Source organism: Trachypithecus francoisi, unplaced genomic scaffold (genome assembly GCF_009764315.1).
Source record: "Trachypithecus francoisi isolate TF-2019V2 unplaced genomic scaffold, Tfra_2.0 Lachesis_group5, whole genome shotgun sequence".
Taxonomy (NCBI): Eukaryota; Metazoa; Chordata; class Mammalia; order Primates; family Cercopithecidae; genus Trachypithecus; species Trachypithecus francoisi.
This window is the reverse complement of record NW_022681470.1, coordinates 124,690,197-124,834,375: the sequence shown is the minus strand read 5'-3', so window position 1 is coordinate 124,834,375 and position 144,179 is coordinate 124,690,197. Positions and strand designations below refer to the sequence as shown.

At 36.5% G+C, this 144,179-nt stretch overlaps 1 protein-coding gene across 5 annotated transcripts; it reads left to right on the top strand.

The window, feature by feature from the left end:
• Positions 1–35,401: 35,401 nt before the first annotated feature.
• On the top strand, positions 35,402–129,136 carry PTBP2 (polypyrimidine tract binding protein 2). Of its 5 annotated transcripts, none has more exons than XM_033195310.1 (14): positions 35,402–35,924; positions 37,615–37,645; positions 65,844–65,919; positions 83,060–83,232; positions 84,073–84,216; positions 90,916–91,080; positions 91,167–91,277; positions 98,335–98,530; positions 117,715–117,854; positions 119,345–119,378; positions 119,796–119,888; positions 126,792–127,008; positions 127,112–127,189; positions 127,363–128,880. In XM_033195310.1, the coding sequence occupies exons 1-14, from the start codon at positions 35,917–35,919 to the stop codon at positions 127,490–127,492; spliced, it is 1,596 nt and encodes a 531-aa protein (XP_033051201.1). In that variant the 5' UTR covers positions 35,402–35,916; the 3' UTR covers positions 127,493–128,880. The 5 variants fall into 5 exon arrangements, with proteins under 5 accessions (XP_033051201.1, XP_033051197.1, XP_033051200.1 ...); XM_033195306.1 differs by having other exon boundaries at positions 117,700–117,854; positions 127,360–128,880; XM_033195309.1 differs by having other exon boundaries at positions 127,360–128,878.
• Positions 129,137–144,179: the final 15,043 nt, after the last annotated feature.

Here is a 144,179-nt window from a genome sequence, read left to right as displayed (position 1 = left end):
ATATAAGTGGAATCATAGAATATTTGTTCTGTTATGTCTGAATTATTTCATTTGGCACAATGTTTTACCATTCATCCATGCTTTATCATATATCTGAATTTTACTCCTGTTTAAGGCTGAATATATGTGTTTTTGTTAGAGCATCTTAGTAGAATGTGAATATAAAGACGCCTCATAATCCTCACTTAGTCTTTCAAGCTTTACCGCAATTCCAGCCCTTAGGAGGTCGGAGTTTTGATCCTTATTATTGCCCATTTATAGGCCAACAGCTTTCCATCCCCCTATAAGGAGTATATAGGAGTCGGAGGGCAGCACCACCTGCAACAGAATCATTGAACAAACACATCCTCTTGTTCTGTCCCTATGTGATGCTGCCTCCAGCTGTCACAGCTTCCTCATTTCCTAAACACAGGAGCTTATCAGCCCTGTCCTTGCAGAGCCAGCCACCAGAGTCTTCTGGCTTTGCCAGATTTCCTGAACTTCTAACACATTGTCTCAACATAGATCCTCTAAAGCTTTCTTCGCAACTGCTGCCATGTACTGGGGTGACAGCCCTTTACAATATATTCAGTAAACAATTGCAGTAAATATTTGGTAAGACCAATTGAATTATTTTGTATTATTTTGAAAAATGTATAGTCATTGACACATCACTGGCCATTTTGAAATCATGTTGGGTAACTACATTTAATTTCATGATAAGACTTTTAAAAATCTTTTGAAATATGTTTATATAATAATATTTTCATATATTTGAGATTTGTTTGATTTTCAACTCTTAAAGCAATTTTATGCCATTCTCCATATATATGAGATGGTTGCTAGGGAACTATTCAAGGTAAATATCAAGTAATTTGAGTTTGGGCTTCAAAGGGCAAAGATCTAAATTTGAGAGATCAGAGAAAGATAATAGCAGTTTGTTTCTTTTTTTTTTTTCTTTTTCTTCCCCACTTGCAAATCCAGAGACATATACTAAAGTCTCCTTTGTTCCTGTGCAAAATAAGTCAATTATGGCACCCGGTACCTTGCCTGTGATGACACTCATCACATCTTTTTTTTTTTTTTTTTTATTATACTTTAAGTTCTAGGGTACATGTGCATAACGTGCAGGTTTGTTACATATGTATACTTGTGCCATGTTGGTGTGCTGCGCCCATCAACTCGTCCGCACCCATCAATTCGTCATTTATATCAGATATAACTCCCCAATGCAATCCCTCCCCACTCCCCCCTCCCCATGATAGGTCCCAATGTGTGATGTTCCCCTTCCCGAGTCCAAGCGATGTCATTGTTCAGTTCCCACCTATGAGTGAGAACATGCGGTGTTTGGTTTTCTGTTCTTGTGATAGTTTGCTAAGAATGAGACACTCATCACATCTTATGGCACTTGTTTAACTGTTTACTCCTCTGTGCTATGCTACATACTGCATGAGGATTGTCTTGTGTTCCCTCTGGTTCCTTCCTCAATTCCATGACACAAATCTAGGCCTATAGTAGGTTCTCAATAAATATTTGCTGTTTAAGTGAATAAACTGGCTAGACTAATGTAATAGTTTATTTGATTTTTCCCAATTTTGCTTCTATTTCTCTTTCTTCTAGAAGTGGCAGCTAGGTACCCAGGTGGTCTAATAATGGTGGTCATTTTGTGTAATTCATCCTGACCTCACCCCAGCAGTGATTAGTACAAGAGTGAAAATACAGTCCAAACTTGGGGAAATCAAAAGGAATTTTGGAGTTTTTGCTGGAGCTTGTGGAAAAGGGGAAACTTTCTTTGTCTGGGGTTGCTAAACTAAGGAATTGTAAACCCAGAGCTTAGAGGGGCCACTCTGTGAATAAGGCCAACAGAAGAGAACAGAATTGACAGACTGAGGCCTCCTGACAAATTCTGTATTTCTGAATTCAATTCTGCCTGACCTTTTCTATCTTTGCACATTTCAGTTTCATGAGTCATTGTATTCCTTCTTACTGTTTAAAAGAGTCTGAATTTTCTGTTACTTGCGAATAAGAGTCTTGTCTGAAGTAGCAAGTTTTAAAGTAGATGGCTGATATGGAAAAATCCTAGTAATTATGAGCAAAATTCCTCATTTTCAAAGTAATTTTAACTAACCCTCAAATTTTCCTCTGTGTGTGTGTGTGTGTGTGTGTGTGTGTGTGAACTGTACAGCAAACATTGTTGGTCTTCTCTCCAGAAAATATTGCATGGCTTTACACTGTGAATTAGCCATGCATTTTTAGTAGTAGTAACCTTTTCATCTATTTCTGTTCAGGTAAGCACATGGAATCCTTTGGCTACAGTGACTACTTTGAGGATAGGCACATGACCTTACTTGGTCCAATCAGAGCAAAAATCAGAATTTTATTTTAATGGTTGTGGTAAGAAAAACTCTTTCTCTCCTGAATGATGTGGTATGCAGATGTATGGACTGGAATTGCTGCAGCCATTTTGCTACTGAGAGGTGAAGCCGGCTGGACCTCATGGGTTGAGTGGGGACTTGGAGAACTTTTCTGTCTAGCTGAAGGATTATAAACACACCAATCAGCACTCTGTGTCTAGCTAAAGGATTGCAAATGCACCAATCAGCACTCTGTAAAAACACACCAATCAGTGCTCTGTGTTTAGCTAAAGGATTGTAAATGCACCAATCAGCACTCTGTGAAAATGCACCAATCAGCCCTCTGTGTCTAGCTAAAGGATTGTAAATGCACCAATCAGCACTCTGTACAAATGCACCAATCAGTGCTCTGTGTCTAGCTAAAGGATTGTAAATGCACCAATAAGCACTCTGTAAAAATGGACCAATCGGCACTCTGTAAAATGGACCAATCATCGCTCTGCAAAATGGACCAATCAGCAGGACATGGGCAGAGACAAGGGTATAAAAGCTGGCCACCCCAGCCAGCAGCGGCAACCCGCTTGGGTCCCCTTCCATGCTACGGAAGCTTTGTTCTTTCTCTCTTCACAATAAATCTTGCTGCCGCTCGCTTTTTGGGTCTGCACTACCTTTATGAGCCTAACACTCACTGTGAAGGTCTGCAGCTTCACTCCTGAAGTCAGCGAGACCACGAACCTACCAGAAAGAAGAAACTCTGGACACATCTGAACATCTGAAGGAACAAACTCTGGACACACCATCTTTAAGAGCTGTAACACCCAACAGGAAGGTCTGCAGCTTCATTATTGAAGTCAGCGAGACCAATAACCCACCAGAAGAAACCAATTCCAGGCACAATACCAGGGGGAAAATCAGTCTGAGGATAGTCAACACACACAGGAAGATGAAGCTGTGAAACTCAGAAGCAGAGTCTAATTCCTAATCAATTCTACTCTACTTTCATGCACCTGTATGTTGTTCTCTTTATTGTTGAAGCCAATTGAATTTAGTTTTCTGCTACTTGGGTTTGAAAGTGTTCTATTACAATGTCTTAATTAAATCCCCAGTCAACTAATAAGACAAGATAAATTCACTGCAAAGTGCCTTATTTTGCTAAAATATCTCTTTTCCAAAACCAAAGAGGCTAGCACAAGGTATGGCACATAGTAGGAGTCCAATAAATGTTGACTGAATTGGAACTAAGTATTATTTTAAATAATAGCTATTATTTTAACAAGTTATGCCAGGCTATGCTAAGGACATATGCATTCCTCATTAAATCTTCAAAGTTGTAGTTTATTATTAATCTTCATTTTATAGAGAAGCCTAAGGATTCAATAAATAATTAGTCAAAGATGTTCTGATTTAAGAGCACTTACACTTAATTTTTAAACTATTACATGCCATTTATAAAAGGGTTTAATGTTCTGAAGCTTGGCTAAGTAATAACTAACTCACATTTGAACTATGAGAGCTTCAAAAGCCAAAAAGGGCATATAAATTGACCGAGGTTATGCATCATGTTTGACAAAGTGTCCAGATAATTTTACCAAGTAGGAGCTACTTTCATTTTTCCAAAGTCTTGAGATCACTGAGGAGAAAGAAGTAAAGGGAAGGGATTTACTGTCAAGGAAGTCCCTTAATAAGGTAGTCAGTAAATTTTACTAATTAAGTCCCTGTTGCTTTCTTCTTGCTCCTCCCCTCTGAAGATCCTGGAAAGTCATAGAGAAGTAATTGTGGGGTGATTGGGTGAAAGGAAAAGAGAGCTGGAATGGAAAATGGAATGGGAGGTGTATGAGCCGATGTTAATAAAACAATAAATAATTAAGAGGACTTGATCTAACATGCAAGTTGAGAACCCTTTCAGGAGGCTCTTGCCATTATGGTGTGTTTTCTGCCAACTTGAACATGATGGATATAGGTTTTTGCTTTTGTTCTAATTATATCTAACATTAGTTACTGACTTTCTTTTATAGTTTTACCCACTCTCCTGACACTCATCCCATTGGTTAGGAAAGTAATAGTCAAAGCACTAAACATCACTAGAGTACGGAAATAGATGTACTAACTGTGATAGACAGAACAACAATACCCGCTGCCCACCCAAAGATGTCCATGTTCTAATCTCTAGAAATTGTGAATATGTCACCTTACATAGCAAAAGGGACTTTGCACATTTTATTATGTTAAGGATCTTGAGATGAGAAGATTATCCCAGATCATGAAGATGAGCCTAATGTAATCACAAGAGTCTGTATAAGAGGAAGGCAGGGGTGTCAGCAAGATAAAGCAGGTGTGGAAGAAAGCAGAACTTGGAGTGAGGTGCTTAAAGATGTTGGAAGAAGTCACAAGCCAAAGAATGCAGGTAGAAATGCATTTCTAGCCTTTAGTAGCTAGAAGAAGTAAGGAAATGGATTCTCCCCTGAAGGCTGCAGAGGAAACACAGCCCTTCCAACAGCTTGATTTTAGCCCTTCAAGACTAATTTTGGCCTTCTGACTTCCAGAACTATAAGATAATAAATTTAGGTTTTTTGTTTTTGTTTTTGTTTTTTTGAGACGGAATCTCGCGCTGTGTCACCCAGGCTGGAGTGCAGTGGCCGGATCTCAGCTCACTGCAAGCTCCGCCTCCCGGGTTCCCGCCATTCTCCTGCCTCAGCCTCCCGAGTAGCTGGGACTACAGGCGCCCGCCACCGCGCCCGGCTATTTTTTTGTATTTTTAGTAGAGACGGCGTTTCACCGTGTTAGCCAGGAGGGTCTGGATCTCCTGACCTCGTGATCCACCCGCCTCAGCCTCCCAAAGTGCTGGGATTACAGGCTTGAGCCACCGCACCGGCCTAGGTTGTTTTTAAGCTACTAAATTTGTAATAAGCCCTTCAGTTTGTGGTAATTTGTTACAGTAGCAATAGAAAACTAATACACCAACTAATTCTAATGGATGCTGATCATAAACACTGGCACAGCAGTAATGGTATATACTGGCTGAATAAAGTACTGTCTGCAGGAAAACCGGTCCCTATTCCAGGGATGGGATTCATGCCTGAGTCAATGAATACAATAAATTCCAATAGCTACAATGATTGGTTCAAGGATGGTTACATGAGCCAAGCCACACAATCAGAGTCCATCTCAAAACTTTTATAGAAGTTTCTGAAAAAGAGACTACTTTTTTGCCATTGGATGTGAAGTTGGAAGAATATAGGCCAGAATAATCTTCACACACTTAATGAAGGTCCTGTCTGAGAGTAAGACTAGCAGAAGAATCGGAACTAAGAGTTAAAGAAGGAAAAGCAGATCTTAATGTAACCGTTTCAAGTTGCTTTGCTCAAAATTTTCAATTGTGTTATATCAGTTATCTGTTGCTGTGTAAAAATAATGTCAAAACTCAGTGACTTAAACAATTAGCATTTATTCTTGCTTGTGAGTCTATGGGTCATCTGGGTAGTTCTGCTGATCTGGTCAGGCTGGCTCCTTTTGACTAGGCTTTCTTCGATGTATGTGGTCATCTGGGGACTGACTGGTCTAGGATGACTTCAGTTACATACCTGGTGGTTAGTTGCCTGTAGGGTGGAGCAAAGAGGACTACAACTGGTCTTTTGTCATCTAGCAGACCAGTGTATGTTTATTCACATGACAATTACAGTATGTATTGGATAGCAGAAACATACAAAGACTCTTTAGTCTTATACAAGGAATGTTACTTCTGCCAAATTCTATTGGTCAAAGTAGTCACAAGGAAAGCCCAGATTCAAATGCTGCTGAAATAAACTGTCTTGATTGAAGGAGCTGCCAAGTCACCTTGGAAAGCAGGTGAATACAGGGAGGGATGAAGAATTGGGGATAGTTTTAAAATCAATCTATCACATGAGCCTAAAGTGAATTCTACTCTTAGATGTCTCAAGTATAAGAACCAATACAGTCACTTCTTAATTGAGCTTAGTTTCTTATCTCTCATGTCTACCAGAATTCTAACTAATGCAATGATTGTTTGACCTATGCAGCCAGATTTTGGGCTACTAAAGGATGAGTTTCATATGCACATATATGTCCCTCAAAGTTACTCTTGGTTGGTGCCTGGAAATTTTACTGTTTTAAACTACCGTAATTGAGGAAATATTGTATCAGGACTGCCCAATAGTAGCAACTAGCCACATGTGACTATTGAATACTGAAATGTGGCTAATTTGTACAATAAATTGACTGGTAATCATATTTAATTAATTCAAATTTAGGTAGTCATATGTAGTATGTGAGCATGCTATAGGTTGGATATTTCTGTCATCCACAAAATTCACCTGTTAAGTGCTAACTCCCAACATGATAGTATTTGGAGGTCAGGCCTTTGAAGGTAGTGAGGTTATGAGCTCCTTCACCCCTTCTGAAACGTAAGGACACAATGAGAAGACAGCCATCTATGAATCAGCAAACAGGTCCTCCAGACACTAAATCTGTTGGCACCTTGATTTTGAATTTCTCAGCCTCTAGAACTGTGAGAAACACATTTCTTTTATTTATAAGCCACCTAGTCTATGGTACTTTGTTATAGAAGCCCAAACAGAATAAGACAGAGCACTAGAGAAAACTGACAATATCGGAAAGAAGAAAATAAAACTCACCTATAACTAGGATGACTATATTATTGTCCAAACTGACATACTTTTAAGAGGGAAAAGGGCACTTTACTTTTGAGAGTGAAAAGGGCACTAATGACAATTACAATGGGACAATAGGTGGAAACCAAAACTGATCCAAACAAATCAGGGCATATGGTCACTCTGCATAATACACAACATAATGTGGTCTGGGTACATATGCTCTCTGATGTCTGCCATACTATAGGGATAGATTTTGGAGTATATAAAGAAACAGATGGATGGTGTTGCTTTCAGTCAATTCTTCAAAAATAACTTTTCTCTGGCCAGAACTTTGAAAGTCGTTGAGTAACAAATTGAAGATTGGCACATCAGGATGTATCTCTATTGAATATTGCAGATTTAAAACAGGCCCATGTGTTTTAACAGTCAAAGAAAGGGTTGAATTTGCATCTTTGAAAGCTTACTTGGAAATTCTAGCAGGGGAACATAGCTGCTGGTATACCCTTGACCAAAGAATGGTCCCCTTTATGAGGGAAGGTCATCCTCTTCAACTGAGCACAGGAAGGATGCACATGAAGGGGATACCCACCTAGCCAGCCAGATCAGCCCAACCAACCCAGGTAATCAATGGGGTAACAGATGTCACAGCCAGAGTGCCATTACATTCTGCATCTTTTATTAATAGAATTAGCAATGTCTTGCGAAAATATTTACTATCACTTTAATTCTAGGAAAATAGGAACAAGTAATCTTTCATTTCTATGAATGGCAATTTGCTTACAAAATGAGAAGGTAATTTAACTGTGACTTAATAATCATGGTGTTTTATATTATTTCATTAAAACACTATAAAAACAATTTTATGGCCGGGCACGGTGGCTCAAGCCTGTAATCCCAGAACTTTGGGAGCCAAGACGGGCAGATCACGAGGTCAGGAGATCGAGACCATCCTGGCTAACATGGTGAAACCCCATCTCTACTAAAACTACAAAAAATTAGCCGGTTGTGGTGGCGGGCACCTGTAGTCCCAGCTACTCAGGAGGCTGAGGCAGGAGAATGGCGTAAACCCGGAAGGCAGAGCTTGCAGTGAGCTGAGATCCGGCCACTGTACTCCAGCCTGGGTGACAGAGCGAGACTCAGTCTCAAAAATAAATAAATAAATAATAAATAATAAAAACAACTTTATTTGGAAAATAAAATAGATTTTAAAAGATTAAATGTAATCATTTTAATGTAACATTTCAACCAATATTAACCACTTCCTTTTCTTTCCCTTCTGAACCTGGGTCTTTATATTTAAGTAAATATATTTATATTTTAAAGTTAAATATAAACTATTTATATACTGGTGGACATTATATAGTTGATTCCACTTTTTATCCAAACTGATAATATCTGCCTTTTATTTGGACTGTTCACACTATTTATATATAATGTAAGTATTAATGTAATTGCATTTAAATCCCTCACCTTAGTGTTTTGTTTGTTTTTTTCCCTATTTATCTTATCTGCTTCTTCACCATTTTTTTTTCCCGTAAATGTTCTTGCCTTCTGTTGGAAGGAATACTTTCCTGATAATATTGTAACTTCTCCTTTGGCTTCTGGCTATAATTCTTTATAGGTTTTTCAATATGCACCTTTGACTGATCATAATCTCCCTGTAAATAATATTGCACCTCTTCATATATAATTTAAGAATCTTAGGCTGGGGGCAGTGGCTCACTCCTGTAATCCCAGCACTCTGAGAGGCCAAGGTGGGCAGATCACCTGAGGTCAGCAGTTCGAGACCAGCCTGGCCAATAAGGTGAAACCTCCATCTCTACTAAAAATACAAAAATTAGCTGGGTGTGGTGGTGTGTGCCTGTAATCTCTGCTACTCGGGAGGCTAAGGCAGGAGAATCCCTTGAACCTGGGAGGTGGAGATTGTGCCACTGCACTCCAGCCTGGGTGACAGAGACTCCACCTCAAAAAAAAAAAAAAAGGAACCTTACAACATTATCTTTTAATGGTCCCCTTCCACTCCATGTATTGCTGTCATACATTTACTTTAACACTGACTAAATTTTTTCACTACAACATTGTAAAAAAATTTTACTTTGAAAATAAAAGAGATGAAAATATTATATATCATTTATATATAGTATTTTAACAAATGCTAGCTAGTTTCTTCTGTTTCAACTCATAATAAAGAGTTGTTTATTTTTGCTTTAAACTATCAATTATCTTTTGAAGAAATTTAAAAGTGAAAAAGATGTTTTTAAATATACCTTCAGGGCCAGGTGTAGTGGCTCGCACCTGTAATCCCAGCAAGTTGGGAGGACAAGGTGGGAGAATTGCTTGATGCCAGGAATTCGAGACCAGCCTGGGCAACAGAGCAAGATCCCATCTCTCCAAAAAAGGAAGAAAGAAAAAAAGAAAATAAAAAAGCTAGCTGAATACAATGGCATATGCCTGTAGTCCTAGCTACTCAATGGGCTGAGATGGAGGTTATTCCTTGAACCCAAGAATTTGAGGCTGCAGTGAGAGATGGCTGCATCACTGCACTCCAGCCTGGGTGACAGAACAAGACCCAATCTCTAAAAGATAAAAATGAAAATGAAAGGCCAGGTTGGTGGCTCACACCTGTAATCCCAGCACTTTGGGAGGCGAGTTTGGCAGATCACAAGGTCAGGAGATTGAGACCATCCTGGCTAACACAGTGAAATCCCGTCTCTACTAAGAATACAAAAAAATTAGCCAGGCATGGTGGCGGGTACCTGTAGTCCCAGCTACTCGGGAGGCTGAGGCAGGAGAATGGCATAAACCCAGGAGGCAGAGCTTGCAGTGAGCCGAGATCACACCACTGCACTCCAGCCTGGGCAACAGAGCAAAACTCCGTCTCAAAAAAAAAGAAAGAAAATGAAAATGAAAAAATATATGTATACCACTGTATTTACTTTTTCCAGCACTCTTCGTTCTTTTATGAAGATTCAGTTTCTCATCTAGTATAATTTTTCTTTTACCTGAAGAACATTTTTATTACAGTGCATATCTGCTGATAAATTTTCTCAGCTTTTATCTGGAAAAAAATACTTTTTTTTTCTTAATTTTGGAGATATTTTCCCTGAATGCAGAATTCTCATTTGACAGAATTTTATTTTATTTTATTAATTTTTCTGGAGACAAGATATCTCTCTTGGTCACTCAGGTTGGAGTACCGTGGCACGATCTCACTCACTGCAACCTCTGCTTCCCTGGCTCAAGTGATCCTCCCACTTTTTGTAGAGGTGGGGTTTGGCCATGTTGCTGAGGCTGGTCTGGAACTCCTGGGCTCAAGTGATCCGCCCATCTCAGCCTCCCAAAGTGCTGGGTTTACAGGCGTGAGCCACCGCCCCTGGCCTGACAGAATCTTTTTTCAACATTTTAAAGATGTCATTGCATGTCTTCTGGATTATTTTTTCTTTTTTCTCCTGGTGAGAAGCGTGCGATCATTCTCATCTTTATTTCCTTTGGCTGCTTTTAAGATTTTCTCTTTATCACTGGTTTTCAACAATTTGATTATAATGTGGCTTCATATGGTTTTTTTTGTGTTTATCGTGCTTAATGTTATTTGAGTTCTGGGATCTGTGGGTGCACTGTTTTCATCAAATTTGGAAAACTTACAGTCATTATTTTTAAAAATATGATTAGCCCTTTCTCCCAATGCCAGTATTTTAATTATGTTGTTTAAACTGTTTAATATTATCCCATGGGTCATTGAGTCTCTGTTCATTATTTTCAACTCTTTTTTCTCATGTCAGTTTGCCTAGTTTTACTGATTGCTCTCCGTAAGTTCACCAATCTTTACTTTTGCAGTTTCTAAACTCCACTAGGCTCATCCCAGCAAAATTTTCATATCAGATATTATCTTTCTCAGCTCTAGAAGCTTCATGTTATTTCTTTTAAAATCTTAGTCATGTATTATGTAATGATGTTATATACAGTAATCTTTTTATATCTTTTATGTCTGTCCTACTTACGTTTATATTTTTATTTAAATCTTTGAGCATATTTATAATATCTATTTTATTTATTTTTATTTTTATTTATTTTTTTTGAGACAGAGTCTTGCTTTGCTGCCCAGGCTGGAGTGCAGTGGCATGATCTCTACTCACTGCAACCTCTACCTCCTGGGTTCAAGAGATTCTCCTGCCTCAGACTCCTAAGTAGTTGGACTACAGGTGTGCACCACCACTTCTAGTTAATTTTTGTATTTTTAGTGGAGACAGGGTTTTACCATGTTGGTCAGGCTGATCTTGAACTCCTGACCTCGAGTGATCCACCCACCTTGGCCTTACAAAGTGCTGGGATTACAGGTGTGAGCCACCATGTTTGGCATTATAATATGTGCTTTAAAGTATCTGCTAAAACCCATCATCTGTATAATTTCTGGACATATTCCTACTGATTGATATATCTCTTACACATGAGTCTCATTTTCTGCTTATTTGCATGTCTTGTAATTTTGGGTTAAGTTCTGGACATTGCAAATGTTGTGTGTGTGCTTTTTTGTTTTTTAGAGTATTGAATTTTGTTTTGTAGACATCTAAGTTACTTTTGGATCAGTTTGATTCTTTCAAGATTTGTTTTGTAGCCTGGTCAGGATGGTAAGATTAGTCCTACCATGAAGGTATGACCTTTCTGGAGTCCCTACTGAATTTCTAGGGAGTTCAACAAGGTCTTTCTACTATGGCTTGCTGGAATTCAAATACCTCCCAACCCTGTGCGAGCAATGGGATTTTCTCAGTTTACAGTTCCTCAATCATTCTTTATCAGCCTTGTAGAGTTTCACCCTATGCATATGCAGCTCATTATTCACCATCAGACTTAAAGGTAACCCTTTTAGCAGATTTCTGGAGCTCTTTCTGTGCTCTCTTTCCCTTTTAATTTTCAGTACTTCAAATTTCACATGACTTAGCCTCCCCTAAATTTGATATTTGATATCAAATCTGCTTTTCTTAACTGTCTCCTCGCCTCACCAGAAAATGCCTTCAAGGCACAAAATTAAAGAGAACATGGAGATCATCTCATTTTTTTCCCCTTCTCTTAGTCCTGCACTGCTTGTTGCCCAATGTATGAAAACAGTTTGATATGGTTTGGCTCTGTCTCTTCACCCAAATCTCATCTTGAATTGTAATCCCCATAATCCCCACATGTCAAGGGAGGGACCCGGTGGGAGGTGATTTAATCATGGGGGCGGTTTCCCCCATGATGTTCTCATGGTAGGGAGTAAGTTCTCATGAGATCTGATGGTTTTATAAAGGGTTCTTTCCCCTTTGCTCTCTCTCCTGCCACCATGTGAAGAATGTCCTTTCTTCCCCTTTGCCTTACACCGTGATTGTAAGTTTCCTGAGGCTTCCCAAGCCATGTAGAACTGTACTTCAATTAAATCTCTTCTTTTTTTTTTTTTTTTTTTTTGAGACAGAGTTTCCCTTTTGCTGCCCAGGCTGGAGTGCAATGGAGCGATCTCGGCTCACTGCAACCTCCACCTCCCGGAATTCAGGCAATTCTCCTGCCTCAGCCTTCCCGAGTAGCTGGGATTATAGGCATGCACCACCACGCCCGACTAGTTTTGTATTTTTAGTAGAGACAGGGTTTCTCCATCTTGGTCAGGCTGGTCTCGAACTCCTGACCTCGGGTGATCCACCCGCCTCGGCCTCCCAAAGTGCTGGGATTACAGGCGTGAGCCACTGTGCCCGGCAAACCTCTTTCTTTTATAAATTACCCTGTCTCGGGTATTTCTTTATAGCAGTGTGAAAACAGAATAATACACAATTTTTTAAAAATATTTTCTCAAGTTTTCTGGGTTTTTTTATTTTAATGTTTGGAGGAGGATCCAATTGCAGTTACTTTCTAATAACTAAGGACAGATCAATTGCACGTTAGAGCAACCATGTTGTTCATTAGAGTGTGGCCTAGATTCTTGTCTGGGGTCAACTTGTCTATTTACTAGTAAAGTTTCTGTTTTCCCCTGCATGCACTGCTGCTGTGTTAGCTAGGAACCCAGATTCTACCACATGGAAGTGGGTTCAGTTTGATCTACTCCTGAGAGTTGGAGATAGAACATAGTGATTTTTGAAGAAAAAATATAGAGCAAACTACTACCTGTGGGCCTTATGTTTTCTGTAGCTAAAGGGCCTTGTCCCCAGATGCCCAGACTGTGGTGACCCTCATACCACTAGAGACTCACTCAAGATTTTGGTCATTATTTCCTAACCCAGGTGGTATCAATTTAATATTCTTTAAAGTATTTGTGAACATTTATGTATGGTATGCATGAAATATTTCACAATGCAAATTAAGAGTTTTGGGCCGGGCGCGGTGGCTCAAGCCTGTAATGCCAGCACTTTGGGAGGCCGAGACGGGCGGATCACGAGGTCAGGAGATCGAGACCATCCTGGCTAACACGGTGGAACCCCGTCTCTACTAAAAATACAAAAACTAGCCGAGCGAGGTGGCAGGCGCCTGTAGTCCCAGCTACTCGGGAGGCTGAGGCAGGAGAATGGCGTAAACCCGGGAGGCGGAGCTTGCAGTGAGCTGAGATCCGGCCACTGCGCTCCAGCCTGGGCGACAGAGCGAGACTCCGTCTCAAAAAAAAAAAAAGAGTTTTGCTGCCGGGCGTGGTGGCTCATGCCTGTCATCCCAGCACTTTGGGAGGCTGAGGAGGGCGGATCACGAGGTCAGGAGTTCAAGACCAGCCTGACCAACATGGTGAAACCCCCTCTCTACTAAAAATACAAAAATTAGCCAGGTATGGTGGTGCATGCCTGTAATCCCAACTACTCGGGAGGCTGAGGCAGGATAATCACTTGAACCCAGGAGGTGGAGGTTGCAGTGAGCCAAGATCAAGCCACTGCACTCCAGCCTGGGTGACAGAGCGAGATTCCATCTCAAAAAAAAATACAGTAAAGTTGAAACTTTAGAATTATGAAGTTCATATTTTGTGTTTTAGCCTTTGTGAGGTGAACATATTCCTGTGGACATATTGTGATCAGAAAACAGCAAACAACCAAGTAAACAAACCAAGAAATAAAAACCTACTTGGCAATGTTCTATCAATTCTAAAAACAAGATGTCCAGGAAAAAGGATTAATAGTTATGAGGAACCCGATTAACTATATTTCAGTATTGTAGTACTATTAAAAAGTTGGTCAATCCAGGTGAATAAAATGTAGTTTCTACCCTCAAGGACCTACAAGGTGTATATGGTAGAAGAGTCAGGGCAATGCGGACAGATCATAGGCTTAAGGAGATAATTAAGAAATAACAAGAATGGGTGATGGAGAGTCACAGGATATTATTACAGCACAAAGGGGAAGATGTTTAGTTAGAAATGGCTCGTTAACTGACTCTAATAAAGTAAACAAATTATTTAGGCAAAGGGCATGGGTGATGTGATGTGATGTAATGCAGTGTGGGAAAGTTGGCAAGGTCATAAACAGACATAAACAAGGGCACTAAGACAAGAAATGGCATGATGGGTGCAGAAACTATTGATGTTTTGTTTGTCTGAGGTGTAAAGTAAGAGACTGGGATTGCCTAGAAATGAGGCTCAACACTATAAAGAGTTTGCATACCATGTTAACAAGCTTGAACTTTACCTACAGTGAAGGGGAATCATTAAAGGACTTTAAGAAAATTGGTCCCATAAACACATCTGTGTTTCACATACGGTGGAGTGTGGAGTTAATATGGACAAGAACAGAGGTTAGGAACAGAGGTTAGAAGAGTCAAGATTATTATAGTAATTGAGTTCAGAGATGATGCCTGCCCCTAAACAAAGGTTAGCGACAGAAGAGAGGGAGTAATTGACGAATCAATGACACTGATGATATACCATCAAGGAACTAGAAGGAAAGGAGTGTGAATGGTTTATGTATATTATTTCATAGGAAAAGATCTGCAGGTTAAGAGAGATTATGCTTTATGGCTCTGGTTTCCTCAATGAAAGTAGTCTGAAAGTAAGTGGAGTATTTCATAAGATGTGTGCAGACTTAGAGTACTAGTTGAGGGAGAGGAGGCTGAGTAAAAATAAAAGAATTGATGGGTGCTGAGCATACAGCTGAGGTTTGAAAATATGACCTTATTGTGGCAGCATCTAAAAGACTAGGGGATTTCTCACTAGCAGTACTCAACTGTTAGGGTGTAGGAAAGAGGAGATTAAAGCCCTGATTGGGGTTTTCTTTGGGCTAAGTTAAGAGGATAAAGTTTCAGGGTTTCTCTGAGTAGTAGTCAAAAGCTTCTCTAGGTGAGCAAAACCTGTTTCTTATGACGTCTGTCCAGTACTCCTATGATAAGGAGGAAAATTGCATTTATTGGAGTTTCTCTTGGGAAGAACGACGTACACTATTATTTGAAAGAACTATTTCTGGAATAGTTCCCCAAAGGTATGTTGAAGCAATAATTAATACGAAATGATATGCATGGGGGGTGATTTTGTTTTGATCAACAGAGAGAGGAGATAGTACAAAAACAAGAAAAATGGAAGAAAGAGAAAAAGGTTGCAGAAGTCTGACTCCTGCACAATATAACTCCTCACCATCACCCCTAAGTATTTGGGGACATACTTATAAATACCTAATGGAAACTCATTTATCATGTAAACTAGACAAGAAACTGAATTTCAGTGCAAGGGATACAGATGCAAAATACAGATACAGGAACTGGAGGCACAACGGATCATGAGAATGTAACCTCTCAGAAGTGAACATTGATGATTCACATTGTTTACCTTCATTGGCAGGAAGGCCCCCACTACAGTGTCTCAAGAACAAGATTCAAACTCTTTTCTCTCCATGTCTCTGATTGTCTTTATACATATGAAGTCTTCAATTGATAAACTGTATTCTGAGGCATCCCCTCAAGGATGTATAAGAGGAAATGAAGAAAAAAGTGACTGGATTTCCGACCTTTCACTGCCTCTGAATAAACAACTCAAAGCACAGCTCAGTACTGTCATTTTCATATAACAAGGGCATGACATTTTCAAACATCAAAGTACTGTGATAGCACATGAAAATTTTCTGAGCAAGACTGGGTAACCAAAAACATGTGCATTCAGTACTTATTGTACCCTCCTGTGGCTGGGCTAAAAAGTAAAACCACTCTAAAAGCAACCATATACCAAAAGCCATAGGCATCTGTTCCTCAAGGTAAATGCTGGCTCTCAGGTCTCTTCTGGATGGTCCAAAAAAGACATTGTCTGGAAACAGCTTGTCAAATTGGTCACTATAATGGCTAATGCTGGATTAATCAATAATCAGGCTAAATTTGTGCTTAGTATGTCAGGAAAGCAGGGCTGCCACAGTTTTTTTTTCTCCAATGAAATGCTTCCAAGTAATCACTATAGGAAAATGTATTGGGCAAGAGTTGGAATTCTTTCGATTTGGGATTATATTGAGAGCTGGAGAGATAGAAACCACACTTTTATCAGTAATTATGTCTTCAAAAATTCTTCTGTGGCTTCTGTAGATGGATATTATTGGCAGACATATTGGTGTTGGTTCTTAAACAAAGAGATACCAAACAAGTTGAGACAGTCACTGAGGAGGAAAAAGGAAAACGTCGAAGTTCATTTGATGAAGATGAAGGACAGAAAATATTTTACAATATTGTCTTACACATTCAGCTATCGAGTCTTAAATAACTCAACGTCTTTAAGCTAACAATAGGTTGACTAATAGAAGTCCTTAGGGAATCGATTTAATTAATAGATAATAAATATTCATAAAATAATCATAATTAGCATATCAACTGTATGTAAATCCACTACTTCTGAAGTATTATACTTGAGGGTGTTGAAGGTGCTTAGAAACCCTTTATAGTTTACATTGTTTTAAACCTTATGCTTATAATTAAATTATACTCTCTGTAAGCAAAGAATTATTTTTGGCAAAGAAAACTTTAAGTCCATTTCAACCTCAGATATCCTAAACAATCATGAAATCTGAATATTGCAGTTTTAAAAAAGATTGTATTGTAGCTTTTATATTTTCCTCCTCCTCCTCCTTTTCCTCCTCTTTCTTCTTCTTTTGGTAATATAGGGAGGGAAATCCAGAAGATGTGCCTATATTTGACATGAGTAAAAAAAAAGTCCAAAGATAATTTACAAAATTATAAATTATTAACAGTTTATCTTAAAATATATCATAATTGCTCATTTTGCATTCCAAAGCATATGTAACATCAGAGTGGTCAGGTTGGTATCTTCTATTTTGCTATAGCCACGTGACCAATGGGATAATGTATTGCTTATTACTGCCAGAACCCAACAAAACTTTTCTATTTTTATGGAAGATATGAGAAAAGGATAGCTTTTGATGAGATGTAAATAAGCTGTGTCTCTGTTTACTATCAAAAAGTATTAATCCATTATATTAACCAAGGTAAAATTATTATAATAGTATTAACATTAATATCCTATTGGAAATAGAATATTATATTATAGTGGGGAAATATCCTATTGGCCTACTATAGAAGCTTCGAATCAAAGATAGTTTCCAGGCCGGGCACGGTGGCTCAAGTCTGTAATCCTAGAACTTTGGGAGGCCGAGACAGGCGGATCAGGAGGTCAGGAGATCGAGACCATCCTGGCTAACAGGGTGAAACCCTGTCTCTACTAAAAAATACAAAAAACTAGCTGGGCAAGGTGGCGGGCGCCTGTAGTCCCAGCTACTCGGGAGGCTGAGGCAGGAGAATGGCGTAAACCCGGGAGGCGGAGCTTGCAGTGAGCTGAGATCTGGCCACTGCACTCCAGCCCGGGCGACAGAGCGAGACTCTGTCTCAGAAAAAAAAAAAAAAGATAGTTTCCAGGCCATACTAAGGATCCTTAAAAGGTAACTAACAAATATAACAAAATATCTTGGAACTTAAATATCCTCTATCCTCTCAATATTAAAGAGAAACTATAAAATATTATACTGGTTTTTCCCTCCTCTTCCGAGATATCAAGAACTTCAAGTGGCCAATTTTTTTAATGAAATAATCCTATAACTTAAAAAAAGTTAAGATCTCATGTGCCCATTTTCAATCTCTACCTAAATATCTCATATACTGATATATGTATACACGATTGTCCTGCTGCTGCTTAAAATCTTCCAGCACCTATCGACTACATTGCCCTTAGGATGCAATTTACATTTATTAGCATGGCATATACAGACATTTCATGGACAGATTTCCTATTCATTGTCCACTTCTTACCAAAAATCTTAGTGCCATTTTTATCTCTCTATCTACAGGTTCCAAGTATTGCATCCACTCTCATGACTCCCTGTCTTTGCACATGCTGCTTTGTCTGTTGGTAATGCCCTTCCCTGCTGTACCTACTGGCAACCTGACACATGAATCCACAGTCACTGATAAAAGCTGATCATGTGTTCCCAACATTTTCCAACTCACATTCTGAAAAAATTGCATAAGAGTTCTCTCCTTTGTGCTTCTCCTGGTTATACTGGTGCTATGCTGAATTATAATCATTGACTTTCTTTTCTCTTCGCCAGCAGTTGCTTCACTTGAGGTTGAAGACTGTTGTTGTTGTTTCATGTCTATGACTCTAGGATATCACACAGAGATTGAGACATGGTGGAATTTTTTTTTTTTTTTTTTTTTTTTGAGACTGATTTTCGCTCTTGTTGCCCAGGCGGGAGTACAATGGCAGGATCTCGGCTCACCGCAACTTCCGCCTCCCAGGTTCAAGCGACTCTCCTGCCTCAGCCTCCCGAGTAGCTGGGATTACAGGCATGTGCCACCATGCCCTGCTAATTTTGTATTTTTAGTAGAAATGGAGTTTCTCCATATTCATTACGACGGTCTTGAAATCCTGACCTCAGGTGTTCCACCTGCCTCAGCCTCCCAAAGTGCTGGGATTACAGGAGTGAGCCACCGCGCCTGGCCCAGACATAGTAGATTTTTAATAAGTATATGTTAAATAATTTTGAAAAATTTTGAAGAACCACAATTCCGTATCTTTACCAGCCTGGATTATTATACCTGTAATCTCGTACTTTTTTTTCTTTTTTTTTTTTTTTAAATCTTCCTTAAGTCTCTGCTTAAATGCCACCTTATCAGAATGGGCTTCTCTAATCTCCCCATTAAAAAAAAATCACGGCCGGGCGCGATGGCTCAACCCTGTAATCCCAGCACTTTGGGAGGCCGAGGCGGGCAGGTCAGGAGATCGAGACCATCCTGGCTAACACGGTGAAACCCCGTCTCTACTAAAAATGCAAAAAAATTAGCCGGGCGTGGTGGCAGGCACTTGTAGTCCCAGCTACTCAGGAGGCTGAGGTAGGAGAATGGCGTGAACCTGGGAGGCGGAGCTTGCAGTGAGCCGAGATTTTGCACTGTACTCTAACCTGGACGACACGGAGAGACTCTATCTCAAAAAAAAAAAAAAATCACTCGATTCTCACTCTATTACCCTCTTTCTACCCAGCCTTGCTATCTTTCTATCTTTCTATACAACAGTTAGCATATCCTGATATATATATATATTTTATATATATATATATATATATGAATATGTCTCCTATTCTATTTGGCCAGCTATATATATATATATTTTTTTTTTCTCCCTGTTTTTTTCTCTGGAAAGTAAGTTCCTTCAGAGCAGTCAGAGTATTTGGTTTCTTATCTATTGTATCCCTAGTTCCTAAAATAGTGTTTGAAACAGAAAGTATAAAATTCATTCATTTAATAAATATTTATTGAGAGTCCAGTATTGTTCTAAGTGCTTCGGATACATTGGTGAACAAAGCACTTTGCCTATGCAGTTTACATTGAGTTTCTGGGGTGGACGAGTGAGGAGGGTGAAAGAAATATAAAAATATATATATATTAAATAAGGTAATTATGTACTATATTGGAAGACATATGGAAAAAATAAAGTGCAATGAAGAGGGTCAGGTGTACTAAGGGGTCAGATTACACTGTTAAATAGGGTGAAATAAATATTTAGGAATAAATAATATTTATTGAATAAATAAATATGTATTATATGAATGAATAAATATTTGTTTAATGAATGAATATGTCTCCTATTCTATTTGGCTAGCTATTACACACACACACACACACACACACACACACACACATATATATATATATATTCCCTTATCTAGAACAGTGCCTGGCACAAAATAAATAACAAATAAATAATTATGCAATGAATGAATTAATAGACTTTGTTAAATTTTCGGTAGTAATCATCTCTGTATCCTCTTTGCAGAAGTTGAAATAAGTAATTAGATATTACAATAAGTAATTTCACATACAACATTTATATGTATGTAAAATAGCTGACCAAATAGAATATATATGCATACATATATACATAAATTTGACTTAGTTGAATAACTTTGGCTCACTAACAACAACGACATGAATGAAAATTTCGTGAATAGAAACTTTCTTTTGTTTGAACTAGATACTTCAGCTAATGTAAAAATAATTTGGAAATCTATATTCTTAAATAAGGTAACCTGATCATAGGACATCTGAGTTGGAAATAAATTTGTACAATTTCTAGTGATGTAATTCCTTTCAGTGAAAAAAAAAGCTGTGCTATGTTTCACTCAGATAGGGCTTTAGAGGAAGAGCCAAATCTCCTAAACTACCAATCTAGTGTTCTTTCCATTGTATCAGACCAATTCAAATCAAAATTTTATTTCTGAGTTGACCTACTAGCCTCGTATAAATGCAACATATGTTATGTCTCTAGGTAAAGTCAACTTGTTTTCTGTATTTCAGTCTCCTAAGCTATAAAAAAGGATAAGGAAGAAAAAATTTGCCATGTGCTTTGTAATCATATCACTAGAAATAATTATGTTCCTATGTGAAGTTCTAACTCCCAACTTTAGCTCATTTGACTGTCTAATTACTTATTTCAGATATTTAAGGATTTTTATTGGGCTGGTTCAGGCACTGTGCTAAGCACTGAGGATACAGAGATGATTACCACTGGATAATTTTTTTTTTTTTCCCGAGATGGAGTCTTGCTCTGTCACCCAGGATGGAGTGCAGTGGCACAATCTTGGCTCACTGTAAACTCTGCCTCCCAAATTCAAGCAATTCTCCTGCCTCAGCATCCTGAATAGCTGGGATTACAGGCACATGCCACCACGCCCAGCTAATTTTTGTATTTTTAGTGGAGATGGGTTTTCACCACGCTGGTCAGACTGGTCTTGAACTCCTGACCTCGTGATCCACCCACCTTGGCCTCCCAAAGTGCTGAGATTACAGGTGTGAGCCACAGCACCTGGCCACCACTGGATAATTTAACAAAGCCCATTTATTAATTCACTCCATGATTATTTATTGGCTATTTACTTTGTGCCAGAAATTGTTCTAGATATGGGAAGAGCAGCAAAAAACAGAATATGCAGTCACTGCTGTTATGTAGTATGTGTTTTAGGAGATGGGAGGTGAGACAAATAATAATCAACTAAACACAGATAGACAATGTAATGTTAGGCTGATTATCCCTAAGAAGAAAAGTAAAATAAAGAAGGAGACAGAGAGTGATGGGATAGTTATGATTTTAAATATAACCATCAGGAAAGGCCTCTCTGAGGGGGTCACTACTGAGCAATACCTAAAAGAAATAAGAGAGAAAACTGCAAAGATGTGGGAGATGGGGATTCAAGGCAAAAAGTAGAGCTGGAGACTGATCTGCTTGACATCATGTTCTAGATATAACAAGGTGGCCTGTATGAGCAGTGTGCTGAAGCCAGCTAGTACTGGCCCATGAAGACTAATTATGTGCATCTCTTCCCAACTCTATGTTTATCATATTTGTAGCTTGAAATTGGCCATAGCGGGAGTACTTACATTAAGCAAATCAGCAGACACAACGAAGCAGTGCTTCTCTGCCAAAGAGCCATTTCTTAAACTTTTACTGGCACAATACTGCTTCTGTTCCAGTGCACTGAAGTAGGGGAGATTAGTAAAGGCAAAATCATCTCGTTAGGATTTAGATCTGACTTCTATGAGTCCAGTTCACATGGTGGAGTCCTGGTCAAATGATTGTGCTTGTTTCCTTATAAATCCTTATAAACTCCCATACCCCAAAACTTGAAGTAAGCTTGATAGTTACTGCTTTTCTTATTGCAAATAGTGTAAAAGAAAAAAGCCTTTTTTCCCCATCCTTGAACTTATGTGCCATTCCTACTTTTCAAAAATGTTTAGTCTCCCCCTTTGATCTGTAACATTGGTTTTATAGTATTCACAATACCACCGTCTAAACCTGAAAGAACAAGAAACAGCCTAGAGAAAGGCCAGGAATCAAAAATACTAATACCTCCCAAAGTGAGTAGGACATAATAATGGTTTCATAATACCCAAATAGGAAGACACAGTACTTTCGTGTGGCCCTAAAATACTCAGCATCGTAGAACTGCTATCGTAATTTTTTTAGAACTTTTTGTCAGCTGTGAGTGTGATGGTAGTGATGGTAAAGCAAGTAATGCATTGCAAGAAATGTCATATGACATTGTTTTCTTTTTTTTTTTAATTTTGGAGACAGAATTTCACTCTTTTTGCCCAGGCTGGAGTGCAATGGTGCCATCTTAGCTCACCGCAGCCTCCATCTCCAGGGTTCAAGCAATTCTCCTGCTTCAACCTCCTGAGTAACTGGGATTACAGACACACACCACCATGCCCAGCTAATTTTGTATTTTTAGTAGATGGGGTTTCTCCATGTTGGTCAGTCTGGTCTCAAACTCCCGACCTTAGGTGATCTGCCCACCTCGGCCTCCCAAAGCGCTAGGATTACAGGCGTGAGCCACTGCACCTGGCCTCATTGTTTTCAGTTAATTCACAGTGTATGCAATTATAATTAATGTACACAGAGAATCTTATTTTTACTATTTTTTATATGTGATAGAAGATTTCATTTATTAACTCAGATACTTAACTACAGATAAAAAGAGGTTAAATCCTGGGCGCGGTGACTCATTCCTGTAATCCCAGCACTTTGGGAGGCAGAGGCAGGTGGATCACCTGAACAGGAGTTCGAGACCAGCCTGGCCAACATGGTGGAACCCTTTCTCTACTAAAAATACAAAAAGTTAGCCTGGCATGGTCGTGGGTGCCTGTAAACCCAAACACTCGGGAGGCTGAGCCCGGAGAATTGCTTGAACCTGGGAGGCAGAGGTTGCGGTGAGCCGAGGTGGTGCCACTGCACTCCAGCCTGGGCAACAGAGTGAGACTCCATCTCAAAAAATATAAATAAATAAAATAAAAAATAAAAGAGGTTAAAAGCAAAATAAGAGTTTTATTAGTTGTGAATCTGGTTTCAAGTCATAGAAATAACTTGACTGGCTTAAAGAAAAGAGAGAGAGACACAGACAGAGACCGAAGCAAAGAGAGACAGAAACTCAAGCGTAAGAGTAGCTTTGGATCTTAGGAAATACTAGAACTAGGACCTGAAAAACCATTGTAGATATAGTCTCTGTCACTTATTTTGTTCTCTCTACATCAGCTTCATTCTTTTATTCCTTCTTTAGATCAGTTACTCTCCTCTTAGCCCACATTGTAGAAACTGACTATCCATTATTTCTGAGTTGACATGTTACCTTTCTAATCACAAAAGAAGGCCAACTGAGTCTTTTCTCCTATTTCTAAACTTTCGGGTGGAAGAATCTGACTGGCACACTTCGATAAGCAGCCCATTCCTGATCTAATCAGCTATGGCCTAAAGGACTAGGCTCACACAGAATGAATATGGCTGCTGAAAGCCCATCTGTTTGAAGAGGATCAAGGAATTAGGAAAGAGATAATTCATACAGAACAAGGATTTTTTTATGGGCTAAGCAGATATCCCGTAAGTGGCCACATCAAAATCTTTTTTGTTGTTTTTTTTGTGTGTGTTTTTGAGATGGAGTCTCACTCTGTTGCCCAGGCTGGAGTGCAGTGGCACTATCTTGGCTCACTGCAACCTCCACCTCCCAGGTTCAGGTGATTCTCCTTCCTCAGCCTCTGGAGTAGCTAGGACAACAGGCGCCCGCCACCAGGCCCGGCTAATTTTTGTATTTTTTGGTAGAGATGGGGTTTTGCCATGTTGGCCAGGGTGGTTCTCTAACTCGTGAGTTTATAATCCGCCCACCTCAGCCTCCCAAAGTGCTGGGATTACTAGGCGTGAACCACCGTGCCTGGCTCAAAATCTTTCATAGTAAATTCTAGAGTAGAAAGGGACTTAAAAAAATCACCAAATCCAATCCATTGCCCAGTCCAGTGATCTCTTCTGTCATCTCTCTAACAGATGCATTAAGCCTCTGCTGGTAGAGAGCTGACTAAAGCATGAGGCAGCTCATTCCAGTATGAAGCAATTTTATTGTTAGAAGGTTCATTCTTAAGCTGAGCTGAAATTTGCCTCTCTATAGCTTTAATCCATTCTGCTTTGTAGAACAATAAAAACAGGCCTAGTTTCTCTTTTTTTGTATGACAGCCCTTTATTTATTACAAGATAACATGTTCTTCACTAGTCTTCCCCATGGTAAACATCTCCAACTCCTTCAAACATTCTTTCTTGGACATGGATCCCCTATCCTTCACTATTTTAGTAGTCAGTTGGTTTTCATTGTCTAAAAAAAAATGTGTACTCTAAATGTATAAAGCAGTAAAGGAATACCTTGGCTCATATTAGAGTCAGTCTTCAGAAAGTGGATGATTCAGCAGCTTAATTACTCATTCATCCTTCAACAAATATTTAGAGAGTGTCTACTATGTGCCAGGCATTTGTACTAGGCACTTGAAAGACATCAGGGACAAAACAAACTGTCGTTCTAGAACTTGTATTCCAGAGGAGAGACAAAGATAGTAAACAATAAATGTAAAACTAAATAAATTATATCGCATATTACCATATAATATATGCTTTGAAAAAAGAATAGAGCAAGAAAAGGGGGTTTGAGACTGTCAGAGAGGAATAGCAAGTGGCTGTATTAAATAGCGTGACCAGGGTATTTCTCATTGAGAAGGGAGGACTTGAATAAAGACCTATAAATGAGGGAGTTATCTAGGCCAAGAGCGGAGCAGGGAAGTTTGAGGGAAGAGCAGAGAAAGAGCTTAAACAAAGGCTGTAAGGCAAGACAGTGTCAGGCATGCTTTAGGAAGAGCAAAATAGGCCAGTGTATTGGTGAGCAATGAGTGAAGAGGAAAGACGTTAGAGATGAGGTCAGAGAGATGACGGGATTTAAAAACCTTTGTAAGGACCTTGGCTTTTACTTAGAATGCAAGCAGTTTCCATATCTAGATTCTCAGCAGAGGAGCAACATGATTTTATAATTTTAAATGATCTCCTTGGTTTCCTCCTGTTAAGAATAGATTGTTGGGGCCAGGTGTGGTAGCTCACACCTGTAATCCCAGCACTTTGGGAGGTCAAGGCAGGCAGATCACCTGAGGTCAGGAGTTTGAGACCAGCCTGACCAATATGGTGAAACCCTGTCTCTACTAAAAATGCAAAAATTAGCCAGGCGTGGTGGTATGTGCCTGTAGTCCCAGCTACTCAGGAGGCGGAGACAGGAGAATTGCTTGAACCTGGGCGGCGGAGGTTGCAGTGAGCTGAGATGGAGCCATTGTACTCCAGCTTGGGCAACAGAGTGAGACTCCATCTCAGGAAAAAAAAAAAAAAAAAAAGAATAGATCATTGGGACACAAGAGCTTCTTTCCCCTTTCTATAGGCTTTATGTTTAGGTAAGTACCTTTTGCGTTTTAGTGTGGCTGCCAACATTGATCAGAGCTATATGCTTCCATTGAATACATTTGTGTCTATCATCACACATCAATTTCATGCTTATTAACTCACCTTTGAACCAACTCCTGGATTCAAGGAAATGCTATGCTTTGATTGATTTTAGGTCTGAATTACCTGAAACTATCGCCATGAAAGGAGAATGATCACTTTGATTGGTTTACCTCTGGAGCTGGGAAAGAGGGTCAAACCTACCCAACTTGCATGGCTACTCCACATCAAGAGCACAGAATGAACACTAAGCTACTAGTCAGAACGCCCGCCCTAATCATCCTAGTATAAGGAGAATTGTTTTTTTCATATTCATTCTAACTCAACATAATATGTGCGCAAAATTGAGTAGAACATGATGAAACTATGACAACCTTAACTGAATACTTCATTAACAAAACCTAAGATTGTAATTACTTTGGGTCAATGCCTCATGATTTCTTTACAGGGACTGTTATCAAGCTACACATCTCCTTATATGGAAAGTATTTATGCAGCTTGCTTTTTTCTTTTAATACTGTAAATACATAAAATTTTTATTTGTCAATTAGAAATGAAAATAAAAAACTAAAGCAATAGGGCCACTGTGTACATCAATGGATTTCTAGTTGGCAAGTTCCCATTTAGGTTAAGTGAACAGGAGAATTCCTAAACGCCAGAATTAGGAATGGGTGTATATATCCACAGTAGTATACTGTCTGTCTCTACAAGTTCATTCAATTTTTTTTAAAAAAATTAATCCTTTTTGTTGTTCAGAGCTGTAACATCCTTCTCTAACCACCTTTATAAAACAGTACTCTCACTCAGCGACTCTATTTTTTTAATCTGTTATATTTCCTTCAAAACTCGTACCATCCTCAAAACCATTTAATTTGTCTACTTGCTCATAGTTTATTTCTTCCACTACCATGTAAGGTTCATGAGAGAAGGACTTTTTTACATCTGGTTTACTGTTGTATCCTTAGTGCCTGGAACAGTATCTGACATACAGTAAGTGCTCAGTAAGTACTGACTGAATTAATGAATTAATTATATAATGGATAAATGAATAGAAATGCTACGACTGGACCACTACAATCTCAAGAAATAATTCATATACATTATAAAAATAGGAAATAATAAAAGTTGTTTGATGTTATAGAAAAGTGAGCATACTTACTGGTTTGTGATTTTTTGTGCGTGTTGTTTTTGTTCTGTTTTTAACTTTTATTTTAAGTTCAGGAGTACAAGTGCAGGTTTGTTACATAGGTAAACTTGTGTCATGGGGGTTTGTTGTACAGATTATGTCATTACCCAGGTACTAAGCCTGGTACCCATTAGTTATTTTTCCTGACCCTCTCCCTCCTTCCACTCTCCACTCTCCTAAAGGCCGTAGTGTGTGTTGTTCCTCTCTATGTATTCATATTTTCATTATTTAGCTCCCACTTGTAAGTGAAAACATGCATTATTTGGTTTTCTGTCCCTATGTTAATATACTAAGGATAATTTCCTCCAGCTGTCCCCGCAAAAGACATGATCTCATTCTTTCTTATGGCTGCATAATGTTCTATAGTGTATATGTACCACATTGTCTTTATCCATTTAGGTTGACTCTATGTCTTTGCTTTTGTGAACAGTGTAGCTTGATTTTTTTAACCTATGAGAGACTTTCCATTTATATTCATTTTATACTCCTTTCAACATCATTTGGAATGCTGATTCTGTCTTCCCAATATATTTGTCATTTGCAAATTTGGTAAACATACTTCACTGTAAATACTAAGTAATAACAAAATCATATTCCCTTCCCCTTCCTTAAAAGGATACTTTATTTTTGTCAGGCCTCTGAGCCCAAGCTAAGCCATCATATCCCCTGTGACCTGCACGTATACATCCAGATGGCCTGAAGCAACTGAAGATCCACAAAAGAGTGAAAATAGCCTTAACTGATGACATTCCACCATTGTGATTTGTTTCTGCCCCAACCTAACTGATCAATGTACTTTGTAATCTCCCCCACCCTTAAGAAGGTTCTTTATAATCTCTCCCACCCTTAAGAAGGTTCTTTGTAATTCTCCCCACCCTTGAGAATGTACTTTGTGAGACCCACCCCCTGCCCCCAAAACATTGCTGTTAACTCCACCGCCTATCCCAAAACCTATGAGAACTAATGATAATTCACCACACTTTGCTGACTCTCTTTTCAGACTCAGCTCGCTTGCACCCAGGTGAAATAAACAGCCATGTTGCAGCCATGTTGCTCACACAAAGCCTGTTTGGTGGTCTCTTCACACGGACACGTGAGACAATTTCTATAATTGAAAATGATCATGGGGGTGAGGGGATCATAGTCTGAAGTGACAATCCTTCAACAGAGACATCTATTGCAAAACAATTAAGAGACAACAAAACTGGAACTATTTTCAGCTTCATTTCTTAGTTCTTCATTGCTACTGTCAAGAATTAAAACTACTTTGAAAACTTTAGAAATATTAAAAGATTTTGAAAAGGCTGATGACTTTTCATTTGTTGTTTCATTTGTTTCATTGTTTCAAAGTTCCATTCTTTGTGACATTTTCAAAGAGTTTAGTTTTGAAGTGTTTTTCATTCCAGGTATGAGCTTAAAACCTGTATGTTGACTTAAATTACAGTATTTTTTTCTTTTTTTTGAGACCGAGTTTCACTCTTGTTGCCCAGGCAGCTGGACTGCAATGGTGTGATCTCGGCTCACTGCAACCTCCACCTCCTGGGTTCAAGTGATTCTCCTGCCTCAGCTTCCCTAGTAGCTGGGATTACAGGCACCCACCACCAAACCCAGCTAATTTTTTATATTTTTAGTAGAGACACGTTTCACTATGTTGGTCAGGCTGGTCTAGAACTCCTGACCTCAGGTGATCCACTGCCTCAGCCTCCCAAAGTGCTGGGATCACAGGCCTGAGCCACCGTGCCCCAGCTCAACTACAGTGTTTTTATTTGCAAATCACTTTCTTTGTTTTCACCTATGTGGCTGTTTGCATAAGGCCACATACATTATGACGTGGATTTTATAAGATTTTTGTATTTCATAGTTGGTAATATTACAAGCAAAATGATGTTGTTTCCTTTGTATTTAGCAATTTTTCCTATCTTTAACTTTTCTGTGTATTTTTCTTTACTTTTCTCATTTTCTCCCCTAGTTTAGGTCTTTATGTATGATCATTCTAAAAACTGCTGATCCACTCAAACTATTGTGTTCTCTTCCAAGAATAATCTTTATTATGTGCGCAATATAGGGAGGACAGCCAGCTTTGCTGAGCTTTTTTCAGTAAACATGGAGATAAGCAGTCACTATTGCTGAATACAAAAGAGGCAATGTTTGTGCTAAAACAGTCCTTTTCTCACTGCCATCTAATTCCTTCTCTTTTTTAATGTAAAATTTATTTTTATCAAAGTAACACATGCACATAGCTTAAAAAGTAAATAGTTCTGGAAGATTTACTGTGACATTTTTAAACCAAAAGTATCTGAGACAGGTTTCAATCAATGTAGAAGTTTATTTTGCCAAGGTTAAGGACACATCTATGACAGCCTCAGGAGGTTCTGAGAACATGTGCCCAACGTGGTCAGGCTACAGCTTGGTTTTATGTTTCAGGGAGACCATTTGTACATGTTCTAACTGAAAAGGTAGGACAACCCAAAGCAGGGGCTTCCAGGTCATAGGTGGATTCAAAGATTTGACGTTTGGCAATTAGTTGAAAGAGTTTATCTATAGACCTGGAATCAATAGAAGGGAGTGTCTGGTTTAAGATAAGGGCTTGTGGAAACCAAAGTTTTTATTATGCAGATGAAGCTTCCAGGTAGCAGGTTTCAGAGAGAGTAGATTGTGTTAAGATCTCTGGTTTTTTTTTTTTTTTTTTTTTTTTTTGAGACGGAGTCTTGCTCTGTCGCCCAGGCTAGAGCTCACTGCAAGCTCCGCCTCCCGGGTTCACGCCATTCTCTGGCCTTAGCCTCCCGCTGTAGCTGGGAATACAGGCGCCCGCCACCTCGGCCGGCTAGTTTTTTGTATTTTTTAGTAGAGACGGGGTTTCACCGTGTTAGCCAGGATGGTCTCGATCTCCTGACCTCGTGATCCGCCCGTCTCGGCCTCCCAAAGTGCTGGGATTACAGGCTTGAGCCACCGCGCCCGGCTAGATCTCTGTTTTAATGTTAATGCTGGTCAGTTCCTTGATTCTGAAGACTAGAGGATACAGTGAGGCCACCCATTCCCATCAGGGCCTGAACTCATGTTTTGCGTTAACTCTGGATTGGCCAAGAGGAGGAGTCCATTCAGTTGGAGGGGAGGGGCTTCAAATTTTATTTCTGGCCTACAACAAAAACAACAGTCAAAAGTATACTTTTCTATCTCCTTATTTCTCATCCTGTGGTGCCATGCCCCAGAAGCAGCTACTTTCAATTCTCCCTAATCATCATGATATTTACCTCCATACATCTGAAAAATATGCTCATGTGCCATTTTCTCACCTATTAATTCTAGACATATTCTATTGACTTCCAACTTTTGAAGATGAGAGCTTATAACCCTACCACATACACATATGTGCACATCCATATTTCTTTTCCTTCTCTGACAAAATTGTTTCACAATCTTAATTTTATTAGTATTCAGTGTTTATATTATTATGAAGATGGAATTACTTTTACAAACCGAGCCACAGAGTGTGCTATAATTATATTTCTTTACAACTTTTCCTTATTCTGTAGTTAATTTAAAACATATTTCATGTGTTTTTGATTAATGCTTTCCCTAAGCTTGCCAATAGTGCCACAAACCTCTGCTAAACATATACAGACATACTATATTTTATCTATAAAAGTTATATGTTTTTCTTGGAGACGTCTTTCCTTGAGCCTTCTGGTCTCATATTCCATTGTAATCATATGACTAATGCACAGCTATTGGAGCTTCTTTCACCAACATACAATTTTCTTCTCTTCTATAGTGGATCTCTGGTGTCCTGGGTTCAATATCTTCTTTCCTGATACATTACCCTCATTGGGAAATACATCTTCCAGAATATTCCAAATAAAAAAAAACCATAGAAAACAAATTTTTTACATTTCGTGTATCTAGAGTTATGTTTATTCTATTTTCATATGTTACTGATAGTTTGGAAAGGAATACTTTTTCCCAGTACTGCACTCAGAAGCTTTGTGCTAGTCTGCCTAGAAGGGGTGTTGACAAGTGAAAAAAGTATCTTAGTACAGTTTCACCTTGAATTCCTTTAAAATGAGGCTGACCATATTTGTTTTTACTTTTCTGTAATATGTCATAATCTATTCGTATGCTTTATCTATTTTTCTATTTGATTGTTGGCTTTTGATTTTGTATTTGTAGGAACTCCTTATATATTAAAGAAATTAGTACACTTCCCTTTTTAAATGGTAGGAATTGCTAATATTTTACACCCATTTAGGCAACTTGGCAGCCTCTTTTAAAACTAAAAAAAAAAAACCCTATCTAGTAATTTTTATTTATAGTATTTATCTAGAAGACATATTCACACATGCAGGGAACATCTTAGAGACAAGGATATTCATTGCAGAATTGTGTGTAAATAGCAAGATTGGAGGCAACCTAAATGTTCATCAATATGATCAAGATAAATAAATCATGATTTACTTATTCAGTGGAGTATTATGCAGGTGTGTATAAACAATGAGACAGCTCTAAACGTACTGATAAGGAAAGACCTCTAAGACGTAAATTTTTAAAGTTGAAAATATGTTACAGAATAGTGTGCATAAGTTACCAATTTTGAATCAAAAGAAAAACTATATATGTAATCAATATATGTCTTTGAACATCTCTGAAAAAGTATGTAATTAACTGGTAAGATGGTTTGCCTCTGGAACATGGAACTCAGTAGCTGGAGAGCAGGATTGAAAAGTATATGCTTTTTATTTTTTTGACACCCCCTCCAAGCAGATATAGCACAAAGTTTACAGGCACAGTACTGAGAAAAAAGCATTCCTTTTCAAACTATCAATAACATGTGAAAGTAGAATAAAATATATCTCTAAATATGCAAAATATTAAAAGAATTTTCCTATGGAATTTTTTCTGGAACCTTCTGGAAGACTCCAGAAGAGAATTGGATATATTCCCAATGAGGGAATATATCAGGAAAGAAGATATGGGATCCAAGAAACCAGAGATCAAATATAGAAGAGAAACATATATTGGTGAAAGAAGCCTCAGGCCAGTAGCTATACAGCAGCTTTATTGATATATAATTTACATCCTCTGAAATTTATCAGTATTAAGTGTTTAATTCAATGAATTTTAATATATTTACAGAGTTGTACCATCATCTCCACAATCTGATTTTCAAACATTTCCATCATCCTGAAGAGAAATTTGTGCCCATTTACAGTTATTCCCCATTCCTACTGCCAGCTCTAGGCGACCACTTCTTTACTTTCTATCTCTACATATTTGTCTTTTCTGGAAATGCTGTATATGATTTCACATCTTTTGAGTGTGTTCTCCTCTATTTTGTATTTTGATCACCTATTCAAAAGTAAAATATTATCTAATTGATCCTATTATTATTCCTTCTTCTCAAATGAAGAAACTACAGGATGAAAAATTTAAATGATGTCTTTGGTAGTATAAGCAGTCAAGAGGTGGGGCTAAGAATAAAATCAGAACATTACGAACCAGATCCTACTTCCTATTTTTATTGAATAAATATTAGTCCTCATTTTGGCCTAGCATACGCTGAAATTTAATCATCGTTCACATAAGTGTAAATCTCTGTAAAAGGTCAAAACATTTACCATTCAGGTGGGAAAGAACAAATCATTATACTGCAAAAAGATAGGGGTATGAAAATAATACTGTACAGGCACTTCACTTTTTATTGCCTTATTTTGTTAGGAATCCATAAACACTAATAGAATCTTGTCATACATTACAAAGGCTGGCCATCTGCTAATGTTGAGATTAATAATCTACCCCATGGTTAACTCATAAAATCATACAGATTTAGATTTGGATAGGGCTTTAGAAATTTATCTATGACATTTTCCCAGATTTATTCCTGTAGATACCAGCCAATCTTATTACTTTAGTGACATGTTTAACAACCTTTGTGAAAATCTCTATATAGATTTTTTTTTTATGAATATTGTTGGCTGTTACAATCTAAGCTACAAATTTGTGGTCTGTTCCTTCTCAAATGAATAATAGTAATAACGAAAATAACAAGCATGATGATAACCCTCTTTGCTAAGTATTTACTGTAAGTAAGTTGTTACTGAGCTAGGGAGGTGCCTTACATACCTTAAGGTATTTACTTCACAGTCTTCTAGGATGAAGGCCCTATTTCCTTTTTTTTTTCTTTTGAGATGGAGCCTCACTCTGTCACCAGGCTGGAGTGCAGTGGCGCAATCTTGGCTCACTGCAACCTCCGACTCCCTGGTTAAAGCGATTCTCCTGCCTCAGCCTCCTGAGTAGCTGGGATTACAGGCATGTTTCACCACGCCCGGCTAATTTTTGTATATTTAGCGGAGACAGGGTTTCACCGTGTTGGCCAGGATGGTCTCAATCTCCTGACCTCGTGATCTGCCTGCGTTGGTCTCCCAAAGTGCTGTGATTACATACCTAAGTCACTGCGCCTGGCCCAAAGGCCCTATTTTTAATCCTATATTCAGCAAAGGAAAGTTTCCTGGAGAGGTTAATGAACGTGCCTAATATCACACAGGTATTAAATGAAAGAGCTCAAATCTGAACCGAGGCTTTCATCAGTATGCTTTTGCATACACTGTTGCATTAGCCTCATTCCTGACTCATGCTATGCTTTGTCCTCTTGTTTTATTCTTACTTCACTTCATGTCTTAATCTAGTACTTTACCTGCGTTGACTTGTAAATTACCTTGCATTTTTTCAGGAAAGTGTTAGCTTAAATAAGCAGGCAGATTAACTATTGTATGTTTGTGGTTTTGTACTCTATTAGGAAAAAAAAAAAGAAAAATGTGTTTTTGTGAACACTGTAATTTCTTCTGCTGCCTAAGGACAAGCTTCCCTCCTCATAGAATGGTTTGTCTTTGCTAAGATAAAGTGAGAACCAATCAATCAATATTGATCAAGCAAATGTGGGGAATACCGAGAATTAATACCATAGTTCCTGCCCTTTGGAAGCTTGCATATTTAAGTGTTGAGTGAAAACACATGTACGAAACCACAAATATGTGAAAAGTGATTAATAATGGCACTAATAATAGATCCTTTATTTTAAGGTTTAAGGTGAAGGGGGTTATTGTAGGATATTTGGTGTGTGTGTGTGTGTGTGTGTGCGCGTGTGTGTGCGTGTGTGTGTGTGTGTTTTCTTTCTTGAGGCAGAGTTTCGCTCTTGTTGCCCAGGCTGGAGTGCAATGGCACCATCTCGGCTCACCGCAACCTCCGCCTCCTGGGTTCAAGCGATTCTCCTGCCTTAGCCTCCCGAGTAGCTGGGATTACAGGCATGCACCACCACCCTGGCTAATTTTGTATTTTTAGTAGAAACGTGGTTTCTTCATGTTTTTCAGGCTGGTCTTGAACTCCCAACCTCAGGTGATCCACTTGCCTCAGCCTCCGAAAGTGCTAGCATTACAGGAGTGAGCCACTGCTCCTGGTCTTTTTTTTTTTTTTTTTTTGACAATCCCATAGGCAAATCAATAATTTGTAAAAATGTGGGTGCTTTGAAGAGTTCTATAGCAAAGTGTTTGGACAAATGCTCTTCAAAGGTCTATCCAACTTAAAAGTAATATTATTTACGGCCGGGTGCGGTGGCTCACACCTGTAATCCCAGCACTTTGGGAGGCCGAGGAGGGCGGATCACCTGAGGTCCGGAGTGCGAGACCCGCCTCAGGAGGCGGAAGTTGCGGTTAGCCGAGATCGCGACATTGTATTCCAGCCCGGGCAACAAGAGCGAAACTCAAAAAAATATATATTTTTTAAGAATTATATAGAATATCATTTAGTATACTGAAATTCCAATTAGTAAAGGATAAGCGCTTTGCCTGAAGAAGATATGGAAAAACCCAGAGTATCGAGAGTAACTGGAGGGACACAGGGAGTATGTCATTTTTCAGAATTAGAAGTGCATTTGTGCTTGCGTGTGTTGGGGGTGGAGGTGAAGGGTGCAGGAGAAGGATGGGTACTGGCAAAGTCGTTACTCACTGAGCAGATTTTCAAGAAGTCGGTGCCTCTCCCAATTTTGTTGAGCCTCTGGTAAAAACACGTTAAAGTAAAATGTCCACTATAGTATCAAGTAAAAATTGAGACCATAAGATATAGCAAAGGGAGTCAATTTGCATAGCTCATTTTACTTCTACCTTCTCTAAACAATGTGAAGACTCAGTTGCTCCCACTCCCATCTCCACTTTCCCTTTCATGCCTCCAAATGTTAAACTCCAACTATTGTAGCATTTTAACACATCGCTCCATTTGCGTCTATTTCCACCTAGGGTATAGTGAATATTTTCTACAGGTGCACACTAATCACCAACTGAAGTGAGGATCACATTTTCCTCCACGTGGCTTGGTACTACAGGTCTTGAAGCAAAAGCCTTATATTTCAGTCTGAGGAGTTCTACTTGCTTGAGAAAGTGCTGTTGTTATCAAGTGGTCTTGCTCAGTGGGGTAAAGATTTTTGTTTTAGAGGCTGGAGCCAGTCTGCAAATAAAAGATGGCTTAGGAGAAAAGCTATCCAATGTTTTTTCCTTGGCCCGCATAGGTTGACGGTAGCCAAGCTGGCACTTGGCGTGGAGTGAAAAGTGGAGGCTGCTTGGGGGCCGTCCTGCAGTTAGGGAAGAGACAGTGTGGAGGGCTGTTGGGAGGTGTCCCACCCACGCCCCCCGAGAAGTGGAAACCAGGACGCCGCGGTCTGCAGCAGCAGGCCAGGTTCCAGAGGGCGGCAGGCGGAGGGCGGAGAGAAAAAGGCGCGCGGAGGCGCGGAGGAGGCGTCGGCGGCGGCGCCCACTCCCCCTAGTCCCGCGCCCCGCCGCTCGCCTCCCGCTGCCGGGCGCCGGCGCGCTCGGCTCTTTCCGCCGCCGCCGCTGCCGCGCGCTGCCCCGTGCGCCTCGGCACCTTCGGCAATTTCCGTCGGGCCCCAGCCGCCATTTTCTCGCCGCTTGTGTGGCTCGCTGGCTGCGTGGCTCGGTTCTTGTGAGCGAAGCTTTGTCCGGTTCGGCAATGGACGGGTATGTAATCGGGCCGGCGAGAAGGTGTGTGTGACAGAGGAGTTGGACCGTCCTTCGGCCCTGTCCCGGGCCGGGGAGAAACCCTCCCGCGGCCCCTCCCAGGGCTGGGCTGCCGTTACCCAACCCCCGCCCCATCGCACACACCCCTCCCTTTGCTTCCCCCGGCGGGCTTTGGTCGAGAAAATGAGAAGAAAGCGGGCTAGGAGGCTGGGGAGGCACTGGGGTGATGGCAGGGGTGAGGATCCCGGAGTGGGAGCGGGTACCGGCTTGGCGGCGGGGGATGGGGTGGGAACCCCATAATGTCTCGCCAGTCCGTCCCTGCCCCCTCTAGGAGCCATTTCGATCCGTACCCTGGGACCCGACCCTTGGGTTAGCGGTGCCTGTAAGAGCGAGTGGGATGGGCAAAGACAGGCCTTTGGAGTCGGGGAGCCTCTAGGGGAAGAGGAGAGAGCCACTCCTTGTGGACCCCAGCCATCCGCAACCTCTCCGGCCTCACCCGGCCGGCGGAGAGATGCCGGTGGCGGGAGCTCCGGGGAAAGCCTAGTGGGAGCCGCTGGGGAAGGGGGGAGGGCGTGCGGCGGCGGGAGGAAGGGGGAGGGCAGATGTCATACTCCTTTGTTTTCATTTGAGTCTGGTAGTGGGGGCGGGAGGGAGGAAAAATGCCTTTTTGTGGGGACTGAAGACATTCAAGGCTTGGCAAAAGGGCCCAGAAATTAAATCATCTAAAAAGCGAAGTGTTTGAGGCCGACATCAGTCACATGGGCAAAGGCCAACAGCAATGGCAGAAACAAGAGCAGATAGTCAACGCAGGGCTATCTCTTTAGCTACTTTGGTCAGTTTCTGGAAAAATGACTACAAAAACCCAGAACTATGCTGCATCTTTGCGAACCTGAGTGAAAACAGAATGCTGAGTGAGGTGAGAGGCAAGACTGTGAAATGGTAGGGACCAATGTCTCTCTGACACGCTTCACACCTGAAAAGACTCAGTATTTTAAGTCGTCTTTAGAAAGGGGGCACGCTTAAGGTCGAAAATATAGCAGTATGCAGCTCTTTTGGGAGTGTAAACATAATATCATTTAGCAAATACATTTATTAAAATCAGTGAGTATTTGAAGTATCAAAAATTTGGTTAAGCGCCTAGAGTTTGGTGTTTTTTAAAAGATATTAAAAAGAAGATTTTATAAAAGTTAACACAGTCCTACAGAATTCAAATCGTCCTAGATGTTACTTTAAGATTATTTTCCAGATGAAACAGATCCAGAGAATTTCGGTTTTCCCCTCAGATCAACAGGGAAATTGATGTCAAAACTTGCACTAGAATTCTTGTTTCCTGATTCCTGGTTCCTATGGAGACTGCTAAAGAGTTTAAGCGTTAAATTATTAATCTCAGTATACTGGCATTGTGGAAATGGCATAGTGTTTTGGGTTTTGTTCTTTTTGGCTATTGAATGTGTTGTCAAAAAATACCACAAGTTTACTGAATTTTGCCTCACGTTTGAAAGTTACTTTTAGAAAACCAGGTTGATAACAGTACAGGTAAGTCACTGACCATCTGTGGTATTTTTTTGTACCCATCTGTATGTGAGTGGCTGGAAGAGTTTTGAATGATGAACTATCCTAAAAAGTTTTAGAGCCAAAGAGTGATTAGAAGAATAATAAGAAGTTGAAACTATTTATTTTTTCTTTGCAGAATCGTCACTGAGGTTGCAGTTGGTGTGAAGGTAGGAAAAGATTATGTTTGAAACTGGGATCGTTGGATCTACTGTTATCATAATTACTGGAAAATTTTAGCTTTTGCTTTTGAAAACTATACTGTAGCTAACAAAACCCAAGTGTAAAATGTTTCCTTTCATTTCTAAAGTTGGACCACATTAACAGTTTGTAATCACCATAAGCTTTTCTAGAACTGGCCATCTAAGTATGAATGATCAGGAAATTAAAAATGCTTTCACACATGGCTTCTTGTAATATAAAATGATACCCCAATTTTCTGAGGGGAAATAATGATTTTAAATGGACGGTAAGTGGTTTGACCTATATCTTGTAATTTTGTTAATCTAAGTTTTTGGTTGTTTTTTTTTTTTACTTTGTCATGAAAATGAATATATTTTGGTCAATAAGAAGGCACATTAGAAATGAATTATCCTGATCCTTAAAAAGAAAGTTGTTGAGGCAATTAGCTTCAAATTTGAATCAGAAGTTAAGAGCTGGTTTGTCTATTAAAGAAAGGCTTTATGGTCGAGATCCTTTGGAATCCTTCCTTTTGGCTAAGAAAACTACTCATCGTTTAAACTTTAGTTCTAATGCTTAACATTTTCTTGAGTACTTACAACTTTTAATGTCACGATGTATTGTAATTTTTTTTTTTTTTTGAGGTGGAGCTTCACTCTGTTGCCCAGGCTAGATGCAGTGGTGCGATCTTGGCCCACTGCAACCTCTGCCTCCTGGGTTCAAGCAATTCTCTCCTGCCTCAGCCTACTGAGTAGCTGGGATTACAGGTGCTCACCACCACGCCCAACTAATTTGTATTTTTAGTAGAGATTGAGTTCACCCTGTTGGTCAGGCTGGTCTCGAACTCCTTACCTCGTGATCTGCCTGCGTCGACCTCCCAAAGTTCTGGGATTGCAGGCGTGAACCACCGTGCCCAGCCTGTATTGTCATTTTAAATTTGCAAACCTGTCTGTCCTGAGAGGCTATCTGCTTAGTCCATTGATGCTGACTGTTCAAACATTTTTTGGAATTCTTAAAATTGTATCAGTAATGATGTTATGTTCTTTCAAATACTTTTGGGAATGTTACTGTGTTTTCTTGCTTATTTTCTCTCGTCTTACCTATAGTGAACTAGATATTTGTCCATTCTTTAGGCTTGTTTCTTTAGTTCATTTTGTACAGACTGAAGGAGAAATAATAAGCTCTTTTTGGTGATAGTATTTTCCAAGTTGAGTTAGTCATGGGATTTAAAATCAGGAATAGCTAAAGAGTGCAAAATGGTAGATATTGTAGTTTCCATCCAAACAAATTTCTTCTGTGAATTCTAGAAAATAATAAATGATACAAGTGTGAGTGTCCACTGTTAGTAGAAAAGGAGAGTAGTTTGTAGACAAGGCTCAGAATGAGTAGACAGAAAAAAACTGAGGAGACTAGGAGTAGGATGTCCAGATGTAATGTATTGGTTACACCAGTTTTTTATGTTAGTTGTTTGAGGAGAACACTTTAGAAGATGATAAAAAAAAGTTGCAAACCATTTTTAAAAATCCATTGTTTAATATAAAAGTCTGAATAATTAAAGTTAATTTAATTTTCTGGAATAATGGTTAAGAATTTTTGCTTTGCTGTCAGGCCTGTGTACAAGTAGTTAAGTGTTCTTTAAAAACATTTGTAAATTTGCTTTAAAGACACTGATGTATGTTTAAAAAAATTCAAACTGATTCACAGTTTTTTTTTTTTTATTTCTTAGGTGTAGGTAATTGTGTTAAAATTTTGTGCCTTTTTACTTGAAATTATTGGTATGTTACCACACATACAAACATCTTTATTTACATAATTGATTGGATTCAAACTATTGTTCTGGCCCACATCTTGCCTTTTTTTTTTTTTTTTTGAATGAGAGTCCCCTCTGTCACCAGGCTGGAGAGCAGTTGCATGATCTCCGCTCACTGCAACCTCCGCCTCCCGGGGTTCAAGTGATTCTCCTGCCTCAGCCTCCCGATTAACTGGGACTACAGGCGCATGCCACCACACCAGACTAACTTTTGTATTTTTAGTAGAGACAGGGTTTCACCATGTTGGCCAGGATGGTCTTGATCTTTTGACTCCATGATTTGCCTGCCTTGACCTCCCAGAGTGCTGGGATTACAGGCGTGAGCCGCTGCACCCGGTCCATATCTTGAGATATAATTTGACATAAAATAAACTACCCATATTAAATATACAATGTTTTGTCTCATACATACTCTTGTGAAACTATCACCACAATCAAGATAATGAACATCAATCACTCCCCACAATATCATCTTGCACCTTTGTACTCCCTCCCTCCTGCTTTTCTTTCCCCAAGCAACCGCTGAAATGCTTTCTGTCACTGTACATTAGTTCACACTTTTTAGAATTTTAGGTAAATGTAATCATATGGTATGTACATTTTTGGCCTGGGTTAGTCCACTCAGAATAATTATTTTGAGATTCACCCATGTTGTGTTTCAGTAGTCCATTCTCTTTTATTGCTTAGCAATATTACACTTTATGGCTATACAGCAATTTGTTAATCCATTCAAGTCTTGAGGGACGTTTGTATTGTTTTCTGTTTTGAGCTAATAAAAATATAGTTGTGAACATACCTGTACAAGTCTTTGTATGGACATAGGCTTTCATTTATCTTGGTCGGGAGGGCTATGATTGGAAAGTCTGGATCATGTGGTAGGCATATGTCTAACTTTTTAAGGAACTGCAAACTTTTTAAAAGTAGTTCTACCATCTTGCATTGCCATCTGCAGGGTATGAAATTTCCCGTCCCTCCACATCCTTTCTAATGCCTGTTATCTTGTCTTTTTGATTGTAGACATTCTAGTGTATATGAAGTGATATTTCATTGTGGTTTTAATTTGCATTCCTCTAATATCTATGATGTTGAACATCTTTTCATGTGTTTTTTGTCAGCTTTTACCTTTGGTGAACTGTGTGTTTATATCTTTTGCCCAATTTTTTGTTTGGTTGTTTATTTTTAATTGAGTTTTGAGAGGTCTTCATTGTGGTTATAAGTCCTTTATCAGATACATGGCCTGCAAATCTTTTCTGCCACTTGTCTTCTCGTTCTCAGCATTGTCTTTTGAAGAGCAACTGTTATTAATTCTTATGGACTCCAGTTTACCAAGTTTTTCTTTTATGTATTGTGGTTTTGGGGTCTTGCCTGAGCCATTTTTGCCTAACTGTAAGCCATGAAGATTTTTTCCTTTTGTTTGTTAATAATAATAATTATTTTTAGAGACAGGGCCTGACTCTGTCACCCAGGCTGAAGTGCAGTGGTGCAATCATAGCTCAGGATAATCTTGAACTCCTGGACACAAGGGCTCCTGCTTCAGCCTCCCAAGTAGCTAGGACTACAGGCACACAGCACCATGCCCAGCTAATTTTTAAATTTTTTATAGACCTGATGTCTATTTTGCCCAGGCTGGTCTTGAATTCCTGGCCTCAAGCAGTCTTTCTGCCTCAGCCTTCCAAAGTGTTGGAATTAAAGGCATGAGCCACTGCTGTTGGCCACCTTTTTTTCTAATAGAAGTTTTATACTTTGGTTTAACATTTAGGTCTCTTTCATTTTGACTTAATATTTTGAATATGGTACAAAGTGTGGGTCAGAAGTATTTGGTTTTGCATGGGGACATCCAGTGTTTACAGCATTATTTGTTGAAAAGACTGTCCTTTCTTCATTCACTTGGCTTTGCAGCTTCATGAAAAATCAGTTATCTCTGTATGTATGATTATATGTCTGTACTCTATTCTTTTGTATTGACCCATTTTCCTTTAGATGCTAGAAACATACTGTCTTAATCATTATAGCTTTATATCGAGTCTTGAAACCACTTACTTAGTCTTGGCCCTCCAACTCTGTTCTTTTTCAAAGTTGTTTTTAACTCTTCTGAGTCCTTTTGTGTTTTCATATGAGTCAGTTTTTACAAAAACTGCTTGGATTTTACCGGATTTGACTTGAATCTGTAGAGCAATTTGGGGAAAATTGTCATCTTAACAAATGAGTCTTTCTAACCATGACTGCAGTTGATGTCTCTATTAGGTCTTTAATTTCTTTAAGCAGTGTTTTTTTTACAGTGCACAGGTTTTGTGCATTGTTTGATTAGATTTATCCATAAGTATTTTATATATTTTGATGTTATTGTAAATGATATTTTAAAAACTTAATTTCCAATGGTTTGCTAGTGTATAGAAATGATTATGGCCTATTGCTCTTGTGTTCTGATCTAAACTGATCTAAACTCATTTAGTAGGTCTAATAGATTTTTTTATATATCCCATCACATTTTCTTGAGAGGGAGTCTCAGTCACCTAGGCTGGAGAACAGTGACAGGATCTTGGCTCACTGCAACCTCCGCCTCCTGGGTCAAGAAATTCTCCTGCCTCAGCCTCCCAAATAGCTAGGACTACTGGCGCATACCACCATGCCTGGCTAATTTTTGTATTTTCAGTTGAGGCAGGGTTTCACCATGTTGGCCAGGCTGGTCTCAAACTCTTGACCTCAAGTGATCCACCTGCCTAGGCCTCCCAAAGTGCTAAGATTATAGGTGTGAGCCACCACCCCCAGCCTATGCCATTAAATTTTCTACATAGACAATTTATACCCAATTGTTTTTAAATAGTTTTCTTCCTTTTCTAGCTGAGTGCCATTTTTTGTCTCCATTTTCTTGTCTGTGGTATCCAGTACAATGTTTAATAGAAGTGCTGAGAGAATATCTTTACCTTGCTCCTGATACTGGGTGAAAACTCGAAAATTTCTGCCCTAACTGATACAATTCACTAGTGAAGCCATGTGGGGCCAGATGTTTGTTTTCTTTGTTGGGAGGTTTTAAACTGCATATTTAACTTATTTAATAGATACAGGGCTATTCAGTTTGTTTAGTTCTTGAGTGAACTTTGGTAATTTGTATCTTCTATAGGACTAGTCCATTTCCTTTTAAGTTGCTAAATGTATTTGGGTAGAATTGTTCATGATACTATAGTTTTTTTTTGAGACGGAGTCTTGCTCTGTCGCCCAGGCTGGAGTGCAGTAGCGCAATCTCGGCTCACTGCAACCTCCGCATCCCGGGTTCATGTGATTCTCCTGCCTCAGCATCCCAAGTAGCTGGGATCACAGGCACACGCCACCACACCTGGCTAATTTTTTGTATTTTTGGTAGAGACAGGGTTTCACTATGTTGGCCAGGCTGGTCTCGAACTCCTGACCTTGCGATCTGCCTGCCCTGGCCTCCCAAAGTGCTGGGGTTACAGGCGTGAGCCACTGTGCCCAGCCATGATACTACATTTTTACACTTTTGATACCTGTTGAATACTTAGTGATGTCAGCTCTCTCATTCCCAGTAGGGATAATTTATGTCATCTTTTTTCCTTGTCTGTCTGGATTGAAGTTTATTGATTTTATTAATCTCCAGAATGTCAGCTTTTGGTTTCGTTGAGTTTTCTCTGTTGTTTTTCTGTCTTCTATTTTTATCTGCTGTTTTTATTTTGTTTTGCATTGTGTTTAGTTTGATCTTCATTTTCTACTTAGTTAACATTGAAGTTGATGTCATTAACTTGATACTTTTACTTACGTAGGGGTTTAGTGCTCTATGTTTCCCTTTTAAGTACCGCTTTCATGGCATTCCTCAAATTTTGACATGTATATTTTTATTCAGTTCAAAATACTTAAAAAAATTTTTTTTGACCCATGAGTTATTGGTAAGTACGTTATTTATGTTATTTAATTTCCAGATATTTGGAGTTTTCTGTATATCTGTTATGTATTCTTAATTTTTTTTTATTCTGGCCAGAGAATGTATTTTCTAAGACTTGGATCTTTGTAAACATGGAGACTTGTTTTATGGTCCAAATATTATAAATCTTATTAAGTATTCACTGAATACTCTGATGATTCTCTGCAGATTTGGAGAGATCTCTGCAGCTCTTTTCTCTGGTACTTTGACCTGTAAACTCTAGTTACTTTGGTCTTCTCAGGCTCTTGGCTCTCTCACAATTAAAGTAGACTTTGGGCCGGGCGTGGTGGCTCAAGCCTGTAATCCCAGCACTTTGGGAGGCCGAGACGGGCGGATCACGAGGTCAGGAGATCGAGACCATCCTGGCTAATACGGTGAAACCCTGTCTCTACTTAAAAATACAAAAAACTAGCCGGGCGACGAGGCGGGCGCCTGTAGTCCCAGCTACTCGGGAGGCTGAGGCAGGAGAATGGCATAAACCCGGGAGGCGGAGCTTGCAGTGAGCTGAGATCCGGCCACTGCACTCCAGCCTGGGTGGCAGAGCAAGACTCCGTCTCAAAAAAAAAAAAAAAAAATAAAGTAGACTTTGAGGCTCAGCCTGGTTTCCTCATAGTTGTGCTGTGGCCTGGACACTCAAGGGAGTAAGCTGAGGCAAACAGGGACTCATTTGTTTTCTAACTCTCAGGGATTATTGTCCATCATTGCCTGATCTCCAGTGTCTTGAAAACCCATTGTTCTGTATATTTGCTTGATTGTTTGTTGTTGTTTGGGCAAGGCAAATCTGGGTCATGTTATTCTATCTTGACTGGAAGTAGAAGTCCACTGGTTTTTTTTTTTATTATTTTTTAATTTTTTTTATTATACTTTGAGTTCTAAGGTACACGTGCACAACGTGCAGGTTTGTTGCATATGTATACATGTGCCATGTTATATAATGGTACACCCGTTAACTCGTCATTTACATTAGGTATATCTCCTAATGCGATCCCTCCCCTCTCTGCACACCCGATGACAGGCCCTGGTGTATAATATTCCTCTTCCTGTGTCCAAGTGTTCTCATTGTTCAGTTCCCACCTATGAGTGAGAACATGCGGTGTTTGGTTTTCTATTCTTGTGATAGTTTGCTGAGAATGGTTTCCAGCTTCATCCATGTCCCTACAAAGGACATGAACTCATCCTTTTTTATGGCTGCATAGTATTCCATGGTGTATATGTGCCACATTTTCTTAATCCAGTCTATCATTGATGGAGATTTGAGTTGGTTCCAAGTCTTTGCTATTGTGAATGGTGCTGCAATAAACATACGTGTGCATGTGTCTTTATAGCAGCATGATTTATAACCCTTTGGGTATATACCCAGTAATGAGATCTCTGGGTCAAATGGTGTTTCTAGTTCTAGATCCTTGAGGAATCGCCACACTGTCTTCCACAATGGTTGAACCAGTTTGCAGTCCCACCAACAGTGTAAAAGTGTTCCTATTTCTCCACATCCTCTCCAGCACCTTTTGTTTCCTGACTGTTTAATGATCGCCATTCTAACTGGTGTGAGGTGGTATCTCATTGTGGTTTTGATTTCCATTTCTCTGATGGCTGATGGCCAGTGATGATGAGCATTTTTTCATGTGTCTGTTGGCTGCATAAATGTCTTCTTTTGAGAAGTGTCTGTTCATATACTTCGTTCTCTACCATCAGAGTGAACAGGTATGGCAGAAAATTTTTGCAATCTATCCATCTGACAAAGGGCTAATATCCAGAATCTACAAAGAACTCAAACAAATTCACAAGAAAAAACCCCATCAAAAAGTGGGCAAAGGATATGAACAGACACTGTTTTTTTAAGTTACATAATGTGGTCTTAGCAGTTACAGATCTATCTCATTCTTTTTTAATGACAATCGAGGGTACTCTTGTGTGACTGCACCACAGGGTAGTTACTGGACATACCACAATTTAGTTTCCTATATTGGTGAACATTTAGGTTTGATTCCAGTTTGTGGTTAGTTATAACGTGTGGACATATTTAGAATAGAAGTGAAAATGCTGTGTCAAAAGAAATGTATGCTTAAAGAGTTACTGGAAACCACACTGCCAGAACACTCATTTGTTTTTTACAGGTGTGTATGGGAGTGCCTATTTTTCCATACCCTTGGCAATTCTAGGTTTTATCAAAATTTAGAATATTAGATTATTTTACACTAAAAATGTATTTCGTAATTTATATTTTGAAATGGGTGAAGTTTTCAAATTTGGCTATTTGTATTTCATTTTCTGTCAACTGCCTGTTGTGTACTGAACCTAGTTTAATGGTCATCTTTATCACAGTTCTTTGTATAAATTGATTTCATATGCATTGTAGATATTTTTTCTTTGAGGTTTTCTTTTTTGCTTTTTTGATATTCTTTGTATAGTTTTAGGCATATGTATATTTTGATTAAGTGATTTTGCTTTTAAAATCCATTTGATATGTAAACATTTTTAGCTGCAGCTTCTTCATCTTTAAAATTAGGATTTTAATAGTTCCGCAAACTAGGTCCTCAGTGAATGTTAATGTATTTGCATTTAGAATATCCACATTTTTATGGCTTTAGGATACAAATGAAATCTCATTTTCCATTATTTTATAAATTTGCTGTATTCGGCTTTTCTTGATTTTAGACTTTTTTTTGTTAGCTCAGTGAGACTATAAGAAAGAATATATGTGAGTTTGTAATAGGAAATTTGTTACTTTTTTTTAAAATGGCTTTTTATTTTGTTCGTAATTTGTAATTTCAGTGGTGTCATTTCTGTACTCTTAACTGTTTTGCCAATGTGAAATCCTTGCGAAGTAATGGACCTATTACTTGGGAAGGCAGAATTGTATGAAATGACTGTAGAATAATACAGGATGGTCCCCAATATGGTAAAATGTTAACTTTTTAGATGTAGATTTTAAGTGTGGTGAAATTTGTAGCAGTATTCTTTAGGAAGTTAACTATTAATATCTCAAGACCTATAACTGGACAACTAATAAATAACCTATTTCTTAAAATGTTAGCTTTTTCTAACTGTTCTGAAAGTACTAGTTGTAAATTGCTGAACTCATGATTTAAATTATAATATGACTATTGAATTCACTATCATTGGCTTGCATAGAAAATTTTAATCAAATAATGCTAAATGTAACTTTTTTGGTAATAGTTGAGTATAACTGGTTGTTTATTATAGATGTGTTATTCAAAACTTTGGGTTTTTAGGTTTTGACTTTTCTTAAAATGCTTTTCTTAAATGCTACTTAATGCTTTCTCTATGGTATTTTTATTAGAATTTCAGTTAACAGATATTTTAATGTCTGCGAAATGACAGTATTATGTTAGAAATTGATGTGTTGTCTCCTTGAGGGCAGTGACCCTAGTTGTTATGTTTGTTCCGCCATCATTAATAGTACACGTGTTAAATAGTGCATACACACTTAATATTTAATAACTCTTAGTGTCATAGGCTTTAATATGCTTATACTCTAATGAGCCATTTATCAATAAAAAGATAAATTCCAAGACTGTGTCTTTTAGGACTTCATCTAGTTAGAGAAATAAGGATCCAAGGTTTTAATTAAGTGCAGTGTGGCTACAGTAGGAAAGATTGGTTTGGGTTGGTAGGCTCAGAATAGTGATCTGTGACCTAGCTATATTGGGAGATAGGGGAAGGAGTGGAGAGCAATAGGCATTGAGAGAATGACATTAACTAAAGTTGTGTATAAAGGTTGGCATAATTTTACAGCCATTGATCACTGAGTTGAGTAATTTGGCCTTTATGGCTAACAGTGTGTATATGGATATGAGAGAAAAGATAGAATGGCAGATAGGTTATATAGAAGGCCTCAATTACAGGTTGTGAAATTTGTACTTCATCTAGTAGGCATTATTCTATGTACCTGTAATTTCTCGCATAAAAGTAGCTCATTATTCTGCTTTCTTTTTTTTTTTTATGCTATAACAAATTTATTGTAACAACACAAAGGTATTATCTTACAGTTTTGTAGGTGAGAAATCTGACACAGGTGGGCTAAAATGAAGGTGTTAGCAGGGCTGTGTTCCTTTTTGCAGGATCTAGGGGGGAATTTGTTTTCTTGTCATATCTCGGCTGTTAGCTTCATCTTCAAAGAAGCAATGGCAAAGAAGACTCTCACATCAAATCACTGACACATTCTTGTGCCTCCCTTTCCCACTTATAGGAACCTTGTGATTACAGTGGGCCCAACTACATAATTCAGGATAAATGTTTAAATTACAAATTAATGAAGTGGCAACTGAAACAAGTTTTAACCTATTCACAAGAAAGGGCTTTGTTGGAGTGGTGGCTCACACCTATAATCACAGAATTTAGGGAGGCCGAGGCAGGCAGATCACTTGAGCCCAGGAGTTTGAGACCAGCCTGGTCCTCATAGCAAGACCCCATCTCTACAACAGCTTAAAAAAATTAGATAGATCTGGTGACATGGGCCTGTAGTCCCAGCTACTTGGAAGGCTGAGACAAGAGGATCACCTGAGCCCAGGCAGCAGTGAGCTGTGATCGTATCACTGCACTCCAGCCTGGGCGAGAGGATATCCAGTCTCAAAAAAAAAAGGAAAAGGGCTTTCCTGAGGGTCAAATGAAGTACGGTTGACTCTTGAACAACATGATTTTGAACTACACAGATCCACTTATGCATGGATCCACTTATACAGAATTTTCTTCTCCCTCTTCCACCCAAGACAGAAAGACCAACTTTTCCTCTTCCTCCTCAGCCTACTCAATGTAAAGACAATGAGGATGAAGACCTTTATTATGACTGATCTCCAAAAAGACTGGCATCAATATTTCATGGAGTGTTATGAATTAGAATCCTGAGTCTCTGTATTGTTAGTTATTTGAGTCTCTTGGTCTATGTGTATTCCTAAACTGTAGTAGCTTTTTTTTTTTTGAGACGGAGTCTCGCTCTGTCGCCCAGGCTGGAGTGCAGTGGCTGGATCTCAGCTCACTGCAGTCTTCGCCTCCCAGGTTCACGCCATTCTCCTGCCTCAGCCTCCCGAGCAGCTGGGACTACAGGTGCCCGCCACCTCGCCCGGCTAGTTTTTTTTGTATTTTTGGTAGAGACGGGGTTTCACCGTGTTAGCCAGGATGGTCTCGATCTCCGGACCTTGTGATCCACCCGTCTCGGCCTCCCAAAGTGCTGGGATTACAGGCTTGAGCCACCGCGCCCGGCCTGTAGTAGCTTTCTTAATTTAGTTCCAGGCATACTACATTAGGGGATAAGGTGGTTAAGTGATATTTTCACTTTAAAAGTAATAAGGTGTCGCAGAAAGTTATCACAAGAAGTTTTTTGAGTAGTACTTCTTTTTTATAACTATTGTAATGAATTTTAGACACAATAGTATCATGAACCATTATGTATCTATCATTCAGTCCCAAAAACCATCAGCAACCCCAGCTAAAATGATGATATCCACACTCTGCTTTTCTACTTTTGTTGTTTTGAGATAAATTTCAGATATTCATATTGTTTCATCTGTAAAGGCTTCAGTGTATAACTTTAAAAATAAGGAGTCTCTTTTCTTTTTAAAATATAATCAAAAGACTGTTAGGACGGCCGGGCGCGGTGGCTCACGCCTGTAATCCCAGCACTTTGGGAGGCCAAGGCGGGCGGATCACAGGGTCAGGAGATCGAGACCACGGTGAAACCCCGTCTCTACTAAAAAAATACAAAAAATTAGCCAGACGCGGTGGCGGGCCCCTGTAGTCCCAGCCACTCAGGAGGCTGAGGTAGGAGAATGGCTTGAACCCGGGAGGCGGAGCTTGCAGTGAGCCGAGATCGCACCACTGCACTCCAGCCTGGGCTACAGAGCGAGACTGCTTAAAAAAAAAAAAAAAAAAAAAGACTGTTAGGACACACACACAAATTAAGTTACTTCATATTATAAAATGTCAAATTTGTATTAAAATTTCTAATTGTCTCATAAAATTCATAGTATTTTTATAGGGTTTTTTTTAGAGGGGGAAGGAGTCATGATAAAATAAGATCAGCACATTTAACAGGTCGTTATTGCCTCTTAAATATCTTTTAATGTACAAGTTCTCTGTTCCTGTTTTTTTTTTTTTAAGTTGCATTTCATTTGTTGAAGAAAACTAGTTGTTGGTCTTACACAGTTGCCTATAGTCTACATTTACTGATTGCATTCTGATTTTGAAATTTAGTATGTTCTCCATGTTTCCAGTAAATTGGTCAGGGTCTCTATTTTTTTGGTAATATTTTTAAGTGGCAGGTTTTTATTTCTGTTAGACATGGTTTCTGACTTTTCATGTATGTGATGTTTTTCCTAGGAACATTTCTTGTACTTTACCTTGTTTGTGCTAGGCGTAGTCTGTGCTCAATAATTGTCTCTCTTTTTTTTCCTGTTTTTTGAGAGACGGAGTCTTGCCCTATTGCCCAGGCTGGAGTGCAGTGGCCCAATCTCAGCGATTCCTCTGCCTCCCGGGTTCAAGCGATTCTCCTGCCTCAGCTTCCTGAGTGCTGGGACTACAGGCGCCTGCCACCACGCCTGGCTAATTTTTGTATTTTTAGTAGAGATAGGGTTTCACCACATTGGCCAGGATGGTTTCAAACTCCTGACCTTAAGTGATCTGCCCACCTTGACTTCCCAAAGTGCTGAGATTACAGGCATGAGCCACTGTAATCTCATAATAGTAATACTATTCACATAATAGTAATACTATGCAGTGTTAACATTTAATGTAAGTTGAAACTATTGATGGTGGACAAGAATGTTCTGTCAAGTTAAGAACATGTGATTTGGAATGAAAAGATGAGGGTTTGACTTTTATAGCATTGAACAGGTTAACCTCTGAGCTTCAGTTTTATACATTTTTAAATGGTTTAAATTGTACCTACCTCCACAATTATTTTAAATGTTAGATGAGGTAAGGAAAAGAGTTATGCTGAAATGATGAGAATGGTTGTTATTGTAGTTCTTTAATCTGTAAATCTACATTTGGAAGGAACACTTATGGAAATCAAATACAGTAAATTAATTTCTAAGAGATCCTGGAGTTCAGGTTAAAAATAGCTGCAGACAGCACTAAATATCTTTATTAGTGAACAAAAAAATAAAAATGACTTAGAATTTAGCACAGAGAAACAAAGAGATGAAAATAGCAGAAGGGTTAAAAGTACGTTGTAAAGGAAGAGAAGTTCTAACAAACATTTAATTAGAGTTCCAGAAAGAAATTAAAGATTGCGGAAAGGCAAAATTTGAAATGCTAAAGGCTGATCATTTTTTAGAATTGGTGGGCTATATGAATTCTTAGATTTAGGAGACACAAGAAAACCTGGACACGTAACAGTGAAAGAGCAGAGCACCAAAGATATAGAGATCTTTAAAGCAGCCAGAGAAAATCAGATTCCCTAAAGAATAAGAATTAGAAAGCCCCAATATGCTTCATCAGCATGGACATCTGGAAGACAGTGAAATAATATTTTCAGTGTGTTGAGGGAAAATAACTGTCCACTATTATTTTATAGTCAACTAAATTATCATATAAGGAGAAGAACAAAATAAAGACTCTTTTTGAAACACTTCATTCTGCCTCCAAAAAAGCAATTTAGGAAATTTATCAACAGATCCACTGAAGGAATTTCTGGAGTTTGTACTTCAGGAAGAAAGCCAATGACACCAGAAAGAAAGTCTGACGTAGAAGTGAGGCTAATCAAGAAATTGGTAGGCCTGTGAGTAAATCTAATTATTGACCATATAAGAATGTAATAGCAGTGATTGATAAGGGGTTTAAAAATAGAATTAAAAATACTGAATCATAACAATATGTAAGAGAGTGGTAGAGACACTGGAGTTTAAGTTCTGGTGATGTACTGTTGATTGGAGCTCTGTTGTCAGTTACAGTAGCTACTAGTCATTTGTTACTGAGCACTTGACAAATGTAGTTTAAGTTGATTTTCTACCGTAGTTGAAAAATACAGATTTCTAAGCCTTAGTCTGAAAGAAGAATGTAAAATATCCCAAATTTTCATATTGGTTACATGCAGAACTGATAATATTTTCGTATTTTGGGTTAAGTGAAATATATTATGCATTGCCTTTTCCTCTTTCCTTCCTTCCTTCCTTCCTTCCTTCCTTCCTTCCTTCCTTCCTTCCTTCCTTCTTTTTTCTTTTCTTTTCTTTTCTCTTTCTTTTTCTCCTCTCTCCCTCTCTCTCTCTCCTTTCCCTCTCTCCCTCTGTCCCTCTCTCCCTCCCTCTCTCCTCTCCTCCCCCCCCCCGTCTCTCTCTCTCTCTCTCTCTCTCTCTCTTTCCCTCTTTCCTCTCTTTCCTTTTTTTAAGATAGGGTCTTGCTCTGTCCCCCAGGCTGGAGTGCCATGGCATGATCATGGCAGCCTCAACCTCCTGTGCTCCAGTGACCCTCCCACCTCAGCCTCCCAAGTAGCTGGGTCTATCGTTGTGTGCCACCACACCTGGCTAATTATTGAGTTTTTTTGTAGAGACAGGGTCTCGCCGTATTGCCTAGGCTGGTCTGAAACTTCTGGGCTCAAGTGATCCTCCCGCTTTAGCCTTGCAAATACTGGGATTACAGGACTGAATCTGGCCACCTTTTTCTTTGTACTTTTAAAAATGTGGCTAATAGAAATTTATGAGATTATATTTGTGGTTCATACTACATTTCTTTTGGACAGTGCCAGAGTGAATCAGATAAGCTTGTGTTTTGAAATCCTAAGGGTGAACACAATAGAGATAGAACCCAAAGAATTGGGGAGTGGGGTTGACTGAAATTAAAGATGTATAATCCAAAAGAAGGCAAAAAAAAAAAAAAGAATAAGACACAAAATTAGCCTATATGTTAATAGAGTGCAAAGGTTCTGTGAAGGGTTCCTTAGAACCTTTAAAGGTAGAATTTTCTTGTCTGGTTACAGGAAAGAGTGGCATTGTTTTTGTTCACTTTTGAAGCTACAAAAACAAGTAATGATGAGGAAAATTGGGACATGTTGAGGAAGTAAGTAGTTTTTTGGAATGTAGGTTGGTTTAGAGTAGCAGAAGACAATTTAAAGAGTAGTTTTTGACAGTAATACGGAGAGCTTTGAGTGCAAAGGATTTGCAGTGAGGACCTTTGAAAATTGGACCTGCTTTCTCCTATCTGTATTTATGTTTAAATAAACTTGATTCTTTGTTAGTATTGTTATATATGTTTTCATAACTACTGTTGTAGTAGCGTTTCTTTTTTTTACTAGCTTGCTTTCAAGCCATGCTGTTGATTAAATATTTATGGGCCATTTTAAGACTTCTAATCTTTATCTGTGATGAACTTTGAGGAAGAGTTAGGTTTTGTAAGTATTGAACTCCAATAAACATAGTTCCACTTTCCTTAACTTCTCAAAAAGATTGCTGTTTACTCCGCCTCCCAGGTTCACGCCGTTCTCCTGCCTCAGCCTTCAGAGTGGCTGGGACTACAGGTGCCCGCCACCATGCCTGGCTAATTTTTTGTATTTTCAGTAGAGACGGGGTTTCACCGTGTTAGCCAGGATGGTCTCGATCTCCTGACCTCGTGATCCACCCATCTCGGCCTCCCAAAGTGCTGGGATTACAGGCGTGAGCCATCATATTCTTTTCCTAGTATTTTATGTCTAGTAACTGATAAGGAAAAAATGATCAGATAAGTATATTTTTAATGTGCTAATTACAACATTATTTAAATATTTAGAAATAACAAATGTTCAGTGATAAGGAAATGAATCTGTTGATAAACATTACAAATGTTTTCTAAATATTTTTCATATGTGTAAAAAGGAGGATTAAAAATAATTTTGACAAATGCATACAATTTATATGTGTCCCCAAAAGCTGGAGGGCAGTATACCAAAATAGAGTAGTTCTCTTCAGGTTGATGGGATTGGTGTTTTACAATTCTTTATATATTTTGTCTGTATTCCACATTTTAAGTATTTTATGATAAAGTTATTAATATTCATAGTTATTAATATTGCTTAATTGATTAAACACTGACATTTTCTTGTTTCTTTAAAAAACTTTGCATAACTTGATATAAATCTTTTTAATTGCAAAAAAACCCACATAAAATTTACTGTCCTAACCATTTTTAAGTGTACACTTAAATTGTTCAATTATTCTTGTATGTACTTAATAATACTACATTGCGAAACCCATCTCCAGAACTCTTTTCATTTTGGAGAACTGAAACTCTATACTGATTTTAAAACTCCCCCTTTTGTCCTTGCCCTGGTAACCAGCATTCTATTTCCTGTGTCTATGAATTTGACTACTTTAAATACCTCACATAAGTGGAATTATACAATATAGGTTAAGCATCCCTAATCTGAAAATCCAAAGTCTGAATGCTACAAAATGTGAAACATTGTATTGTATTGTACTGTACTGTACTGTACTGTATTGTTTTGTATTTTTTGAGACCCAGTCTTGCTGTGTCGCCCAGGCTAGAATACAGTGGCGCAATCTCGGGGTTTCACCGTAGCCAGGATGGTCTCTTATCTCCTGACCTCGTGGTCCGCCTGCCTCGGCCTTCCAAAGTGCTGGGATTACAGGCGTGAGCCGCCACACCGGAAACTTTTTGAGCACTTACACGTGATGCTCAAAGAAAGTGCTTAGTGGAGCGTTTTGGATTTTAGATTTTCAGATTAGGAATGCTCAGGTTGTGTTTGTCCTTTTGTGACTGGTTTACATTCACTTAACAATGTGCTCAAGGTCCATCTGTGTTGTAGCATGTGACAAGATTTCCTCCGTTTTTAAGGCTACATGGCATTCCATTGTGGTACACAAAAGTTCATTTGAAGCCCATCACTCAGGCTTCCATAACAAAATACCATAGACTGAGTGACTTAGAAAACAGAAATTTATTTTCTCACAGTTCTGGAAACTGGGAAGTCCAAGATCAAGGTACCAGCAAGGCAACTTTCCTTCTGAGGCCACTTCTCTTGAAGCGAGGCCATCATTTTACTTTGTGTGCCTCACATGACCTTTTCTTTGTCAGCACACTTTGGGGGAGTGGGTGCCACAAGCTCTCTGGTGTATCTTCTCATAAAGGCATTAATTGATATGAAGGCCTACTCTCATGATCTCATGAAATCCTCCAGTTAACTCCTAAAGGCCCTATTTCTAAATTTCATCACATTTGGGGTTAGGGCTTCAGCAGTGATTTTCGGGGAAACATAAGCATTCAGTTCATAATACCCTGCATATAGTTGACCCAATACTTCTCCCCTCTAGGTGATTACTAAATTTGATGTTTATCATTCGCATCAATTTCTCATTTACTACGTTTATGTATTTTTATCTTAAGTAATATATGGTTTTGTTTTGCATGTTTAAACTATAGATGTACTATCATGCTGTATGTATTCTGTAATTTGCTCTTTTTGTTCAGTGTTATTTTTGTTTTTTAAGTTTATATATGTATCTCTAATTTTTATTTCCGTATAGTATATGTTATATGAATATATCATCTTGTTGACAAATGAGTTAATATTTGTCGAGATTGATTTGTCAAATATTTTAAATTTTTTTCCATTACAAACTGCTGCTGTAAGCATTCATATGCATATTCTAACGTGTTAATATTAGAGGTTCTCATAGATTGTGTCTGTTTTCAAGTCGATTGAATATTAGCATATTGCTTTCATAGGTGATTATACTAATTATACTGTTAGTGCTGGATGTAGATTCTTGCTTCTATACATTCTTTGAAAATCGGCATTGTTGGACTTTTTAATTTTGCTGATCAAATGTACATGGGAAGGATATCTTGTGGTTTTAATTTGCCTTCCCTGTTAATGCTTTATTTTAATGATATATTTTATTAGTTTATTGGCCATTGATGTTTCTTCTCTGTTAAATGCCTGTTTATAGTTTGTTCATTTTCTTTTTGATTGTAGTTTTATCTTTTTTAAAAATTGATTCCTGCTCGGCATGGTGGCTCATGCCTATAATCCCAACACTTTGGGAGGCCGAGGCAGGTGGATCATTTGAGGTCGGGAGTTCTAGACCAGCCTAGCCAACATGGCAAAACCCCGTCTCTACTAAAAATGCAAAAAATTAGCTGGGTGTGGTGGTGGGTATCTGTAATCCCAATTACTTGGGAGGCTGAGGCAGGAGAATTACTTGAACCCAGGAGGTGGAAGTTGCAGTGAGCCGCCATCCATTGCACTCCAACCTGGGCGACAGAGCAAGACTCTGTCCCCCACCCCCCCAAAAAAATTGGATTCCTCGGAGTTTTTATATACTATGCACACTTAATTGTTTTGTTAGTTTTTTTGTTTTGTTTTCGTTTGAGAGAAGGGGTCTCACTGTGTCACCCAGGCTAGAGTGCAGTGGCACAGTCACAGTCAGTGCAGTCTTGACATCCCAGGCTCTAGCAATCCTCCCACCTTTGTTTCCTGCGTAGCTGGAACTACAGGAATACACCCCTATGCCCAGCTAATTTTTCAATTTTTTTGTGGAGATGGAGTCTCACTGTATTACCCAGGTTGATTGCGAACTCCTGGGCTCAAGCAGTTCTCCCACATTGGCCTCCCAAAATGCTGGGATTACAGGCGTGGGTCACTGTGCCTGGCCTGTTTTGTTAGTTATATGTCCTACAGATAACTCCTTCCTCTCTCTGACCTGTTTTTTTTACACTGATGAATAGAAGTTGTAAATTATAATGTAACATTTATGTTTTTCTTTTAAAAAATATTTAACCTAAGTCCTTACATACAGGCTTGTGTATTTTATTTTGAAAGTTTTAAAATTTTGATTTTCACATTTAGGGCCTTAATCTACCTGGAATGTATTCTTTGTGTAGCATATGGTACAGGTTTAATTATTTTTCCTATATGGATAGCAAGTTTAGTACCTACTTGATTGAATAGTTCAGCTTTTATCCAGTGATCTGCTTTATCAGCCCTTCAGGTTTCCATATATTCACAGAACTGTTTCTGTGCTATGTGTAGTAGCAGTACAACAGTGTCTTAATTACTATGGCATCAGCATTAAGTTTTGGAATCTTGTACAGCGAGTGTCAAAACTTTGGTTTTCAAAATTGTCTTGGTGTTTTCTTCACTGCATTTATTTTAAGATCATTTGGCTAAGTTCTGTGAAGACTTTTTGGGTCTTATTTATACTTGCCTTAAATTTGGTAGTTAATTGGGAGAACATTATAGTTGCATTATCAAAATAAAATGGCAACTTTTTTTAGCTGAAAGGCAGAGAACTATAACATTTCTTTGAAGAATTTTCCACTTTCATCTTTATGGTATTTTCTCTAAGAGACATGCTTCATGCAGAAAATATGTTAAAAGGATTTTAAACAGCTTATATGTAAGGGATGAGGGAACAGGGATACTTGGACTAATATTTCAGTTTTTCTAAAAGTATTGGTTTATTGAGTACGTACCTTGAAAACTGTTTTATTGAGAGCTTCAAATTTCTCAGAATTATGTAGCATTTTTGAATTCTCTCTTTTGTTACTAATATCAAGCACCTATGTTTTCTTCTATTTCTCGTTTTGTCTTGTCATAGAATTTATTTTACTGGTCTTTTCAAAGAACCAACCTTTTTATTTGTTTTCTTTTTTGTTGAGGGCAGTGGAGGGGTTCACTTTAAGTTGATCCTGAACTCCTTTATTTTCTTGTTTGGCAGTTTTTCTTTTTTTTTTTTACTTTTAGAGTTCTCTTTTTATTGTAAACTTAAAGGTTTTAAGCTACATAAAAGTAGAGGGAATGGTATATAATACACTCTTTTTTTTTCTGTTGGATAGTATTTATGCAAATCTCATATCATTTCATTTCATCTGCAGCTATAACAGAATGTGTCTCTAGCAGATATAATTTCTCTTTTAAATGTGACATTGGTACCGTTATAAAGTTTAAAATAATTTACTAATGTCATCTAATCTCCAGTATTCAAAATACTTTTTTTCATTATTTTATTTTTCTTACCTTTTCTCTTTTGTTGTTGTTAAACTGAGTCATCTGTACAATTTCCACTTTCTGGATTCTGCTGATTATACCTCCATGTTGTCATTTCATATATTCCTCATGTAAACAAGTTTACCTGAAATATGGGGGGTTTATCAGACTCTCGTTTAATTTTTATCAAGAGCGTTTTGCAGATGTACTCTATGTAATTTCTGTTGTATCTCACTAAGAGGATCAGAACGTCTTGTTACCTCTTCATGGTGTTAACATTTGTCAGTAGGTTCAAGTGTCAACTTGATGCATCTGTTACAGAGTGCATCATCCTTTTACCTGATAGTTTTTAGTAGCTAATGATTGCATACTTTTATTAGGTATTGCGAAAGTGGTGCTATTCTTTTTTTCTGCGTATATTAGAATTCTTAAGAATTTTATCCATCAACTCTTTGGTCATACGTAAGTACCCTTTTTATAAGGAAAACAGGAGAGATTTTGACTTTTTAAGTTTTCTAATGAGTTGGTACCCTAAAACCTCCAATATAACCAGTATGAGTTCCTTTTTGTTGTTGTTAGTATTGTTGCAAAAGCAAAGAGTTTAATAACATTTATTTGCTAGTGTATTACAGTAATCATTCTTTTTTTAAATTTCTGAGCTGTTAATATTAAATGAAAAGAGAACAGTGCTAAGCAGCTTGTATGGTGTGTGTGTGTATGTGTGTGTGTGTGTATGTATGAATTGTGAAAAACGTGGTGACTCATCAAGCCTGTAATTCCAGCGCTTTGGGAGGCCAAGGTGGGCAGATAACAAGATCAGGAGCTTGAGACCTGCCTGGCCAATGTGGTGAAACCCCGTCTCTACTAAACATACAGAAATTAGCCCTTAGTGGTGGCGCGTGCCTGTAGTCCCAGCTACTTGGGAGGCTGAGGCGGAAAAATCGCTTGAACCCAGGAGATGGAGGTTGCAGTGAGCTGAAATCGTACCACTGCACTCCAGCCTGGGCGACAGACTGAGATTCCATCTCAAAGACAAAACCATGTATATATGTAAGTTTGAGGGAAAAAATTGTATGAAAATTCAGGATAATTAATGAAAGCAAATGAGAACTTTTTTATATATTCTGGTTTTTTTTTTTGAATTTTCTCAGTTAATATTTGAATTTTTTTAATGTAGAAAATGTCAATGGGGTTGTCTGGAGAGAAAGATTATAGTTCATGATTCCTCTTATTGTATATATGCTTGTATTAAAATATGCAATAAATGCTATTTTTAAAAATGTTTTATTACATAGAAAAGAAGACCGGAATACTAGCTCTACACATGTTATGTCTTGATCAGTGAAGATTAGCTAGCAAAACAACCATAACTGAGGGATAGCTTTATTTGTGGGAAGTGTCATTCAGTAGGCCATGTATTAAAAATCATTTGTAAAGTCTTTAAAAGAGCATCTTTTTTGTAGGTGATAATATTGGCTATCTATATAATGTCTTAAGTTCCTTAAATTATCCTTATTCTTATTTTTTGTGTACGTTGTTTATAAAATAATGTGATCATTTTAATCTACCATTTTGATTATGGTTTGATCATTCTTTTACTATTTCCACTTGTTAATAAAGTCTTTGTACTTATTAAATTTTGATGAAAATGATTATTATAACATGCCTGGTTTTACTTAAGTGCCTTATTTAAACTTTCTGATTGTAATTCTTTCTTAGTCAGGTTTCTTATTGTCGTGGTTTACATCTGTTTTCAGGTGTAATTGTCCTCTCACAAATGTATCCCATTTTGGGTGATAAAATACCTGATCACCTTATCCTTAATAGTTTTCTCCCTAGAATCTTTTTTGTTAAATTAATCAAAGTTTATTTGTGAGAATGTTATGAAATATACGAAAACAAACATCATGAACCTGCCACTCAAATAAAAAACTTAAGTGTTACCAATACTGTTGTATATTCTGTATGCAGCAATATTGCTTTTTTTCTTTTTTTTTTTTTTTTGAGAAAGAGTCTAGTTCTGTCACCCAGGCTGGAGTGCAGTGACGCTATCTCAGCTCATTGCAAGCTCCGCCTCCCTGGTTCACACCGTTCTCCTGCCTCAGCCTCCTGCGTAGTTGGGACTACAGGCACCCACCGCCACACCCACCTAACTTTTTGTATATTTAGTAGAGGCGGGGTTTCAGCGTGTTAGCCAGAATGGTCTTGATCTCTTGACCTCGTTATACGCCCGCGTCGGCTTCCCAAAGTGCTGGGATTACAGGCGTGAGCCGCTGCGCCCAGCCCAATATTGCTTTTTAATCCCCCTTCTTACCCTGTCATGGGTAGGTGGCTGCCACAACTTTTGCCTTATTTTTTCAATATGGATTTTTCATATAAATGACAAAAATATATTTTGGTTTTTTTTAGTTTATGGAAATGGTATGCCCATATAATGTTTTCCATGTCTTGTGTTTTAATTCAATAATTATTCTAATACATAGCTGTGTTTTTTGGGTAGTTTTATAATAATCATTGCTGTGGTATACTCTTTTGTGAAAATACCCATTTTATCTCTTTTATTGGACATTTGGGTTGATGGACATTTGAATATTTAAAGATTTTGACTTACGCCAGGCATGGTGGCTCACACCTGTAATCACAGCACTTTGGGAGGCCAGGGCAGGTGGATCACAAGATCAGGAGTTCGAGACCAGCATGGCCAACATAGTGAAACCCCGTCTCTACTAAAAATACAAAAATTAGCCAGGTGTGGTGGTGTGCACCTGTAGTCCCAGCTACTCAGGAGACTAAGGCAGGAGAATCACTTGAACCTGGGAGGCAGAGGTTGCAGTGAGCTGAGACTGTGCCATTGCACTCCAGCCTGGGTGACAGACCGAGACTCCATCTCAAAAAAACAAAAAGATTTTGACTTTAAGAACAATACTGCTGTGAACTTTTTTGTACTTGTTTCCTGGTACATTTATGCAAGTGTTTTTGAGAGTGTATATTTAAAGGTATAGCTACATATTGCTAGTGTGTAAAATAAACTTTACAAGATAGTACTAGATTATTTTCCAGTGTATTGTTCCTATTTATGTTCTCACCAGTAGCGCGTAGGAGTTCTTGCTGTTTCAGATCCCCACCAGCGCTTGGCTAAGTAATTTCTTAATTTTTACCAATTTGGTGTGTAGTATTTTCTTTGGTCTTTCTTTGTCTTTCCCTGATTATTAATGAGGTCTTACGTCTTTTTTTCCCCCCACATTTATGGCCATGGATGTTTCTCTTCTGTGAAATTCTGTGAAATGCCTATTTGTGTTTTTTGCTTGATGAAAATATGAGTTCATTATTTAACTGATTTTGTAATTTTAAAAAATTGCTGGAGGCAGTGGCTTGCTCAGCTATTTGGGAGGCTGAGGGAGGAGGATTGCTTGTGGGCCCAGGAGTTTGAGGCTGCAGTTAGCTATGATTGTTCCATTGCACTCTAGCTTGGTGACAGAGCAAGACCTTGTCTGGGGGGGGAAAAAAGGTGTGTCTTTTACGGTTACTGATTGTCTTTTGGTTATTTGTGTTGCTGGCGTCTTTTCCCAGTTTGTAGCTTGCCTTGTCACTTCTTTATGCTGTCTTGTCTTGACTCATTCTTTCTCTCTCTCTCTCTTTCTTTCTTTTTCTCTCTGTCTCTCTCTCTCTCTTTCTTTCTTTCTTTTAAATAATTTCAACTTTACTTTAGATTCAGGGTTACATGTGCAGGTTTGTTACAGGGGTATATGGCATGAAGCTGAAGTTTGCAATACAAATGATCCTGTCAGCCAGATAGTGAGCTCAGTACCCAGCAGTTAGATTTACAGTCCTTTCTCCCTTCCCCTGCCACTAGTTCCCAGGGCTTATTGTTGCAGATTAATACAAATTCTTAATGCACAGAGTTTTAATGTGACCACAGATTCCCTTTGCATCTTAGATAAAAATCATTTATATGATCCCATTCTTTACACATTCCAAATTTTCCTTTGCTCTTCTGGACGTCTTCCATGTTGATTGTTGGAAGTCTTGAAGGCAATCCCTAGTAACAGTTTTTAGCTCCTCAACTGTTGCTGTGATACGGTTTCTTATAAAGAGATTTTGAGGTAGAATTTATCAGTATGTTCTTTCATGTTCAGTTTTCTTGTGTCTTAATTTAAAAATCCTTACATACTAAGAGTTCATAAAGGTATTTTCTTCTGAAATTTTTTAAAAATTTGCTTTTTATGTTTATAAGAAAATTATTTTTGTGTATTGTATTTGGTAGGGATCTGGTTTCATTTTTTGCCCTTATTAAGATAGTCAATTAAATTGAAATCTCTGTAGTGACTTTTTCATATTACAGGTGTATATATCGAAAGGTCAAGGCTGAAAAAACTGTCATAACAAAATGCAGAACATAGTGGCATAAATAGACTACTAGAAGATTTTTTTTTGTTTCTTTTTCTGTCATAGCAAAAGTCCTGCTGGTATAAGAAAGTGGTATGAGTCTGCTCCGTAAGGTTATTCACTGGGCCAAGTTTCTTTCATATTGTTGCTTCACTAATCCCTAGGCTTTTGTTCTTGGCTGCGTGGTCTGTTGATACGTGATTGTGCTCGCCTTGTTTTTAAAAAATGTTTTCCTTGTAGTTTTCTATTTCGTTGTCTTTTTTTAAAAAAAAGTTAGCTTTTGATTTTACAGATCCTCTTCATTGTACCATTGTCTTCTCTATTTTTATTTGTTGCGTGAGTCAGGGCTTTTGCAAGCCTTTAATAGATAGGTGGTATTCAGTCCACTTCTTCATCATCTTTGTGACACCTCTGTTTAAGGAGACCAGGATTATTCACCTAGGTACGTACCTTTCTTCCTCTCTGAGAATCTGTTTTTCCTCAGAAACTTATTATTTGTGTCCTTGCCCTGTGTCTTTCTGTCATGGTTCCCTAGGCTGACATCTCCAGAGGAGAAAATGTTTGGTTAGCTCTCAGTCCCAAACCATAGCAGAGCCCAGAGACTGCTGTCACCCTCAGCCTTCAGTCCTTGGTTGCCTTCTTGGCAGACCTGGCAGCTCTTCCACCTGGAAGTGATACATGGTATTAATAGTTGGACTGGACTATTATGATAAACAGAGTATCTAATAACCATGAGAAGAAAAAACAAGAAATTTGTAACATTGAAATGAGTGAAATGGCCTTTAATCTGTACTTACTTTTGCATTTTTTTTTTTTTTTAGTCATTTCTTTCTCTGACGTGTAGAGTGTATCTTCCTATTTTTGCATTTTCTTATTTCTGTGGGATGTTAGTTTCTCTTGATATGGTCGTTGATATTACACAGGATGAAAAGTTTCTGTGGTCAGATTTAATAAGAGACATCAATGCTAGTCTTAACATTTAATTTCTTTTAGTTGAATCTAAAATTGACATCATTCTTACATGAATTAAAAAATTTAAAGAGCACATATTCTTTCGTAGGTATTTTGATTCTAAGTACCACTAATTTGATTTGTTTCAGCAGTCATTAATGTGGGGCAGTCATCAGTCACTACCCGTTGATCATTTATTTCATATACATTCTAAGTTAAATGATCAGACTGAAATAATTCAGGTGAAATTATTCTATCAGTTAATGTAGTAATGTTAACATTTATCAGTAGTGCTGAATCACTTCTTTTGGGCATAACAGTGGTAAGCTTTTTTGCTTATTGGCAAAGACAGGCATAATTGCTTTTTCAAATAAAAATGTAATTTGTAAAAATACTCCAGTAGTTTTTGTAAAATCTCAAAATTCCAAATAATTTGACATTATTCTCAGTAATGAAGGCTGTTAAATCTGCTCTCTTAACAGCAGGTATGAAACCATTTGAGGAAGAAAAAAGGTCATAAATACAAACTTAAAATGGAAAGACTTTTCCATGCAAAAAGATGCATTGCAGGAAGCAGGAAGAGTATCCTTCATAGCACACCATAAATCAGTGTTAGAGGCTTTCTTTTGTACTTGAATAGGCCCAAGATTCCCCACCTGTCATCTTCCAGAATTACCTGTGATCCACTGTGATCACAAGTTTTACAGTGGTATACTGTAGGTGCATGGAAGGATTTGAATTCACAGATAGTCAAACATCTAAAGAATAAGCTGATGATAATACATTTGAAAAGAGGTCAGGTATATTTTCGAAAACTAGGAGAGTTAAAGTATTTTTGTGAACTAAGGAACAAATAAGGCATTCACATTAGTTTAATTGGTTAGGAATTTTGTTCAGGTTAGTAAAACGTTAAGGATCGCTTCAGTTTTGTTTTTGTTTGTTTTTTACTTTTAGAATATCTAATCTGGACTTCTGTGGATTTATGGAAGGGCTGGCTTTATCTCTCTATCCTGTGGTGGCGGGCCAACCTTGATTTTGTATACGGAGTAACTTGACCTTCAGTTTTTTTGGTCTAAGAACAAAGGCCAAAAAACATGTAACTGTTAATAATAACGTTAATTCACTTACTGAGTCAGTAAATATGTGGGAACGTTGTACTTGGTTGACACTTGGGAATATTATAGTGAACACTACTGATATGGACCAGGCACTTTACCTGGTAATCACTGTTCATGTATTATCACATTTAATCCTAAGGGCTGTGATGTGGATGTTATCCCTATTTTACAAATGAAGAACTTCAGGCTTAGAATGATTAAGTACTGTTAACCTAACTGGTAAGTGGAAGTTGAGCTTCAGAGCACCCTTTCTTAATACCATATTTTCTACTTGTCATGAAAACTTGAAGAAAGCTAGGAAACATTTTCTATTGTTGATAATGAGCCAATAATGTGTATCAGTGGCTCTTAAACTTTTGCATGCATGAGAAACACTTGAGGATTTTTTTTAAAACCTGGCTTTTTGGACCCCACCCTCAGAGTTTCTTATTCAGTAGGTCTGGGATTGGACCTGAGAACATGTATTATCAGTAAGTTTCCAGGTCTAATCTTAGGATTAGGTACCACACTTTGAGAATCGCTAGAGTATTCAATTAGATCTTAGGGACTACACTGTGAGAATCACTAATGTATACAATTCTGCTCATCATGTTCTTATAAAACTATGCCATGCCAATCTTCCATATCTAGGTTAGAAATTGGTTAAGAAATTAAGCCTGGTGGCCGGGCGCGGTGGCTCAAGCCTGTAATCCCAGCACTTTGGGAGGCCGAGGCGGGCGGATCACGAGGTCAGGAGATCGAGACCATCCTGGCTAACACGGTGAAACCCTGTCTCTACTAAAAAATACAAAAAACTAGCCGGGCGAGGTAGTGGGCGCCTGTAGTCCCAGCTTCTCGGGAGGCTGAGGCAGGAGAATGGCGTAAACCCGGGAGGCGGAGCTTGCAGTGAGCTGAGATCCGGCCACTGCACTCCAGCCCGGGCGACAGAGCGAGACTCCGTCTCAAAAAAAAAAAAAAAAAAAAAAAAATTAGGCCTGGTGTAAATACAGTATCAATGTGACTTGAAACTGGTTATATATATATATTTTTTTCTCTGCGCATTTGATGCCAATAAGTAGAAAGCTCTTAAAATATTTAAAGGAGATGACCTATGGGTATCTGTTTACTGTTCTCATATTTGTTGTAATACAGTGTATTCATTATGAGTTTAAATACAAATTAGCATAAAGCTTATGGTGAATTTGGATTTTTTGGACTTTGTGAAATGCTTTGATAATTCATTATCTCCTTTGCACATTTTTTTCATTTTGATGGTTTTATATTAACTTTGTACTGATTGGTTGTTTAAATCAGCCAGTATTGATTTAACCTATTTTAAATACTAATATCCACGTATGTAAATATACATAGCCGAGGCAAAACAGTTGATTTTAGTTAGTTTAAATATTAGTCCATTCATATTTTTGTAAATACATAACATTTTCAAAATAGCTAAAATGTCACTGGCTGGTTTGAACAACTGTGCAGTTCCCAAACAGATGAATGTATAACCTTTTCTCTAAAGAATTTTAAGACATGACCTTATTTTTTTGCAGAAAGAAATCTCTCGTTCCAGAGATTTTGCTTTTGCTTTCAGTGTTCTAGCCACTGAAGTATATACCTGCTTAATTTTAATAATGATGATGATACTGATATCTAACTCACCAGAATGAAGTTCTAATTTTATAAAGACCTGAATTATCTGGATGAATAAAGGACCGTTGGGATGGAGGATGTAGAGAATGTTTCTGAGAAAGTCTAGCTGATGTGGCTTTGGTTTGTTTGTAAACAATTTGAGATAGTTTCCAAAGCTTTTGCTTATAGAATCTCATCACTTTTTCTATTTATTGTCTTTTGGACTTAAAGAGGGGAAGGGGAACATTGTTGCCTTTGTGAGAATGAGAGAGGGATAGATGGAAGAGTAGAGGGATGAAGTTAATTTTTTATTATAGGGCTTAACATTTTTCACTATTCCCAATAGTGTAACATTTGACATTTGTTTAAGTGAAAGACTTTTAGATTAATATTTTTAAATTTAAAGATATCTTATGCTAACTTGTTTTTGTTTTTATAGAGAGGATCTGACGAACTGCTCTCAGGCAGTGTTCTCAGTAGTCCAAACTCTAATATGAGCAGCATGGTAGTTACAGGTAAGTGTTACTCTCTTAGCAGTCTGTCATTTACCATTTTAGGGGGCAGAATGTTAAAACTCAAATTTAACTCCATTATACCAGGAAAGCCTTTCTTTTTTCTTTTTTTTTTTTTTTAAGCCTTTCTTTTTAAATGCTGTGTTGAAACATTTTAGACTAAATTTTACTAGAGTATATATGAGCTGAGTGAAAACAAACAAACAAACAAAAAAAACACCTGAAGTTGGTGACTCTTAAGTTTGATTGCTTTTCATTTTTGAACCACAAATGTAATTCTTTCTCACATTATAGTCCTCTCATGTGCCCCTCTGGTATTTTTATTTTGTTTTTATTTTTTGTGTTTGTGTGTCATATAATATTTTTACTTTAAGTATTTATGCCACAACCCTAAAACCCACATTGTAAGTAAAAACCAAAGAATTCAGCTACGTAGTTGCAATGGTTTTAACTAATTTTTTGCTGAAACAGTATTTTAATTCTTTGAGTTGATCCTTTTATGTTGTCTACCTGCATATTTAAGATGATTTGTTTTAATCTTCAAAGTTAGAATTTAAAAAAGTTTATATATCTGAAATAATGTTGGTTGTTTGTAGGATCTGTTAGTAAACCAATATAGACCAAATTTTAGACCTTAGTTTTATGGCTGTTGGGCCAAATTTTTTTTTTTTTTTTTTTGTATTTTGTTTTGTTTTGCTTGAATTGACGTGTTCTCATCTGAATGGGCCAAATTTTGAATTTGATGATTATTATTATCAAATGAATTTACCTCACAGCTCAACATTTTACATTATTTACCTGAAACTAAAGTTCCTTTTTCCGTATTTTAACTTTGAATTATTTGCTTGAGGAACAAATTATATTTGGCAATAAAAGGATCATAAAAGACTGGAAGACATTTTGATTTCACTTAGGTAACTGTGCTTATGTATACATACATCTTGACACACACAAACACAAAACACACATCTCTGACAATTCAGTTAACTAAAAATTTTAAGGACTTAACAGATAATAGTCACGATGTGAAGATAAATTTATCAGCAGGTCATTATCTTTGATTTTGCTATGTAATGATTACAAAGCAAAATCACTGGGCCATGGTTTTGATAGTCAAAGTACCATGTACACATAGTTGAACAAATAGGCTTAAGTGTGTAACTTGTCGGTTTCTCTTTTTGTTTTTACAATGCATACTGTGATTGATAATGGGAAATTAATTAAGAATTAATTTCCAAATTAATATTTACGGCTAATGACAGAGTAACTAGTAGCAGCCTTGACCCACCTTTTCAGTCTCCCCCCAAAACCAAAAACTATGTAACTGAATAAAATACGTGGAACAACTGTTGTTTGGAAGTGATGAGCAGACGGTATAAGATCATCCTTGAGAGAAGGGTAGCGTGTGGGGTAAGTATCATGAACACTCTGGCTTTCTGCCTTGGACCGTTTTACTGCTGTAAACCACAGAGAAGTGGAGAGCTCAGTTCAGTATACAGGTCTCACTGAGCTGAAGAGACTAAGAGTGGGTGTCAGAACTGCTCAGTCATTTGGAATTTATGGGGAAGTCCTGGAGAAAAGAGAGCTGTCTAGGGGTTTAGGAGTAGAACAGGGGGCAGAATTTAGTATGGTCATTCACTTCATTCAGAGTTTTGGATAATGACTGGGTTACATGTGTGCAGGTTAAGACTTTGCCAGGTCTATCAGAAATTGTCTGCTCTGGGGCTAAACAGTGATTCCATAGGTTGCATAGTACTCTGAAACATTGGAGTTCTGAGAAGTCAGAATGCAGACATCTTGCAGGGTACTTCAAACACTCCTTTTAGACTACAGAAAGCTTGGACCTGAATAGAAAGGATCACACCCCATAGGAAGTGCCATCTATAAGACTGAGATAAAAACAAAAAACCGAACTCAATAGGAAGTGAAGGATTCACCAGTTAATCTAACCAGTAACTGATGATGGATTAACCAATAATTTAGTTGCCTTTCAAAACAAAACAACACCCCCAAGAAAGACAACATGATATAGTTTTCCTGCTACTATCTTCCATAATATCTACCATACCATCAGAAATTACAAGTGATGTGAAGAAGCAGGAAAGTAACCCATGAAATATAGAGACACATTGAATAGGAACAGATTCCAAAATGACCTAGAGTTAGAATTAGCAGACAAAGATAAGTATTTTAAGTTGTAAAGGAAAAGATTGAAATAATGAATGATGGAGGAGTGTTTAAGAGATAAAAAACTATAAAGAAAGCATGTAGAAATATTCTAATTGAAAAATATAGTATTTGAAATAGTTGGGACTATTAGCAGATTGGAGACGAGAAGAAATGTTAGTGAACTTGAATACACATGAATACAATGATTAAATCTGTCAGAGAGGAGAAAGTATACCTAATGGACAGTGAAGCAGTCTGACATATAGTTTGAGTTTTAGTGTGAGAATGTGAAGGGAAAAAACATATATCTGTTTGAGGTAGTAATGACTGAGAACTTACAAAATTTGAATAAAATATATCAGCTTACATTCCTAAGAAGCTCAGGTAAATTCCTCATGTAGGCTAAATAAAAAGAATTCAAATATTCACTTTCAAAATACTGAAAACTAGAAATGAAGAGCAAATCTAAACAGCCAGGAAAAAGACATCTAACAGGAGACCAATACCTTGTATTAAAGAGAAAAAAAAAAAGAGAATTTCTTTAGACTGAATGGAATGACATTAGATAACTTGGCTCTGCAGGAGATAAAGAGGAGTACTGGGAGTAGTTAATATGTGTATAAATTTTAAAAAGGCTCTTTCTTTTCCTCTCAATTTCTTTGAAAGACTTTATGTAAACAACAACTTTGTATTACGGAGTTTATTATGTAAATGGATTTTATATGACAGCAGTTAGTACTAAGTGAAGATAAATGGAATTTTTCAGTGGTAAGATTCTTATATTTTACCTGAAGTGATGCAGTGTTAACTCTACTATGAAAAGATTCTGTTTAGGTTGCATATCAAAATTCTAAGTATAATCTCATTTAAAAAGATATAAAGAAGTATAGCTAAAAGCCAATAGAGGAAAAATTGGAGCATTGACGACTACCTGTTTTCAAGAATTACTGCAAAGCTGCAGTAATTAAAAATAGCATCATAATGACATAAAGATAAATAGGTCAGTGAGACAGAGCAGAGAGTTCAGAAATTAACTCACACAATTATGGATAATTGATTTTTGACAGAGGTGCAAAGTCAATTCAGTGGAAAAAAGAGTAGACTTCAACAAAGGGTACTATAGCAGTTGGATCTATCCATCTGCAAAAAAATGATCTTGGATATGTATCTCATACTACATGTGAAAATTAACTCCAAATGGATCATGACCTAAATGTAGAACCAAAAATTATAAAACCTCTAGAAAACAACACAGAAAATCTTTGTGACTTTGGATTAAGCAGAAATGTATTTGATATAACTCTAAAAGTACAATCTGTTAAAAAATGGAATTTGACATCAGAATTAAAATTTTGTGCCCTTCAAAAGAAACTGTTAGGGAATGAAAAGACAAGCCGTAGACTGGAAGAACATCATAACGAAGCATATAGCTGATAAAGGACTTCTATCCAAAATATTAAAAGATTCAGTATATGTAAACTCAGCAGTCAGGCAACAGACTACTCAATGAATTGGCCAAAATATTTGAACAGGTAGTATTGCACGAGAGATATACAGATGGTAAGTAAGCACATGAAAAAGCTGATCAGCATCATTAGTTATTAGGGAAATGAAAATTAAAACTACAGTGAAATAACATTACAAACCTATTAATAGTGACTAAGATTAAAAAGAGTGCCATCTTGGAAAGCATGATTTGGGAAGAATGAGGAAGAATCATAATATTCACAATACTGCTGATGGGAATGTAAAATCATAGAACTACTTTGGAAAACAATTTGGTAGTTTCTCCATGATCCAGATTATTTGTCTCCTAAGTATTTACCCAAGAGAAGTGAAGGCACTGTTAATGTTCATATCCATCTTATTTGTAATCACCAAAATGTGAAACAAACATTCATCAACAGATGAACTAATAAGTAGATTCCTGTTTTAGCATCATATGCTTTTCTATACAGTGGAATATAAAAACAGCCATATAGAATGAGCTATTGATACACACAACAGCAGGAATGAATCTCCAAACAGTTATGTTGTGTAAAAGATGAGAGAAAAGAAGAGTACATCCTGTATGATTCCATTTATATAAAACTCTGGGTAATGTAAACTAATCTAAAGCAAATTCGTGGTTCCTAGGAGTTTAAGAGAGGGAAAGGACAGGCTGGAGGGGTGGCAGAGGGACACAAGAAAACTCAGGGGTGATGGACATATAAATTTTTGTGATGGTGGTTTTATGGATGTATATGTATGTCAAAACTTGTCAAATTTTATTTATTTTATTTTTTTATTTTTGACACGGAGTCTCGCTCTGTGGCCCAGGCTGGAGTGCAGTGGCCGGATCTCAGCTCACTACAAGCTCCGCCTCCCGGGTGTACGCCATTCTCCTGCCTCAGCCTCCCGAGTAGCTGGGACTACAGGCGCCCACCACCTCGCCCGGCTAGTTTTTTTGTATTTTTTTAGTAGAGACGGGGTTTCACCGTGTTAGCCAGGATGGTCTCGATCTCCTGACCTCGTGATCCGCCCGCCTCGGCCTCCCAAAGTGCTGGGATTACAGGCTTGAGCCACCGCGCCCGGCCTAAAACTTGTCAAATTTTATTTATTTTATTTTTTTATTTTTGACACGGAGTCTCGCTCTGTGGCCCAGGCTGGAGTGCAGTGGCCGGATCTCAGCTCACTACAAGCTCCGCCTCCCGGGTGTACGCCATTCTCCTGCCTCAGCCTCCCGAGTAGCTGGGACTACAGGCGCCCACCACCTCGCCCGGCTAGTTTTTTTGTATTTTTTTAGTAGAGACGGGGTTTCACCGTGTTAGCCAGGATGGTCTCGATCTCCTGACCTCGTGATCCGCCCGCCTCGGCCTCCCAAAGTGCTGGGATTACAGGCTTGAGCCACCGCGCCCGGCCTAAAACTTGTCAAATTTTATAATTTAAATACATGTACACATACTAGAATGGCCGAACTTTAGAACATTGATAACACCAAATGCTGGCAAGGATGTGGAGCAGCAGGAACTCTCACTTACTGCTTGGTGGAACGCAGAGTGGTACAGCCACTTTGGAAGACAATTTGGCAGTTTCTTAGAAAACGATATGACCGGGCACAGTGACTCATGCCAGTGATCCCACACTTTGGGAAGCCGAGGCAGGCGGATCACCTGAGGTCGGGAGTTCAAAACTAGCCTGGCCAACATGGAGAAACCCCGTCTCTACTAAAACATACAAAATTAGCCAGGCGTGGTGGTGCATGCCTGTAATCCCAGCTACCCAGGAGGCTGAGGCAGGAGAATCGCTTGAACCCAGGAGGTGGAGGTTGTGGTGAGCCAAGATTGCACCATTGCACTCCAACCTGGGCAACGAGAGTGAGACTCCATCTCAAATATACTTTTATTATATGATCCAGCAGTTGTGCTTCCTGGTATTTGCCTAAAGGAGTTGAAAACTTAGTATGCACAGAAAGCAGCACATGGATGTTTATAGCACCTTTCTTTATAATTGCCAGAACTTCATAGCAACCAAGAAATCCTTTAGTAGGTAAATGGCCAAATAAATTGTGGTGTATATCCAAACAGTATAATGTTAATCAGCACTAAATGGAAATGAGCTATCAAGCCATGGAGAACCTTCAGTGCGTATTACTAAGTAAAAGAAGCCAGTTTGAAAATTCTTCATACCATGTGATTCCAACTATATGACATTCTAGAAAAAGCAAAATTATGGAAACAGTAAAAATCAGTGGTTGCTAGGATTTGCGAGTTGAGGGAGGGATGAATTGATGGAGTACAGAGGATTTTAGGGCAATGAAAATATTCTGCATGCTATAATGATAGATACATATCATAAATTTTTCCAAGCCCATAGAATGTAAGACACTTGGAGTGAACCCCGAGGTAACTACAGACTTTGAGTGATTATAATGTGTCAGTGTAGGTTCATCAGTTGTAACAATGTGCCATCTGGTGGGAGATGTTGATAAAGGGGAGGCTCTTTGGGGGCAGGAGGCAGGGAAATCTCTCTGCTTTCCTCTCCATTTTGCTGTGTACCTAAACTTACTCTGAAGAATGTCTTTGAAAATTTATTCATGTGCTTGCATTGCATTTCTTTTGGATATTACTGGTCTAAGTACTCCAATTAAAAGACAAAGATTGTCAGACTTGATTAAAAAGCAAGGCCTAACTACACTGTCTATACGAGGGTCAGGTGGAAATACCAAGATGCAGGTTGAAAGTAAAAAGATGGAAAGCGATATTCCATGCAAACAGTAAGCGTGAGAAAGTTGATATGATTATATTACTAGACAGAAAAATTTAAGACAGGAAGTATTACCAAATATAAAAAAGCATATTTCATAATGCTGAAGGGTCAGTTTATCAGAAAGCATTTCTTAATTTGTATGCCAATAATAACAAAGTATACTAAGAAAAACACCACAGAGCTAAGTAGAGAAACAGAAATCCACAATCATAGCCTGATTTTTTATTTATCATTTACAGTCATTGATAGGACAGTTACAGTCCTATCCCCCAAATAAAAAGATACATAACTTGAAAAATGCCATCATGTTGGCTTAACTCACATTTATAAAACTATACCAGGTAACTGTAAAATAACTTCAAGTGTACATAGAACATTCACAATGATAGACCATATATTGGATTATGAAATAGCTCAATAAATTTCAAGTGATTGACAGCTCATATAGTATCTGACTATAGTGGAATTAAATTAGAAATCAAAAATAGACATCTAGGAAAGTACAAAACATTAGAAATTATACAATTGTGAACAATACATGGATTATAGAAATGTTACCACAAGGACATATTTTTGACTGAATGAAAAAATATCAAAATTTGTTGGATATGACCCAAGGGCGTGTATGGTGAAAAGTATGCCTTCAAATACCTATATTATAAAAAAAAGGTTTAAAACTCCCTATTTAAGACTGACCAAGAAAAGACATAAATTACCAGTACTGGGAATCAAAGTCAAGATAATCACTTTCACAGAAAGTGGAAATATACAGAGTATAATAGTATAACATAAATAATATAAAGCGGAGATAGCACTTTCAATAAAATCAGAGATATATAGAATATAATAGGAAAATAATATTACCAATGTTAAGGCTAACAAATTCAACAACTTAGATGAAATAAGTTTCTTGACAAATGCAAAACTGACTTAAGTATATAGCTTAACAGCTATATACTATTGTGTTATACAAATCGGAATTTATAATTAAAAAAGTCTTTCCACAAAGATTACTCTAGGCATAGGTTGTTTTACTATTGAATTTTATGCAATTTTAAAGAAATAATAGCTGTCTTTGAAAATGGAGGAGGGAATACTGCCCTGTTCACTTTATGAAGCCACTATAACTGACAGTAAAACCTGACAAGGGTAATATGTCAAGATTTCAGACTAGTATTTCTCATTAACCTAAATGCATATATTCTTAAGAAAATGTTGGTAAATCACCTCCAGTAGAATATGAGAGGCAATTCTGAGACTTATCGCAGGATTGTAAGGTTTGTTTAACATTTGAAAATGAACTCAGTGTAATTTGTCACAGTGATAGAATGAAGAAGGAAAAATATCTCTCAGAAAACTAGTAAGAGAAGGAGCTTTTTACAATGTAAATAAGGGGTATCTAAGAACCTACAACAAATTTCATACTTAATGGAGAAATACTGAATGTTTCCTTCTTAAAATCAGAAATGAAGCAAGGGTGTCTGTTTTCTCAATTTTTTTCCCCCTGACTTTCTGCTTACATTAAAGCAGGTGAAATAAAAGACATAAAGATTGTAAAAGAAGAAAGAACACTGTCTTATTCACTATTCAACATGCTTTTTAAAATAGAAGACCTAAAGGAATCTACAACAGATTTGGTAGAACTAATAAGTGAATTTAGAATAATTATAGGATACAAGTTCTATATACAAAAATAGTCTCCTTATACTAGCAGCAAATTCTTAAAAAATGAAATTTTAAAAAATCAATTTATTAAAAGTATCAGACGAAATATCAGGAAAAAAATTTGACAAAAGATGTATAAGACATCTACACCAATATGAAACACTGCTGAGAGAAGTTTTAAAAAGACTTACATGAAGACATAGACCATGTTCATGAATTAGAAGGCTCAATATGTTAACATGCCAGTTCTCCCTAAATTGGGATGGCATTGAATCTATAAAGACTTCTAAGTTGAGAGTAGATTCTAAAATTTATGTGGAAATAAAAAGGAACTAAAATAATTGAAACCATTTTGAAAAAGTAAATTTTGCCACTGTTCTCAGGACTCACCACAAACCTGTAGTTAATCCAAAACAATTTAGTACTAGCATAGTTAGTGACATAGTGATCAGGGAATAACTCATGCATTAAAGTTGCCTTGGTCACTCAATGAAGAAAGAGAAGGCTTTTAAACAAATGTGCTAGAACAGCTGAATATACATACAAAAAAACAAAAGAAACTCAAACCCTACCTTATTGCATATAAAACAATGAGATTAATTATATAAAAGTATATAATGTATGTATAGAGTTTTTAGGAAAAAGCATAGGATATATTTGCCACTTTGGGATAAATGAAGATTTCTTAAAACAAAAATTACTCATCTTAAAGGAATATATAAACTTGACTCCATCAACATGGGAAATTTCAAAAGACATGGTTCAAAAGACATTGTTAAAACAATGAAAAGGCAAGGCACAGACTTGGAGAATATAATATTTACATATCAGTACATATATATGACTGTATTAGTCCATTTTTATGCTACTGATAAAGACATACCTGAGACCGGGCAATTTACGAAAGAAACCAGTTTAATGGATTTACAGTTCCATGTGACTGGGGAAACCTCACAATCATGGTGGAAGGCAAGGAGGAGCAAATCCACATCTTACATGGATGGCTACAGGCAAAGGAAAGAGAGCTTGTGCAGGGAAACTCTCCCCTTTTTAAAACCAAGAGACATACTTAATTATGATGAGAACAGCATGAGAAAGACTTGCCCCATGATTCAGTTACCTCCCACCAGGTCCCTCCCACAACACATGGGAATTCAAGAGGAGATTTGGGTGGGGGACACAGCCAAACCATGTCAGTGACAAAGGGCTTGTATCCCAAAGGACTTGTAAAAAAAACTCCAATCAATAAATATGAGCAGCCCAATTTTTTTAAGTGGCAAAAGAAGTGACATTATAAGGATGGGCAACAAGCACATGAAAAGATACACTAGCCATCAGGTAATCACAAGTCAAAACCATTATGAGACAATTTACACCAACTAGAATGGCTAAAATCAAATAGATTGGCAACACCTAATGTTAATGAAGATGTGGAACTGCCTTTGATTACTGCTGAGTGTGTAACATAGTTGGGAAAATAGTTTGCCTTTTTTTTTTTTGGAGACAGAGTCTTGTTCTGTCACCAGGCTGGAATGTATTGTGGCATGATCTTGGCTTACTGCAACCTCCGCCTCTTGGGTTCAGGTGATTCTCTTGCCTCAGGCTCTTGAGTAGGTGCCACTACAGGCATACGCCACGACACCCAGCTAATTTTTTGTATTTTTAGTAGAGACTGGGTTTTGCCATGTTGGCCAGGATGGTCTTGCTCTTTTGACCTTGTGATCCGCCCACCTCGGCCTCCCAAAGTGCTGGGATTACAGGCGTGAGCCACGGTGCCTGACCTAGTTTGCCATTTTCTTACGGAGTTAAACATAAACCTGCTTTATGGTCCATAACTTCTACTTTTAGTTTTTTACCCAGTAATAACATGTTTGCTGTAAAACTTGTATGTGTATCAAAAACTTTACTGATAATGGTCCCAAACTTGAAATAACACAAATGTTTATCAACAGGAAAATGGATAAATTGTGGTATGATCATACAATATATTACTATTTACTAATAACAAAAGAGTGGTTAGTAATACATGCGAAAACATGGGTGAATATTAAGCATTGTATGAAGCAAAAGAAACCAGACAGACCTGAAAGAGTACATAGAGTGATTCAGTTTCTTGAAAGTTTAAGAGCAGATCATTAATTTTTTGTTTAGAAACCAGAATGTTGGAGATTAACAGAAAGGGAATATGGTGGCATTTTCTGGTGTGATGGAAATGTCCTATGTTAATAAACTAAGTTGCAAAACAAATCCAAAATTTGTTTGAAGCAGTAGATATCTCTGAGAACTCTGAATTACCAGTAGTTGTGTCTTGCTATAATGCAAAATGTGAGATTGGGAATGCCTAGGTGAGTCCATGTAAGCAGGGGCCTAGATATGGGATTTGGGGTGTGTGTGTGTGTGTGGTGTGTGTGTGTGTGTAGCTTGGACTTTGCCAGATTTACATTTTAGAAAGACTTTTTGTTCCATTTGTATTTCAGAGGCAGTGTTGTATAGAGGGGAGAATAGTTTTAAAACATTACCGTAGTTCATTCCAAAGATACCAAGGTCCTGAATTTTAGGGTCTTGGAAGGAGAATATGCAGGAAATGTTAAAACGAGTTATCTGGAAGAAGACAAGTTGGGAATAATATGAAAGAGTTTTGTCTTAGAATCACTGGGTTGGTGGAAGATGAGGCCATTAACAAAGGGGGAAAGTAGGAGAGTAAAGGAGACTCGTTTTTAGTGGAAAGAAAGAATAATCTGCGACTGTTCTATTTTTCCAACTATGCATTAGGGATGATATATGGTGTACTTCATGACCAAAGAATCAATCAAATCTTTTTGTAATGATGGCATAAAATTCCTTTAAGGCTTGTTTTAACACAAGAAGTCAGTTTATTTAACCTCTGTGTACAGAGGAAATACTGAGTTTTAAGATTTTTCTATTTTTTTCTAACAAAGATGAAAGTCTGCATATATTCTAAGAGACACCAGTTTGAATACTGTCACTTATAAGAGCAAATAGCATAAAAGACCTTTAAAAATTGGTGATTATATTTGCCTGGAAAAATAATCCATGTAATTCAGATGACTCAAAAGGACATTGGTAGACAGTGTTACAAGGACACTTTTATGGTTATCAGATATAGTACAGGATTTCATTTTTATGTTTCAGCTTCCAGCTTTATCTAAAATATTTCTTGTAATAGATTTTACTATAGAATTGTTTCCTAAGGCATCTGTCTCAACAGCCTTTCTCTTATCTATGCAGACTTTTCTTTCTCTGTACCTGTTGAATAGGTGCTTTTTGTCAAAGAAAAAATTAATTTTACAGGTTAGAAAATTTCATTTTATTAGAAACAATCTCAGGTAAATAGATGTTTAATAAATTGATACAGTAAGGACATTTTCTAATGAATTGGTTCCTTCAAGAGAGATAAAAGTGAAATATTTCAAAAATACAACTGTTCCCAAGTAGCATTAGAATTTGATTTTGTTAAATTTGTAACTATTTAGCAGTGACTAGGAGACTTGACAATTCTAAGGTATAGTCTCTTTAATTTTTTAGTGATTTCTTTGTAGATATGGAACTGGAATATCCCTTTAGGTATACGTATTTCTGCCAGTGCTGATTGTTACTCTGTAATAGCAGGATTTTTTGAAAATTATTGCTAAACATGACATTTTGCTCTACCTGAAAGCAGTTAAACCATTCCAAAGAGTCTGGAACATTTTACTTAGAGCTCTTAAGATTTTCATTTTAACTTTTACAGACAGATTTTTGAGGTGATGTCATTTTGTTTTGCTATAATGTTTTGAGAGTATTCCAGTAGATTATTTCATAGTTTTACTATTTATGAAGGCTTTAACAAGTTATCTTCTTGCATATAAAGGTAGTGAGAGCCTTCTCTAGGTGCCTTCTGTGTTTTTCCAGCTCATGCCTAATATATTTGGACAACTAGGCCACACAACTACTTGGAAATACAAGAGTTAATAGGTTTCCTTTTATGGAAACCTCGTGAGGCTTTTTGTGTGGTGGGTGTTGCAGAAACAGCCAACAGAATAACAGAAGTACCACCTATCTGCATCTACCTGCTTTTTTTCTTGTTAAATCTTCTTTGGAATTTGTTTCTCTTACAAGAATAGCAGCATTCATTTTTTTTTTTCTTAGCTTAGAGTCTTTTTATTTTTATTTTTTTGTTTTTCTAAAGCTAGAAAACACTGCTTTGCCTTGAAATCTAAAACTGCTTAGAATTAAAACTGCTTTGCCTCTCAGTTTCATATTTGATAAAGAGAGTTAGGAAAACTTTTATAAATGTGTGCCTCTGAAAGACTTGGAGAATGAAGATGTACTTAAGTTTTGTCACTAGTTTTCATTGGACGGAAGTATAAAGTTTTGCAACGTTGTATTTTATATTGGTACGCAGTTGAAAGTATGATGGTGAATGAGTAGGACTAAATAATTTACACAGTATATGAGAAAGTAGGCCAGGTGCTGTTGCTCACGCCTGTATTTCAGCACTTTGGGAGGCTGAGGCAGGTGATCACTTGAGGCCAGGAGTTCAAGACCAGCCTGGCCAACATGGTGAAACCCCATCTCTACTGAAAATACAAAAATTAGCTGGGTGTGGTGGTGCACCCCTATATTCCCAGCTACATGGGAGGCTCTGGCATGAGAATCACCTAAACCTGGGAAGTGGAGGTTGTTTGTAGTCAACCAAGATCATGCCACTGCACTCCAGCCTGGCAGTACAGCAAGACTCTGTCTTATAGATTAGATTAGATTAGATAGATAGATAGATAGATAGATACTGTGAAACCCAGTGCTAGAGTGTTTATTATTAATAAGTAAAGATAGGTAGAGTATCGGAACAAAAACAGCATGGGAAACTTAACAGTTTTGGGGAATTAATGAGTAATCAGGATTCAAAGCAAGTGTCAGATGAGTCAGGGGAGATGAGAAAAGTAGAAGTGGAAATTTTAGGGGTGCTATTAGAGAAATTCAGTGAGGAAGAAAGGGTTCACAGTTCCTTGTTGACTGATGGATGTGGTGATTTTAAAAATTACCCTTGATCTTGCCGACACCCATTTATGTAAAATTCGACACCCATTTATGTAAAAATTGCAGGTAAAAGCTAGTGGAGAACAAAGGTCAGTCAGCAGGAGAAAAGTGATGTACTGATAGAGGTGAAGATGCTGGCTTTAGAATTGAGGTAGAAAACTGGTTTTGAGTTTGGAAGAGAAGTATTCAAGTAGAAACCATTTTAAAATTTTATTTGCTTTGAATCTGTGAGTATATGAACATCTTCCCTAAGCAAGAGGCTTTAAAAGAGTTGAATAATATATGGAAAATGGTGTGCTTAAATATTTTTACATTCATATGCAATGAATAAAATTTATATGCATAAATAAAAGCATTACCTCATAGCTTCTTAATTGAACATAAACATTTGAATTATTACTGGTTTTACACACCCAAACAAAAGTTCTGGGTTTACTGGAGGAATGGAAGGGAAAGATCTCTTTCATTGCCTCAGTAGACTTTTCCCATTCAGGATCATGGGAAGATGCTGAAGAACCATAGAACTGTAACACAGGCAGACCTAATGCTTCGTAAGTTGTGAACCACAAAATTTTGGGCCCTTTTTCGGTGTTGCTGGAGTGTTTTTATATTTGAAAATAGGCTTTGTTGTATTATTAAGGGAGTCCCCATTCCCACATTCTCATAGTATCATTTATTTAAAATGAAGACTTTTATAATATTTGGCACTAAGATATGAATACTTAGTAGTCACCCTCTGGAAGCTATTAACTAACTGAGGGAGTGTCAGGTGGTGTAAATGTTGATCGTTTACTACAGTAACTGGCTTGGTTCTTGGGAGAAAAGGACATATCTTTTTTAGGCAACCTGTATGTAATGTAAAGTTTGTATTTGAGTTCCTTCTATAGTGTAGTTGTTTAAGAGCACAGACTAGGAATCATACTCCCTGAGTTTAATCCTTTCTCTACTACCTCTTGTCTGTACCCACTTAGTAACTATATCATCTTGGGCATTTAACTAATTGTTACCTGTCAATGGAGTTGATAGGTCGTGATGATAGCAATCTGAGAGTTATACATTGCTTGGCATGTAGTTAATTAGCAGTGAATGTTAAATATTGATGCAAAATAAAATTACGTCTTTTCTGTATTTTTCCAAGAAGTCAAGATCTTTGTCTTATCCTTTGATTCTCAAAAGTGTCCTACCTTCTTTCTGTGTTATTCAGCTGTTGTACTTCTGCTCAACATCCGCTGTCCAGAAAACATCCAATACAAATCCAAAATAAATTATTTAATATCCATAATAATAGGTTTAGGCAGGCTTTTGCCTTTTGGGAATTATTTTTGGAAAATCATTTGAAAGGGGAAGCCTTTTTTCTCCTTATGAGTACAGCGATAGGTAGTATCTTTATTGGTGTTTTTTTTCCTTGTCTTTCTCCCAGAAGGAAAAGGACAGACCAAATTAGGAGAAACTGAAATTTACTTTTTTAAGTATCCTGATACCATAACCTATAACACATGGGGCTTAGGTTGGCTTGTGAAGTATTTGTTCTTGTTATTCAAACAAACTAATGAACGAGAACAGATTATCAAGTTTCAGTATTCAGACTCCTTTGTCAAAAAAAGGTCTTAGTCCTGTATCAGAAGAATATGTGTTCCTTGTTGACTGATGCCGGTTGTTGTGTGTGCCAATTATATGTTTTAAAGTATATGCGCATTTTTTGGATTCTGTGCTTTAGCTTACATTTTCTGTTAACCGGCCTAGAGATGATTTTGTTAGATGAGATACTACAAAATGCAAAGTTCAGGCTCTTCCTTTTGACAAATTCAGGTGCCCTGTACCCACACAAATCTTTGTCAGTAGTGAAAGGACATGAGATAGCTTCCTGTAGTTTGTTTTTTTTGAGACGTAGTCTCACTCTGTTGCCCAGGCTGGAGTGCAGTGACGGGACCTCCGCTCACTGCAAGCTCTGCCTCCCAGGTTCACGCCACTCTCCTGCCTCAGCCTCCCGAGCAGCTGGGACTACAGGCGCCTGCCACCACGCCCAGCTAATTTTTTGTTATTATTATTTTTTTTTTTTAGTAGAGACAGGAGTTTCACTGTGTTGGCCAGGATGGTGTCGATCGCCTGACCTCGTGATCCCCCTCGGCCTCCCAAAGTGCTGGGATTACAGGCATGAGCCACCGCACCCCAGCCAGCTTCCTGTAGTTTTTTCATATTTCTGGAGTGGTGAAGAGCTAGCCAGCCAAGATTTTCAGGGTAATATATTCAGAAGCCAGAGCTTACTCTTCTGTACAAAGACAACCTAAGGGAATTTTTAAATGCATTGGCTGGCCGTTCAAGTATATAAACCTAATTGAAACTCCTACAGTAAAATATGACTTAAGTATAGCTTGAGTCCATATATTATCTCTTAGAGATACCTTCTCTGGTCATCCAGTAAAATCATTACTACCATCATCTTCCAGTCCTAGACAAAGTCACTTTTAAGCACATCACTGTTTTACCTTATAGCACATACCATAGAAAGTATCTGGTTCAGGTACTAGTTAGTCCAGCTCCCCACTATAAGGTATCAGGAACCATAATCGTTTTGTTCACTCTGCTGTACCCTCAGAACGTAAAACGTTGCTAGACACATACCTGAATACCCAGTAAATGTTTAAGGAATTAATGAGTGAATTAATTTTGAAGACACTTTGGAGACCAAGATAATCTTACAGTCTTATAGATATTGTTGAACATACACAAACACATTATATTGTTTATAGGTTGTGTTGAATGTTTTGGGAAATACCATAAATTACCTAAAGGTTTGTACAAAATGGAGTATACATGCATATTTCTGAATGTGTCAAGATCCTTCATTTTAGCTATAGTGTCAGAAATATCCTTGAGATCCTAAAAGATTGAGAACCATTGATTTGGCATAGTAGATTGCAAGTCCTTCAAACAACTCTATTTAAATATTACCTATTTTATAGACATTTTGAATAATGTTTTTATTTTTTGGTGAAGATTTGGAATGAAGGCCGTTAATTAATTTGTTGATTGAATTATATTACTTTAAATCTCACGGTAATAGAATAAGATAATTAAGTTCATGAGTGATTTAGAGTATATTGATGTTAATAGTCACAAAATATTAGGTAGTTTAGATGGTAATAGTAATATATTAGAAGAAGCTCATTGTAGGTAAGCCATAATTGGATTGACTGCATTATCAGTTTTATAAACTTTACATTCTTTGGTCCCACATTCAAGTACGTTTTTCAAATCGAACAATTTATCATTTCTCAGGTAAAATTATAATCTTCCTAATTTTTGTCGACCCTAGTTTTTTCACTTTTAAAAATATTCATATTAGTTCATTATAAGATGATTAAATTACAAGGTACAGTCATAAATCTTGGAGATAGTGATGGGGATACCCTCCGAGAAATGCATTGTTAGCTAATTTTGTCACTGCATAAATGTCATAGAGTACATTTACACAAACATGCTACCCATGTAGGCTATATGGTATATGTAGCCTTTTGCTCCTAGGCAACAAACTTGTGCAGCATGTTACTGTTCTGAATACTGGAGGCAGTTGTAACACAGTAGTAAGTATTGATGTTTCTAAACAGAAAAGGTACAATAAAAATACGGTATTATAATCTTATGGGACCACCATTGTATATGCGGCCTGTCAGTGACCAAAATGTAGTTATGTGGCACGTGACTGTGATTGTATTCTTTAGTCATTGGACAGTTTCTTTATGAGATTACATTTTAATGTTGTTATTAATAATTACTCTTTATAATACTGTTGAGAAACACATTAACAGCGATCTTAACTAATTGATAATTTCATTTAATAATAGGTGGATAGGATTTTATTCCTTTGAAAGCCTAGCATTTGAATTTTTAAGAATTATTTAAGTATTCTCAGATATGTTTTTAAGTTCTTTTTGGAAATTTGTAGTTTTTTACATAAATAGGAAAATTCATACATTCTTTTATTGTTGATATATAAAGACTATTTTTTAATGTCTTTCAGCCAATGGTAATGATAGTAAAAAATTTAAAGGAGAAGATAAAATGGATGGTGCTCCTTCTCGTGTACTTCATATTCGAAAATTACCTGGGGAAGTAACAGAAACTGAAGTTATTGCTTTAGGCTTACCTTTTGGTAAGGTGACCAACATCCTTATGCTGAAAGGAAAAAATCAGGTACACTTCTTTTGGGGTTTATGAAATGTTAAATCCCAAACTATCCAGCAGGTGTGAATTAATTGTAAAAGGGAGAAAATAGTAGGTTATGTTTCTTAAGGAACAGAAGTCGTATTCTCAGTTTTTCAAGTAGGTATCTGTGGGAAACTAATGCTAGGTAGCCAAATTGAATGAATCACTATAGTTTTTAAACTTTGCCTTTTGAATTCACTTTAGGGCTGTAATTGAGTAATTGTTATGAAATTGTGGAAAATACAAATGAAGTATTTCTTTTACTGTGGCTCTGTCTTGGATATCAGAAATCAGTAGGAGTACTAGTCGCATCTTTCCTTAGGCTTACTTTATGAGAATATGCAGTTTTATTTAAAAATATTAAATGATGCCATTTAAAATAATTTATGAAATTTAACACTCCCTTTTATATACTTAAAGTTAATCTGACATTTAATTTGTAATGTTTTTCTTTGTCTCTGTATAATTATACTGCTTTTTAAATGACTTGGAAATCTTATATTCTCTAGGGTAGAAGTGGTAAAATTCTGATGCTAGAAAATATTTACATTTTCTCTAGCATTTGTTGTGGGAATAGATTTGTGGGTGTGAAAAATCATAGGTAGAAGGTAGAAGCAGCCTGTACTCAGTTCTAACTTTCTTCTGAGGTTAGCTTTAACTGTATACCTAAACTTCAACAAGCGATTTCTAATTCTACTTATTAGAACATTTAAAAGTAACTTGAAAGATTATATTCTAGATAATTGATTAAAATCAGCTGAATAGATTGCTCAGATATTAATTTTATTTGAATTTAAAGTATTAAAATTGTGCTACTTAAATTTTCAGGCATTTTTGGAACTAGCAACCGAGGAAGCAGCTATTACTATGGTTAATTACTATTCTGCCGTGACACCTCATCTTCGTAACCAACCGATATATATCCAGTACTCGAATCACAAAGAACTAAAGACAGATAATACATTAAACCAAGTAAGTATGTGTAGGTGCATAAATAAAATGGCCTAGAACATATTGTGAATCTCATAAACATTAATAGGAAGGAAATGTTTACCTGTTCAGATGTTCCTTATAGGCATTTTCTTGTTATTTTTAAGGTATTTTCATGCAGAATGTTTCTGAGTATTAAATACTATGTCATTTTGAATTCCTTTAAACCCCTGATCAAATGTTCTTTTTCTTGTTGCAAGTTAAAATTTTTGTGGAGCTTATCAGGTAGGATTTGTTATTAGCATAAACTATTTATACGACTCTCCTCCTTAGAATTTAAGGTATGAAGTTCAGTGCCTTTGGTTATTTGACTTTTTTTATAGGTCTTAATTTCTTACGGAAAAAAAATTTTTGAAGATGTGTTAGTTTTCCTGGAAAAGAAATCTTAAGGATGAAGAATATATGAATGTATTGATGTTTTAAAAATGTAATGTAGAAGATATTATTTAAAATTAATATATTTAAAAATAGCATTAGAATGTTTTCTGACCTACATTATAAGACTGCTGTAATGATCTAAAACTTTAGCTGTTTTAATATAGTTTTAAAACTAATGATATCTTTCTCTGTCAGTAAAATACAGACTTTTTCTTAATAAAAATGTAATGGAAAACTATTCCTCATATATTTTTGTCACTTTACAAAGTGACAAAATCATTTAGTTTATGAAAAATAAGCTTGTAAAACTTTTTACCTAAAAGATAGGACTGAAATTTCAGTTGTTTTTTTAATTTGATGATGAATTTTTAATTTCTTTTGAAAAAGAATGTATGCTTCTAATAATTATCAAGAGGAAGAATACCAAAAGAAAATATCTGCTGTTCTTTCTTTTTACTTAGATTTTTTTTTTTTTTTGCATTTTTAACTTATTTTTAACAAATAATTGTATATACTTAACGGTGTACAAGGTGATGTTTTAATACATATATATTGTGGAATGATCAAATATGGCTAGTTAACATACTCATCATTTCCAATACTTACAATTTCTTTATGGTAAGAACATTTAAAATTCCTTTAGTATACAGTGGAATGTATACAGTGTATACAGTGGAATGTGGAAAAACTGTTTTTCCTCTGCTCGCACCACAACAATCAACAAACACAGAAGGCTTCTGTGGCCAGAAATGTGGGGGAATTTTTTTTCCACATGGCAAGCAAACAGTCAGGTCTGCAGTGTTCTCCAACTTAGCTCAGTTTCAACACTATCTGCCAGGAGATAGCATCACATCCCACAGGTTGAGGGCTCAGTCCCACAAGATGTCCTCAGACACCAGCAAGTCAGGCCTCTGGTACTTCTGATTGACCAGCTTCAAGTTAGGGTTCCCACAGCCCCCTCTTTGGATTTGTTAATTTGCTAGAGCAGCACAGAGAACGTAAGGAAACATTTACTGAGATTTACTAGTTTATTGTATAGGATATTACAAAGGATAATAAGCCTCTAATCATGGCTTGGTCTTTCAGGTGACCAGTCCCTATCCTGAAGTGGGGCTGCCAGCCATCAGCCAACTCATTAGCATACAATAGTATGCATTACAGTAGTTGCCATGCTGTACAGTAGATCACCAGAACCATTCTTCCTGTCTGAAACTTTGTACTTTGACCATCATCTCCCCTTTCCCTGTTCATTCCTCCTTCCCCCAGCCTCTGGTGACTATCTTTCTACTCTCTACTAATGTGAGTTCAGCTTTTCTAGATTCCATATGTAAGTGAGATAATGTGGCGTTTGTCTTTCTTTCTTTGGCTTATTCACTTAGCACACACAGTGTCCTCTTAAAATAGCATTTAATGTCCCATTTCTGTTTCATTATTATTTAAGTAATTTGTAAGCACATTCTCATTTTAAAAGATTAAACGAAAGGAACACGTAAAGAATAAAGCTGGGGACTGGGCTTGGTGGCTCACACCAGTAATCCCAGCACTTTGGGAGGCTGAGGCGGATGGATTACCTGAGGTCAGGAGTTCAAGACCCACCTGACCAACATGGCGAAACCCTGTCTCTACTAAAAATACAAAAAGGAAAGAAAAAAAATTTAGCTGGGCATGGTGCCAGATGTCTGTAATCCCAGATACTCAGAGGCTGAGGCAGAGAGAGTTGCTTGAACCCGGGAGGTGGAGCTTGCAGTGATCCCAGATGCACCACTGCACTCCGGCCTGGGTGACAGCGAGACTCTGCCAAAAAAAAGAACAAAGCTGGTGCCTACGCATGAATGTGGAGGAGGGGGACTTAGGATGACCCTTGGAAGCCCCATTGAGAGGGGATATTTGAATAATGATCTTCAAAGTGGTTAGGGAATAAGCCACTTACTTCAGACAGAAGGAATAATCAGTGCAAAGTTCTTCTGTTGAAAAAAAAATGCGTTTACAATTTTATTTTTCATTTTCTAAAGCCCTTCAATCTCCTTTGGTCATCTTTTTTTGTAGTCGGTTATGTCTTGTGACAGCAGTACTTTGAGGATACTAATTACAGTATTTAAAAAATACGTCACTATATGCTGAGTGATTTTTTCAGTGTTAGCATTTATGCTTATCTTGTTCTCACTCTCTTCATCCCCCGTTTGTTGTCTCTTCGTATTTCAGAATGGACAATTATATTTTGTTAAAGTTGTGTGCTTTCCTCTAGGATAAAGTAATGAAGAGTGTCTACTAAGCTGTTACTCCCATTCCCCCCACATACCAAAGAGCTCTTATTCTGGGTCACAAAACTCCCTTTAGAATTTCTGGTACCAGCAGGGCACTTTGGCTCGTGCCTATAATCCCAGCACTTTGAGAGACTGAGGTAAGTTCGGGGCAGCAGTGAACTGGTCACACCACTGCACTCCAGCCTCGGCAACAAAATGAGACCCAGTCTCTTAAAAAAAAAAAAAAGAAATAAAGAAAGAAAGAAATTCTGGTTCCTTTAAGAGAGAGTTTTTTGTTGTTGTTGTTTAATGGTGAGGGTACAAGTTGGTCAGAGGAGGGAGAAGAGAAATTTAGCTCTTTGTTAATGAACTAGACTTTCTGTTCTTCCGTTTTTCACCCACCCCCTCCTCCTGTGAACCTGCCAATTTCTAATTTGGTTCCTGTGACTGCTACCAGTATGACTCCTCTTTGCTGTGTGTTCACTGTGTCTCCAGTCTATTTGGTTCCATTCATTTTCTGTGTTCCAGGAATTTGATAAAATTATTCTCAGCTAATGATGACCTTCCCTCCCTTCAGTGTTTATTTTACATTCAGTCACTTCTAGGCATTTTAATAGGGTTTCATAATAGAAGACATACAAATGAGTATGCATTAACCATGAATTCTTCCACATCCCTTCATGAAATCACCAGGTCCTATTAGTTCACACTTTTTAATTATCTGCCTGGTTTTCTCCATCTTTCCTGCTACTTGTATTGCTCAAACACACTCATCTGTTGGCTATATTACTACAACAGTTATCTTTATAAACTACTTTCTTTTTCTTTTCCCTCTTGGAATTTTGTCTCCCTAGTACAGCCAGTGCATATCTTTCTCAAATGCACATATCTAAGTTACTCCCATGCAGTAGGTCCTGTTCATGCTCAGGGTAAAGGTCTTTTCTGAGATTACTACTCTTTGTCCTCTGTCTTATGACTTCTTCCACCCTATTTGCTTATGCTTCTGTCCGAAAGGTAATGGTATATCCTGTAACCTGGCATGCTTTCTCCTGATGTTAGTTGTTTGCTGCCATTATGTCACTACTCTCATGCATGGAATATTGTGGGTTGGCCTGCCTTTTGCACCAACCTTCCTCCACCTCACACTTCACATGACCAGTGTTAAATGTCTTGAGGTCTCCCCTTAGTTATTACTTCCCCTAAAAGCTATCCCCTGATAAGCAAAGAGTAGATTGGGTTTGGATTGAGAGCCTTAACTCCAAATGAGATACTGCTATGCACATAACCAGAGTGGCTAAAATTAAAAGGATAGGTAATAAAATATTGGTGACAGCCAGTTTTGAAAACTTGAAATATCTGCTAAAGTTGAGCATATACTATTCTTTGACGTAAACTCAAAGTTTACTCCTAGGAGGAGTAAACTCGCTCCTAGTTAACATACCTGAGAATATATACATATGTATGTTAAAAGATATGTCCAAGAAAATTCATGGAACACTGTATGTAGTAGCCCAACAAACTATAAATGATCCAGATGTTCAACAGCAGCAGAATATGTTGTGGTGCATTCATTTAGTGGAATATTGCTTTTTTTTTTTTTTGAGATGGAGTTTCGAGCCTAGGCTGGAGTGCAATGGCGTGATCTCAGCTCACTGCAGCCTCTGCCTCCCAGGTGCAAGCAATTCTCCTGCCTCAGCCTCCCGAGTAGCTGGGATTACAGGCATGCACCACCATGCCAGGCTAATTTTGTATTTTTAGTAAAGACAGGGTTTCTCTTTGTTGGTCAGGCTGGTCTCGAACTCCTGACCTCAGGTGATCCACCCACCTCGGCCTCCCAGAGTGCTGGGATTACAGGCATGAGCCACCATGCCCGGTCGGAATATTGTATGGTAATTAAAATGGACAAGCTACTGCTACCTGCAGAACATGGGTAGTGTACATCATAATTACTGAAAGAAGCCAAACCTAAGTAGAATATATCTGATATGATTCCATTTATGTAACATGGAGGAAGCATGAGTATGGCTTACAGAGTGTTGATAATATGTTGTTTTTTTATCTGAGTAGTTATTTCACAGAGATGTCCAATTTGTGGTGTTTTATGGAGCTTTATACTTAGTTTTTGTGTCCTTTTCTGTGTGTATGTAATATTTTGGTAAGAAGTTTTATTAAAATCTGTGTTGGCAAGCCAACTCTGCTCCATTAATTATAAGAAAAAATATATGAAGTCTTTTAAAAAATGAAATCATAAAGAAATGTATGAAGTAATTTGTTACTGGTGTCGGAGAACTTGATTGTTAAGCCATAAAAGGAAGATAGAGAACAATGAGTAGTGTTAAATAAAAGTATGAATAGTATTGAACTAAAAAGTATGAATAGTATTGAATAAAATATGAATAGTATTGGGAAAAAAGTATGGAATAAGTATAATATTTATATATATATATATGCTTGTAGATGTAGCTAGTATCTCTGGAAGGATACCTAAGATAATACTGTGAGGGGTTGGTAGGGGAAAATAGAATGGATGACAGAGTTGAAGGGGAATTTTTAATCTTTTACACCACTCTTATACCATGATCATGGATTCCTATTTTAAAAAACACATTTTATTATTTGAAGCAGTAGATGTGTAGTGTTTTTCTAAGTTGTGGTAGTGTATGCTTGTTATTATAGATAAATACCGTAAGAACATGTTCACTAATGAAGATAATATTGCAATGAGCTACTTAAAATATTTAAATATATTTAAACATTTGAATAGCTACTGCTCTGTAAATCTAATTTTACCAATTTACAATTAGTTTTTCAGTGATAGTATCAAGATGTCTACTAAAATAAATAATCTATCACATTTCAAAATGTTGGATTTTAATTACTAAGTCATTTTGGCTAATATATAAATTTATAGATAAAATTAAGTAGCATTTAAATGATTGTGTAGATATGTATCTGGACTCTCAAGCCGTGTGATCTGTGATTATATAATATTTTAGTAAAATGACTGTTCTCGTTTATTCTCCTAAGTATCTTAATTCTTTTGTATTCTCTTTCATTAACTGTTAATATAGATTTTTCAAACTGTAAAGCTATGTATAGGTATTTGTGGTATTTGTCATTGTTATACTTTAGAACTATTTGCCTTTGTTGTTTTTTGACCACAGATAAGGTAGAAAGAAATTATGTCCTTATCATAGACTTTGTCATAATAATAGAAAAGGGATAATAGTAATAAAGGCAATCTTTTGGAGCATTTAACGTAATATTTGATTGGCAGATTTCCTACAAATACTGTGTTTATTCAATTTTATGGTTATATTTTTTCACATTTTAAAATCTCAGAAATTTGATGTGTCCTGGAGTAGTCTATCTTCCATAGTTCAGTTGGCAACATCTATTAGTCATACTTAAAACAATAGTGTATTTTATAATTGATGGTGTATTTGATACCGTAAAATGTATGGGAAATATCGTTCATAGAATATCTTGAAGTTTACCTGAGAATTTTTTGGTTTTGGACTGGAGTACACATCGGTTTCTTTTCTAAAAATTTTGGTGTCAGAAGTTAAGTGTAGTATGAAAAATGTGTTTATTTTCTGCACGTTCCTATTTTAACATTGTATTAGAAATAATAAGCTTTATGGGAGTTCTTTTGGATAATTCAGTAACCCCCTTGTTGAGATTTACAATGTAACTTTTATGGAGTGATTAAAGTTTTATTGTTCTCTAAATTTCTGTTTAAAACATTTTCTGATGATACATGTGTCTGTAAAACTACATCTTGTTTTTTGAGAATAAATTATATATCGTATCTTTACTTGTTCAACATTGATCCCAAAGCCTGGATAACTTTTTTGAATGAAATACTAGTATAATATTTGATTTATTAAACAGGTAGTATCTGGCTCATGGCAGGTGCTTAAAAATATTTGTTTAGTGGCCATTAAGTGTTGTTTAATCTGTGTAAGTTCTAGGAACAAAGTGAACTAGTAGTGTAACAGGTAGCAAAGTATGTGACAATAATGGGTATGTTTCTAAACTACATAATATTAATTTCCAGCGTGCTCAAGCAGTTCTTCAAGCTGTGACAGCTGTCCAGACAGCAAATACTCCTCTTAGTGGCACCACAGTTAGCGAGAGTGCAGTGACTCCAGCCCAGAGTCCAGTACTTAGAATAATTATTGACAACATGTACTACCCTGTAACACTTGATGTTCTTCACCAAGTAAGTTTAATCTGCATAATTACCTATAAATTAGAGAAATAATAATATAGTAAATAAGTAACATTTTGTTTTTAATGTTTTAACAGATATTTTCTAAGTTTGGTGCTGTTTTGAAGATAATCACATTTACAAAAAACAACCAGTTTCAAGCTTTGCTCCAGTATGGTGATCCAGTAAATGCTCAACAAGCAAAACTAGTAAGTCTTTCTTTTGAGATAGTGATTTTTTTTAATTGAAATGTATATGTAAAAAATATATATATACTTAATGATATCTTGCAGCATAGATAGTAGAAATTAATAGCATTAAAATAATATTAAGAAGCCTTAATATTTGTCATAAAAAAGAAATACTTATTTTCAGGAAAATCATAGTTGTAGTTAACCATAATGTAGGCTTCTATTATTTTACTTTTTTTTTTTTTAATTTAAGGACAAAAGTTTGTACTCTTAAGAAAAAAGCTGGACTATGTTGTGGCTGTGCACCTGCATAAGATTTGAAGTGGCTTTTAGTGGGAATTCCAAAGTAATTAATTTTCAAGAGAGTTTGGCTGAAATACTCAGATGTGGCTCAGATGCTATGATAGGCTCTCAGTTTATTTAAAATTATATATTATATTTAATGTCTTTGTTTTTAAAGGTTTTATGAATAGGTTTCTAGTCACTTTTTATTTATATCATTTATCTTTTTTGTCATTGTTATATATGGAAGATGTGAGGTCATTGAGAAATGTAAAATTTCCCGTCAAGGCTGCCACTGAAAACTGCATACCACATCTTTGCTTCCAAGTACCTTAATCTTCTGTTTGTGTATCTGAAATCTACTTTTGCTCTCTCTCTAACTTTTTGTGCCATAGTATCTCATTATTATTACTATTCCATTATTAAGCCATTAAAAATTCATTATTAAGCCATTATTATGAAACCATTTAATAAGCTTACATTTGTCTTAACTGGTTTTCTTTCTTTCGTTCGTTCTTTTCCTTTTAGATTAATTATTGTCTCTAATACTTAAATGCTTCCTCCAGATCAAGATTACTTCTGTGGAGCCCAGACCATTTTTTATAATTGTTTCATTGCATTTGCATCCTCACAACCTCATTTCTGGAGCAAAATTAGTTGTAGGTAGCAGAAAGGCTATACAAGTAATAATAGCAAAATTGTGATAGTTTACCAAGTGCTATAGTCTCATTTTTTCTGACCACTACTCTATGTTGTCAGCAAAACAGGGGTTTCCCCTTTGTTACAAGAGGATGCTAAGATTTAAAGGTGAATTACTTATAATGAACACTACCTATAAGGTAGACGTTTTTTCAGTCTCAGCCTTTCTTTCAATATGCTGCTCCTCACTGGTTCTCAGGTATAATCTAATCTTATTATGCTTTCCTCTTCAGGCATAGATTGACAATTAGAATTCTTTTTTTTCCCCAAAAAATGATTATCGTCCTTTCACATGCCCTGGCTACCAAAATCAATGTGGTATGAGGTTTTATGAATAGGAGACAACCTAGAAATCATGGTTTCTGTGACATTTTTTCACAACTTCAAACATTTAAATATAGTCTACATTTTTCTTGGTGTGGAATATTTTCCTTGCTCTTCTGACTCCAAAGAAAAGTATTTGTTAGAGGACCAATTAAATAAAATTTGATTGGGGATTATACCATATTTGAGCTATAATTCTTATGGGAAAAGTAGTTTATATGTGTATCTTGTCTGAAGTAGTACATGATTACATTTAATCTCATAAAAGTACGTCAATTATGTCAACTGTTTGCAATTTTCGTTTAAGCTTCTGTGAACAGATACTAAGCATCCAACTGTAATATTGATGTTTGTGCACAGGTATGCACTCAGGTCGTCTTGACAAAGATTTAAAGTTATAATTCTAAGACAGTAGATAATTGTTTTATTAAGTACTTATTCTGGTATCAGAACTCACACTTCACTTATTAGAGAAAGAAAAAGAAATTTGTTTCCTCAACTTGCTTTGCCCCATTACCTTGTAATCTAGACCCTTTGGTAAAATTTACATTTTTGATAACTACAGTAATGTTCATTTTACATGCCTGCATCTGGGCTCTACTAGAGAATATCACATAATAACATAATCTGACAATTGGTACCAGTTTAAATCCATCAGCATCAACTACAAAGAAGCCCCTTACTCTAGTTTAAAAATCTCCTCACATTTCTTCAGTCAACAGTTTTTCTGTTTTTCACAATGCATCTATCAGATAGAAATTTTCCCTTCTACCATATCTCTCCTCACTCTCACTTGCTTGAAGAAGAAAATCACATGAAAGCTTCCAGTTTTTCTTGCAAAATCTGCTAATACTCACACTTGTCTTTCTCTTCTAATAAAAGGCATAGATGTTTAGTTATCTAAGACCAATAAACACCAAAGCCTATCGTCTTTTGCCGCTCAAGAGACTGAACTATCCGTCATCCCCTCTTTCTCATTTGTTTCTCTCTATATTGGCCACTTTTCACCAGTTTCAAGTATTCTCAGCCTCTTTCATTTTAAATGAATTTACCTTCAACTTTCAATCCATCCATCTATAACTACATACTTTCTATCACCCTGCCTCCCCTCTCCCTTTTCACTCATGACTTCTTAAGTAGGCTATCCTTGTTGTTTGTTATCTTCTCATTTCTCTACTATAATTTGGTTTTAGCACTGTTGACCCAAATTACTCTTCCCCAGTGTCACCATTGATTATTAGAGTAGCTAAATGCTAGTGGTATGATTCAGTCCTTGTCTTACTTAATATCTAGATAATATTTGACACTGTGCACCATTATCTTAAAATTCTCTTTCTTCCTGGTCTCTGATACTTCTCACCTAGATTTATCCTACCCCTCTGTTTCTTCCTTGTCATGTCACTCCCCTTCTACCTGGGAGGCCTCACCTGCTCTCACAGCTCCGTTAAACCTCTGTGATTCAGACAGTGTTCCCATCACATTTTCTAGCTCAGACCTTTCCTAAGAGACCCACACTAAGAACCTGGCAGTCTAATGATTATCTTCAAACTTAATATGTTCAATCCAGCTCCTGTTTTTGGTGTCTGCTGTTAGTAAAGTGTAAGATACCAACTTCAGTCTCATTAACAAGCCAGAAAACATGGTATTTTTCCCCTTCCTTCCAGCCTGTCATTAGATATTATTGATTATACCTCCTAAATTTTTGTTGAATCTGGCCTTTTTTCTCCGACTCTTAGCCAGTGTTATTCAAGATGCTGGTCTCTCAAGGTAGTTAGTGTATGTCAAACTGAAATCAGCATACTTCTAGCAAACAGTATGCTTAATGTTGATATTGACATAAATTTTGACACAGACTTATATTCATGCAGATTAGCCTGGGCTGCTGGACCATGAATCATAATTTGAGTAGCATTGATGTAGTAATAGTTCTCTTTCATATCTCTACTTCCTTGGCCTTCTGACTGAACTCACCATTTTGACATCTTCCCCTGTCTCCATTATTTTTCCACAGAGTACTAAGAATGATATCGTCCTCAAGTCATATTGCTTCTAATCACAATACCCTTTAGTGACTTTTTTGTCCTTGTGATGAAGTCCACAGTTCTTATCATGGATCATGGCTTATAAAACTCTAAATCAGTCCTCAGCTTGCCTCTGCAATCTCCTCTCATGCCTTTTTAGCTGTATTGTACTTCTTTAAATAGCTTGCATACACTGTATTTCCTCTGATGTCTTGATCTTACAGATTGCTGTTCCATTTGCTAATACTATTTTTTTCTCTTCATCTCTTTATGCCCAACTTCTGCTTCTCTTTGTCTTTCAAGTATCAGTTTAGAAGCCTCTTTCTGAGAGAAGTCTTCCGTAACATTTCAACTAGATTAGATCCCTTCCTTTCTTAGTTCTCAGTACCACACGTACAATTTTTAATTTGTTAAATGTGTATATTTTCTGTTGGACTGTAAGTTCTGAGTACCATGTCTGCTTTGTTCTCTGCCGTTTTAAGCATTGACATTTAGGGCGAAAATCAGAAGTCATAGTAACAATCTTAATTATCTATAAAAAGCATTTTATGCGATCCTCATATTTATTAAAGAAAACACCTTAATACCTTTTAGAAAATCTTGTTTATTTATTGGAAAGTAGTGTATTAGGCAAAGATGTGCCTTCTTGGCATTCTAATTCAGCTTTTGTAATGTTGAGGAATATAATTACTTGATGCATAAAAATACCAGTCTTTTTAACAGTATAATAAGACAGCTAACGTAATCTCCTTTTCACCTGGGATTTAAAAATTGTTTTATGTAGTCCTTACATTATAACACACATGAGTAGGAAATGGTTCTTTTTGGTTTTTGCTATTAGAAGCAGCTTTTCAGAAACATTATGTCTTTATTAGGAATATCTAGTTGACACTGGACAGTGATATTGTGTCTTCTGGAAGTCCTGTTTATATGATCATTTTATTTTAATGTATAAGTGGGTTTTTTCTTATTATTTATTTCTTCCAGGAGATTCCATTTCATCTCACTAACTAATAATAAAAATAAATATGAGGTAAAACATTTGTGAAAGTAAGATTATGTCATTCATTTCCTTCTCACAGAGTACACATTGCTTTATGCAGATTCTTTGAGAGACCTAATGGAATTGTCCTTTCCTAATATCTTGGGCAAAGATTCTGCTTGACATCTGCTTAATTTACAATCTGTATATTTTACATTCATATTAATGGAGAATTTATGATGAAATCAGTGGTTTTAGGATGCTTTAGGAATATCCTGCATAATCTACCAGGGTGGGGTTGATAGTGGTAAATAATTAGTCTGAAATATTACATTAGTATTATAAGCTTAATTTTGTGTTGTTGATTTTGATAATTTTTCATGACTTGCCAAAAATTAAAAAGTAGATATTTAAAGAATTTGGAAGTTATGGTTTCTCTCACCGTGTGCCAAATCTGATCCCCAACAATCTCTTCAAAAAAGTAAGTTATAAATAGTAAACATTCTGAAAAATGGAAATAGTTTTATTGTGGCTTTTCATGTTTTTAGTCCATATACAGTGTTTCATTGTGCTGCTGTAATTATGCTTTCTGTGCCTAATATCTTTCCTGTGTTTTGATTTCCATGTTTTAGCCATAAACTTCAAATTTACATGAAAATTTTTTTTCTGATTGTTTTTGCTTACTGTCTAAACTTTCACTGTGAGTAGGCACATTTGGAAGGTCTTTCTGCAAATTGTCTTGAGCTTTTACTGTCAGAAATCTTTACTCCAACAAGATCACCGCATTCCTGATTGCTGAACCACAGGACTGGTTTGTGTGCTACTGCTGTTTCTTGGGATTTTGCAAATACATGAGCTTGAAGTGAGCTTGCATATGTTTTTTAAATTTGATTTTACTCCCTTTCTTATTTGTGGTCACCTACTTTAGTCAACTATTTAAAATACCTGGATTTTTGTTCTCATGCATCCTCAGCTCCTGTTTCTTTCCTCTTTTGCTAACAGATGATTAATTTACATCTTGTTTGTTTATTTCTCTAGCTCTTGTACCTTAGGTATAGTTGTGTAGTTTCCACCTACATAAAGTTTTTGTTTTTGTTTTTGTTTTAATGTTCAATGGGAAAATTTCAAAAGTTCCTGGAGGGCTTTCTCACAATGGGCATATTAATTGTTAGATAATTTGGCAATCGCCCTCAGTATTGCTGGGAAAGAATTCAGCTCCTAAAAAACATAGTGTGGGTTTAGTAATTTTGTATCAGCACTTTTAGCATTAACCTAGATACTGTGACTCAAAGCCAGATCTTTTCTCATAAGCTATCATTTTCTCTTTGGCAACATTGAAGTAGTCACCTAAGAGTGAATTTTGCTACTCATCTTTTGATACTTAATCTGTTGTGTAGAAACATCAATTCTATTACTTATCTTACATTTTCCCTATAGGAATGCTACATTAGTAAATGAATACCTATCTTCAGTGCTTTGTTTGCCTTTACACCAGGGTGTTGAATTAATAGTTATGTTATTCTGGCTGATAAAGTTGATACATGGCTTCCACTTTTATGTGATGATAGGTACCTTGCCTAACCCAAATGTAATTCAAATCCTGATGTGTATGAAGTCCCTTTGAGTTTTTAGCAGTGCTGTATTGAAGTGAATGAACCTGTGTTGAATTATTTTCTAGGTTAGTTTTTAGCTAGGTAAATTAGTCACGTAAAAAATTCGTGTATTAAGAAAAAAGGTTTTATATTCCCAGAGGTGAGAATATTTGAATTAAAAGCTTTATATACTTAAGCTAACTGTAGAGGTTTACTTTTTCCATAACACGACATGTTTATTCTTTTAATGAAAAGTTAACAGTATGTTCACCTGTTCTCTAGTTTGTTTCCAGCTTATATCCAGCTGAACTAGAAATGATGATTATATAGGAGCAGAAAAAATACAAGATAATCATAGCAGTAACATAGTCCTTTATCTTGTATTTTCACATATGTGATCTTTAGTTTATTCCTCATAATAACCCTGTGAGGAACCATGACAGCCATTGTCATCATTCCTGTTTTCCCAATTAAAAAATTGAGATTCAGAGAGGTTAAACAACTTGCTTAAGATGACCTAAAAGACTCTAGGCTTTTAATTAATCCTAGACCTGGCACTTGTCAGTTTCAGAACTTTTCTGGAATGACATTGGATTTACTAATTTCATCAAGATAATCTGATTGGGGGTGAACATTTCAGGTTAAGGAAAATAGTGTTTTCTTTTTTGCCTCATTTTATGGGAATTGCTATTATGTGTTAGGATAATTTGGTTTGAAGCAACTTTGTACAATGTGGCATCAAATAGCAGTTACCTTATAAAACTGTACTGAATCATCTAAGTACTGCCATCCAGCAATAAATATATGTATAATAAAATTAACCTTATTGAGCAGAGTAGTGTGGTACTACTTTGCAGGACTTCCTGTTTGTGACACTTACTAGTTTTTTTATTAAATTAACCTATTTGCAATTTTTTACAATTAAAAGTATTAGCATGGATGCTTAGCTGATTGTATTTTAGGTTGAAGTAGCATTTTCTATTTAAGGAAGATAATATTTCGGGGAGACTAATACATGGACAGCTGGAACAGCAAAATTTGATGTGTGAAATTGGAATCCTTTTCCTGGTAGCTTTTAAATTCGAGTTTTTGTTGTTGAGTTTTATTAAAATTATACTTTCACTAATTTTTATTTTTTGTTTAAGATTGCTGATGTACTTTATTCACTTTTACAGGCCCTAGATGGTCAGAATATTTATAATGCCTGCTGTACCCTAAGGATTGATTTTTCCAAACTTGTGAATTTGAACGTAAAGTACAACAATGATAAAAGTAGGGATTATACTCGACCTGATCTTCCATCTGGGGATGGACAACCTGCACTGGATCCAGCTATTGCTGCAGCATTTGCCAAGGAGACATCTCTCTTAGGTATGATTTTTATTGTCTTAACCACTTTTCTCCCATTTTGCCAAATGGAAAAGTACCAGTAAGTATAATGAATCCCTCCATTTTGGGCCTTACCAAATTGTGTTAGGTTTCATGAGTTTTCTTTTTCTCAAGTGAAGGCATATGAATACTGTTAAGAACAATCCAAAGTGTTCTCCGTAACTCTAAGTAAAATTATGTTAGTTTTGTTCCTTTTAATACCTTCAGCTTCTCTTCCATGCCACTCTCCCAGAACAAAAGAAGAAAAGCTCTAATGAAGAAATACTGTTGAATTCTTAATGCCGTAGTTACGCTTTAAACTTAATGTCACTATGCCCAAGTCTAGGCCTGAAGTTCTTGTGTGTGTTTTTCAGTGCTGATCTGATTGTTTTAATTTAGCATTGCGTGGAAATAGTGAAATATTAAGAGACAAAACATACATAATGGGTGGAGGCATATGGGATTTTTTTTGAAGCATATTGTAGTGGCCTTTTAAAAAAACAGTTTAAACTAGAAGAAATTTTCTGTAAAATTAATTTTGCTATTTCTTTGCATTTTGTCTTAATCATTTATATTTTACTTTGTACCACAATGGACTTGAGCTTCCTAAAAAAATACAGTGCAAGCATATGCAACTTATAGTTGATAGAGTGAAATCAAGATGAAGAAAAAAATACAGGAAAATCTTATTTTGTAAGTAAAATATGCAAAGTGATTTTATAAGATGGAATTTTAGAGTCTTCTTTTATTTGATGTATTTCTTGATTTCTAGTATTTGTAAGATTATCTTTAAGTCATGATTTTTATACATACGGAACTCAAAATTGATAGTTGACAAACTAGCTTTTACAGTTTAGTTTATGTCCATTTCAAAAAGAAAAAATCGTATAATGAAGTAGTTATTGGAAATACTTCCCAATATATAACAATCATGCCATCAGTTTGTGAATCTGAAATCTGTAAGTGGTATATATGGAGAGAAAGATACTCTAAGGCAGTTGATATTTGATTCTAGTAACTAATCAGAATTAACTACTTGTTAATTCTGGCAACTTTAAACAAACAAATCTGACCCTTTATTTGAATTTTCTGGTATATCTAGCACAAGTCATAGTGTTTTTGATGACTGTAGTAGATGCTTTAGGTCACTTACACTCTTTCCTGACAGAATCTCTACCCCTCTGTGTGTGTCTAGCTGAATTCGTAATTCGAGTTAATAAGATTGAATATTTCACAGTGTACAGTTTTTAAAGGCAAAGTCAAGAGTGAAACAGTGAAACATGGTTTTTGCTTATAATTACTACTGTAGATTATTAAACTCTTTACTGATAGACGTTGTTATAGAAAGAATCAGAATTTATTGAGTAACTTCTAGGTTATAGGCATTCAGCTAGGCACCTGGCAGATACATTACTTTATTAAAACAGATGGTGTCATCAAGATTTTATATATAGTTTCTAAGAAGTTGAAAAATTCTTAGAAACAATTTAAAGATAAAATAATGAGAAACTCCAGCTAGCATTAACAATGGACTACAATAATCACTTCTTTGGACCATACTGAGCTGTGTGTATTTGCCCATCTGAATATACTTAGATGCGCTTGGATCCTGGAGGGGAGGCTTGTTTAGAAGTCACCTGGATTCTTCTAGGGAATTTTTCAGCATTTTCCTTGTGATCTTATGACCTTGGTGAAACTCTTGAAACAATAATAAAGTCGTTTTTTTTTCTTTCTTTGAGACGGAGTCTCACTCTGTGGCCCAGGCTGGAGTGCAGTGGCGCAATCTCGGCTCATTGCAACTTCCACCTCCCAGGTTCGAGCGATTCTTCCGCCTCAGCCTCCCGAGCATCTGGGACTACAGGCATGTACCACCACCCCTGGCTAATTTTTGTGTTTTTCCATAGAGATGAGATTTCACCATGTTGGCCAGGCTGGTCTGGAACTCCTGATCTCAGGGGATCTGCCCTCAGCCTCAGCCTCCCAAAGAGCTGGGATTACAGGTGTGAGCCACCATGCCCGACCACTTTTGTTCATTTTTTAAGTGTTTTACGTTTTTACATTAAAAGCATGTAAATTAAGTTCCTCCCTTCACCAAAAAATTGTCTAGTGTCTTTTTCCACTTCTGTGTTGAATTTTTTAGTATAATGCATTTTTGTTTCTTCATCTCTGCCTCATAAGAAAAAGGAAAAAATGTTTAGCCTTTCCTAAGTGATTTCATTTTTTATCTGTTTTAATGTTTTTGCATCTTGTTATAACTGGGCTTTTTAAGTATACTCAAAAATAGGTTAAAAGTAGGTGAGTTAAAGGTTTTAAAAATCAGATAATGGACCCAAGTTTTGGTAATTCACAAGAGATAACCATTTATTTTTATATTTTTAATGTAAATACATGTTTCTCTACAAAATTAAAATTGCTCTGTATTTGCAGATTTGCATTATCTTTTACTGTAATTGACATTTTACTTAGAATTTGTTTTAAAAGATAGTTTTAATACCTGCATAGCATGTTAGTGGATATGTTGTACCTTTGAAAGTGGACATATAGGCTGTTCCATACTTTTTATTAAAACACCCTTGTACTTTTTTGCCTCTCAAATTATTTTCTTAGACTAGATTCCTAGAATTAGAATTATTGGGTCAAAGAAAATGTTAAAGCCTATTTACATTATTTGCAAATTTCTTCATCTAAAGGTGATATTAACTTAAACTAATATTAATTATATATGAGGCTGGGTGTCCTACTTTTTCCCCTACCAGCATATTATTTTTTAATTTCACAAGATTAATTTGATAGGAAAATGTCTATTAATTTCTGTTAAGATTTAGTTTGCAGTCTTTAAATGTTTATTTGACAGTCACAATTCTCTAAATTGCTTACCTGCATTCTTTCTGTTAGGATGTACAATAATTTTTATAAAATGGGTAGTAAGGATATTAATATGCATATTTTGGATGAGCCAAGCCTTCAGCTTTATTCATGTATGTTAGGTCAGTTTTTGGAAAAGTATGTTTAAATAATCTATCTTTTTAAATAATTGATCTCAATCCCAAAGTGTTCATTTGTACGACATGAAGACACTATTTTCTTCTTCATACATTTGGTGAATATTTGATCTCAGTTTCCACCTTTCTTTTTGCTTTTTAAACATTGTTTACAGTGATACCCAATATCGCATAAGTGAGGACATGCCTTTTAGAATAGTAACTAAATCTTTTCCTCTAATTATTTAATCAGATGACTTCAACAAACTAGTATTGATGGGATTACCTTCCTGCTCAGTCTTCCTGAAACAGTACTTGTTCAAAATGAAATAATTGAATTTGTTTCAAAAATTTTGTAAGAACACAAATATAAGGTGATACTCTTTTGCTAAATATTTGTGGGGGGCTTCACTTTACCTTGTATGATTTTTTTATTAGATCTGGCTACTTGATTGAGTTTAGTTACTTTAGAATCAGTACTATAAATTTGAATTGATTTATTTTACACAGTACTTTTTTAAGACTAACATTTATATCTGGCTTTTCTGTTTCCTTCAATGCTAGGTATCATAGTGTCTCAGAAAATGTAATTTGTTCAAAGAAAGGAAACTGAGTACTTTGTAATGAGTTTAAAAATCTGACATCTAAATACATAATCACAAACGTGGCAGACTATTAGTCATTCACATATTCTGTTTCAAAGAACATGGTGATCAAAAATCCTTCAGATTATAAATTGAGATATTATAATCGTTTTCTCATGTTAAGAGGTGTAGTTAATTTATTAAGGGGTAGATCACTTAGAAAAGTTGCTGGAAGTAATTTTTCATGAACATGTTGTCTGCATTCTAAAAATTAGGAGAGAGAGTGTGTACAAAGAATATTTATCTTAGAGCTTTCCTTGTATTTCAGATTGAGGAACAGGCATTCTCATCATAAAGTTTTTAAAAGAAAGGCAAAGCAGATCTTTCGTAGGAAATCATTGACGTTAAAATAGTTATCATTGTGAACAGATACATTTATTCATAAAGGTAAACATGTAGGTCTTATAGAACATTATTTCTCAAAATTTTGCTGCACATTGAAGTCACCAGATTCTACCCCAGACTGAGAATAGTTGGAGTGGGTCACAGGCATTCCTATGTTTTTAGGATCTCAAGATGGTTTTACTGTGTAGCAAGAGTTGAGAATTACTGATACAGAAAAGAACTCGTAACTTAATGTCATTTAAATCTATTTTGGTACAGTTCTGCTGGCACAATTTTAATTAGCTGTTAAACTGAAATTTTTATTTTCTATATATTTGTGATACATAAAATTAACTGGAAAACTTATTTTGATTTTCTTTCTTTGTTACATTTATATGGGTTATTCATTTGGTAATATTTATTAATTTATTATTAGAGATTTAGGCTGTACGCTAATATAACGAATCCCATACACCTGTCATCTTGGTTCAATAGTGCTGACACTTAGTTTTATCTATTCAGTTTTTCTTTTGTATTCTAAAGCAAATCCTTGACATTATGACATGTCTTCTCAAATATTACCATAGTATCTCTAAAATAATTACATTTTCTTTCCAAACCATAATATGATTATTACACTTAATCAAAATTGACAATGATTTCTTAATGTCATCAAATACCCAACTCACATTAAAATTTCCCCAATTCTCTTGAAAATGCTTTTAAAGTTTGATTTGTTCAGAACAAGGTCCTATGGAGGGCCACACATAGCATTTGGTTGTTTTATCTCATTAGTCTGTTTCAGTCTGTAATAGTCCTCTCCCTTTCTCTACTCCCAATCTCACGTCCATTTACTTATGAAGTGACATGGTTATCCTTTTAGAAAGTTTCACAGATTAGACCAGCCTTGCTGTGTCCTTAGAGTGTCATGTTAACTTGTTCTTCTGTCTGCTGCGTTTCTTATATAAACTTAAAGTTAGTTCCAAAGGCTTGATAAGATTTAGAGCCTGGTTTTTTTTGTTTTTTTTTTTTCTTTTTTTAAGTGCTTCTTGTGCTTCCTATTGTGTCTCAGTAGGAGACATCTAATATCTGGTTGCCACACTTTTAGTGATTTTAATGATGCTTTAAGACTTTGTGGATTTGGGTGTTGACATTCTGATCCTTTTGTTACATTTTTTTCTGCTAATGATTTTAGTAACTAATGGTTGCTGCCTTAATTAATTTCACTAGTGGGTTGCAAATATTGCTTTTTCTCCCCTAATTCACATATTCCTTCTCTCCATTAATTAGCTGAAAATCTTTATGAAGTAGAATTTTCCTTCATCAACTAGAATTACCAACCTTGTAATTCAGTTTGTGTAGGACAATTAGTTAAATTCTTGCATTTATTTACTAATTTTAAGTTTTTGCCCAGCTTTTGTTTTCAGGTAAGTACTTAAACCAGCTTATGAACAGGTACATTATAGATTCTTCCCACTGTCTGCTTTAAACTTTTGAAACTGTCAGTTGTTTGCAGGTTCTAGTAGCCCAGAGTGGTTTGAAATTGTGACCTTAGCCCAGATGTATGTAATTATTTAATTTGGCCTTGAACAATGGCCCAAAAAAGGAAGGGGGTAGGGTGGATAAAGGACTAAGCAAAATTAATTAAAATTTAGAAATCTTTCTCTCAGAAGGAATTCATGCCCATAAACGGAAGACCAGGATACATTAATATTTTCTCAGTAAATACCAATAGATGATAAATCACTTTTCTTGTATAGATAATTGTGAAAAAAACCCATCCAGGTGTGCATGTGAGCTATTTATTCATTGAGAGGATTTAGATCTCTTAGGTATTTTTTGTTGTTGTATGTGTACTTTTGTGTAGTCTCCTGTTTATTCTTTTTGAATAGGATGATATGTACAATTTAAAAAGCCATTTGTGAAATGTGGCTTTCTTAAATACATTATTGCTTTTCATCTACAGTGATGAAGGGGAAAACTACAAAACTAGACGGATTGCATATTAGTTAGTACTGCAGTAGTGAGGTAATAGAGCAATACTCATATTTTCTTACAATATATATAGGTAATGCCTGTGTTCTTTACTTTTGTGTGTTTGTGTGTGTGTGTGTGTGTGTGTTTAAACAAGATTCATTCTAGTCTTTCAGATATAATTTAATAAATTTAGGCTGTTCAGGGTTTCCTACAGAGATGAATGCTGCTTCTAAGGTTTTGGGTTTCTTGAACCAGAGCTTAGAAAGAACAAGAATATGGCATGGTATTTTCGTGGTTTAGTAAGGCTACTTTTAGTTAATTATTGTGATGTAGGCCGTTAAGTGGACTTTTCTAAAACGAAACCTCAGTGAAAAGGGGTTTTGAAGATGCATATATACTGGTTTCTAAGAACTAGGCTTTTTGGATCATTGGTATTGGTAGAAGGGATTTGCTGTGTTTTCTGCCACCATTGAATCTCTGTATAAAGTTTGGCTCCACTATCAAAATGCTTAGATAGATCCCTTTGCAATAGTTGCCACCCTAGGAATAGCTCGAAAATTATTAAGTTAATACTAGTTCCTTAGATTTGACCTCTATTCCTTGGTGTTTGTTTTTTTTTTTGTTTTTGAGACGGAGTCGTCTCGCTCTGTCACTCAGGCTGGAGTGCAGTGGTGTGATCTCTGCTCACTGTAACCTCCGCCTCCTGGGTTCACGCCATTCTCCTGCCTCAGCCTCCCGAGTAGCTGGGACTGCAGGTGCCCGCCACCATGCCTGGCTAATTTCTTTGTATTTTTTTAGTAGAGATGGGGTTTCACCGTGTTAGCCAGGATGGTCTTGATCCCTGACCTCGTGATCCTCCCACCTGGGCCTCCCAAAGTACCGGGATTACAGGCATGAGCCACCACGCCTGGCCTGCTTAGAGTTTTTTATGTCATTATTTTGTGACACAAACGTTTAAAATACTGTAGCTTAGAATGAAATGTGTTAATCCTAGGAGCCAAAAGTTTGCTGAATATGAATACTAATATTAGCTAACCATTTTTGTGTCCTGTTTCAGGCACTCAACTGTTCTTAGCCCTTCACAAGTAATATATCATCTCTAAATGTAGTTACCATTATGGATCCCATTTTACAGATTTGGAAAGTAGGGCAGAAAGAACAGTTTGCTGAGATTCCTTTAACTTTTGAGTGACCAAGCCCTAGCACTCAAAGCCAGGAAGTCTAGTTCCAAGGTCCGTACTCCTAACTAATAAATAGTGGAATAAAATTAGATTAGCTTGACATTTTAGCCTGTCGTCTTCTCCCCTGTAGAATAGTTATCAAGAATAATAATATACATGTAGTAAAAATGTAAGTCCCATCATTTTAGCTTTCTTTTCTTTTTTTTTTTTTTACATAGTAAGATATTTTTTGTTACCAAGTCCATTCAGTATTTAGCCTGATTATCTTATTGATTAAAAAATGAAAAGTGAGTATTGTTCGTACATTCATTCAAAATTGGGTACAAAACAAGGGTAGATATGTAACATGCAAATAATAAACTGAACTTATATTTTTATCTTTTTGACAAACAACACGTTAAAATTTATGTCAATCTAATTTTTTCAAAATCTGTTTCTATAATATTTTATTAAGACTAATTATAGCAAATAGTAGCCATAAAATTAAACCAAAAAACTTATCTACTGCAGGACATATTTGAAAGCTATCCCCCAAGAAAGACCAAAGTAATCACATGTACATAAACATTCTAGCCTTTCTCAGAAATATTAAAAATACATAGATTTTAAAGCACATTGCTGAATGCCATAACACCAAAATAAAAAATACATGTTAATTAAAAATTAATATTTTATTTTCAACATAAATCAGAAATACTTGGTCAGAGGTCACTACCTGTCCTAACTGTCCCATAACTTTGACTTTCTCTTTTCATGTGTTTTAATATCTAAGAAGTAAAAAATCATTGGAGTGTGCTTCTTTGTATGTACAATTTTAAATGATGTTGACCTCTTTGGATTATTGAACTGTCCTCTACTTTGCTACAGCTGAATTTTTAAAATGTTAATTTTTAAGTCTTAAACTATGTCTTTTGGAAGAAACATTGGAAGAGCTAAAGTAGATAGAGTTTATTTAAAATTTTTTGACACTGGATAAAATTTTTACTTTTGAGTCACAAATTAATTTGAAACTGTGTCTTTTAGAGAGCGTATTCAGCTCTTAATTCCATTATAAGTAATAGTTGAATGAATGTGTTTTACATCTGGAATGATTTTTATTATCTGAGTAAAGGAAATATGTTTGATGGTAGGTGGATACTTTGAAGGTATTACGGGTTACAGATGAGAAAAAAATGTTACTACGTCATTTCATGTTTACATACTGACCAGCATTTTCAATGAAATACGCTTATTACAATAGGACTATAAAATGTTTTTCAAAGGTTTAATTATCCAGGGCAGGTAGTTAAGACTATGTGATCATCCATTAAAAACTTTTCACATGGTCTTGCTTAAATGGATCCATTATGTTTACCCATTATATTGTTCTTATCTGTAGTTTTAAGAAATTTACTTCATTTGTTAATACTTACTTTCCATTACCTTCCCCTTTTCTATGACAGTCTGTTGATACTTGAAGACCTCTCTTGTATTCATCTTAGAGATAATATTTTTAAGGCCAAACAGCCTAAATTCTGTGGTAATCAACTCCAACCTTGCATAATTAAATCTTCTGCATAAAGATAGGTTTAAATCAAATCAGATTGCAGATTTTATTAAGGAAATTGTTTTTAAGAGTTGACAAATATATATTGTATGGCTAAAACAAAGAAAATACTTCTTTTGCTTCTGCATTTAGTAGAAGAAAAACTATATATGTTTGTGACCAAAGTATAAAAGGTGATTCTTTTCAGGGAGGTAAAGGTTATGCAGAAGATTTTCACTAGCAGCTCTAAACGGCTACCCTCAATTAATTGCCATGAACATTTCATAGCCCTGGAAGGATGTTGGCTCACTTCAGTGTCATCCTGGTTTATTCATTCATTGTATTATTCAGCAGTCATTTTAACACTATGCTAGACACTTCAGGGACTCAGAAGAATAACAGAGTTTCTGTTTTCGTGAAGCGTCTCATCAGAGACAGCAAACATATGAGTTAGATCTAATTGGAGGCAAACTGAAATATATAGTGGAGTTAGTGTGGTTATCAGCACATAAATGAGTGATCCATCAACAAAAGGAGAAATTGGCAGGGTTTTATGGGCCAAAAACATAGCATGATTAAATGTGATAGAGTATATGTCATGTTTTAGGAGTGATAAACATTCAGTTATGTGTGACGAATAGGATAATTGAAAAAATATGAAAGGTAATGATGCCAGAAAGTATTATGGGACAAGATCTTAAAACCGATGTTATCCAGGGAGTATGAATTTTATATGGGGAATTCTTAAACTCCTTTTTGACTGGAAGATGAGCGTCTGAGTATCTGCGACTATTTGATGATATTATGTACCAAGTTTTAGATGTTTGGCTTTTTTCAGGTTATCAAAGTGGGGGATGAGTTAAGAACCATTGCTGTGAAGGATTCATCAACTATTTTTAGGCAGTTGGGTAAAAATGACCAATTTAGTTTTAAGAAACCAACTGCGGCTGCAGAGTATGTTGGAGAAGTGAAAATGGAGACTAGGAAAAACAGGTAGGAGACTCTTAGTTTAATTAAGATGTAATTATACATCTAAGCTAGGAACATAAAATGAGAATGCAAAGTAAGAAATCTGGGAAAAATTATATGTAAAAGTAATAGGACTTGGCATCTTATTGATATGATAGCTTATGAGAAAAATGTGGAGGAGTCCATCGGACAGTAGAAAATTCAGCCTAAGACTTGGACAAGAGTTCTGTGGAGTTGTGTATTCAGAGGCCAGAGATGTGATGTTTAAAATTTTGATTTAAGATTTCCCAGGTATAAGAAAGCAAGATTTCCCAGGTATAAGAAAGCACTGCTTATAAATAAGCAGTGCATATTTATGTTATAGATAAGATAAACAAGAAATCTAGCAATCAAATAAATAGGATTAAAATTAGTAGTGATTGTTCAGTACAGTGTAGTTACATAAGATTATTCACAAGAGTGTATAAATCAAATTACAATGAATTAAGGATATACATGTGATGAGAAAGTAACTGTACTGTTTGAAGAAGTGTGCCATAGAAAAGAAGAAGAAATAGGATGGTAGTTCAGGAGTAAAGCAATGGGGGGAATGTTTGCAGTGAGGCAGTATGTATAATCATTTAAAACATGGGCTTGGAGTCCTCTCATTTCCACGTTTGGACATAATGATAATAATACCTTCCATTTAAAGCTGTTGTGAGGATTAAATGTGTTAATGTGCAAAGAACTTTGTACAGTGCCTGGCATATAATAAATGCTCGCTACCTATTAACTAGTAGTTGTTTCTAAGGCTAGTTTAAGTCCTAGAATTGATTGTAAGGATTAGATCAGGAGTATAGTGGACATGTTGGGATTTAAATATAGAGATATTTTTTAGGACCATTGTTAGAACCAGAAGAGATTTTTTATCAAGTTCACAAAGAAATGTAGGTGCATTGGCTGGGCGTGGTAGTTCGCACCTGCAATCCCAGCACTTTGGAAGGCTGAGGCAGGAGAATTGCTTGAGGCCAAGATTTTGAGACCATTCTGGGCAACCTCGCAAGGCCCTGTCTCCACCAAAAAAAAAAAAAAAGTAGATGCAGAGCTGGAAGCAGTACCGAAATCATCAGTGTTAACAGTCATTATTCTTTCCTGTCACCATTATATGTCTTTATGAAGCAAGGGAGAAAGAAGAACAGTTGAAAGAAGTGAGGATTTTGAAGTTGGTTGAAAAATTTGATTGAATTCTGATCTGAATATTATAAGACACTTGCTTAACAAGTTGAAAGTAGGAAAGTAGACTTAAGACTCTATTGGATTTGGGGAAACTCTCAAAAATGGACTGGAAATTCAGCTAAAAGTGGTTAACAAAATATTTCTAGAATTAGCGTTTGTGGGGTTTGTGTGTTTTCACTCTTAATATTTGTCAAGCCCAGATGAAAGCATAGACAGAATATAAGACTGGATTTATCTAAGTCTGAAATTGTGTAACATTAAAGAAATAGTAGCAAATGAGCAGAGTGTTGGCCCAAGCTTAGGCTCTATGGTAAAGTCAAGTCAAGGGAGAATAGAAAGGGGGTCACCATAAAGGTCAAAAGTGGGTTTAGTGGTTGTGTGGGAATAGGAGGATCAAGAAAAGAAAGAAGTTAGGAAAGGAGATATAAGTGTTGAATGACCATTACAAAAAGAGACGGAGGAAAGCAAAAATCAAGATGTAGCAAAAGAAGTTGCTAATATGGATGGATGTGGTAAAAACCATCAAAGTAGATGTTTTTAAGAAATCATGAGACGAGAGTCTTGAAAAAGTCATAGGTTGATGCAGGGAATGGAGAAGAAGGAAATAAAGCCAGGTGCTGAAGTCTTTATGTAATGGGAGGAGATGTTCCAGTAATCCAATGGCTATTTTGATGGGAAAGAGTGTGGTATGATTCGGTGGCATTGACATCAGAAACCAAACTTACTGATGGTGGTAGAACAGCAGTTTGAAAGTAACATTGGGTGGTGAGGTGGAGTGATGCATGATGCATCCTTATTCTTTCCTTTGGAGGAAAGTTGAGGGAGACCAAAAATGACTTTTTGAGGGGATTGTGGGAGTTCCATTAGAAGAAAAGCAAGTTTTTAATTAAAAAGTTAATCTAAGGAACAGGTAGAATAAAAGTGTAGCTGTTAATGGTAGAAGAGAATGGATTCCATAAGGCAAAATAAGAACCAAGGGAAGGAATGGTGGAAAAGAAAGAGGATTGAATTGTTTCAAGAAAGAATAGCAGGTGTCATGCTTATGAAAAGTAAAATTTTTATTTTCAAATCAGGAAATAAAATATGAAATGTGCCTTCCAGACCCCTTGGTATACATGGGAGATTGGTTCTAGGACACACACAGTCCCACTTCCCAGCCCCTACCCCTGCCCCCACACACCCCCTGGATACTAAAATCCACTGATGCTCAAGTTCCTTGTATAAAATGGTATAGTGTTTGCATATGACCTGTACACAACCTCTTATATGTACTTTAAATCACCTTTAGATTACTTGTATTATCCAGTACAATATAAATGCTATGTAAATGGTTATTATACTCTATTGTTTAGGGAATAAAGTACAAGAACAACTTTCTATACATGTGCAGTACACCATCGTTTTCCCCCCAAATATTTTTATCCAAGGTTGGTTGAATCGGAACCCAGAGATACAGAGGACTGACTATACTTTAAGAATTAGAATTAGCCAGGCATGGTTGCAGGCACCTGTAGTCCCAGCTACTCAGGAGGCTGAGTCAGGAGAATGGCGTGAACCCGGGAGGTGGAGCTTGTAGTGAGCCGAGATCGGGCCTGGGCGACAGAGCGAGACTCCGTCTCAAAAAAAAAGAAAAGTAGAAGGCGCTGCCAGGCGCGATGGTACTTGCCTATAATCCCAGCACTTTGGGAGGCTGAGGCGGGCATATCACTTGAGGTCAGGAGTTTAAAACCAGCCTGGCCAACATGGTGAAACAACTCTCTCTACTAAAAATACAAAAATTAGCCAGCTGTGGTGGTGGGCGCCTATAATCTTAGCTCCTCAGGAGGCTGAGTCAGGAGAATCGCTTGAACCCAGGAGGTGGAGGTTGCAGTGAGCTGAGATCATGCCATTGCACTCCAGCCTGGGTGACAGAGTGAAACTCCATCTCAAAAAAAAAAAAAAAAAAAAGAAGGGGCTTTAGAGTCCTACCACGAATGCTCTTCTGTTCAGTAGTACACAAGACTAATAACTACCAGATGTGAACAGGGAAAAGAAGTAAGACCAAAAGAAATCATAAATTACTTTGGATGGAACTTTTAGAATGGAAGATGGAGGGATAAATTTGACATTTTTCAAAATCATAAACTCTCACAAGTAAGGGGAACCTAAGGAGACAAGATGATTAGATGTAATAGGAGATACTGGAACAAAAAAAGGGACATTAGATGCAAATTGAAGAAATCTGACACAGAACGGACTTTCGTTAATTTATCAGTATTGGTTGATTAATTGCAACAACTAATAAATTGCAATACCATACTAATGTATGGTGCTAATAATGGGGGATCTGGGGTTTCCGGGTTATATAAGAACGTTGTAATATCTTAAATTTGTTTGTAAATCTAAACCTTTTAAAATAGCTAAAAATTATAGATACAATTTCTAAATGATTTAATTAACAAAACCAGTTTAATTCTTCAGTTGAAATGAGCAAGGTTAGGGATACCTATGTGTTTCGGTGTAATATCTGAAAGGAAGAGAACAGATACATAATTTCTATCACTTCTGTCTGGACTTAGGGTCTCTTGTCATGTACATGGCTGGGCATCCATCAGCTTCTGTGGAGGAAAGGTTAGTAATAATAGTGTCAGAACTAACATGAGAATTTTAGGAGATTGCTGAGTCACTCACAATGTCTGGGTGACCCATCTGATGAGGGCCATTTCACATGAAGAAGATTCCTGCAACACCTTCTTTTCTTCAGCACATGATCGTTTAGGAAGCTCTTTTACATTATTTTATCTTTATAACAATCCTCGGAGTAGATCGAGTGTTTTTATCCCTCCTTATCAATATGTGAAAACAGTTTTTTCTGCATATCTGCTGCCTTAGCTAAAGATGCAAATCATTGGCCGGGCACGGTGGCTCAAGCCTGTAATCCCAGCACTTTGGGAGGCCGAGACGGGCGGATCACGAGGTCAGGAGATCGAGACCATCCTGGCTAACACGGTGAAACTCCGTCTCTACTAAAAAAAAATACAAAAAAAATAGCCGAGCGATGTGGCAGGCGCCTGTAGTCCCAGTTACTCGGGAGGCTGAGGCAGGAGAATGGCGTAAACCCGGGAGGCGGAGCTTGCAGTGAGCCGAGATCGCGCCACTGTACTCCAGCCTGGGCGACAGGGCGAGACTCCGTCTCAAAAAAAAAAAAAAGAAAAAAGATGCAAATCATTAAAGTTAAAATTATAATTTCTGTAGCTAAAAGTAATCTGTTAGAGCCAGTGTATACAATAGGTTTAATATGCTTTCTCTAACTTTCTCAAAGGGCCCATGGTGAGTTTATTGTCCTCTCATTTAGCTGGGAGTTAAGAACAGAATTATTTTCTAGAATGTATTATGATATGAATAGTGCATCATGAAATATTTTGTAGGTTTTTATATGTTTATTGCAGCAGACAGCATTGAGATTAAACCTAAAAATACCTGACTCACAAAGTAATTTTTCAGACAAAAGTATATTGAGGGAAGTTGGAGAATCTTCAGAGGTTTTAAAAGTCCAGGAAAATCTTAGACTACTCCAGTGATTTAGAACTGTGTTAAGGTAGCCTAAGTAGTTTTTCTAAGTTATCAGCCGAGGGGAGGAAATAATGAAAGAGAAATACATACTAGTGGGATTAAGGACAGTTGGTGGCTCCTCTTACTTATTAAAGCATTCTTACACCATACTATGAACTGTGTAAAAGGAAGGATCATTGGACATAATAGATCACCTGACAAGGTGGCCCAGAATGGTGGAAGTAAATCGACAAGTGAGGAGACTTGATTAGCATTCAGACAGTGGGGACCTCACACCTTGCATTCCCCTTTTTGGTAAGATTTTTATTACCTCCTTAGTTGGAAAGAGGTAAATTCATCTATTTCAAGCCCAAATTTTTCTGACTAGACGATTGATAGTCTTATTTTTACTAAAGTACAAGATTATTTAGTAAAATAAGCATTCTCTGGCTTTTTTTTTTTTTTTTTTTTTTTAATGTTTCAGATCTGTCACACTAAAAAGGGCTTTAGGCCAGGTGTTGTGGCTAACACCTATAATCCCAGCACTTTGAGAGGTCAAGGTGGGAGGATTGCTTGAGGCTAGCAGTTTGAGACCAGCCTGAGCAACATAGTGAGATCTCAGTCTCTACTAAAAATAAAAAAAATTCCCAGGCCTGGTGGCATGTCCCTGTAGTCCCAGCTACTTAGGAGACTGAGGTGGGAGGATTACCTGAGCCCAGAAGATAGACTGCAGTGAGCCATGATCATGCCACTGTACTCTATCTTAGGTGACAGAGTGAACCTTGTCTCAAAAAATAAAGGGTGGGGAAGCTTTAGCCTAGACTTAATTCTCAATTACCATTATAAATTTATTTTAATTATTAACTAATTATTTTAATTCTCAATTAGTGTTTTTCCATGATAAGGCTTGATGTTCTAAACAATATCATACCACCAAGTTATCTCTACTGGAAAACCCAGATTTCAAGAACAAAAAATGTGTTTTGAAAACAATTATGTCTTAAATATTTAAAATTCTTTTTGACTGTTTTTCACCATCTTTAAATGTTTTTGGTAAGTAATTTTCATTAGATTATTTGAATGTATAGTGGCACGGTAAGGTTGTATCTCAGATATGAAGCGATTTTTCATAAAAATAAAGTGTTAACCTTAGGCCGGTATGTTTAGATCAATACTGAATTTAAATAGATTGATAACTTTTTAAATATACTTTATGAATTTGTAATTTTTCCTGAGATTTCAAGAGGGAAAAATGAGTAGGAGATGACCGAGAGCTGTAAAGTTTGGGAGTGTCAATTAACTCAGCATTCTTTTAAAAAATAGATGTCATGTATTACAGCATTTTCTTTTATTTGAAGTGAGTAAATGTTATCTTTTAAATTCCTTAGTAATTTTTGAGCACTCCATATGTACAAAGCATGTGAATATTTGGTAGCGTTTGACAAATGTCCAGAGATTTGTGAGAGTTCCTGAGATCCTTATAGGAGGCCTACAAAGTTTAGTATTACTTTTCATGGTAATACTAAAATGTAGTTTGCCTTTTTTTTACTTTTTCTCTTAATAGCGTACAGTGGCATCACTCTGAAGGCTAATAGTATGTGTGTTTGTGTGCTTTAAAAAGTTAGTGGTTTTGACCAGGCACATTGGCTCAGACCTGTAATCCCAGTACTTTGGGAGGCTGAGGCAGGCAGATCACCTGAGGTCAGGAGTTCGAGACCAGCCTGGCCAACATGGTGAAACCACCCTCTCTACTAAAAATACAAAAATTAGTCAGGCGTGGTGGCGGGTGCCTGTAGTCTCAGCTACTCGAGAGGCTGAGGCAGGAGAATCGCTTGAAGCCAGAAGGTGAAGTTTGCAGTGAGCCAAAATCTTGCCATTACACTCCAGCCTGGGGGACAAGAGCGAGACTCTGTCTCAAAAAAAAAAAAAAAAGTTCTTGGTTTTAATTTCTGAAATGATAACCATTAACAGAACCCAAATTAACAAAATCTCCTTGTGATCCTTCTTAGTTTTTAAGAGTGTAGAGGGGGCCTGAGACCAAAAATTTGAGAACTTTTTCACTGTGGGATACAAAGTTTAAGACAATTATAGTTAAATAACTAGGAGATACAGAGTATTTTAATAAACAGTAGATGGTTATAAGAGGCAAGGGATGTACAGAGAAAATGCTAGTGATGAGCAGATTTTTTTGGTAACTAATTTTAATTCCACAGTGAAGACTTTTTGGCTTAGTGGGCCCTTAGAATTGCTTCTTCCTGTTAGAATTAAAAGTGAAACCAGAAATTAAAATGATTTAATTTTTTTATTGTGGCAAAAATCTAGTCCAAATATCTTTGATGGACTTTTTAAAAAAACAGACTTTTTATTGTTAAAAAAGGAATTTGAGGCTTGGTACTGAACTTCTTCTGCATGCCATATTGAAGTTGGTGGTTTTGTGTGTGTTTGCCATCAGTTGGATCTCATAAAGACTATGGAATTTAATAGAATTTTTAAGTTACCATTTTTCCTAGAAGGTAGCTAACTAAAGGCAGGAAAATAGGAGAATGATGCAACAATATAATGACTACATCTGGAGTTTCGGCTACTAATAAATAATTGTGTTGTCAACTTTAGTCGAATATTCTGTGCATCCAGTCAGAGCTATCTGAAAATACTGACGAATAGTATTACACTGTGGGGAGGTCACTTCTCAAGACTACGAGAAAAAAAAATGGTTGTGTGTAGGAATGCATGCCTGGGAATTAGGAATGTATGCTTGACAACAAATGAACATATCTATTGAATGTTAAATGAGAACAACTTACGGGGAGGATAGTGAGAGGTATAGTATTGAACATGGAGAAGTTAGTAATATAGTATAATATTTGGTTGAAAAGATCCACATTGGTGTATTCAAAGAGACACTGAAGACTATTATGCATTAGTAAGTATTTAACATGAGAATTTTTTATTTTAAAATTAGATTCTAATTTCTGAGATTTACTTTAAGAATAAAAGGGGATGGCCGGGCGCGGTGGCTCAAGCCTGTAATCCCAGCACTTTAGGAGGCCGAGACGGGCGGATCACGAGGTCAGGAGATCGAGACCATCCTGGCTAACACGGTGAAACCCCGTCTCTACTAAAAATACAAAAAACTAGCCGGGCGAGGTGGTGGGCGCCTGTAGTCCCAGCTACTCGGGAGGTTGAGGCAGGAGAATGGCGTAAACCCGGGAGGCGGAGCTTGCAGTGAGCTGAGATCTGGCCACTGCACTCCAGCCCGGGCGACAGAGGAAGACTCCGTCTCAAAAAAAAAAAAAAAAAAGAATAAAAGGGGATGAAACACGATTGGCCATGAGTTGATCATTGTTAAAGCTGGGTGATGGCTACATAGAGGTGCATTATTATAGTCTCTTTACTTTTGTGTATGTTGGAAATCTTCCAAAACAAAATGTAAAGCCATAAAAAGTAGCAAAGTAAGAAAAAAGGAGAGCCAAAAAAAAAAGGGTATAGACAAAAAGCTGTGAAAAGAAACTCATCAAGAGCAAGAGTATTAAATGAGAAACATATGCCACTGACAGAGTTCTCAGAAGAGATAAAGGCTGAATTAAAAAGAGATGGAGGGGAAAGTTTTGTAAATCTAAAATTTAGGTTGAGGATTGTGAATATTAAAGAGCACTTCAGGCTGCCAATGAAAGGTCACAGTAGTTTCTATAAAGTAAACAGATCAAAAACTTGACTTTTAAAAGAGTAAGATCTCTAAAACCAAAGGTAACAGCAGATTCTTATGAAATGCACCAGAAAGCTGAAAAGAAAGAAGAAATAAAATGTGAACTTATGGAACAAGAGTGGTAAAGGCCCGTTCTACTCAGGTATGTTACGAAATCAAATTCATTTAGTTTGGGTGTTTGTTCCTCTATGTTGGGAATGTAAAAAAGAACATACAATTCGTTTGTTTAGTGAACCAGTATTTATGAGAAACAAGCTGGTGTGTAAGAATTTAAGGGATGAAAGTATTCCAAGCTGATTGGTAATTGAAAAGTAGATGAAGGGTGCTAACACAAAAGGGAATTCTGTCTAGAATAAATGACTGAAGAGATGGTGACTTAAAGGTAGTGGGACAGCAGTAAGACTGGAAACTACAACAATAAAATAAGGAAATAATAACATAGATTGGGAAAGGATAGGAAAATACTGAAACAAAATCTGTGTTGTAGTGATGGTTTCTTGTTCTTTGAACTGGGAGAGTGTTGTGTTGAAGAAACTTGTATTCATTATAATTACTTGAGTGTATAATTAAGAAGGCAAGCACATTTTGCTAAGATTTTCTTTATTTGCATGAATTAAATAATGATATTCAGAGTGATTTGTCTCTAGGAGCTGAAAGACTACTGTCTTTGTTTCTTAAGCTGTAATTATTTGATTTCAAGTGTGAGTTTATGAAGAAGATAGCACTTGCAGAAAATAGTGAATTACCATTATGTATATCGAAAGTGATACTTTTTTACATTTGGCTTATTACTGTAAATCGTGGAAGTGAATTTTCCAAGTCTGTGACTTGGAATTATATTCTTCATGCTTTGTTTGCTTTTCCAGAGGAAATAGAGTATTATATATTTGATATTTTAACATAATGCAGGTATGTACTTTAGTTCAATTAATGGTTTTGTTGAAATCGATTATTTTTCTCTACCACACATCAGCAAACAATTTTTCTAAACACTATAAAAATTAACTTTCAGGAACCATTTGGAATGGTCAGCTGTAAGCCATGCAGCCATCGTGCTTAAATTGGTTTTTGTAAACGACTTGTGTGTGTTTCGTAAAATATGCTTTATTTTAAAATTAGGGCTTCCTGTTGCAGCTGTTCCAGGAGCTCTGAGTCCTTTGGCTATTCCAAATGCTGCTGCAGCAGCTGCTGCAGCTGCTGCTGGCCGAGTGGGTATGCCTGGAGTCTCAGCTGGTGGCAATACAGTCCTGTTGGTTAGCAATTTAAATGAAGAGGTTAGTAAAATAATCTCTAATGTTTATTCTTTAACTCCATTTCATTTGTGAAAGTTTTTCATGTTTATTTCATTTTGCACTTGCCTTTCTTTTTATGTACATTCATTAGTCAAAGTATTTTCTGTATGTTTCTACTTCTGAATAAAATCTATGTATTGTTTAGGTAATACTTTATTTCCTTAAACAGTCATGTCTCTTTATATCTATATCTATATTTGTATATTTTTTAACCTAACCTATTTTTCCTAAGAAAAATATGGTGAAGTACTGTAGTTTGGCTTATCATTTTGTTGTTCTCAAAGGCAAATGTGATCTAATTTGCAAATTTAACTGTAAAACAATTTTGCTCTTTGCCTTTTCTAATTATTTGCTTGTTCATTTCATGCTTATATGTCATTGCATTTTTTTTAAATCTTATTTTATGTGAACTACTCTAATACATTTTTCTTTGAAGGTTCTTCCAAAGATCTTGACGAGGCACTCTTCCAGTCTTTCTTAGTAATTTTTTCTTTGCAGTTATTAGTCATTGTCTTCTAAAAATATTTTTTAACTTTATTCCCCCACCCCTTCCTTCCTGACCCCTGACCTGCCCCACCCACCTCACCCAGTTAAATAAAATTTATTGCTAAGTTATTTTCTTTAGTTGTACATTTTATGTCTGGTATATTTTATTTTGAATGCTATGAAAGCTGGTATGAAATGTGGGAAGCTCAGTGTATCAGTTTATGATGTCTAATTTGAATTTGTTTCATTTTTAATTGGCCTCTGTTAATATGAACGTTAGCTTATTTTATCCATTTAATACTATTATCATTCACAGTTCTGCATGCTAAAATGTTTGAATCAGAGTGCCTTTGTTTTTATTTTAAGACTTTTGCCTGCATTTCATAACCAGCCATGCTTATGCAGTTAAAGTTCAAAGTTAAAAATTCCTATGCATGCTTTCCTTCCCTATGTTGAGATGAAATGCTGTAATTTACTCTTTGATATAGATGTACTTTACCCATATTTGTCTTGGATGACTACATTTTACTCAGTTTTTCTTGTACAGTACATAAACCAACCATTTTCTGACCAAATTCCTGCATTTCCTATGTACTGACCTATATTTTATTTTGTTTTTGTTCCCCAATTCCTTATTTTTTTCTTCTGCATTGCTGTTTCCCTTCCCCATTTCATCCTTTTCCCTGTGTGTTCACCTTCCCTTTCCTTGTCTTTTCCCAAATGCCCATTCCCTTCCCTGTCTTATCCTTTATTTTCCTTGTCCTTGTCTTCATTCCCTGTCTCCATTCCCTATGTTCATGCTTCTGTGCTTGAACAAATGTTCCTCGGACCAACTTGCCCCAATTAACCGCCTTGAACCATGATCCATGACCACCTCACCATTCTGCGGGAACCACCCTTCGTTATGGATGATCTGTTCATCTCCGCTCTTCCTCGACTCTTCTCTCTTCTTGTCTTACGCTGCTTGCTCTTCTCTCCTTCTAAAGATGGTTACGCCCCAAAGTCTGTTTACCCTCTTCGGTATGTTATTGTTAGCACTATACTTTTATTATTGATTTGATTTTTGTTTCACCTTAATTCTTATTTGTAGCTAGCACTTTGGCTTAAAGTTGAATAGTAAATCTTTTGCTATTTTTCTTTGCTATTTAAAACTCTCCATAGACACAAAATTTGTTTTAATGCATGCTAATTTATTTTGCATGGTCTTTAATTTAATATCATTCACATAGCTTTGAGGGTTTATCAAAAATTATTCTTTTCAAAATTCACTGTTCAAAATCTTGATCTTCTTTATTCATTTGTGAGAATGATGAGATTGAATGAGTGATCATGTTGATGTCTGAATGTTTCATTGATATGTCAGAAAGATAATCTTCAGGTGACTTTCACATAAAATTAATTCCATTTTTGGATTACCTCTCTGTGGCTCCAAAAAAGGTGTTTATGGAGATGTGCAGCGTGTGAAGATTTTGTACAATAAGAAAGACAGTGCTCTAATACAGATGGCTGATGGAAACCAGTCACAACTTGGTAAGATTAAACTATGTTTCATCTGTACATCTTCACTTCTGCTTTCAAATGCATAATATGAATCTGTGAATAAAAATAAACTCCTTTACATCAGTAAGAAATTATTTATTTTAATGGCCAAGGCTCAAAATGTCATTTTAATGTGAATAGTTGTATGTGATGAACGTATTTGTATTTTTCTGCTATCCTCCTCCTGTTTTTCAAATGCACTCATAATAGGAAAAGATTTTAGCTTCAAAATTGCAATAATAGTTTCACATGAGAATTATTTATATTGAAGATTCATAGTGATTTTTATTCTGGCTACTCCTTGTTAATAGAAGCTAAGTTCATATAGTCCATAGAATCCTTCTTAATGCCATGTTATTTTAATTCTTGTAAAGTCTTGCGATACCAGGTTTACAAAATGAAAAGCTTGTGCTAAAAACACTGTTGTTAATCACTTTGGAAATCTTAAAAGGTAGTTTAGTCAAGTTATACTTTATATCATTACTTAAATAAGTAATTGATTATTTTAATTAAACTTATGTCATTTGACTTCATATATAGTCGAATACATAAATCTAGAACACACCTGCACATTCACACCAGTGATTGACTATAAATGCCAGGATGTTCTTACAGTTCTGTTCATTGAGATTCAGGGATAATGGTGCCTCAGACTGATTGTATTCACATTGTTAATTTGTAAATTTGCCATTTTTGATGTTAGGACGAGTGTATTTTTGCTTTTATATCCCTATGAGACTCAGATGAACAACTTGTTACACTAGACCAATTTTGGCCTTTGGCATCACATAGAAAATTTTGAATTTCAAACACATAATAGGTTTGAATTTTAGTGTTTCTTGGCAATACTCTTAGCAACTCAGATGAGGTATAAAACTATCCATCTGGCTCTCCATTTTTAAAATGGTGGTATGTGTCTTAAAGAGGTATGAAAGTGCTGATTATGTCATGATCCTTAGTATATATTTTCCTCTGTGTGCACTTCTGTACTCTGGTTGGAATAGTAATTGCTGTTGCTTTCATACATGTTGTAAGTAGCACTTGGCAGTACTTCATAATCAGAGTGTTCTCAGATATGTCATTTTTTCCCCTAATTGTTTGAGGTATGAGTGGCATTATGTGTCATTTAAATAAGGGATACAGAGTCTTTATAGTTGATAATTACCTGTGGTAGAGTTACCTCAGATCTTCCAGATAGTTTTTGTTTTATGTAAAGACTGTTTTAAGTAATATTTTAATTTTTTGCCATACTTGTAATCTGCTTGGGCTGCCATAACCAAAATACCACGGACTGAGCAGATGAAACAACAAAAATTTATTTCCTCAGAGTTTTCAGAAAAACTTTGGGGTCTAGAAGTCCCAGATGAAACTGCTAGCAGATTGTTTCTGGTGAGGTCTCTCTTGACTTGCAGCCAACCATCTTCCCCATGTGTCCTCATGTGGCCTTTCCACTGTGCAGGTGTGTTAAGAGTCTCTTCCCCTTATAAGGATACAAGTCCTGTTGAATCAGGGCTCTACCCGTAATGACCACATTTAACCTGAATTACCTCCTTAAAGGCCCTGTTTTTAAGTACAGTTACATTGGGGGTTAGGACTTCAGCATACAAATTTTGGGAGGACACAATTGAGTTAATAGTACTTAAATTTGTAAATCATTTATCCCCAATTTTATAAGATATTGTCATTAAAGTTTTGACTTGCTAGGAGGGCTTATAATTTTTGGACTATATGTAGTGGTAAATAATTCATCATTTCTCATTGCTGCTAGGTAGATTTTTGCTTTCTTGAACTATGTGACCATAAAAATATGTACTGACACCATCACTTCTTTTAAAACACACACCCACACCCACACAAAGCTCTGTGGTGTACTATTGAGAACAAATAAATGAGGCCAAAACATTTTTTTGTTTCTGAACTCTATTCTTATTCTTTTTGGTTTTCAAGGGGACTCTATTTGTGAGTATTCATTGCTTTGTATTATAGGCAGATGTCTTTATGCTTAAGAGGTAACATGGGAAAAATAAGTGGCAAGGAAAATTAAGAGAGATACTCAGAAATGTTTAAATGTCAATGGAACTGTAAATCTTACAGGCCATGTTACATTATTTCAGACCAGAGTTTTAAAATTTGTAAACATTAAGGTGTTTTCAAATATTAATACTCTTAAAATTTTTCTTGGAGTATTATTGGGTAATATTTCTTACAGTATTACTGTATAATTTGTAAATTCTCATCTTTAAAAGTAGTATATTGATCTCCAAGATTAAAATGAATTCTAACAAGATGCCAACTAGTAGTTTATTCATAGTAAAATAATTTAGTTTCTCTAGTTCATGTTTTCAAGAACTATTTTTTTAAATGCCTGCTTTTAATATATAGCTACCATCTCAAAAGTAAACTTAGTTCTTTTTTATAATAAGCCTTTACTTTACAAAATTATATCAAAATGTTCTGTAAAGTGAGTGGAAATTTTTGCTGTTATGATATTTGAACAATTTTTGTGTATATTGGTTTTCACTTCCACTGTTATGAGTAATGAGTAATTGCCACACTTTGGGGGCATTACTGTTTTCATAAAAGAGAGATTTTACCCTCCAAAACAAAATAAGGGAAGGAGAGGGAGACAGCAAATTATACAGAGAAAAATAGGGAAAAATTAAAAATTATGGTAGAATCAAATTCTAATGCATCAGTAATAGTGAAAAATGTAAAGGAATAAATTTGTCAACTAAAAAGATTGTCAAACTTAGTATTTAAAAAGCTACCTGTATACTTTTTACAAGAGACATGTAAAGCAGAAGGATGGGAAGATTGAAAAGGATGTGAAGAGATACTAATATACTGGGCAGATAGTAAGCAAAACAAAACTTAAATACCTTTATTAACTTAAGACCGAGAATTGATAAAGGATTTAGTTCACTGAGAAGGTATAACAGTTTGTGTATACGTGTGCCTAGTGAAATAGCTTCAAAATATATAGTAAGTGGATAGAACTACAGGTTGACTTGAGCAAATCTATTGTAGTGGTGGATTTCAGTTCACCTTTCTGAATTACATGTCAGACTGACCCAAAAAAGACAAAATCAGCGAAGATACAAATGATACAATTACCTTAACAGAATTATGTGTCTAACAGTTACATATCCAATACAGTTTTTAAACACATATGGGACATTTTTGAAACATCAGCCACATACTAAACCATAAAGCAAGCTTCATCTAATTTCAAAGAGTATCATACAGACCTCATTCTCTGACTATTGCACAATTAAGTTAGAATTAATAACAAAAAGATGCATTTAAAATCTGTGTCCAGAGATGTAAAAATAAGTCTCAGTATTGCATGAGTCAAAGGTTTGTTTTTTTGTTTTGTTTTGTATTGTTTTTTGAGACAGTGTCTATTTCTCTCCCCCAGGCTGGAGTGCAGTGGTATTGTGGCTCACTGCAGCCTCAACCTCCCAGGCTCAAGCAATCCTTGCACTTAAGCCTCCCAAGTAGCTAGGACTACAAGCATGCATCACTTGCCTGGCTAATTTTTTATTATTATTATTTTCTGTAGAGATGAGTTCTCACTATGTTGCCCAGACGGAAGTTATTTTAATGGGAATATAAAAATACTTAAAATTAAGCAATAAAGTACCATATATATATATATATATATAAATTAGATATATGTGGTACAGTGAAAGAGATGTCTTGACGGGAAGTTTTAACTTTAACAATAACAGTGTTACCCCCAGGGAAGGAGATATTAAAGATAAGACTAGAAATCAATGGTATAAAAGACAGTTGAGAGAAAAAAACATGCCACAAGTTGGGTTCTTTGAAAAGACTAAAGAAATAGACAAACATCTAAAGATTGAAGATTAAAAAATGCGAGTGGTAACACACAAAAATATTTTTTTAATTATAAAGGGGAGAACCATTGAAAAAGCTCCAGTTTCCACATCATATAAACACCACCTATATCTGTAAATTTCTTGAGGTCTTTTAAAATTTTTATTATTCATTAATTTCTTCTTCATAGATGGATTAAGGGAAAAGTTAAAAAATTACATTCAACCAAAAATGCCATTTCACTTGTGAAACATTGACTTTTTCCTTCTTTCTTATTGCGTTGTCCATTTATGCCATATTTCTTGGAATAGGAGACTTCAAAGTGTAAGATTTACATTGTTTAAAATTTTATTTATTTAAAATTAGTAATTCAGATAGTTTCCTTCTGCTCTGTTTACTCATTGTGTACTTTCAGGTTTTGACAAAGCTTTTGTTTTCTTTTTTACTTAAAAACTGTGGTACTCTAATTATCCTCCCCCTTCCCCTTTAGATCACTTCAGATCCTATTGTCAGCAATCAGCTGGCTAGAACTCTCATTACCTGGCTACTTTCTGAGGTAGCTGTTTGGTTATTTTGCTTTATTCTAATCCCATTCCTCTATCACTCATCTGTTCTGTATACAGTTACTATGCCTGGGACTTTTTATTTTCTTATTCCTTCCCTCCATTATCTCAAAGCTCAGCTGTTTGTGCTGTCTTTTTATTTAGACAGCTTTTTTTTCTGACAACCTTAAGTCTACTTATTTATATCACTTTATTTCTCAAACCCATACTTAATAACACATTTTGTCTGAGGTAGTAGCACTTTATCTAAACAAAAGTTTGTTCACTTAAAACAGTTACAGAACTTTAAAATTTTATAATTCAGTGGATTTTATTGTAAAAGGATTTTATGTACTGTCACTGTAGATAATTGGTTTTACAGATGTAAGTGTAAATTTGCAAGTATATGAAATTAAGTATGTGAAATGCAGTGCGAGAAACAAATGAGAACATTCAGGCTTGTGAGAAGATTGTTTTGTTTTTTTTTTCTGTCAGTCTTGGCGGAAGATCTGAGAAAACTTAAAATATATAACACTGGAGTGACAATCAGGAAGAGTGCCCCCCCCCTTTTTTAAAACAAATTAGGGAAGTAAGTTCAGTGGCTAGTGGTTATCACAATAAGAAAAATTTAAGCAAGTTATAGGTAAAATAAGAATTTACTTTTCTGAATGGTACCTCATATTTTGATAGCATTATCCTTTTCAGATCTGTTTTATGTTTAATTGGTTTATTTATACATGTGAGTATGATGAGATTCGTGGATTTAACCAGTTCTTTGTATCTTCTGTGTCAAAATGTATACTGTAGTATACTGTTTATATTAGAAACTCTTTGAGAGTGGATGTTCTCTTCTCAGTTTCCTGATCTTCCACATTGTCTTTATCTCTCTGCTATTCTTTGTTTGTTTGTTTGTTTTTGTTTTTGTTTTGAGACGAAGTCTTACTCTGTCACCCAGGCTGGAGTGCAGTGGCACCATCTCAGCTCACTGTAACCTCCACCTCCTGAGTTCAAGTGATTCTTCTGCCTCAGCCTCCTGAGTAGCTGGGACTACAGGCACGAGCCACCACGCCTGGCTAATTTTTGTCTTTTTAGTAGAGATGGGGTGTCACCATATTGGCCAGGCTGGTCTCGAGCTCCTAGACCTCATGATCCGCCCACCTGGGCCTCCCAAAGTGCTGGGATTACAGGCGTGAGCCAACATGCCAGGCATCTACTGTTATACATTGATGTTTTTATCTAGTTGATTATAGTCATTTAGACCTTCAGTTTAACCAAAGAGCATGACATATTAGAAATGGTCTTTTTTAGTTATTTTGACTGGTGAATAAAACATGTAACTGTTTCTAGCATCAGACCAGTTCATTTAGTTTAAAAATGATCCAGCAGCTATGTCAAGAAATATGTCATGTAATGTTCTCTGTTCACACACTGCACTAGGTTCTGTGGTAGAGGCAAAGGTTTGAATTTTGGAATATTTGCATTATACCAATTGAGCTTCCCAAATCTAAAATGCTCCAGTGATCATTTCCCTTGAACATCATGTTGGCATTTAGTTTTGGATTTTGGAACATTTCAGATTTCAGACTTCTGCATTAAGGATACTCAACCTGTACAGACTGGGAAAGGTATAAGCCATATTAAAGAATGAGTTTCACCTTTGTCCTTAAGAGTTTTAAGCATGTATTGACATGATCAGATTTGTAATTTACGAAGGTCATCAAGCTGCTGTATAGAAAATGGATTGGGGCCGGGCGCGGTGGCTCAAGCCTGTAATCCCAGCACTTTGGGAGGCTGAGACGGGCGGATCACGAGGTCAGGAGATTGAGACCATCCTGGCTAACAAGGTGAAACCCCGTCTCTACTAAAAAACACAAAAAAACTAGCCTGGCGAGGTGGCGGGCGCCTGTAGTCCCAGCTACTGGGGAGGCTGAGGCAGGAGAATGGCGTGAACCCGGGAGGCGGAGCTTGCAGTGAGCCAAGATCTGGCCACTGCACTCCAGCCTGGGCGACAGAGTGAGACTCCGTCTCAAAGAAAATGCATTGGAAAAAAAAAAATCCAACAGGAAGACAAACGATGAGACTGAGTTATCCAGATACAAAATAATGGCAGTGAAAAGTAGAGAAATAGAACATGAATTTGAGAGATAATTAGGAGGAAGGCTATCATAGTATTTAGCAATTAGGATGTGTAACAGAAGGGAGAAAAAGAGCTAGGGATGATTATTAAGTTTCTTGTGTAGCTCACTGTATGATTTGTCAGCAGGATTGTTGAGGAAGATAGATATTCATAATCTGGATTTTCATTCTATGAAAGTAGCTGGCTTTTTTGCCAGAATGCCATGTCTAGTACAGATGAAAATGTACTTAAGTCTTGTCAGTAATGGCTATGGTAAATTGGTGATTTATTTTAAAATCATAAGAAAATTCAAATTTTTAAACTGTTACTTTAAAAGAATTATTTTTGTTTTGAGCTTTGATATTGTTTATTAATAGACATGCTTTCTTTTTATAGCCATGAATCATCTTAATGGACAGAAAATGTATGGAAAAATTATTCGTGTTACTCTGTCGAAACATCAGACTGTACAACTACCTCGAGAGGGACTTGATGATCAAGGGCTAACAAAAGATTTTGGGAATTCTCCATTGCATCGTTTTAAGAAACCTGGATCCAAAAATTTTCAAAACATTTTTCCTCCTTCTGCCACCCTTCACCTATCTAATATCCCGTAAGTATATACGCTAGAGTGTATTAAGGAGATACATTCTATTTTGATAAAATATGAAATTTATTATTAATCTTCACTTTTTCTTCCCATTCAATTTTCCTAGTCCATCAGTAGCAGAAGAGGATCTACGAACACTGTTCGCTAACACTGGGGGCACTGTGAAAGCATTTAAGTTTTTTCAGTAAGCAAGCTTCCTTATCTTTAAATTAGTGACCCGATAAAAGTTTTCTTTAAGTAGTTTTTATTCTTGTTGTTTATAGAAATTTTTGATTCTGGAATGGCCAAAATTCAAGTATTTAATAAGCCCTTTCTTATTTGCATGAAGTATCTGATTTTATAATTTTGTTTCAGAAGAGATCACAAAATGGCTCTTCTTCAGATGGCAACAGTGGAAGAAGCTATTCAGGCCTTGATTGATCTTCATAATTATAACCTTGGAGAAAATCATCATCTGAGAGTGTCTTTTTCCAAGTCAACAATTTAAAAAGGGGAAGATGAAGATTGGGGGTGAATCACATTGTTCAGTGTCATCACCTATTGACTGTTCAGAAAAGTGGGGACCAGAGTTTGATTTTTTTTGCTTTTGTTTCTTTGGGGTTTCTTTTTTTCTTTTTTTTTTCCATGCTGTTATCATTCCTTGGTTATAAAATGAAATGGCATATGTAAAGGCAGAGTTGTTAACTGCTATATTTCATCTGTTCTATAGGGAAGCCATTTTTGTCTGTTTAAAATTTCAGTTTAATTTTGCTTTTTTTTTTTCTTCCTTTCAACTTAGTTGACATACGTGCCTTAAAAAGGAAAACTAGTGTTGCTATTGTGCATTTACTAGAAAAAAGGAATTGGTTGTTTAGGGCACACTGTTATATGGGAATTAAAATATGTTTAGGCAGGGGTGTGTAAAAAGGTTAAGTTTTTGTTTCTCCTGCTTGGAACTTATTTTGAATTACTGGCTTTCACCTTTTTTTGTATTTAATCAAATAAGATACATGATATTGAAAGAATAAAGCAGCATTTTTAGTTTTTACTACCTTAGGCTTTATTGCTTTAAAAACAACATTGGCCTTTTGTATCTCACAATTCTGGTCTAGATTCAGTTATGAATGTAGGCATTAGTTAAAATTAACAAGATGCAGAGTATTAATTTCTTAAGACAACAAAGTGATTTCTGTAAGTTTGAGCCCTATGTGGAAAGCATTGTGGAATCTTAACCTTTTTGTACACACTCTTGTGGGACGTATCATATAAATGTCAGCACTAAGTAATGTCTTGTTTGTGGCTGAATATTTTTCGTAGATGTTTTTGAAGTTGACATGACTTACGTGCATTTAAATATATATTGCCATCCTTAGTTTGTAATTAAGATTTGGAATATGGTTGTGGATTTCTGAGCATGTGCAGACTGGTCTAGCTAGTTCAGGAACTGGTGCATGTATTTTTCAAAGATAAAGAAAGTGTACTGCGAAAATATGCAGGAAGATTAATTTTGTGGCAGTTTTCTAAAACTGACAACCAGGTGGGACCAAAGTTTATGTGCCTTTAGTCTTAATTTACCTTGCATTGTAATATTCAGTTTTAATAAATCTTCAAAATATTTTGTATTTAGGAATAGATCTGACTTTAATAAAAACATGGCTCAGAATCTACAGGTCAAATTAATTTGAACAGTTCTTGTCAATCTGAATTGTTGATTCTGTTTAAATGACCAATACTTTTTGAAATTGATGTACTTAGTTTCAAGATTCATAGATTCTGTTACCTATGTAGACAGAATGGTCATGTATATTTTCTATTAGTTGAGTTTTTACATCTTTAGAAATGTAAAATTCAGTATAGTTTGAAAGCGGCACAATTAAAAATTAATTTTCTAACAAAGTTGGGAGGTTTGATGGTTGTTTAATTTCATTTTGTGTGTACTCTGCTTACCTCTGTAGCATGCTCAATAAACACTTCTGTAGCTCTATATTCACCTTTTCTGTCTTTCTCTGCTGCCTTTTCTCTCTCCTCTTCTTTGTTTTCACTCCACTGTGCTTCTGAATTCATGTTTATTCTCTGCCAGGGTGGGAAAGGAGTAATAATATTACAATTCTATGGCTTTATACCATAAATAAATCTAGATGCTGTGAAAATATACCAGCTGTTTTTTTTTTAATTTAAAAGATGGTAACTGCTTTTCAGGAGGACACATATTAAACATTTCCCACCCTGTTATAATCTACTGCTTTAAAGACATAACTTTTATTGTAGCTTGTTAATTCTATCTCTTTTGTTGTTGTTGTTTTTTTTTCCAGTAGATTTATGCACTAATAGATCTTTTGGATTTGCCATGCTCTCTTGCTGCAGTTTCATCTTTCATCTTTTGTGTCTGCTAAAGATTTCTTACTAATAATCTTAGACTATCTTGTGAGTTAACTAAAAGAACTTGATGTTACTGGGAAGAAAGAGCAGCATATCGTCTGCTTTTGCCGTGGGTGGGAAGGATGATATACATTCAAGTATTTAAAAACTTAGAGTAATTTGCATTTAACAACTAAAGATGTTACTATAACTTTTTAAACACTTACAATTAGGGTGCTATTTATATTCAAAATATTTTGGTCAGTTTTTCTAAACAGACATGTTGGTGTCAGATAACTTTGGAGTTATGCATGATGTTTCTTAGGTTTGTTCTGTGACAAAATATCCCACACTTAACGCAAAACTTACACATAGGATAATAAAAGGTAAATGAAGAAACATAAAATATGTTTTACTGTACCTAATATAGTAATTCAGTTACCTCCAAGAAAGAAGAACATAGTAAAATAATTTTGTTTACACTAGTGCCACTGTTGTCATCTGAAGAAGAACCATTAGAGTCAACAGTTTGGGATGATTTGGAAGCTAGGTGATCTGTGTTTTTTTCTTAAAATAACATTGTAGCACAGAGGAACTCGAGCAACATCAGATATGTCTAAAGTCTAAGAAACCAATCCCAGGGTTAGTGAACAGTAATTGAACAAAGCTGCTCAAGGTGGCATTTTTCTCAGTAATGAGTGGTGGTGATCATATTTGAAAGTAGCTTCTGCCACCTTTTCAGGTGCTCATTGTGGGTGGGATTGCCTTGGGAAGGAGAAACTAAATCCCGAGCTGTGCATGGGAACTTAGTTTGCGCCATTTCCTAAGCTGGTGAGAGTTCCCAATCTCCCTAGTGGGAGGTAACCAGAAACCAGCTCTTCTTGCCTAAGGACTACAGCAGATTCTATACTCTCTTACAGTATACCCCAATACAGCCTGCCTTCCAAAGCACCAAGTCAGTAAAGGGGGATTTTGACATTCTGGAATATTTTTAATTCAGTACATGAAATTAACCCAGACCTTGGCATATAGCGAATTACTTATTAAAAGTTAGGTAAAAATAATAACAGCTTTGTTGTATATTAGTACTCTATGCCTCTTAGAGTGAACTAGCTAACAATGAAGTATTCTTAGGACTCAGCTGCTTTGTTAATAGAGGTATTAACTTGAATATTTAAATTAACTTTAATCAGAAAAATTATTTTTGATATTTAATAAGATGTATTTTGGAAATGGGTTTTAAAGCACCTACTTAAGGAAGAGATATCTACAGTTTAATGTTAGCATTTGAAAGCAACAAAGAAAATTTTTGCTTAACTAGGAAGTGTAATGAATCATTATATTAGAGATTAAATTAACACTTTGGAAGCATTTTAGCCCCTAGAGTTAAGGTTAGTATAGTGAAATTATGGTGATTAGCTTCATTCATTCATGTACATCTATTTGTATCACCAGATAATTACTAGGTAAAGGACAAATCACTTCAAAGCCTCAGTATTATTTGTAAAATGGAGGCAATAAGTTCTGCTCTGCTCACCTCACAGGATTATTATAGAGGCTCAAATAGGATAAGTGAAGGAATGCTATGCAATTAGTAAACTGTTAGGCCAGAGAGTTCCCAGACTGTCAGATTTGCCCACAGTAAACTTCATTATTCACAATATATGTTATCCTAATATGTCTTTTTGCTACGAAGAAATACTAATGTTTTAAAATTATTTACTAGTTTCATAAAGCAGAAAGATGTAAAATGCAGTTATAGAGAGCATCCCAAGCCAAATGAAAAGAAACCATGGATTCAGTTTTATATTTTGTTTGAACTTGATAGCCCAATCATAAAATGCACATATTTAATTATATTTAATTATAGACTGCACTTAAGATTTCATATGTATAAAAAAGTTGCTGTGAAACTTAGAGGTAATTCTAACACTCAGGAATTTCAAGGCTAAGGAAGAAAGACATATTCTCACGAGCAGCTCTGAACTTCAAACAGGATTTTCTGGCTGCCTAAATATATGAAAATGGAGCCTAAATCCAAAAACGTTTTTTTATCCAGAAGAAAGTACAGAATTCAGTGAAATTGAGTATACTAGAAATTCTGATGGCAAGAATTGCACAGAAAGTCTTAATTTTAAACCATAATATTCATTGGTTATCCAAAACCTTCGTTTTATTCTTTATTATTTTGAATAGTTTCCCTTTAAATTTTTTAGTTTCAAATTTTGCAAATAAAAGTGTACATGTTAAAGTTACAGAGTATTAGATTATTCACATTAAGAACTGTTCAAGGCCGGGCGCGGTGGCTCAAGCTTGTAATCCCAGCACTTTGGGAGGCCGAGACGGGCAGATCATGAGGTCAGGAGATCGAGACCATCCTGGCTAACACGGTGAAACCCCATCTCTACTGAAAAAAACAAGAAAAAACTAGCCTGGCGAGGTGGCGGGCGCCTGTAGTCCCAGCTACTCGGGAGGCTGAGGCAGGAGAATGGCGTAAACCCGGGAGGCGGAGCTTGCAGTGAGCTGAGATCTGGACACTGCACCTGCACTCCAGCCTGGGCGATAGAGCGAGACTCCGTCTCAAAAAAAAAAAAAAAGAGCTGTTCAAATACGCGGAAAAATAAAACCATAATGAACACCTATGCACTTCACTCAACTATATCACTACCTTTTTCCATGTTTTAAATGTAATTATATATTAGTTGAAAGAAAACGTTACAGAATGAACTGAAATCCCATATGAACCTCTTTCTGATCTTAGTTCAAACCTTGTTCTTTCCCAAGAGGTAATTGTTCCCTTCAATTTAGTATTTTATTATTCAGTGGTTGCTTTTCAAGAGGAATTTGTCCTATATTCTGTAGGCTAAATTTCTTGTTCTGCCTAGTTACAAAAATGGCAAATAATATAATATTGGGTGTTTAAATAGTACAATATTTTATTGTTCAAAACACACTTTATAATTTTTAACAGATTGGACATTGATAATCCCCTTATCAAATCTCATGATATGTAACCAATTTTTAATAAGGATTTTAAATCGTGTTTAAGAAATAAGTCATTTGGGCCCCAGGTTTCTCTTAAATATATAAACAAGGAGCTGTATCATTGGTATTTTAGAAGCTGAATTATGTGTGAGATCCTTAAATACAAACATACTCTTTGTAGCTTCACAGAGCCACCCTTTTTGCACTTCTCCCCCTTTTCTTCCTCCCTCCTTTGCTCCCATTTCAATGGACAGAAAGACTATGTGGCATCTCTATTTTCATTCACTTGGTTTATTGTCTTGGTATGTTGTATAGATTTTTGAATCAAAGGAATTTTTAACATTTTAGATATTTCAAACATAGAAAAAATAGAAGAATGTAACAAACCCTTGTCAGCTTCAGTTAGCAACTTACATCTTCCTCGTTTCCTCCACCCAGTTCTCCTTTATTAATGTAAATCCTAGACATATTTTATCAAGAAATTTTGTGGCATATATTTGTGATGTTTTATTCCTGGTCATAGTTGCTTTCTCTAATATCTGGATTAGCCTAGCTTGTCAATACTACTTCAAATCCTAGAACCTCACTATTAAAAATGCAGTCACCAAACCAGTGGCAAATTAATATCAGCTAGGAGTTTATTAGAAACTCAATCTATGATCCTACTGAATCTACATTTTGACAAGATTTGGTAGGTGATGCATTTGGACGTAAGTTGAAGAAGCACTCTTAATAGAATGCATTTTTTTTTCAGTTCTGTAAAAATCAGCTTCCAAGTTTTTTCCTGAGTGTGGAAATTATTTCTTAGTAATTTTAAGTTTTGCAGATACGTAGTTAATAATACCAAGAAATAATTGAAAAGGAGCCCGGATATCCAGTTTTAACCTCCTGTTTTAAAGATAAACAGTTCTAGAGATCAAATAAATAGTTTAGCAACATTTATTGTAACATACATGTAGTTAGAATCCAAGTCCCTGGCTTTCCAATCCAGTCTTCAGTGTATTACACTGATCAAAAGAAATACAGGCCTGCTATTATTCATAAATTTAAACTATTATGTACAAGTTGATAGCTTATAATAGAAATCAGTATGATCAGTATTAAAAGTCAGATTTAACAGGGAAGGAATGTCCATGTGAATTGATTTTTTTAATAGACTGCAAATTAGTACTCTTAATTCCTGATTTGTTTATTACATTTTGTGGTTTTATAAAATGATACTCGGGTCATTTTTGTAAATAGCTTTTCTACTCATGTAATGCTTCCTCAGTCACTTTTTCTACTATTGCATAGCACAGTCTAACAGTTGAAATGCCTAAGCCTTACTGAATAATGACTCTGATATTCTCTCTGAGAGTTAGAGCTGTGCTATAAATATACATTTACCTGTGCAAAGTATGCCTTCAGGGGCTATGCCCCATAATCTTAGCAAAATTTTAAAATATTCTTATGGCTAGCAATTTTATCTATTGTCATGTCTTACTATTTCCTGCTTACCACCCCCATTTGTCTCTCAACCTTGTTGCTGCATTAGCTGTCCATCACTTAAAATTGTTTATTTCTGTTTTTCTTCCATCATTCTCTTTGCAACTACATGTCTTAGACTTTTTATAACCATAATCAACCATAACCAGATTCTTTTTATTTGTGGTTAATGAGTTGACAAACGATAGTGCATTTTATGTAATATTCAGGTGTTTTGCTGTTTTTGTCTGGTTTAGCTTAAAATCTCCCTGCCCCCCACTCCTTTTTTTTGTGGGTTTTTAAAAAATTTTTACTAATTTTTTTCTGGTTTTGTTTTGTTTTGTTTTGCTTTTTAACTTCTGGGATTGCAGTGGTTCCAGATGGTTGAAATCACTAGTAGTGATTTACTTGACGCATTCATGTATTTATTACTGGTATATTCAACTATAATGGAGGGAAATTGGTCAAAGAATTAGGGTTAAAGAGCTCCTATAAAAAGGAGATTTGTAGAATTCTAAAATGTGATTCCAATTCATATAGTCATGACTCTTAGAAATTAGCTACAGGGAGAGATAGTAACATTGCTATAGTTGTCTTTGCCCTAAGTTTGGAGTTCTATAGTGTAAAATATATATAATAGCTCTAATTATAAATACACTTTTACTCTGGAAAAAACATAGACATTGACATGAGACATTTAAAAACCATTATTTTCTCATCTGTAAAATGGAGAGAATCACTTCATATGTTCACTTATAAGGATTATATGAAATACTGTTCCATTAGTAGTTTTTCTTTTCCTCTAATTGGGGGTGGGGGCAGTTTTTGGCATTTTATTTATGGAAGGTTTTTTTTTCCCTAAAATCATTTTGACCTCTCTAAAAGACATTTGCTATGTACATTGGACATTTGCTATGTACATTGTAGAGAATACAAAGATAAACAGACACTGAAAATGCAAATTTGTTCTAGCATATTTAATATATTAGGGAACAATTTAAGCATAATGTGAATTTCATGTTTACTTAAAATTTCATCCTGAGAAACAAATGAAAGCAGGAAATTACAACCAGCTGAACCAGCTGTGTAAGAAAATATGTATTTATCAGGTGTGCACCATGTACATTCCTCAGACATCTATTAGCATTCTCAGTTTTCCACAAGTTAACCATGCTCATCCATATCTGGTACTAATAACTTCCCATCCAATTTCAGCTGTTTTTAACACATCTGACACCCTCATTTTTTCAAGCAAACTTCAGGTCTTTTTCAAGATAAAGTCATTTATAGTAGTATTTATATATTTCTTAACCATTTAACATGTAAAACTGTGCTGCCTTTTAAGAAATTACTTCTGTCCTTTTTAGTGTCACGAATGAAGATTTTGAGTGTTGTACCCTAACCTTATCATTTTCCTCGTAAGTCCTGTGGGTTTTTTTGTATGATTTTGCATAGTGTGGTAATTCTTGGAAATGCTTACGTGTGTTATAGTGTAACTGACTTACTGCTTTCAAATAGCTTCTAGTCTGATTCACGCTATGACATTATACAGTATAGCAAAATAAGGATGTCAGGGAACAGGAGGCTGAGCATATCACCATTTACCAGTGGTAGCTTCAGCAAGGCCCTTCATTTATCTAAGTCCTTTTTCTCATCTGTAAAATGGAAGTGGTGATAGTACATGTCTTTTCTGTCTTGTGTTATTTGTAGTTTCAATTTATACAGCATAAAATATGCTGTATAAATATAGGGTTGGGAATATCTAGTGGTACAAAAATCACCTTTTGGCCCAATTTTAAGGTGAGATAATTATGAGAGATTTTTTCAGCCTCAAAGTGTTTGTTCTTTTCTGTCTACACCATTGTGAATAACTACAGTGTACATATGAGATTAATTTATTACCTTGACTTTCCATTTTTGTTTTGTAAAGTAGTTTAATTTTTGGTATCTATAAAGTTAACTGCAAGAGTGTACCTGCATTTAAGTTTATACAGTTAAGAGGTTGGTTTCAGTTTTAAAGATTGTATGTCAGTGTAAAACATCCATTATTATGCTTTCAAGTAAAATAGCTCCTAAAAACATGGATTACTACCAACCTTCAAGGAAAATAGCTCCTAGAAATACGGATTACTAGCCACATAAGTTGCTAACATTTGCTTTTTTTATTATTATTTTTTTAGACAGAGTCTTGCTCTGTTGCCCAGCCTGGAGTGTGGTAGAGTGATCTCGGCTCACTGCAACCTCCGCCTCCCGGGTTCAAGCAATTCTCCTGCCTCAGCCTTCCGAGTAGGTGGGGTTACAGACACCTACCACCACACCCAGCTAATTTTTCTATTTTTAGTAGAGACGGGGTTTTACCATGTTGACCAGGCTGGTTTTGAACTCCTGACCTCAAGTGATCCACTTGCCTCAGCCTCCCAAACTGCTGGGATTACAGACGTGAGCCAATGCGCCCAGCCTCTTTGCTAACATTTAACCTTTTGAGACTCATCTTTAATTCTTTTGTTCAACAAGCGTTCATTACCTGCTAACTATGTGCCAGCTTAGATGCTGTGGATGAAATATATGTTGGTGCAAAAGTAATTGTGATTTTTGCCATTAAAATTACAAAAACCACAATTACTTTTGCACCAACCTAAATTACTAAAACTTCCTAACATGGGGCTTTCAGTTCAGTGTGAGATAAGTAAAGAATTATATGGGTTGATAAATTTTCTGGAGGAACTATTGGGTGTTATTACAGTGTGCTCAATCTTTAGCAGTTAGGAAAGGATTCTTGAAGGTAGTTGTATTACCTGGATTGGAGGTTAAATGTTCGGGACACAAGCGTTGGAAACAGGACAGTTTGCTTAAAAGGGTGGGCGGGGGGGGAGCGGGAAAGAACCAGAATCAAGATTACGGCACCCTGGAGAAAGTTCAGCATGGCTAGGTCATTAATTTGGAGACAAGAAACAAATAGAGAAATATGTTTGGATAGAAAAGTCAGATTATGGGCTATGCTCAGTTGCTTGGGCTCCACTAGGGTTTCTAAACGCAGTTATTGGTAAAATGGATTTAGGAGAGGACAGGGTTGACATGACAAATCTAGTGAATTTATGTTCATTAATATATGCCTTTTGAATTGATTTAGTTTTTGTATGTTTCTTTTTTATAATTCCAAAAAATCATACAAATAAGTTTACTTAAACTTATCCGTCTAAAAGCTGCACACAAAACTTGATTTTAATTCTTTTAAAATTACAAAATTAAGACTTCCAAAAGAATCTTGTTGAATAAGAGTAAAAGGAAGACCCTTACTCAGTAAAGCTGCATTATACTTTGGCAGTTTGAACCCATGGCCATGCCTCTCTGTGTGATAAGGATTAGGCAAAACCATGAAGAAACATGCATGTTTTTGAATTGCCTTTCCATGATAATTTAAAACATTTTTTCATGAAACATGGATATATATCATTAGAAAACTGCAAAACATAAAGCTTGCAAGTTGTAAGACTTGAAGTGAGATTTATCTTTGTCGCCCAAGCTGGAGTGCAACAGTGTGATCTCTGCCTTCTGGGTTCAAGCGATTCTCCTGCCTCAGCCTCCTGAGTAGCTGGGACTACAGGCGTGTGCCAACCATGTCTGGCTAATTTTTTTGTATTTTTAGTAGAGACGGTTTCACCATGTTGGCCTGGTCTCGAACTCCTGACCTCAAGTGATCTACCTGCCTCAGCCTCCTCAAGTGTTGGGATTACAGGCGTGAGCCACGGCACCCGGCCAAGATGAAATTTCAAGTCCATTTTAGCCACTATGCTTTTAGACTACTTAAAGCAGTGCTTTCAGGTCTCCCCAGGAATACTGGTTCACTTTATGCTATTGTTGCTGCTGTTCTGGCTTGAGAATTTTGAGAATCTAAGATACAATTTTGAGTTTTGACATGTAAATTATTTTGTTGAGTAGAAAGAATTAATGTAGATAAGGAAAAACCCCTTTATAAAAAATGCTTACCCTTTAAAAAATGTTGAATCCTCACAGTACTATTAAATACTACTTGGAAAAGTGTTTGTTAACCATGATACATTTTTTTAGATAATTTGAGTAGAATTATACATGCAATATATTCTTGAGTTTGTGACCAACGAAGAAACAGATTAATGATTGAAAATTCACCATACATTACTACCTGTGTCTCTCCACCTGCTATCTACTTCAATTTTTTTAATATATAAAAGTCATTTGTAATTGAGTTTATTTTTTTTTTTTTTCTTGAGACAGGGTCTCACTGTGTCACCCAGGTTGGTGTGCAAATGGCATGATCACAGCTCACTGCAGCCTCAACCTCCCAGGTTCAATAGATCCTCCCACCTCAGTCCCCCACAGGCATGCATCACCATGCCTGACTAGTTTTTGTGTTTTTTTGTAGAGACAAGGTTTTGCCATGTTGCCCAGGCTGGTCTCAAACTTGCGCCCAAGCCATCCACCTGCCTCAGCTTCCCAAAGTGCTGGGATGACATGTGTGAGCCACCACACCCAGTCATGAGAATTATTTTAAATCAAGTAAACAAAATGTCTTTGGGAATATTGAGCTTTATGATAGATACCTAAGTTTTCCCAAAAATAATTGTGTTAGCATTTCACTGGATCACTATACTTAACCTAGAAATCTAGGCTACCAATAACGTAGTCTCTTTCAGGTTTTTTCTTTTCCTGTGTCTTTCTTTTTACTAAAATCATAACTGGAATGACTTATGGAGTTGAAATCTTAGGTCTAATCCCAATTTAGAAACTCCCGAAAGCCTGTCAAATTTTGACACATTCTTTAAATGAACTGTTATTGAGTAGATATAATTTAGTTGTAATTAGTCTAACAGCGTTTGACCTATCCAAACAGATAAAAAGAACTCTTATTTTATTCAATCTATATTTAATATATTTACTGCATAAATCTCAGACCCTCTTCGTCTAGCACATGGCCCTAATAAATGAAAAATAAGTGGCAAAATTAGTCCAAATTTTGTTTTCACTTGTCATCTATTTTCACTAAATTTTATATCTAAACACAATATACACAAGTACTAATCTGCCATTAACAAGGTTTTCCGTTTTTTTTTTTTTTTTTTTTTTTTTTTTTTTTAAGAATAGCTAGGATTTTGTTTTCTACTGGGGCTGGAAAGCTGAAGTATGTGATTCCTTGTAAAATTGTTGAGGCAAACTATAGGAAGCAATTGAGATTATAAAACAAGACACACAAGAACATAGCAACAGTATTTAACATGTAAGAAGATGATTGAAAGAATGCAAACCTGGTTACGTATGTCCTTTTCCATCTGCACTACTCTCAACAATCAACTTCATGCATTGGGATCTGGATCATGGTGAATTTTTCTCTTCCGCTTTCTTAAAAAAAAAAAAAGTATTTTCTAAGGAGCCAATAACAGCTATTTGACAATTTGCTGAAAATTCGAGGTTCAGTTTAAAAGACTGAATTTATACTGTTTGATTTGCTGTAATGAAGACATGACAAAATCAAATTGTATTCCTGCCCATGGACTTAATCTAGCTTTGTTAGATTTGCAGTGCAAGAAGAGGACATACGCCTTTAACTTGTATATACAACCAACACTAAAAGTAAACCGTCCATCTGGTAGTCCTTCAGTGAAAAAGAGGATGGAGAAAAGAATGTTTTTTGAATTGTATCCTTCTTGGTTCTGGCCCCTTATCTAGCTGTCTTATTTCTGACACAATTTTATATTAACATTTCTTCTGTCTTTTAGATATAAGTCTTACACATTTTTATCATAAGATCTAAATGCATTTTTGCACTAAAGAGCCAGAACTTTCAGCTGTCCCCCATCTTTGTCCTGAAGTACCAGCATCGGAACATCTCTTTTTCAGATAACGAGGGCTTAGTAAAGCTTCAGGAAATGACACTCCTGTTGGAGCAGTGGCAGCAGGAAAACAAATCTGATGTCCAGTAGGTCTGGATTTAAAGGTGTGGTCTTGTAATAAGTAATAGCTACAGCTTAGAGAGTATTTTCTAGCAGCATTCACTATGCCGAACTCTATATGCATTTGCTGATCTAATTCCTGTGGCAAATATTACTTCTATATTAGAGAAACAGGTTCAGTTGGTGTTAACTACCAAGGTCATATAGCAGATGGTAAAGCCTGAACCTGTATTTTAAACACTGATTCTCCCACTGTCATCCCAGGCCACAAGCTTTTAGTGATAACACTTTATCATATGCCTCCATAAATATGCAGAATTTTCTTTTGACACATTTATTTATCCTGTCTCACTGCCCTGCCTACTTCAGGCTCTAGGGTAGGGGCAAATAAATACAAAGCTGGGCTCACTTTCCAGTGGAGGTGAACCAGTTGCAGAAACCAGGTGATAGTATTCTTTGCTATTTACTCTTCAAGTTGGGTAGGTACACCAGAATCTCGACTCTGCCTAAAAATGTATGTGTGTTCATATATATATGTGTGTGTATATATACATATGTGTATACACACACGTGTGTGTGTGTATAAAATATAGTCTGCTTCAGCCACGCTGGCTGCTTTCTAACAATATATACACATTTTTTTTTTTGGAGTTAGGTTTCTGCATTTCTCTCTCCCCTCAGCTTGCTTTCTTCTAGCTCTCTGATCTCCACATATCTTTCCAGAGTCATTAAATTTCCCCTCCTTTGTGGAGCACTCTCTGATGTCTAGAGACTGCATGGCTTTCTGTACTAAAGCTGATCACTATTCATTCAAAACGGACTTTTTATTAATGACCTCTGATAACCAGGAATGCATTTGTAATTAGGGCCTGAATATATGATTCTCTTATTTGTGGCCCTTGGACCAGTATCAGCATTACTTGAGAACTTAGTAGAAATGCATATTCTCAAGACTCACCCTAGATCTACTGAAATACAAATTAGGAGGGGCTCAGCAATTTGTTTTTTTAACAAGCCTTGCAGATGACTCTGATGGACACCAAAGGTTGAGAAACACTGGCTTATATAACAAGACCACTGATTTTCCAACACTTAGTACCTGTGCTGGCTGTGAGGCTCTGATGACTTAGCATGTCTGTTACTTACCCCAGTGTAGTGAAGCCTCAGTCCACTCTTGAGTTTTGCAATACGTTCACCTCCATTTCCACTCGGAACCTATTTGTACTAACTTCAACATCTACAGACCTCTGATTTCTCAAGGTGTCAGCCTACACTAGCTTATAAAACAGGCCTTCAGTGACTAGTTCCTTTCAACTTTCAACACTTCTTTTGGCTTTAGCACATTAATAATAGCTACCGTTTAAGAACTGCGGCCGGGGCGGTGGCTCACACCTGTAATCTCAGCACTTTTGGAGGCCGAGGCGGGCGGATCACGAGGTCAGGAGATCGAGACCATCCTGGCTAACACAGTAAAATCCCATCTCTACTAAAAAAAAAAAAAAAAAACAGAAAAGAAATTAGCCGGCGCCTATAGTCCCAAGTACTGGGGAGGCTGAGGCAAGAGAATGGTGTGAACCCGGGAGGCGGAGCTTGCAGTGAGCCGAGATTATGCCACTGCACTCAGTGCTGTGAGTGGGCAACAGAGCGAGACTCCATCTCAAAAGAAAAAAAAATTTGCTTTGAGCAAGCCCTACATAAAGTACTTTATACGGTTTCCAAAGTCACAGAGTCTATATGCGGTAAAGCTGTAATTCTCACAGGAATTCTGTCTCTAGAACCTGCACTCATCTGCTGCACTATGCTGTGTAACACTTGAGTCAGCTAAGTGCACTCTTAGATCACTGCCCACAATGTGCGTTCCTCAAATCATTTCTCATCTACCTCACACTCACCCATATACTTTTCTGTGCCTTTTTTTCTGAACCAACTTCACCACTGCCACTATCTCCTTGACCTTTTTAGTGGGCCTGTGGAACCCTCGTTCTTCACGCCATGGTAAACAAAATGTATCCTCAATGTTCATAAAATGTGTCTCCTTGGTCTTGTCTTAACCAATACTAACCTAGTTCTTCTCATTTTGTGTGCATCCCACAGTATCAGAAAGTAGTGCATGTTCTTTTCTCTCAATGGCTGTTTCTCTTCATACTCTACTTTCAAGTAAAAATTCTTCAATGAAACATTTACATCTGACTATGCTCTCTTCTACCCATTTTCATCTTTACAATCCAGCAACTTCCTGTTCACTTCACATTCATTGAAGACTTTTGCACCTAGCCTTTTGTCCCATATCATCCAAGTCCTGATGTCCTGATTATTCTGATTTCCTGTTTATCCCTTAAACACATTTTTATGGAATATGTTCTCCTTAGAGTTCCTTGTTCTCCTAAACTCCAGCGACCCAGACCTCCACCACACTTGAGTCGTGTGTGTGGTCATGATGTTTTCCAGAACTGGTTTACCTCTGAAAACTTGAAGGTTAACAAACATCTTGGGGATTTTTGTCTTTCTTTTCATTGTCGTGTCCCCAGTGCCTAAAACAGTACTTGGGACATAGGGAGTGCTTAGTAAATAACCTATTGGATCCATGAATTAGAACTTTCAATTTTTCAATTCCAGCATATCTGATTTTTGAAAACAGTCTGTGTTCCTTGATTCCTCCCAGTTTTTCTACATAGTCTGGAACAAAGATAGGTTATCTGAACAATTCACTAAAATCTTCATTATCTTTATACTTATCTGCTTATGCCACACCTGCCCCACAAATCCCAACCCAGATCAGTATCAAACTCTATATTCTTTGAATTGCTAGGTACAGTTGAACAAAATCTTATATCCTTGCAGATTAGCTCAACTCATCTGAGTCTTGAGCAACATCATTTAAACATTTGAAGGATCAGGTTCAATTCTCTTTTCCTATTCCCCTTAGCTTATATATACATATTCCCAACTTTACCACTAGCAAGTACTTATGGATTACTGAACATGACATTTTGTACATGTTTTTCCTTCTGCTGGAATGTCCTCCCCCTTTCCTAGCTTAGTGATTTATATGTACTCCTAAGACTGAATTATTTTACGTGAGTCCTTCCTGATTGCACATCCTAGCCTTGGTAATTTGTACTCTACTAACAAACTCTGTTTATTTGTATCACTGTACTATCCAAATTCATTCAAGTAAAAATTACAAAAATGACCTATATTCTAGCAAAGAAAACATAAACCATACCAATATATGTAACCATGGTAGTATGATTTATGGTTATAAATATATGATATGTATGCATATAAATGTATAGAGATATATATCTATATAAATTGTGCTAGGAGAACACATGGGAAGGATAACGCTACAGAGGAAGTGACATTCAATGAGGGTACTGAAGATTAGGTAAGCATTTGCCAGAGGAGAAAAGGATAACGTGCACATCTTGGTTAGCTACAATAAAAAATATGTGCAGTGTAGTAGAAAAACATATGTTTAGTTCATATGAATAGTTCAATATTGATGGCAGGTGGGAAGTGGCAAGAGATAAAAGTGGGAAAGCTGATAGGTCTTGTTTCTATAGATAGAAATAGTCCATATTTAAGCAAGGGCTTTATCTCATCAGATTTATATTAGAAAGGGAACTGATAGGAATGATGAGGATGAATTACAGTGAAGAGAACCTGCAGTAATTGAGACCAGTCAGAGAAACTCTTGGAGTAGTGCAGGCCAAAGATAATGCTCTCAGCTCGGGCAGTGGGAATGGAGAGAATTTGAGAAATACTTCATAGATGGGTTGAAGGATTGACTAAATGAGAAAATGTGAAGGAGAAAGAAGAGCTGGTGACCAGAAGGTTAAACTATTATTTTTTAAGGAAAAAATTAGAAAAAGTACTTCTTGTCTAAGTGTGAAAGCTAGTGAATTGCACATTAGTTTAAAGAACTGTTGAAACATTATTGAATTCTAAAAGCATAATATGAATCACAGAGAATAGGGTGAGAGTGAAGATAATATTTAGAGAGTCTTTGGCATACCATGTACATAATAGTTTAAGCAGTGGGAGTGGATAAGACAAGACTATCTCAAGAGAGTGGGTAGATATTTATATTTTTATTTCATGTTCTATCAGTTATCTCTGTCCAAGTAGACTGTGTGCACCTTGAGGGCTGAGATGGAGTCAAATTTTGTATGCCTCTAAAAGTGGAGCAGCAGAAAATGATACTTTCAACATGAATGATATTTGCTTATGAATTGTTTTTCCCTCTTTGCTCCTTTATTTTTAAAGCACTTTTCTTTCTTTGCTTATGTACTCTCTGTTCAATTCAGCACAGAGAGTAATTTACAAAGTAATTTCTGGCAAGGTACAGAATATAATGAAATTCCACCACAGGGAAACATTTGAATGCTCTGTGGAACCTACTCTGGGCAGAGTTTCTTTTCACCTTAGAGATTTTTCAAGAACATAAAAAAAGTCATT

Coding starts and splice junctions, on each gene's coding strand:
- PTBP2 (XM_033195306.1), top strand. Junction 37,646..65,843: donor AGGTTGCAGTTGGTGTGAAG/GTAGGAAAAGAT, acceptor TTGTTTTTATAG/AGAGGATCTGACGAACTGCT. Junction 91,278..98,334: donor ATGCTCAACAAGCAAAACTA/GTAAGTCTTTCT, acceptor TCACTTTTACAG/GCCCTAGATGGTCAGAATAT.